General features: G+C 40.3%; 8 protein-coding genes and 1 long non-coding RNA gene across 11 annotated transcripts; 2 read left to right on the forward strand and 7 right to left on the reverse strand.

The window, feature by feature from the left end:
- Positions 1 to 2,804: 2,804 nt before the first annotated feature.
- Positions 2,805 to 5,075, reverse strand: LOC309707931 (uncharacterized protein). The gene is made up of 3 exons (XM_082535538.1): positions 4,405 to 5,075; positions 4,253 to 4,289; positions 2,805 to 3,920 (listed from the first exon to the last, which is right to left on the reverse strand). The coding sequence occupies exons 1-3, from the start codon at positions 4,648 to 4,650 to the stop codon at positions 3,544 to 3,546; spliced, it is 660 nt and encodes a 219-aa protein (XP_082391664.1). The 5' UTR covers positions 4,651 to 5,075; the 3' UTR covers positions 2,805 to 3,543.
- An 8,681-nt stretch (positions 5,076 to 13,756) lies between these two features.
- On the forward strand, positions 13,757 to 20,444 carry LOC309708590 (phospholipid phosphatase 3-like). Its single transcript, XM_082536774.1, has 7 exons — positions 13,757 to 14,022; positions 14,187 to 14,355; positions 16,202 to 16,359; positions 16,466 to 16,752; positions 16,833 to 16,890; positions 19,365 to 19,541; positions 19,642 to 20,444. The coding sequence occupies exons 1-7, from the start codon at positions 13,966 to 13,968 to the stop codon at positions 19,738 to 19,740; spliced, it is 1,005 nt and encodes a 334-aa protein (XP_082392900.1). The 5' UTR covers positions 13,757 to 13,965; the 3' UTR covers positions 19,741 to 20,444.
- A 1,442-nt stretch (positions 20,445 to 21,886) lies between these two features.
- Positions 21,887 to 49,373, reverse strand: LOC309708588 (adhesion G protein-coupled receptor L1). Of its 2 annotated transcripts, XM_082536771.1 has the most exons (26): positions 47,663 to 49,373; positions 40,868 to 40,980; positions 38,330 to 38,543; positions 37,701 to 37,810; positions 36,865 to 36,879; positions 35,356 to 35,563; positions 34,171 to 34,435; positions 33,731 to 34,070; positions 33,349 to 33,642; positions 30,643 to 30,746; positions 30,324 to 30,509; positions 30,166 to 30,204; positions 29,905 to 30,085; positions 29,688 to 29,810; positions 28,986 to 29,203; positions 28,702 to 28,875; positions 27,822 to 28,034; positions 27,450 to 27,670; positions 27,210 to 27,276; positions 26,993 to 27,081; positions 26,154 to 26,322; positions 25,901 to 26,050; positions 25,722 to 25,818; positions 25,532 to 25,642; positions 25,138 to 25,161; positions 21,887 to 24,821 (listed from the first exon to the last, which is right to left on the reverse strand). In XM_082536771.1, the coding sequence occupies exons 2-26, from the start codon at positions 40,929 to 40,931 to the stop codon at positions 22,831 to 22,833; spliced, it is 5,667 nt and encodes a 1,888-aa protein (XP_082392897.1). In that variant the 5' UTR covers positions 40,932 to 40,980; positions 47,663 to 49,373; the 3' UTR covers positions 21,887 to 22,830. The 2 variants fall into 2 exon arrangements, with proteins under 2 accessions (XP_082392897.1, XP_082392898.1); XM_082536772.1 differs by lacking the exon at positions 36,865 to 36,879.
- An 85-nt stretch (positions 49,374 to 49,458) lies between these two features.
- On the reverse strand, positions 49,459 to 51,581 carry nxnl1 (nucleoredoxin like 1). Its single transcript, XM_082536776.1, has 4 exons — positions 51,278 to 51,581; positions 50,744 to 50,991; positions 50,410 to 50,499; positions 49,459 to 50,308 (listed from the first exon to the last, which is right to left on the reverse strand). The coding sequence occupies exons 2-4, from the start codon at positions 50,977 to 50,979 to the stop codon at positions 49,951 to 49,953; spliced, it is 684 nt and encodes a 227-aa protein (XP_082392902.1). The 5' UTR covers positions 50,980 to 50,991; positions 51,278 to 51,581; the 3' UTR covers positions 49,459 to 49,950.
- Positions 51,582 to 51,666: 85 nt separating this feature from the next.
- On the reverse strand, positions 51,667 to 57,082 carry LOC309708591 (nucleoredoxin-like protein 1). The gene is made up of 4 exons (XM_082536775.1): positions 56,507 to 57,082; positions 54,454 to 54,724; positions 54,262 to 54,351; positions 51,667 to 54,137 (listed from the first exon to the last, which is right to left on the reverse strand). The coding sequence occupies exons 1-4, from the start codon at positions 56,589 to 56,591 to the stop codon at positions 53,768 to 53,770; spliced, it is 816 nt and encodes a 271-aa protein (XP_082392901.1). The 5' UTR covers positions 56,592 to 57,082; the 3' UTR covers positions 51,667 to 53,767.
- A 1,429-nt stretch (positions 57,083 to 58,511) lies between these two features.
- colgalt1b (collagen beta(1-O)galactosyltransferase 1b) lies at positions 58,512 to 77,618 on the reverse strand. Its single transcript, XM_082536773.1, has 12 exons — positions 77,129 to 77,618; positions 72,060 to 72,170; positions 71,846 to 71,963; positions 69,383 to 69,517; positions 66,303 to 66,507; positions 66,085 to 66,204; positions 65,115 to 65,191; positions 64,917 to 65,023; positions 64,418 to 64,550; positions 63,260 to 63,387; positions 61,144 to 61,350; positions 58,512 to 61,019 (listed from the first exon to the last, which is right to left on the reverse strand). The coding sequence occupies exons 1-12, from the start codon at positions 77,344 to 77,346 to the stop codon at positions 60,749 to 60,751; spliced, it is 1,830 nt and encodes a 609-aa protein (XP_082392899.1). The 5' UTR covers positions 77,347 to 77,618; the 3' UTR covers positions 58,512 to 60,748.
- Positions 77,619 to 84,087: 6,469 nt separating this feature from the next.
- On the forward strand, positions 84,088 to 89,221 carry LOC309708373. The gene is made up of 3 exons (XR_014277252.1): positions 84,088 to 84,420; positions 87,653 to 87,732; positions 89,143 to 89,221. It is a non-coding gene; the product is annotated as an uncharacterized lncRNA (long non-coding RNA).
- Positions 89,074 to 97,715, reverse strand: LOC309708372 (long-chain fatty acid transport protein 1-like). Its single transcript, XM_082536347.1, has 14 exons — positions 97,550 to 97,715; positions 97,292 to 97,471; positions 97,044 to 97,182; positions 96,680 to 96,935; positions 96,390 to 96,548; positions 95,757 to 95,826; positions 95,450 to 95,541; positions 93,526 to 93,635; positions 93,177 to 93,386; positions 92,945 to 93,071; positions 92,726 to 92,863; positions 91,296 to 91,460; positions 91,058 to 91,204; positions 89,074 to 90,963 (listed from the first exon to the last, which is right to left on the reverse strand). The coding sequence occupies exons 2-14, from the start codon at positions 97,459 to 97,461 to the stop codon at positions 90,806 to 90,808; spliced, it is 1,941 nt and encodes a 646-aa protein (XP_082392473.1). The 5' UTR covers positions 97,462 to 97,471; positions 97,550 to 97,715; the 3' UTR covers positions 89,074 to 90,805.
- Positions 97,716 to 98,361: 646 nt separating this feature from the next.
- adgre5b.1 (adhesion G protein-coupled receptor E5b, duplicate 1) lies at positions 98,362 to 114,232 on the reverse strand. Of its 2 annotated transcripts, XM_082535474.1 has the most exons (17): positions 113,692 to 114,232; positions 109,573 to 109,653; positions 108,980 to 109,129; positions 108,486 to 108,629; positions 106,729 to 106,869; positions 106,184 to 106,227; positions 105,745 to 105,849; positions 105,496 to 105,649; positions 105,274 to 105,393; positions 104,996 to 105,195; positions 104,681 to 104,848; positions 104,106 to 104,300; positions 102,070 to 102,287; positions 101,741 to 101,899; positions 100,696 to 100,867; positions 100,403 to 100,504; positions 98,362 to 100,224 (listed from the first exon to the last, which is right to left on the reverse strand). In XM_082535474.1, the coding sequence occupies exons 1-17, from the start codon at positions 113,720 to 113,722 to the stop codon at positions 100,183 to 100,185; spliced, it is 2,226 nt and encodes a 741-aa protein (XP_082391600.1). In that variant the 5' UTR covers positions 113,723 to 114,232; the 3' UTR covers positions 98,362 to 100,182. The 2 variants fall into 2 exon arrangements, with proteins under 2 accessions (XP_082391600.1, XP_082391601.1); XM_082535475.1 differs by lacking the exon at positions 108,486 to 108,629.
- Positions 114,233 to 116,760: the final 2,528 nt, after the last annotated feature.

A 116,760-nucleotide genomic window follows, 5' to 3' on the forward strand; every position in this document is an offset into this window, starting at 1 on the left:
AATGTGTCCATTGTCTATTTATGTTAGTGCTTTATTTTACATAGTTTTCTTGGGTTTTACACCCATGTTTTACATACTATTTCAAGTCTCTGTTTTCACTACATTTCTTCAACTTCAACTACATTTCAGAAGCAAGCGTGGCACATTTTGCCTCATTCTACTAACCTGACAAATTTTCTTGTGAACATCATGAGCTTTCAAACACAGCATGTATTCAGGTCATAAAATCTGATGCATTCCTCCTCAACAGTAACAGGATGCATCGATAAAAGGCTGCTTGCACCTTAATGCTTCAGTAGTAACGATCTGTTTGACGTGATAAATGTCCACTGAAAAGGGAATAAGTAATTCCACATATAGTAAAAGTCTTGTGTTTCATGCACATGCAAATTCACATGCACATTCACAATGCAATACGTTTCAAGGGCTGCACATTCACAGATCTGGTGGTAAGAGCCAGAGATGTGCAAACAGGGACACTGACACACATGAGTCCTGAAAAGCAGCTGCAGCCATACACAATGCAAGGTTTAAACTGAAGAAAGAAAGAAGCTTGACTAGTGTTTTGTGAATCTTCACCTCAGCGAAAGCACTTTTACAGCTCCATTTCAGACTTGTCTCTTGTAAGCAAGTAAAGGGTACGTTGCCATCATGCATCAACTGTATGTAATCTTACAGCTAATCTTGTTTAATGCATATGTTAACAGGTCAAATGTTTGAAAATAATTTTGATAGAGTACTTTTAAGTCAGCAAAATCAGATTTATTATCCATGTTTGTTGCCAAAAATATTGTCAGTTCCGTTGTTTGGAATTTACTGTAAATTTGGGGTTTTTTTGTTCATTTTTAAGGTGAAAAAAGGTCACTTTCTCTTTCAGCTTGCAGGTACATGTTGGTATGTGTTTTCTTTGGCAGGAGCTGCCATGCTTTGAGGTGTGTGTGGGTGTTGTGGCACAAGGAGTGACTGACAAAGCATATGAAATTGCACTGTTGCATATGTGTGGGGAAACCAGCACTTAATCATAAAGGTATAAGGGCAATTTGATGTGCTGCAACAGAGCTGCTATAAACTATTCAGCGTGCAAACTTTTCACGAGTTTCTATGTGCGGTGACGGTTATAGTTGGCTAAGAAAGCTGCAGAGAAGTGGTTTACTTTTCAAAATCTGTCTTTTATTTACAATGCTACTGTCCTATCTAACTTGATCTGAATTTAGATAGAACTGAAGTTTATTTGACAGGCTATTGACTATTTGACTGCACTATGAAATAAGGAAAATCACTGAGGAAACAACATGAAGTCAAAAAAGGTAAACTACGCAGCAACTTTTTCCCTTTTGTTTTCAGATTTTGCTCAAAGATAAACAAATAAAAATTTATTAGAAGTAAAGACATTTGTTCTAGAGTAAAAATAAGAGAAGAAAACTATAAAACTACCACAACAACCTGGGACATGTATTACAAACCAAGTTTATCATACCAAAGATTTCTCAGCTGCTAGCACACTAAGTATATGTGGGTGCATATAGCAGAACTCACCAAAGATGGAAACTCCCAAAAAACAGTAATTGTTATACAAGAAAGAGAGATTAAACAACTTTATGGCCTTTTGCCCTAAGCTTTACAGTTTGTAGAAACACATTACGAGGAGGTTTCTTAACAGAAAGTTTGCAACGCCGCATTTGCCCGCTTGTAGTCCATGAAAGACAAAGCAGGAGTCAAAGAGTTGGCCAATCAGGTTCACCAGGGTTTTTGACTGGTTGCAGGAAGCTGTACCAAAGGTGGAACACCTGCCACTACCTAGTCACCTATTAAGGGTGCAATGCTGGTAGGTGGTGACTTCTCGTGTCCAAAGACACTACTGCAGATGTGCCATAAGTGAACCAAGATTTTTTTAACTTAGCTATACACATTATAGCAGTGTAACAGCACCAAACAAGTCTTGTCCATGTTTGGAAGGCTGGCAGAAAATTGCTAAATGTTAAATAAAAAGTCAATAAAGTTATAAATGTATCTGCCTAATTTTTAAGGTACAGCTATGTACAGCTGTGTGCGCCACTGAATCGTTTAGAGGAATGAACAAAAACAACAAACTTGCGGGCTAAACCAGCTGTAAACAACTTCAATAAAGATAACGGAAGCTGTAGGTTCACTCGTAACCACTGGTCCCAAAAACAATGCATCACACCAAATGTGTACCTGTAAAAATAAACAACTGATTGAACTTGAAATTTCTTTATTTATATGTTTCTTTCAGTTTTGAAAATCACTAGTTTAGAAAAGTGAGTCCATATAAGCAAAAAAAGAAAAAAAAAGAAAAACACTGTACCTGCATATGCACAAAAACACATGCACTGATAGTGCATGTGTTTTTGTCATATGCAGAAAGTGTACATTCATCTTTAAAAGTAAGGATATGATTAAACTTACTTTGTTTTAGTTCGTTACATTCAGTACTTACTTTTAGACCAAAACCATCTTTTTATATGTACATGTACTAAAGCCTGCTTTTTGCTTTGAGCATTTGTTGGAACCATGAAAATCCTCATTCATTATGACAGCACCAGATGAAATTTTGTTTCACTTGACATCTCCATCTCACGTATATACGGGAGGTGTTTGTTTGGTGGCTTATAGGTTTTTTTTTTCTTCACCACACATCATGGTAAATAAACAGGATGTGATGTGCATCCAGTTCCCGGAATGAGGTGTGTAACATTGAGGTAAAATTTGTCACAGTCGCTTTCACATTTTCTTATTTAACACCAAAAAATACTTCATGTCACCACATCCATGTTTTTAATATGGATTACAGAGAAATACATTCAACAATGGGTTCGTCCACAGGACTTAGACATCTTTTAAAAGCAAAACAATTTCTTAGGTTGAGTCTTTACACTTAATTGTAATTAATAAACAAATAAACTGAATGTTTTAGAAATTCTGGATATGTTTTGATTAACTCTGACTTTTTTTCTGCATAAGTGCACAATCTCACTCATCACTTGGTTACTCATTGCTTCCAAGAACAGATTAACAACAGAAGAACTAAATGCATCCCTGAAAGGGTTTTTTTTTATTGTGGTTGCAGAGGCCTAATGACAACTTGAAATCTGTATATTGCACATCAATATCAGTGTAGTGACATCTACTGTACATTTAAAAAAATCCTATACAAAATATAAACATTTCTATAAATAAAAGTTATAAATAAAAGCAACATAAGTACATAAATAATTCCATATCACCAAATAAATATACAGAGAAACATTTTTACATAATTACATACAATGAGGCAAGTTTCTAGTTTCTCCATATTCTCTTTGCATTATCACAAATGCAGCTTTTCTTGAGTCTCATAAGGTTCTTTCTCCTAGAACCTTTGCAAGGAAGCTCGTCATAGCTGTGAAAAACAGCACCCAAGCCTGTCCGTTTTCAACTATGTGGGTTTATGAAAAAACAGACTTCTGTTCTTACTCGTTACAACCCACGTGTCTCGGGTCCATTTACTTCTAGATAACAGCAGTAGCACTCCAGCATGTGCATCTATGGGTCTATGAGGAAAATTCCAAATCCTGAGCTTTGCAGCTCCAGTTTCCAGTCTTCTAGGCCTTTCTGTACTGTCATCTGAGTGAGCATTCCCTGGTTTTTTAGTTGAGCAACAGTCCAGCATTTCCTGCTCACAGGTAGTATACCTGCTGGAAGCTCCACTTTGCAGGTAAGTTCATCACCTACTTTCACCGTGAGAACACCCGCGTTGCATATGGAAGTGCAGGTGAAATTTAGCTCAACATACATGAAGTAGGCTCCATCTTGTACTGGCGTCAGTGAATGCCGCTCTGGGTCGAAGACAAAGTTGCTTCCTACAGATGTCCGTTTACCATATGAGATGGATTTCCATTGCATGGTGGAGTTTTCCAACTCTGCAAGAGGAGACAATTACATTTATTTTAGTTTTTGTTTACACAAGATAATCAGATTTGGCGGTTACACTTATAGATTTGCTAAGACTTGTAACCCCATTTGTTGTAATGCAAAATCGGGTTTTTATTTTTCTCAAAAACTTAAATGTACACTTTTCATATAAACAGCAAACAGTAAAAGACTAACAATAACGTTAAACCACGAGGTCATTATTTTCTGCCTACTCTAAATCTTTTGCAAAAAAAATGTTATAACTTCCGTTTTTTCTGTAGATTCAAAAGACTTTATGTTACATGGCTTTATATATTTGGAAAATCAGTAAAAGACTTACTTGAGTTGGCGGCTTGTAAATAGGAAAATTTCTCCATCTGTTGGCAAAACAGTAAAGAATTTGTGAATCAAAATGGATAAATGTAAGAAAAGAAACGATATAAAGTAAAAGGTTATACAAACTTTCTGAACAAAATGATAATAATTAATTACCTTATATGCTGGGGAAGATGCGTCTCCCGTCTGCTTCTGCGGCGTCCCAACTGATGAGGGCGAACTCAAGGACTTCATGTCCGACCGCAGTTCCATCACAACCATCGCTCCTCCGACTGCAAGAGCTGTGGTTGCCACAAAAAGAAAGCTGATGGACATGACTAAAAAATTGTCCAGGCACCTTCCACGCTGAGGGCTTCTTTCCTGAAGCGCTTCAACGTCCACGTCTTTGGCTTGCTGTCCCATCAATCCGCAGTAGGGTCGCTTGAGCTTCGGTCAAAAAGTTCACACTGAGCAGCTTTTATCTTCTCAGAATAAAAGGTTTGAGCGAGCTTTAAAGTTTTATAGGTCCGGCTTTGGTTGGTTGACGACCAAAAGATAGTCCGCTCGTCCGCCGAGTCCACTGCGTGTCTTGGTTTAAATGTTTCAACTGTAAGCACCCATAGCTATTTATGTACGTGAAGTCACTTTCAGACAGGGAGGAAAAACGCGGAAGTCATGGGTTTCCCTACCGTCCCCACACATTCACACCCCCTCCTTCCCTGGTCTTACAGGAGGTGAGAAAATAGACGCGCAGATTTTCCGCAGCGCTCTTCGCTATTGCGCAAGTGCACCCTAGAGAAGTGCGGTGGAAAACGAAAGGGACAGAAGAGACGATACCTTCAACTGCACTACATTCCGAAACAGTCAAACATAGCTAACCTTTTCACTTTGAACAAAGCAGGACTGGCAAAAGTGGCACAATGGAGATAATGATCGCATGAAAAAAGCGAATATGGACGCGGCTGTCTTAGGCCTTATGGGAGATTTTTTTTTTCTTTCATTTTTTTTATGTCGGTGTGTGTTTGGGGTTTGTGGGTGATTGGACAGTGTAGGGCATTTGTATGTATAATAATAAAGAGAGAGAGAGAGAGAGAGAGAGAGAGAGAGAGAGAGAGAGAGCGAAAGAGAGAGCACGAGAGAGGGGGGAAGAGAGTACTAGGAGCAGTTTTACCAGGAGCATGTCAAATGACAGTGTGACTGGTTGCACAAAAAATAACCAGGAATATCCCTTCTTGCGTTTGAGAAAGCGAGAGAGCGAGAGAGTTTTATCTGCTAGGAGCAACTACAAGCAGTTTCACCAGAGGCATGTGAAATGAGACTGACTTTAGCTTGAAAAACAAAAAAAAAAAGCTAGGGATATCCCTTTGTTTTGTGTGTGTGTGTGTGTGTGTGTGTGTGTGTGTGTGTGTGTGTGTGTGTGTGTGTGTGTGTGTGTGTGTGTGTGAGTGAGAGAGAGAGGGAGAGAGAGGGAGCCCAAGAAAGAGAAAGCCCGCAAGAGGTTCAGCTATTAAGAGGAGCTGGATGGTGGAATCTATTAATACTGCAAAAACTATTTTCCCTTTTCAGCTAGTCAAACTTTAGTCTTAACAGGTACAGTTCAATGCTTTGATAATAGAAGTATGGGAATTCCCCACCATATCTGTATAAGAGAGGGGAAAGGCACGAAGAGTTGAAGAGTGACACTAAAAGGATTACATAGTGAGAGTGATTTTCTCAAAAAAAAAAAAAAGTAATGCTTTTATTTAAGAAAGGAACTTCTGTCTTACACAAAGTCAAAATATAACTGGCCAATATTATTATCTTTATTCTATTATTATTATTTTATTTCATTGTCTTTCTAAATATTTTACATGCCATGTAATAGCTTGGTCTTCTATTCATTAGCATATCAGTTTCACCATCACAGTCACCACTTGCTTCACCATCAAAGAACGTTTAGAAACCCAAACGAGGTACATGCCGCAAAACCATGAATTCTATCAGAGTGGCATGGCTATCTGGCTTTCTGAATTCAAAATGTGATGTTTACATATGCATTAACTTACTTACAGGATGCTTCAGTTTTTCAACATGTTTGACATGTCTGTCTTCCAGTTTATGCAGTTGTTATAAAAACTAACCATTAACACAAAAGGCAGTTATTAGCTATAGAAGCAGCTAATAACTTGTGACTGACATTTCAAGTTGAAACAAACAGAACATGCTTGTGCTGCTTTCTGCACAGACGTGACATTTACAATGAGATGTTAAATATAAACTTATCAATTAATTACTTTTTTGTCCTTTCCTTACCTCACGAGTGCTCATTTCACTGATCCTCTTGCAATAGAGTCTACGCCGACATCGCTATCCACACACATTTGAGAAAGGGCTTTTTGCTATCTGTATACTACATAAACACTTTATTCGCATTCATATAAATAGTCATGCTGAAGTTAGATGTTGGTCCAGACTAAAATATATCAACAACTATTTGATAGTTTACAGTGAAATTTTCTGCTGGATAGTGCAGCATAAAAAAAGCTGCAAGACAGGGAAGTCAAGGTAGCAATAAACCAGTAATAAAAACACATGGACAGCCATTTGTTTATGTTTCTATTTATTTATTATCACCGGTGTAAAAGTGACTTACACATTTTAAAAAAACTTGTAAAAAAAACTAGTAATAATTAAATGCAGATATGAATACATGCAAGGGGGGGGGGGTGTTACTGTAAAAGAACTAACTGGACTGATCACAGGCATTACAGTCTATTGTGTAATTGATGGTGAATAACTAGTGAAGACTCTTCCTCTAGCATCAGGTGATGATCTGTAGAGTCAGCATAGTGTATATTGGGATTTATGGTAATGGCACTCTAATACTATTTTTGGATCATGTTAAGGGAATGTTTGTGGCTGTTCCTGAACAAGAAGTCATGGGTAAAAGGAAGTGGCTACCACTTAGAAAACAAACACAGTGCAAATTCTGGCACTAATGTATACAAAAAAATATTTAAATATATATATAGCTTTATCATAGAAACCAAAAAGATGGTGTATTGTTCACACAGAGGGTAATGTTTGTGCTGTATTTTGTACTTTTTAGATCACGTGAATTCAAAAGAGGTTATGGGTTAGTAAGAATAACATTTAAAAACATTATTGCTCTGCTGTCGTGTACTTACAAACTTATTTTGCATACAATAAAACACATTTATGTGCCTGTGCGCCATGTTTAGTTCCTGTGTTTGTTTCTTCATCTCTGACATCATTGCTTAGCATTTTAGTGCTGTTAAGTAGAAAACTAGTGAACAACTTGTGGTAGAGAAATATTGGCACTTTTTATTTATTTGAATGATTTTTAAGTTCCAATACTTCTACTTTTATGTCTCCTAATAGGGCCCTGATTTACAAGATATTTTGTTGGCTACAGACAAGTTTAAAACAGAGCATGGAACTCAATAGTTTATATTGAGTCTATTGTGATTACAAATTTTCAACTCCCAATTTTTCTTTTACATATTTTGTATGCACTGTACAAAACTCACTGTGATTTGCTCAATAAATTTGCATACCTACAGTTGAGCTGTTCATTCCATATATGTATACATATGATAGCAGCTCAAACATCCACTTATTATTAATCAGTTTGTAAACGCTCAAAAAAGTGGGGCGACTGAAGACTGGAAAACTGTTGCTAGGTCTGATGACCCACGATGTCAGTTGCAACATTTGGGTGGTATGGTCAAAATTTGCTGAAAGCACCATAAAAACTTGGATCGAGCTTCCTTTGCATCAAAAATTTGGGCTGGTGGTGTTGTTGGTTGTGCAGGGGATTGCTTACTGGCACACTTTGGGCTCTTTAATAACTACTGAGAATTGCTTAAATTCCACCTGAGTATTGTTGCTGACCATATGTCTTCCCTCATGATCACACTTTACCCATCTTGTGATTGCTCCTTCCAGCAGGGTGAAGGGCCATGTCTCAAAGCTCAGGTCATCTCAAAGTGAATATTCCAATATGATAGTAAGTTCACTGTAATTGCTTCCACACTAGATTAAAAGATTTGCGTGATGGATGTGCGGCGGACAAATCTGAAGCAGCTGTGTGATGCTATTGTGTCAATCATCTTGTTAAATGTATGCCAGATAGAAGTAAGGATGTTCTGAAAGCCACAGTTTATCTGCTATATTTTGTAGATAAACTGTATCTGCGGGCTATTAATTCTCCAAAATGTAGGCTCAGGGTTAGAGTAGGCACTTTCACCTCACAGGGTTGAACCATTCCAGTACAGACCTGACAGGAGGGCCACTGTCACTATTTACATTGACTGACTACAGGTTAGTTCTGCCAAAACTTTCAGCTCAGTTTCTCTCAAATTAGATTTTCAGCTGAACTGTCTCAAAGTTTTTCTTAGTTTCTTCTCTGTTGAGTTTTTGGGGGATTTTTTCGAAAGTTTAAGTGATGTCCAAAAACCTTTATTGCTGCATTCATGCAAAGCCCAATAACAATGTTTTTTACATTATAATACACAGGTAAGTTTTACATCTTCCATTGCTTTTTGTTTAGTAACATTAGATAATGTCATGGCCTTTGTGACGCTATCTAACCTTAAACTTTGGGGAAGACAAAAACAAAAAAGTACTTAATTAAAATATCATGAGGAATGACAACTGAGAAGCATGACACGGTAATGGGAAAAATGTGGGGATTCTTGCTGTGTGGGTGACTGAGATGAGGAAGTCAGTCTGAAACAGAGAAAATAAGAAATTTAGCATTACGAGCATTTGTAGAAGGTCATATGCTCCACCAGGGCAAACCCATGTCTTCTGTTCCTCAATGAAACTAACCACAAATATACAAATAAGCAAACTATTAAAAATAAGGCAGCACAGACAAATTCCTCAAGAGTTTCCCAGCTGTTTTGAAAAAGATTGAGCTTGTTAAAAACGAACAGCATCTGTGTGTGTGTGTGTGTGTGGTATTTAGTTTATCTGAATTTATGATCTACATCTGTTCACCTTGCGTGCTGTTTTAAAAGATTTCAGAGACCTTTGTTAAGAGGAAGTTGCATAGAGGCCTTGTAATGTATGAGAATAAAATCATTTTACAAAATGACGCTCGAGCTTCCTTACGGAAAGTGACGAAATGTCGGAGGAAGGTAAAAGAGGAACTATGTCACTGTTAAATGCCTCAGATAAAGTAAACAACTGCTAAACGTACAACCTTGCACAAATACACACCCACGCACATTTCGTCCTGGATTTTCTGTGGTCAGGATTACATGTGGCCCCACTTCACCTAATTGACCAAAAAAACAAACAAACGTTATGATGTGCTGGGTTTTCTCACAGGGAAGTAGCTCTCTGTGTTTTCACTTCACAGTCAGGATCATGCTATCTTTCCATCTTCCTCCATGTATGAAAACAAAAACAAAAATGGCTAAACCCCAGGATAATTGCTAGAGTAGAGCATCCACTGATAGGGGTTTTGCTGCCACCTACTGCTGACAACTGTTTATCTTGAATGTTGTGCTGCAGTTTCACTTAACAAAATAAGTTAATCACCAATTTCTTAATTTACTCTTAATTTAAAAAAGAAAAGAATATTTTTTATACATTGTAACACTACTTGTGAGGATAAAACGACTCGTAAAGTTGTTGTGTTTTATTTCCTTGTGAGCAAGCTTTTGTTTTCCATGTCCCACGTAATGAAAATAAATGCAACATATTAAAAAAAAATCAAGCTTATCGCACCAGGTCATCTAAAAAATGTAAATTTATAAGTACATTTAAAGTGTATGAAAACTGGAAAAGGGTACAGCAAAATGTAAAGTCTTTAATTGTACTCGTCTCTTGTAAGACGAGGCAAAAATTGTTTTTTTTTTTTAAAAACATATCTTTGGTGCCTTCTTGGTTATTCCCCTCCTTGGTTCGTTCAGGAGTCAACCACCACAAAGTTTCTAAAAGAAAACATACAACTGGGACTTTTTGTTTCTGTCATTGTAAATAGGGTCACTTTTTGTTGTGCTGATATTTTTCAGTGTACACGTTGGTTTGCTTACTTTTAGGAAAGTGGTGCTACTGATTTTGCTACACAAAAACAAAGGCATAAATGAACAAAATGTCACGAGTTCGAAAATGTTGAGAAATGAAACAAACCAACGGAGGCCCAGGAGAGTGCAATCAAACAATGAGTTTATTAAAACACACGCAGGAGGAGAAGTATACAGCATCACATCAGCACACCATCTCCTGCTAAAAATACATTTGGCAATAGTTATATAACATCAGGGTTAACGCCCCTTCTTGCGTCGATTACAGATCAAATACATCGATTACAGTAAAAGGTACATCTTAGATGGCTAAAAACAGACACAGAAGTTCTTTTTTCTATAACATCTTTCATACATGGCAATACATTTCAAGTCTAGATGGTCTCTGAGTACTTGTCCTTTTCTTAACTGGTCTTCTGTCATCTGTTACTAAGTAAACTGAAATGCAGTTAGAAGCTAAATGAATTTCGGGCCTTTGGCCTGGCAGGCTTCTGGATTATATGTGTGTTGTAAGCGTGTTTGCTGTCTATCCTTCTATGCTCCAAGTCACCTACACAATAGATTGTGAAGACATAACGCTCCACAAAGCTTAAAACCTTCTTTAATAGACTGAGCATCAACACTAAATGAGCACAAACATGCAATGTGTGTAAAATAATCATAGCTGCACCTGTAATAAAAAGGTTAAGGTGATGGCCATAGCTTTAATAAAATCTTTAATGCAATATCAAGGCTGTAGGATATATTATTAATCCAATGTTAATAATGCAGGTTATATTCTAGCAGTAAAATAATTTCTGTATCTCCACATTCCCTCTTTTGACATTTTGAAAGAAATCAGTGGCATTATGGACATCGGAACAACCGCTCCGGGGTCCACGGCCCTTGTTATTACCTTTACCAACAATGCTCTGGCACACGGAATGAGACAAAAACCACAGGTGACCAGTATCCCTAAAAATGTAGCAATTGAAAGCATAACCGACATAGCCAAACCCTTCCATTGGCCAAACACGGATGACATCCAGCTCTCCAGCGGGTTGTCGATACCTGAGTCCTCATGCATGGTTTTAGACAGAGTTTTCAGGCCCTCCAGAGCTCGGGTTACCGAGCCATCTGGAGCAGTATTATTGGGGATAAAGGTGCAGCACATTCTCCACCAACAACATGTCAAGGGCCATTCGATTTTGCACTCCCATCAACGAGGTCGGACCCAATTGTTCTGCGAACCCTTCCATGGCATCCCTAGTAAGGTTAGAGAGTCTCAGCACATTGTAATGTACATAGTTAATGCGATCAACATTCTTATTAGGCGTTACCCAGATGAATATACTTTCAAATCCTGAAGCTACTTGGTCTGCTAGTTTATACTCGTTCGGAACTCCCCTGGGCACCCCTATGGAGTCAATCCAGGTAGGAGAGTTCAGTCTGGGGTCGTACGCATGGGTACCCTGGGTCCCTCTTTTTTGCCAAAATGTGTCTTTTACGTTTGGCTGTTAAAGTACGTGTGGTGCGTTGTGGAATGGCTTTTACCTGGTTTCCAATGAGTATGAGTGGAGCTCCCAGCCGCACCATAGCACATGTCCCTTCACTTCCCAGAGGAACATGGACCAAAAGGGTTTTCTGCCCACAATAATAATATAACCCACTTCTTGCCCATGTTCCAATCACTGTGTTTGGGTCACTTACATTGTTTGTGGTTCTTCCCGTGAGTGTGACAGCACACCAGCTTGGGTCAATTTCTCCCAGTATATAGCATTGCCGGTAGATAGACTGTGCTCCCTTTTGTCATATAGACTGTATCCAGTATAGACGTTATCAGCTGTTTCCAGTCTTCATGCCTAGCTTTTAAGCTAAAATAACTGGTTGCTGGCTCTGTAGTTTCACGTTGCATGGAACTGCATGTTCCAGTTACCACAGTTCTTTCACACATTGGCATCAAACCACTGTGGGTATTTTCCAAAAGCTGAACTTTACTATTATTTGTCACTGACACAAGAACCACATCTTTATAAAGTACTTACTTGTAATGTTTTAAATTGGTTTTCAGTCATCGTTCTCCAAACTTTCTGAAGGTCTTTCTAAGTTTTTCTTTGGACATTGGTTACTTTTTCACTCATTTATAGTTCAGGCACAAACCTGACCATTTTTAAAGGAATACTTTTTGTTTTGTTTCTTTAGCCGCTTAACACAGACCCACAGTATAAAATATAAACTTAATATTGTTGTGTACAACAGGGTATTGAATTAGGGTGTTATTAGGGTAGTTATTAGGATAGTATTAGGGACATATTAAGAAGAACAAAATATATATTATTAAGACCCGACACGGGAACTGAAAGTTCCATCTGGCCCTTCAGTTGAGCCATTCTGTTCACTAGAAGCCTCAAAATTTTGACCTCAGTGGAAGGGTGAATGTCAAGAAGCTACGTTCAAGGAAAGGAAACAGGAAGAAAAGAATAGGGTATGCCAAATTTCACAAAAACCACAGTGAATGAGTCAAATAGAGCTATTAATCCAAATTTGAAATTTATGGCTGAAATCATCCACAATATGTATGGAAGAGATCTGGAAAACGTGGAGGGCCAAAATTAATTAAATATATACATCATGAAATAATTAACTAAGTGTGTTGTTAATGAATAAAAATCTGTAACAAGCAATTAATTAAATATCAGTAAATTTAATTTAAATATTTAATAAACTGTTTGTTTATTACAAATGCAAAATAATTAATTGCACATTTATTTAATAATGTGTTAATTTATTTCTTTTGGGCACTCGTGTCCCTCAATAGAAGAAAGATAATGCCAATTCTAGAAAAGCATAGCTGGAAAGAAAAACATATGATGACTCACTGTTAGTCGTGGGCTGCTCTCCTCATAACCTGGAACTCAACATCCTTGAAGCAGTGGGATCATCTTGACAGAGAAAAGAGTATACCAGCATCCAAAAGAAGAGCTCAAGAAGGCTTGCCTGAGAGTTTAAACTGTATTGGAAAAGAAAAGAAAAGAAAAGAAAAGAAAATTCAGTCTTGTTAAGATTGTATGAACTCAAAATACTGTTAACATCTTTTTCTCCACTTGTTACTTCTACCACCATCTTGTAGAATTCGCCTATAGATTTCAGTTGAGGATTATTCTTACTTATGATATATTTGAAGGGGTCAATAAACCACGATAAAAAAAAAAGCACGATGTGTTTTTCAAACAACTATGTAAAAATTACATTTAAAAAGTACTAAAGTAATCAGACTCAAAAAGTAAAATATGTCCAGATCAATGGCAAATATTTGTATTTTTTTTAAATGTGGGCTAAATTACTTAAAATACTTCGAATCTCAGTGTTTTTTTTAAAGTGATAAGAAGTTTTATTTAGTCTACTTGTGAATTCTTCCCAATCCCCCATCACCTGCATTTTTGTAGGCGATAAGTCATACAGTAGTAGTGATGGAGAAATATCTTCCAGACTGCATCCATGCAATAACCACCGTCACACCGTGACACATATCTGATGTGCTGCCTCTAATTAGGACTTGCGGATTTTTCCCTCCCTGTTTTCCCTAATGTTCGATGAGCTGACAGGAAGAGAGAGGGAGAGAGTGAGAGATTTTATCAACTAGTTTCGCAAACCACGCATATCTTTAAGCTGACGGAGGCACTTCAGCGAGTCTGAACGAGCCCTGCAGACTGACACCAACATGAGTAAAACATTTCTCCACCTTGACAGCGAAGAAACACGTCACCACGCGCTCCAGGTAGCATATTAAATACTCCGGGAACTTTTGGATTAACTTTCACTTTCCCTGGAGATCTGCACATGAGTAGCCAAAGGGCGCTCCCAAGTTTCTGATGCCAGTAAGATCTACAACCGACCTACAATTCGCAGCTAATCGTCATGTTGGATACGTTTGCCCCGCAGAGCGCCGGTGTGCCCGTCTCCAGCGCGGACCTCCAGCTTAAACTGACGGAAAACAAGAGCGGCCTGGGGATGGAGAACGGCACTGGGAAGAAACTCATAGAGATAACTGGGCCGGCTTTATCCAAAAGAAAACTTCTGGTCGGCTTAGACCTGCTCTGCCTCTTTCTTGGTAAGAAGGCCTAGCTAATTGGATTTGTCAGTGTTTAACATAACACTATATTGCTTATTGAGGGGTCTGCATTGCCTTGTACAAGGCCATGTATTCCGCAGCATAACATACTTCAACATTTAACCCTGTGTTATAAGCTGATACAGCCCTGTGTTCATTGTGTTACTGGACTTCCGTGCAGTTTTTTTTTCATTAATTACAACTACACTGGTGCCAGTGTGCATTAGTACAAACTACACTAACCGATATGCTGAATGGGTCTCTGTATTTTTTTAACTGTAGGCTACAACGTAAGAAACTTGTTTTCTCGTGAATGTTTTTATAGCTGAAATCTGCAGTCGATTCAGCAGTGAGTTGATAGACTTCAATCAGCTAATAACATTCTGTTGTCTCGAAAAGGGTTTGTGGATGTTTTTGCACAATTCTGTTAAATTCTTCCAAATAATTCAAGAAATATGGGTATTATCAAAGCGAGTCATTTGTTGTTTGTTTAAATCCATATGTTCTCCTACAGTCTCGAGTCATTGAGGAATTTGTTCATCAGCGACAAAATCCCGTGCACTTGTTATTGCTTTCAATAAGATCACGTCGCCCATATTAAGTGCTGTTCCACTTTGTTTTCATCCCTTCATCAAGAAATCAGTGGGTATTTGGGTACTTATAAACGTGATGATCTTAGAGTCTTCAAAAAAAAAAGCAGCAAATATAAAAAGGTGAAAAAAGGAGGAAACCAGAAAAGTAAAAGAGACAGAAAGTTCGTTTTCGCCCCTTTCATCTACATGCCACCCCTCTTTTTCTGCTGCTCTTCAGCTCTTTGTGCCAGCTGGTTTGTGCATTGCCCAGGGAATTGTGCAGTTTCCATGACAACATACAGTTCTCAGGGTAGAGTCAGGCCAGGGGGAATTCAATAAATAATGTACGATCCATGACTATCACATGTGTGTGTACACATACATGATCACGACTCTACTTGTTGACCCTAGCTCATAGTGGTATTGGTGGTGGGAGAGGGGTTATGTAATGCTGGCTGACTGGAGCAAGCTGGACAGAGAAGTAGCCTGTAAACAGATTGGATCTGTGCAGAAGGGTGGAGGCCCTGCGAGAAGTCTCTGTTTCTCTCTTTCTTTGTCTGTTTTGATGTCTGTTCCCCACCCTTGTCTTTTCTGTGTGTGCGTGCAGGCATGCAAACAGGAGGCAGAGAAGGAGAGAGGACATGAGAGACAAACAGAGACAGTGTGAGGCTGGTTCTGGCTCGGGTCTATTGGCGCTTTTACGCTTTGTTTTGTTGGGAAGAGCTCAACTGGAGTCACAAACAACCCCCCCTTTCTCTCCTCATCAACAGAAATGCATACACTTAGACACAAATACACACATGCGCAGCCAAACTGGGTCTTTTACTCAGCGCTGCCTTGCTCCGCTCTTCCACTCTCAGTGGATTCAGCTTTTATTCAGTAAGGAAACTGGAGCTTTCGGCTGTTCTCTGAGTTTCTTTGGTCCCAGTGGAGGAGTGTTACGACCCCGACATTCCTAATGGTTGTTCTCCAAAGAAAAAGTTGGATTTCCTTTTTTCTGTAACCGTCTTACTTTCCCAAACTTTTTTTCCTTTCTCAAAATCCCTATTCATCTGTCTTCTATGTAGCTTTAAATTTATGTTTTGATTATATTATTTTTGTCTATCATTAACAATGTCTCTTCTTGGTTAACCTGAGATGAGAACTTACTCCTCTTTTTTCTCCTCCCATGTATCACTTTCAAAGAATACTTTCACCCAGAGGGAAACTGGGGATTTAAAATACTTAATTTTGGTCTAATTCTATTTTTCTCCCTTTTTCTTCCTCCCACTCAGCTTCCATCCCTTTATTTGCATGTGAGCTAAAGGCACTGAGTCCTTACAGAAGAGGCTTCATTTGTGGGGATCCCAGCATCACGTATCCTTACCTGCACAGAGAAGCCATACCAGATGAATTACTCATCACAGGTGGCATCATCATCACCGGCCTCACTGTGAGTATTCATCATCTTCATCATTCCTGTCGTATCAGTCACCCCATTGTCATTTATTGTACAACAACATGTAATCTTGCGATTCTCACGTTGCATCTGAATCTAGATCGCCCTCGGCGAGTGTTATCGGGTGCGTTTCCACGGTGTCAGCTCGAAGGCCTTTGTGAGGAACGTATACGTTTCGTGCCTGTACAAGGAGCTGGGGTGCTTCCTGTTTGGATGTTGTGTTGGCCAATCACTGACCAACATGGCCAAGCTCAGCGTGGGACGGCTGCGACCGCACTTCCTGTCAGTGTGCGGCATTACCTATGCATCACTCAACTGCACACCTGGGACCTACATTGAAATAGTGACTTGTCGCCAGCCTGACCACCAGTTAGAGGAGGAAGCCAGGTGTGTGTCTGCATTCATGAATTTGTGCTTTTAATGTCGTATTGAAATTTGCAATTCTAAATACTTCTCCACTTTTTCAGGAAGTCCTTTTTCTCGGGCCATGCTTCTTTTGCAATGTTCACAATGCTCTACTTAGCTGTGAGTATCTCTATTTATTAGTCCCTTTTTCAAAAATGTTTCTCTTCCTCTATCTCTCTCTCTTTTTCTCTCCCACACACCACACATTCATACTGGCAAAGAAAATTGACTGTCTCTCCAATTTCCAATTACCATCACTCTGTAAAATGCTGAGAGAGAATGAATGAAACAGGGACTCATCCCCAGTCCAGTTAGCATCAAAGAGCGAGAGAATAAGAGATGAGGGAATGGAGGGAGATACGGCACAAACAGAGACTGCTTTGTTCTGCTTTGGGAGGAGTGTGACCTCGTCTCACTGTGCTGCTCTATTGTACAAGAGTGTGTGTGTGTGTGTGTGTGTGCGTGTGCGTGTGTGTGTGTGTGTGAATATGTGTACTCATTTTTATGTAGACGTAAATGGTGCATCAGCAGAAATTCAAGTATTTTTACAGCTAACAAGCTCAGCGTAAAGAAAATATAACATGATTGTTCATGATTGATCTTAAATGTTCTATAGTGTCCTATAGAACTTTACATATTTATATTACATGCAAAGAGAGCGTATTTCACTATTAACCTTTGGTGGGAAGATTTGGACCTGGCTTAGACAAAGTCTGAGTCGACAAACTGTAAAGTTTTCAGCTTACAACAGCATTTTAAGGAGGGTTTACCCGCTTTAAAGTGAAACAGATGCACAGGAATCACTTTTACTGCTGTTGCTGCTGTTATATAAAACAGTGTTTCACAGCTTTCAGTGACTAAAGCACAGAGGGGTCATTGCGACATCTATTATTTCAGGAGCACACATCTGGATCTTTAGCTACCCGACTTTGTTCTCTCACAGTGTCACTAGCACCACTTTATTTTAAGAGGGAAATTATTATTCATAATTTTTTTTAAAAAAAATCTTTTTTAAACTTAGGAACTCACTGCCTAATTCATAAGTGGAACTGAAGGCACAGTTGTGCACTTTCAGTCTTTTCTTTGTCCTGACTTTGTCTTCTTTTGACTTTCTATGGTACCTTTTTTGGTGGGAGTGGGGGGTTGATAATTTAATGTGATTTTCATGCATCTCTCTGAGCAAATGAACACTAGGGTGCCAAAAGTGGAAGCCACTTTGTTAGATGACAATGAGAGCCGACTCACAACAGTCTCTCGTCACAATATCGGGTGTTTTATGATGTGAGTGGCGCGTTGGCTGTGACACACCTGTGACAGTAGATCAGGAATAATTTCAGAATAATTTTTGCTGCTCGTGTGTCCATAAAACAACACTTAACTGTTAATTTACCATTAAACAATAACAAGATTATTTGCCTCCTGTTGTATTGAAAGTTATCGTGAAAGCTTTAACAGTGCACTGGTGAAAAAGAGGGGAGATGGATAAAAAGTCAAGTTAAAATGGTTATAAAGTGCCTTAAGAGAGTAATTCCCAGCCATGTTCCCAAGAAGGGGCACAAGTATCACCGGTGGTATTTCTTTAGTATCTAAGTTTTCAGCTAACAGAGCTCAACTAAATCAAAAAAATGAAATAACCATTAAATTAAAGAACTGCACCCATACAAGTCTGAACAGTAAACTTAAGTAAGACTAAGCAGTAGAGAAAAAGATGAATGCATAAATGATTAAAGCTGGTGAGGAAACCTACACAGAAGTACATCATTAGCTCGTTGACACTGTTAACTAATAGTAAACCAAATGCTGCCTAAGCATAACGGATAAACACTTTAAATAGCTAGTTAATCTTATGAATAAAATTATTACTCATTATTTAGCTAAAATATGGCTAACAGTTAAATTGTTCATCAAGAGTTCAAACACAAATGCTAGCAAAATATTATAGATAAAATGTTGAACTTGGTCACCAAGACTCAAGAAAGTAATGCATACAAAGGTAGTAGTTGATGAATGCTTACATTATAAATATATATATTTATGAATATCTATGAATAGTCTTGCCATGTTTCTGCCATTTCGGGATTTCTTTCTAATATTGCAGGGTCTTTACCCTTTATGTACGATATAAAGCACTTTGAGGTATTGTGGACTGGAGCTATATAAATAAAACTCAATTGAATTGAATTAACTATCCATAACTGATAAGTCCAGAAACAGGTGTTGAGTACTCTCAAAGATGCTTCAGATTCTATAACCGCCTATAACCTTCATATGCAATGTTTAATCATTTATAGTATCAAAATTAAATATATTTGTCATTACCACACCACTCACATTTATGAAACCTCTCTCACAAAAAAACAAAAACATATCTTAACCCATCTCAGAAACCACTTATCCAATCACCATCCACCATAGCCCTTACCTTCTGGTGGAAGCTGTAATTCCCTGACCGTCAACACAAAGAGAGAACTTTTGTTCCCCCTCCCCACTGTAATCCGTAGCTTTAGCCACAATTATCTCTTCACTTGTAAACGTCTTGTATCTGTAATGTATTGCTCAGCGCATTTAATATTGTTTTTGTTTCTGTAATATAGTTTTACCTGCAGGCACGGCTGACGTGGCGTGGAGCTCGACTGCTGAGACCCATGCTGCAGTTTTTCTTGATTATGCTGGCAATCTACACAGGCCTGACCCGTATCTCAGACTACAGGCACCACCCGTCTGATGTATTAACAGGCTACATACAGGGAGCTCTCACTGCCTACTGGGTGGTCAGTATAACTTGCCTGCTTGTCTTTGTGCATCAATGCGTGTCCACATGTCAAAGTCTGCTTAATCCTCAAGTTGGGCATGTGTTTATATTTCTCCCAGGCCTTCCACATCTCGGCTATGTTTAAAAGCTCCAGTTCAGATCTCTCTCCGACCGAGACCCCTGACAGCCCCCTGTCACCCCACCATACTGTTTGCTAAACCTCATTCCCACTTACCGCTGCATCTGCCTGCATCCACCTGCATCCACCTGCTGCCTGAAGACTGATTTGGACAGACAAGAGATCTGAAGAATGCAAGACCATTTCCTGTGAAATCAAACTACAAACCTCAGTATTTTGACAGAGTGAGGGGAGAAAAGGAAAGCAGACCTTATGAAATACTGTCAAAGCAAGCAGTCAACATTTTGTCCTTGAAACTGACATTAGCTTCACATGTAACACTTACCTGTGAGATGAGACTACAAACAAGACTGAACGCAGAATCACTATCACTCCACATATCACTTGTAAATATATAGTTTTTTTTTACAATTCAAAAACTGTAAAAGCACTTTTTTATGTCCATGATAGTGTTAATAATTAGCACTCTACAATGACTTAGTATGTAGCATGTAAAATATTTCATACAAAAGTTAATTATTTTGTGTAGTTTATTTATCCACCCACTGAATGTTGTTGAAGGAAAGCACAAATAGCAAAAAAGCAATTCATTTAAAAGGTTTGCATCGGGTGTTTTCATTGGATGCATCCGTCCATCTCTGTGTTATGTAAGTGAGAGGACTCCTAACAGGATCTTTGTTTATGGAAGAGGATGGATGCCACTAGTTCTCAGACATTATGAAGTTATGCATGCTTGTAGATAACAGATCATTAAAAATAAAAGTTTTTTTTTAGTTGTTTAAATTTCATTGTAATGTATGTAATTAAAGGGTTTGACCACTTGGGGGCACTACTGCAAGCGTGTAAAACAGCTTTCACATGTTTACATAAGCAGACAGAGAACATGTCATCTCTCATTTGGACTAAAGCGTCTCTGTCCACCTGAGAATTCCAACATTTTTTCTCTTTTCGCTTTGATTTGGTCTCCCCAGACTCCACGGGTAAGTTTCTAATTTTTCAGAAAGTCACTAACTTTGTCTTCTTGCTGTTTGGTGCTGGCCATGTGGCACGGGGTAGATTTATCAAAGCTTGCCTAAAACAGCAGCCTGCTGCGACTGAAACAAGATTAAAGAGAACCCGGATCAAAACAGTAGAGTTATTAGCTGTAAAAATCAAAACAATGAGCCAAAGATGTTCAATTAGCACTGTGCAAATGAGCTGGAAAGTGGGCGATAATTCTCTGCTGTTTTGTCATAACAAGCAACACTTTACATTACACTGTGTCATTTGATCTGTTTCGGGGCTAATCCAGAAATATTGATTAGTGGAGCTTTAAGCAGATAGCACAAGAAAGCAAACAGCATCATTCACATTTATTATATGGACTGCTTTTTTTGTCTATATGTTTTTGTGATGAACCCATGCAACTGCAGTTCATTTAGTATTGAATTCATTTCATCACACTTCTCTTCTTATATTCGTCATCTTTGGGAGAATCCAAAACCTTATTTAGGGAAATGTAAAAGTGTTATCAACTTTTCTTTAAAATATCAAAATTAAAAGCAATCACTGTGCCGCTAAATAGTTCGTGACAGAATGACATTGCACTATTATTAATGCATGGATGTGTCCAAAGCATTTAAATTTTGCAACGGGATTGACTTTGAGCTCATTCTCATTACTGTCTATTTTGGGGAAATCTCTCTTATCATTCGAATTTGTTGCTTTGCATGTAATATCTTAATTAGATGTAAGATCGATGCATTAAGGTTCAATATTTCCCTATAAAATAACATATTAATTTAAAACACCAATGGCAGTCACCTTAGACTACATTGCTTCTTAGACACGAACATTTCTCACTCTCCTCACATCACATACCAAGCACACCCTCCCAACTTGTTGGTCTATTAAAGCTGCAGAATTTTCCATCTCTCCCTCTGATCTGTCAATGAGGTGGCTGCACTGAATTGCTTCCTGCTGTGTCGACCTCTCCACTGCCTCAGCATTCACCTGTAGACTCCAGGGGGCATGTTTACTCATCATTCCCCAATTCCTATATGTACCATATCTGCTGGGTTAGATGAGCACAGAGTCTAGACTACAAACTCTAACAATGTTCTGTTGGTGTAATAAGCTAGTGGTCTGATTGAACTGTAATTCTTTTTTAAATCATTCTGGCTGCAGTAGTAGACAGCTCTAACTCATCTGCAAGTTGACACATTTACATTTACACATGCACGAACAGAAACACAAACAGGAACCTTTTTTTTCACGTTTACTTGAACTTCAATAGCAATACAAGACAATCAGAACACTTGAGGCGATATGTACAAGGATCTCGGGGGGAGTTGCAGAAAAGTTCTGAGGTTTTACATGATCTCTGGCTCTGCAGTCAAAAGTTCCATCACCTACAGTCAGTGGCAGGTCGGGGCGCAGAGGTTTTGGTCTTGATGTGAAATAGGATTGGTCAAGAGTTCAAAATCAGTAGGAGGGGATGTGTTTAAGAGGCCCTCCAGTTGGTATAGATAAAATGCTTCACTGTGATACATTAATTATACAAGAATGATGTATATACACACACCCTTTCTCCCGCTTCCTCTCTCAGACACGCATACACACAAACACTCCCTTGCGCACACCCGTGCTCATCAAGCTACGCGCACACTCGTACGTCACGCACACTTCAGCACTTCCTCCTACAGTATGTAGCCTTGTAAAGCCACTATAAAGTCATGCACATGTTCTTTGAAAAGATTTTTTGGCAACACACAAGTGCTTCTTTGACACACTGCTTGCTTGCTACAGGGAGGGGCAACACCCAGCCGATGAAGCAATAGAAACTTAGACGACAGGCCAATAAGGATAAGCACCGATGAGATGGGAAGACACAGCAGGGTTTAGGGAAAGAGAGAAGAGAGAGGGGAATAGGAGGAAGAGTTATCAATGGATCACAGTCATACAAAAGTAACAAAACATGGAAAGGGGGGAAGTCTCGTGGTGATCGGGAGATAGAAGCAGGGAGGAGCCATCACTTTCATAGGCATCACTGTTAATCATCCATCATCATTAACCTTTTCATTAACATAATCATAATCGTTTCCATCAGTTTGATCGTCATTATGTGTTGTTATTATCACCATCTTCCTCCTCCTCCCTGATTTCTATGCCCCAATCACCACCGCCCTAGTCACAGGCTCGTCACCCGCTGCATCTGTCCATCATCTCCTTCAGAGGAGGGCTCTGGCGTGTACCCTGCCTCTCCATTGGATGCCATCGGTGGTGGCTGGTAGAAGGTCTGGAGGTGGTTAGGCCGAGGGCCCAGCGGGGGTCGCCCGAGGCTGTACGGCAGCTCCAGAGATGGCCGCTGAGGCTGACCTGTGGGGCTGACTTCTTCTGGACCTTCGGGGCTGCTGTCTGGGTACGAGAGGGTCGGGGGGGAGTTGCGGGTGTAGAAGCGAGGAGGGGAGCTGCTCCGGCTGTACACCTGCGGGGAATGGCGGGAATAGAGGTTGTTGGGAGGGGAGTTACTTTCTCGTGGTGCGAATATATTTGTCGGCGGAGAGCTTCGGGGGAAGATACTAAGCGGCGGTGAGCGGCGGTCTCCAGGGTAGAGAGGGGAGGGGTTTGAATCTCGGGCGTAGATAGGTGAAGAGTCAGCATCAAGGTCGAGATCTGGGGTCAAGGGCAGAGAGAAGCTGTCAGAATCTTCTCGCTCACCATACCGAAGAGACCCTCTGTCTTTCCCTCTTTTCCTCCCATCTGGACCTCCATCTTTGCTCTCAAACAGGAAGGATTCCTCCCTGTCTACATCCATCCCTCCTCTCCACACGTCAAGCACTCTGTCCTTCTGTTTCTCGCTTTCTCGTTCGATCCCTGCTCTCCAACCATCTCTGTCCTTTAAAAATAGGGATTCGTCTTTCTCTCTCTCTATTCCACCTCTCCATCCATCCATCCCAAAATCTTTCTTTTGAGTTATAAAAGTCTCTTCCCGCTCTGTCTCCGCTCCTCGCCACACCTCCACCCTTCCATCTCTCCTCTCCAGCATATGAGACTCCTCCCTCCCTCTGTCAATCCCGCCTCTCCATTTGTCCATCTCTCCATCTCTCTTCTGAGAGGTAAAAGATTCATCTCTCCCCATCTCTCCTCCACTCCTCCAATCATCCATCATTCCATCTCTTTTTAATAGAAACGTCTCATCCTTCTCTCTGTCCTGGCCGCCTCTCCATGTCTCTACACCTGCCTCCCTCTGTTTCATCAGCAGTGGCTCCTCCAGGGCCTTGTACAGGGGCTCTGAGTCCTGTGGTGGAGGTGGAGGAGGAGGTGGGAGGGGCCTGTCGCGATAACGATCCCGGTCTCGCTCTCTTTCTTTCTCCCTGTCTCTGTCCGTCCCTCCACTTGACTCTGCAGTGCTGCGGTGGCGGGACAGAGTACCAGGCGTGCGGCTGAGAGTGGAATAAGGTCGTGCTTGTACATCGGGGGGACGCGCTTGCTGTCTTTCCTGAAGCCCACGGCGTCCCAGAGTACCTTGCAGCTGTGAGTGGTCCCCATCTTTAAGCAGCTCACGGGACTCAGAATCCCCAGAAATGCGCGCGTGTGACCAGCCGTCTTGTAAGCGAGGCGTTGTGGTATGATCTTGTCCACGTGTCGTGGAATGTGTCTCAGTGTCTTGTGTGAGGTGCCTTGTTTGTGACCAGCCCTCTTGTGCGTTATGCCGTGTGCTTGGCTGCAAGGAGGTAGCCCATCCCTCTTGTGGCGGCTGTGCGTGTCGCGTTAACGTGGCAGTGTGAGTGAGAGCCGGCCTGTCGTGGTGGTGCGGCCTCGCCAAGCTGCCGTAGCGCTCAGGAGGAACAGGCATGGGAACTGAAGGCCTCAGGTTGCTCTGTACCAGCTCTGAAATAATCATCTTCTCTAGTGCTGCTGCATCGGACAGATTACGACGCATCCCAGCACCACCGCTCAGATCTGCTCCCCCGTGCGGTGTCAGGAGCCCCGGGGAGATGTCGTCCCCTCCCATTCCAACTCCTCCGTCCCTCAGAAGGTCAGTGCTGCCCACTACTCCAGCTCGGGACCCAGGAGTCGTCCCTAAACCGTGCAGGGTGAAGGTGTTGGGGGTGTAGCCTCCATTGAGACACACACTGTCCAACCCACAAGACTCCTGGCTTTGTGAAACGCCACCCTCTGTTAGGAGAAAAAAGAAAATGCCAGTCACAAAAAGCCAAGGAACCCATAAGAACTTTAGCATTAAATATATATGAATGACCAAATGAATGAATGGGCAGCGTTTGGTGTTCCTGCTGAGAGTGTTTTGGATATTAATATTTCTGAATGAAATGTTTGGTTATGTAGCCACATGGAGAAATGTGCTTTATGTCTTTATGGTCTGTGCATTGTGACTGTGTGCAAACATTTCACAGATAGTCTATGAATTGAAGCACAGTGCACAAGGGAGTGGCGCTCAATGATTCAAGTGAGCACAAGAGGGAAGAGCTCATACTCTGCTTGTTTCTGAAGGTTCCTACTGGTCCATGTTAAGACAGAAAGACAGAGAGGAAAAGTATCAAAAAAGAAACAATTATTTCAAGTCGAACAACTAAAGCAGAATTAAACAAACTCAAACAAATCCAAGCATCCATACTGTACAAAAAACAGACAACACTGTACTGTGCAAAAGCTTTAGGCTATTAAAAGCTAAACAAACAAAATTTTTGCTTGTATAAATGGCTACTGTATATAATAGTGGTCTAACAGTCACTCAGTATTCAGCATAGCCTAGAGCTTTGCAGGGTTTTGTGCATATACATAAATAAGAGAATGGTAAAAGATAATAATAAGAGAAGAAAAGAATAGCCAGAGAAGCAGGGAGTATAGAGAACTGTATTAGGATGTACCTGTGGAGGTAAAGGGTTGATTATATCCCTGGGCCAGCACTGTGTCATATGGAGAGGCTCCAGCATGAGTCTGCAGCACTTGGTTAGTAAGAAAATGGTTCCCCAAAGCAGCTGATGATAAAGAGGGAGAAAATAAATGGCACATTCTTTGTCTGCAGAGCCAGCATATCTGAGCTATAAACTCTTGTACCTCGGTTAAGAGTAGGTGTATTATTAACATCCGCTGCAATGAAAGACGACTCAGTCTGCCTGCGAACGGTGTCATTCCACATCCTTCTGATACGACTCTGAAACAGACATATTACAGAAGTTCAAACCTGGCTCAGACACAAAGAAGGAGACTAAGAGGCACAGAGTGCTTCAGCATACCTGTCTGTTAGCCGTGGCCCTGCGACTCTGGCTGCTGGTGTAGCGGCTGTTGGATCTAAGGGCGGCACCCTTTACCGAGTCTGGAGAGCTGGACGAGGAAGTTGCGCAGCACTGCGAAAGACGCAGGCAACGGCCATAATCCTTCTGACCCTAAAACATTATTTAGTCATGTAGAAGACGGCTTTCTTCAAATAAATTATGCCACTGACAGACACCCGCAGTTATTTAATGATTCATGCTCACTGACACTGACCTTCCTGGCGAGGCTGCAGTGCAGTATGCTGATAAGAAGAGCCTGGGCAGTGTTGAGGGACGAGAAGAGGTAAGCCAGGAGGAGAGATGGAGCAGATAGGAACATGAGGCCTGAAGACCAAGTGACGCTCTGCAGGAAGAGCAGTGTCAGGGAGCCAACTGCCCATGCCCTGCAGACACCAAAGCAAAGACATATTTTACTTTTCTGATGAGCAATTTAAAACATAGGTTTTCACTTGCCTCACGTTGAAAATGAATAAAATTCAACTGTGCCTCTATTTCACAGGGCAGCTAAATTATTAACACAAAGAGGAGGAAGGAGCATGTAACAGCACTGAGGTTTGTAAAGCCAAATGTACCTGACAGCCCCCATCAGCAACAGGAACTGTGAAAGAAAGCTGTGACAGATGTGGGCTGCACTACCTTGAACATGCTCGACATTACTCACATACACACTCGCTGACTTTTTCTCTTTTGTTGAATGAATGCTTTTTCTTCCCTCTATTTGTCATTTTTGCAGCAATGCTAAGGTCTGACCTTTACTCACTCAAAAGGACGCAGAGTCTACATAGGTCATGCTGCTATTCAAGACTGCTGCAGTGCATTTAATTCGGGTTTTTAAAGGCTACAGTTGCTGCACTTCTTCTTTCAGTTCTCTTACCTTTATTAAATGATATTAATGAAATTTCATTCAACATTAATAATAACAAATGCACTCGAAAGATGTTTAATAAAACGGACTCACAATTTATTTTTATCTGTCTTGCCTCATTCGGCAGTTATCAATTCATGCTTTGCACAATGACACATAATAATTCGGCACGAGAGACTCTTACTAACCTCAGGTTGTCATGGCGACTGGAGTCTGGCTTCAAAGCAGCGGTGCTGTGCATCTTATGTAAGGTCATCACCAACACAATGAGGTTTAACTGATGGCAAAAGAGGAAGATCAAACACAGTCAAATATATGCTCATTAAAACAAAATGACTGATCATGACGCTATGACACAGTCAAACAGGAAACGGTTGGCATTTCTAACACGAGATGAAATCTCACCGTAATGATGACAGCAACAGGTCCGAGGAAACTCCAGATGAAGTAATTGTCTGTGCGTAGCCAGCATCTGCAAATATATACAAACAAAACAACGAATTACAGGAAAATAGGAATCTTAAGAAAAACAAATTAATAAGCAGGAGATGACAAAACAACGGAGTAACTGTCCCCATGCAAGCTTCCAAGAATGTGGAGTCAAAGCCACACACAGCAAACACACCCACAGACCAGTCATCTTACGCAGTTTTCGAGCCGTAGCCTCTAAAGTCGATGGCTGCGGACACGGCCACCACCAGCCCAGGAACAGAGTATCCACACAGGTAGAAATACTTCCTCCTGGAGTTCCGCCCCTCGAACACCTCCCGCTGGAGCAGGTACAGTTCCACTCCTTCCAGACACAACCAACAAAACACAGAGAGCAGCGAAAAGTGCAACAGGCCGGCGGTGATGGAGCAGAGAACCTGAAAAATCAGGAGGCAGCCAAAAAGTGATTTATTACTATTGAGTTATTATGTCAAGCTTTTAAAATTATTATCTAGATCAAGACGCACTTCTTTAAAATGCTATTGTTTTCTAGTCCAATATCATCATAAAAAGAAATAAAACACTAACAGTGTACTGAGTCTTGTTGGCACCAACAAGGAAAAGAACTTCAGTGATGAGCAGGTTAGCCCACAGGTTACAGTGAATGGTGCTGTGGTCTGTATGCCAGGGCGCCCCCTGGCAGCACAGTGTGGTAAGGCAGGTCGCCAAGCACACCAATGCTACCGAGATGCCAACCCAGGAAACCACATAGACAAAAAGCTCTTCCACACCAGCTCCGAACTGACAAAGAAAAGCAGACATGAAAGAAAGTGTAAGACATTCATAGATATTTATCTTGATGCCCATTTGTTTGTGGGCATATCACATGCTGAAAACTGCTGTGTTTCTATCCTTGTTCCACATAACATTTATTTAAAGGAATGCAATCATACCAAACAGAGTGAGCATCTTACTGAGAACACAAAATTTAATTTCATGGCAGAAAAAATATTCTGCTACATGTATCACTCTCTCTTTTACAGCCACAAATCCAAATTATCACCCACTTTGCACTTGATTTTTAAACAACATTTCAGAGAGAACAGCAGGGGTGAACTCCAACTGTGCAACCACAAATGGGCGCCGTGGCGGGCGGGGGGAATCGACAAGTTCCTGGTGGGTGAGGATGGAACAAGTTTTTTTTTTATTCAACTTTAAAGTCTGTCAGCTGTTCATCTCAAAATCTGACTTTAAAGATCTTAGTCTGACCACACAAGCAAATGCATGTAAAATTACAAGAAAAAACGTGACTGTTTTCAGTGGTACGTCCATACTGGCATAATAGTTGCCAAATTAAACATATTGAAAATACATTCTGTGCTCAAACGGTGCAAATGCACAATGGCAATATGGCGAACAGTAGCTTCCACGAATTAAATGCTGCTATGTGTCAGCGTGTGTTACTTACAGCAGGTTGCTGGTATGTCATGAGGACAGCATAGCTGGACAGATGGTTGCAGGCGCAAGTAGTGTGTGTGTTGTTTGTGTGTAACAGGCGGCAGCCCTGTGTAGACCACCTGCCATTCCCAGAAACCCCTGATGCGTTCCAAAAAGAGCAATTGGGACCAAAGTGGTTCTCCAGCTGAGGAAACAAAGGCATCAATAAACAGTATGTTCAACACAGCAATTATGCAAAGTGTTACAAATTTGTTCATTTCAATGTGACTTTTACGCTGAACAGAGTTAAGAGACCTGCAGGTGCCTAAGAGTGAAGATCACTGGCTCGGTGAGATACACTCTGCTGGATCCTCTGTGCACAGATGCAGAGATGACATGAGAGTTCACCACCAGGCTCTTGTGCCTGACCTCTGAGCTCTGGCCCAGCCCCAGTCCAAGCCGCAGGGTCGAGTTCTGAGTTGTCAGGAAGGAGCCCAGGTTCTTGTAGAGGGAAAGGACTAATTTCACCTGGCCTGGAGAAAAAACAATATAAAATAGCATGAAATAATTGATCTGGAATAATGATATGTCTGAAATCTTACTATCTGAGAAAAGCTAGTATTAATTCTCCAAACAATCAGTCTTAGCCATGGTTTAATAACTATAATTTAAGAAGAAATCTGTTTGTAATAAATATCTTTGTCACAACTACTGCTGTGAAAATAAGATTAATATTTCCTTCTGCAGTGCTCTTATATTTGGTGCTATGGCTCTGTTATGGGAGTGCAGCACCAGGTCCCCGTGTATAGGACAGGGCAGGCACTGCTAACACAGCAAAGAGGTTTATATGTGTGCAGAAGCTATAGGCAGCCTAAAGATTCAGTAAACAAGTATCAGCTTAGCCATTAGCTCATGTGGCTTGGCACTGAGATCAGCTGATCTGCCTGATTGCAGCAGAGCTTGAGGATGTGCCCTGCCTGAACTAACACTGATCAGTTTCTCCTATGTGCCACATACCGTTGTTGCTGTACTGTTGCAGGGCCAGTGCTGATATCTGTAGGATGCTGTCGCTGTCGTAAGTGTTAGGGAACTTCAGGTCCTGTATGTCCGCCTCTGTATTTAACACGTACACCTCCAGATCTGTGCATAAGAGGACCAGAGGTACACACAAGTCTGGATGAGCTGCTAGTTTGAGGAGAATATGACAAGAAAACGGACGAAAAAGTCAGCGTACCAACATTTGGTGCCCTGTCACTGAAACGTGCTTCATAAAGGTTATTAGCCAAGAGAAACGCTCCTTTTTCTACTGCATCTAATAGCAGTGACGCAGAGCGTGACTGGTCAGCATTGCTCATATCAGCCCAGGACACAAGAGCTTCAGGACCAAGCAAGTTGTCAACTGTCTGAACAACGGCCTGAAAAACAAGAGGGGAGAGACAGTTACATCTATCAGTCTAGCTAGCTAGCTAGCTAGCTGTCTATCCATCTATCTTACCTGAACATAAGCTTTGCATGTGCGTTCTCTCTTCTGCAGCTAAAAAAAAAGCAGAAAAACATCTGTTAGATATCTTTTAGAATCGTCATCGTTGACATTTCTGTTCATTTCCAGGAAAGGTCAAGCACACATCCACACTGACAACAGCAACAATTTACCTTGTTGTAATTGCGTGCTGCTGACTCTTTATTGGCTGGTCTCAAGGCCTGGAGCTGAGCGTCCAGTATCTCGAGCAGCTGTTCAATTAGCTTGACGGACATGCTGACATCACCGGCATAGATCCGCCCCCGGGTCAGGTTGACCAACTCCCCGGCAATGTTGGCTGCATTCTCTCCACTCTTAATCTGGAGTGAGGCAGGGGTGTTTAGAATGTCAAATATTTTGACATTTAAGAGAGAGCTGCTTGCTGACTAGCTTTAGGGCATTTGCACAGCATGCGTGTGCATTTGTGGTTGTGTGTGTGCGTGTGTGACTAACCTTCTGTGCAATTTGGCTGACCCAGGGAGAGGTGCAGTTGGAAAGGTCAGGGCCTCTGGAGTTCCAGCCCACTGGAGACGACATGCATTGATAGGAGGCTATACCTGCAGAGAAGGAAAAGGTGACGCAGAAAGTCAGAAAGGAAACCGACAGTTTGTATTTTATAACACCAGAGCATAGACCAGATATGAGACAGATGTAGCCTCTGTGTCTGAAGTAAAGCCATTGGGGAAGTCCGTTAAACTTGGCATTCTTTCGTATTGACAGAAGGGGGCCTTTAGTTGATTCTATAAGAGTCTAAGAGAAAAATCTACTTCTCACTTGATTTATCGTCTGAGAAAAGACATTCTGGATGAGTTTATGGTTTTAGTGTCTAATTTCATATGTTATGTTAGACCACACAGTACTCATTTTACAAACGGTCGTCCAATTTAGAGTAAAAAAATTGTCAAGGGTATGCTTTAAGATTGCTACAACAAGTTTTTTCCTGCTTCAAAATAGGCCATTAAAGAGTGATTATGCAAGTAAGTACAGTTGGTCCACATAGCGCTATGGCAATAATCCAGCAAATATGTCTACACTGGGGTAGCTGTGGGAGAACATGCGGCTATGTGAGAATAGCCTGTCCCATGCATGCCCCAAGTGGGAGCACTTACACAGTTTTGTCTTTTGAGATCCCCTATATGGCCCCATGATATCCCATGGTAGTTTTGCTTTTTTAGTGGGTACCCATGAGAGTTTGCTGTGAGCAAACAAAAGTGGGCATGCCCACAGAAAATCCTCTTTGGCCTCCCATATAGTGTTTTTAGGGCAGCTGTGGGACACCCACTTGGAGCCTGTATGGGAGAAATATTGGTGTTTCTTACCCATACACTTCCACAGTTCACCCACACCTGCTAACTGTGAGCTTGGATATTATTCATAATAAAGAAGCACTGCAGGGATGTGTAACTTTGAAAGATTAAACCATAGAAATAGAAATATGAGGCTTAGTAAAGGTGACTGATGTAAAACCTCAGTAATATGTATATAGTGATATATAGAACTCTAGAAGTTAACGTTATAAAGCCATATTTAATTTCCTAAAACAGGCTAACTTGTTTTGATAGGGTTTAGGTTTTTCTTTACGTTTGTTTTCTTGTTTGCAGGCTTGTTTAAGCGAGTGGCTCCATAGTCAAGTGGTTTACACATTTGCCTAACGAGTAGAAGATCCCCAGTTCCCCTTGAAAAAACAAGGGGTGTTTTGTTAGGTATAGTATCAGCTGGAAAAATGGCTGAATCAAATAAGTGGCACTACCTGCTGTGGCAGCCCCTATCGAATGTCAGAGCAGCTGACTTTTATTTTTAGAGACATTTTGCTCAAAACTTCATAGCAGCTGGTGGTGGCACATGCTTCATAGGGCATGCTGCAAGCCTACAGTGAACCCCACTTGGACACCCTCTCTGCTTAGTGTCAGCAAGTCACAGTCATCTGTACCCCACACGTCATGCTGGTACTGGGCCCCACTGTGGCTCCACACGGACATGTTTGCTTGTAAGTCTGTGCATCTTTCTGTTATTTCAGGTCAATTGATAAGCAAAATTATAATTTATGAATGATCAAATTTCAGGAAAATGCCTGGAGAAGCATCCAGCATCCTCAATTTCTCAGTAAGAGTCACCCGTCCCTTGTCCCTTTCAAAATACCTAGATCGGGACAGCCAAAAATGCTTGACTCGAGTCTTCAAACAAGAGTCAGTGAACCAGTGGCCAAAATGTCTGACACATCATCTTTTACTTCACTATGTGTGTATTTTTCACTTTTCTATGCAGATAATTCCAATTTTATGGTTTATTTTGATAAAAGCACAATTTATAAAGGTATGTTTAAAACTTTAGGAAATCACTGCCTTCTTGTTACACCGTACACATTTAGTTTTTCCTTCTCAGCTCGTCACTAACTTTGCTTGTGCTTTTGGTTCCGAGCAAGTATTGCACAATAGGGTTAATTTTTGCTGAAAACAGCTACTGCTGGAAACGAGGCCAATGATAATGAACCCTGCAGTTAATAACATAATAACAGAACTGCTGTATGAGCTAAAAGAAGTTGCAAGGCTCTCCACAGCAGAAGCCAGGTGATTATTTACCATGAATTGAGTTTGAAGCCTTTAACTGATCTGCTTAATTGCTGCACACATTTTGTTTACAAGACATTTAATGAAAACCAAGACTGGACACTTGTTCTGCAAATTAGGTTTAAGTATGTAACAACAGCCACGCCTGTTTCCAGTTATAACCATCGTTTAAGATAAGACTCAATCATCACTGCCGTGCCAAACCCATGTCCAAGCCATTCAACATGATTATGAAGAGGCAAAACGCACTCCAGGCATCTCTACATAATCTCCATAAGAGTTGCTCCTCAGAGGGAGGCAGGGCTGAGGAAGACAGCTGCACAGCGAGAGGAAGAGTCGCTGAACCCAGCTTCTCTACACACTGTAACCTCTCAGACTCATCTGAGGCAAGTTCAAAGAGAGGACATCCGACTACATTTCAAAGGGAAACAGGATACACACACACACACACACACACACAAATGATACTACACACACATGAAACAAACATGTTGGCATGCTCACATCTGCGCACACACACACACACACACACACACACACAAACATGCATATGAAACACACACACTGGCATGCCCACATCTCCCACACCTACCCAAAGACCCCTTAGGGCAGGGCCTTTCCACGGTCTCCCCCTTTAGGGTAGGGGGCCACTGCACCCCTCGTGCCACCCGACTCTCACATCCTCCCACCTGACCCAGTCCCCCAGGGGCCAAGGGGACACGCAGAGGAGGGCGTGGGGTCAGAGGGACCATGGCTGTGATCGGCCGCTGGTCAAAAGGCCCTCTGTTGATGACACCAATTGGATGGGAGGCTGACGGCCGTACTGGAGTCAGAGCCACTGTGGCTGTGTATGACCGGACAGTGGTCATCAGAGAGGACAAGGGCCCTGGAGGGTCAAAAAGCACTGTTAATTCTCCACATTTATTACATTAGTCACCTATGTCCAGTTACACAACTACTATCATTCAACTAACCTTTAGTAGGTGGTGGTGGTGTGAACTGTAGAGGGTATCTCAGTACATAGTAGTTATTCCACACATACAGCTGGTTGTCTCTAGGGTTGTAATCTATGGAGGAGATGTACTGGTAGGGGTTTGGGAATGGTATCTGAACAGGAAGCTCCTGCCCACGACTGGTATCGTAGGCATAAACCACCATGTTGCTGCTGGCTCGGCCATCTGCCTGCCCCTCATCATCCTGGAAAACAGAGCGCACGGCGTAGAGCACACCGCAGGCCATGAAGGCGTTGCTAGCTCCACGTTTGTCAAAGCCAGTTGCCCAGGTACCCTCAAAGCGGAGAGTGTAGGGGTTCACCTGCAAACAGGAAAGAAATGATGAAAAAATCAAAACCTCCTCTTTTCTTTCTTCATCCTTTCCAAAATACAATCATCGATCTGTTTTTCCTTCCTCCTACCTGGCTGACCACGATGCGTCCATTATTGGCTTCAGTAGAGTAAATAACCCAAAGGCCGTTCTCATCCACTGCCAGATCGATGTCCGACTTCCCTCCCCAGCGGTAAGGCGAGGTATCGTGGTAGTTAGCATTGACCACCACTGCCTCCCCGCTCTTGATACGGGTGCGTAGGTCATATTTCACAAGGTTGCGTGTTCGCTCCTTGTTGTAAAATACGGCACCGTCATACACCACAAAGCCTGTACCATCCACACGGCTGGGCAACCTAGGAGATTATTATGAAATACGTCATGAAATGTGTGAAAATATATAGTTTGTGACTTTTTACTTTTACAGAAGAACAATAGAAACGATACGGAGTCAAAACATCAAAAATTGGCGTGTTGTGTGTTGACCGGAAAGCTCAGCTCAGATTAAAACCACCCAGAACATCAACAGCACCAACTAAACATCAGTGATATTAGCAAGATATCTCCACAGAGTCCAAAAGATACTAAAATTAAACATCAACCCCAGCTACACTTAGGCTAGCTTCATTCATTTGTATTTTGTAAGCAGCATAAAGGGATACATTTTGTTATCTTGTGTTGCATAAGGAAAATTAAATTATCTTGAATTCTGATTCTTTAGTGGCCTAATTAGGATATTATTTTGGTGACAATTGCAGATATTGTGGTAGCCTTAAGAGCATTTATATAATACCTTTTAATAATCCCAGACCTTTTTATTCATCACTGAGAGCAAGCCTCTCAGAAGCTGCATGCATAGATTTTACCACTAACTATGCAAACTACTACACAAAGAGCTAACAAATGAGTGGTAACACATTTAATGAGTGTAGCAGAAATCTTATCATCTATAAATGGCAATGATGCTTTTAACTATAACTCTTCTTATTTAACCATACGTTATAGATATAGAATATATGAAACCAACTTTTTATACGGATAAAATAAATGTTTTTCTTTTTCCATAATAAATTGATTTGGCTAAATGTGAAATAAGCCCCCAAGGCCTGCAAACTGCCATTATTTTTATTACAGACTACTTCATTGATTTTTTTTTCCAGCTGTGATTAATCTGTTACTTTACAGTTTCTTAAAAAACAATAAACAAAGCAGACCCTAGAGTAACTGAATATTCATCAACTATCTCAACAATATACGCAGTACACAAAGCACTCACTTATAGGTTGTGGTGACTCTGTTTTGCCGATAGTCATCCCAAGAGGCGTACTCATACAGCACCTCTGTTCTATAGGGTGTCCACGGCATGACATACAGCCTGTCACCAGCTTGCAGGGGGTCTTTACACCAGGCCCCTGATTGATGCTCCACCTCCAGGAGCGAGGAGGCTGGCTGGATGCTGAGCAGTGAGCCAGGACACACGAAAACTGGAAGATGGGAATTAGGTGGGGTAGAGGCAGGATGTGAGAGAGAAGAGAAAGAGAGAGGGAGCAAAAGCGCAGGAAGGGAAGTGCGAAAAAGAGTGAAGAGAAAGAAAGTGGAAGCAGGTGTGGGGAGAAAATGGATCAATGCATGAAAAATGGATTGAATTAAATGCAGTCAATGCAGCGAGATTAAGGAAAAAGAATGAAGAGAAAAAGAGAAAGGGATTTAAAACACCTGTGCTGATCTCGAGAGGCAAGCAACAGAAGAGACGTATAAGTGTTGAGAAATCACACACTGTTAGTGTGTGTGTGGTGAGTAATACAACAGGGACACTGCAATGAAAGGTGTGAGTGTATTTATGTGCTTTTTTGTGTGTATGTGTGTGTGTGTCTGTGTGTGTGTGGGTTAGTGCAAAAAGAGTGAAAAAGAGTGTGAGGTAGAGTCAGGGACGCAGAAGGCGGGGCTAAATTTTGCCTTGAAGTGAATGAGAGGGCAGGTTAGTTTACGCCGAGCACAACGATTGGTCCACCCACATGTCAATAACTGTATGGACACATATGTATACTGTACAGTCTCACACTGGCATGCAAATAGGCATGCACACACACCCACACATAAGCAGTGCTTGGTAAGCACACATCCAGACGGATATACAATCACACAGATTTCGTCTTATTTTTCCTATGAAGATAAATAAGGGGCTCTTCCTATAAGGGAAGAAAAGGGAAAATAAGCATGAAGAGGATGACTAGACAAGAAGGAAGGAAGGAAGGAAGGAAGAAAGGAAGGAAGGAAGGAAGGAAGGAAGGAAGGAAGGGAGAGTAAAAAGTGAAAGAAAGAACAAAAGAAAGATCGAAAGAAAAGAAAGAAAGAACATAGAGGAGGGAAAGCTTCAAAGGAAGATTGTGTTTATGTACGTGTGAGTGGCTGTGTTTGTGTTGGTGTGCACAGAGACTGAAGGAGAGACAGAGAACAGAGAGATCAACCAGGAGCAAGAGGGAAAGAAGAGGTGAAGAAACTAAAGCAAGAAAGCAAGAGAGAAAAGATGAAGAGAGACTAGGTGCAGAACCTGGATAAAATTGGATAAAAGGACGGCTTTCTATACAACGAGAGATGGATAAAATGGGGGGAAAAGAACTGAGTAGGAAATGAAAAAAGGGAGGGGGCAACATCCAGCATGATTACGAAACAACGTCCTAGGGTAGGAGGAAGAGAGAAATGGTAGGAGAGAGGAAGAGAAGGAGAGAAAAGAGGGGGTTCGGGGGTAAGGAGAGATCAAGATGCTACAATGTATTGTCTTTACCTTTTTGGTCCACTTCTACTCAAGCATAGGAAAAAAAAGAGGGAGAGAAAGAAAGAAAAGTCAGAGGGTGAAAGAAGGGAAGTAAAGAGAAGCAAGAAAGCAAGCAAGAAAAGCAGGAGAGAAAGAAAGGAAGGAAGGAAGGAAGGAAGGAAGAAATAAAGAAAGGGAAAAAGAAAGAAAGAAAGAGAGAAAGAAAGATTTGCACAGATAAAGACTTTGGAACTCATTCTCACCACATACATTATTGTTCACGTAAAAGGAAGGAGCACGAAAGAGACCCAACATATTCTTCTTCCCTCTTCTCCTCCCCTCCCACCCTATCCTCTCCCCCTTCCCTCCCCCACCTCCCCCGATCTCTCCTTCCCTCAATCAGGCTCCTGTGGAGAAAAGAGAGCAACTCCCGTGGCGTGAATCTGGAAAAGAAAACACACACGCATGCACGCGCAAGTGCATACTCCCAAACACACATACACGCAGAAGACATTTTGGCAAACAGTTTTTCTCTCTGTACTTTCTCCGTACAACTTTCTTTTTACATTTCAGAAACACAAGCATGCACACACGTTCCCTGAGAAACAAAAACAAAAACGAAAACTCCCAGTCTTTTTCTATCCATCAGTTTCTCAGGGAACTAGTAAACATCAGAAATCATACGTACAAATAATAATAAACACCAAAAACCTAAAATGCATCTTGGCGAAAAAAAAAACAAAAACATAGGTTAAATCTGTGTGCACTTGTGTTTATGTATGTGTGTGAGTGTGTTTGTGTGTGTGTGTGTACATACAGTATATGTGTGTTTATGTCTGTTGAAATAAATATATATGCATACTCACTGTAAGGGACACACTCATACTGGATCTCCAAGTACTTGTATGTTCCAGGACAGGGGTCTGGGAAGACATCAACCCCTGCAACCACCACACACTGAGTCCTGTTGTTACACCTGGAGGACGGATGGATGGATGGATGGATGGACGGATGGATGGATGGATGGATGGATGGATGGATGGATGGATGGATGGATGGATGGGTGAGTCATACGGATGATGGAGAGAGAAAGCAAAGGAAGGAAGGGGAGTGATTACCAGACAGGAAAGGGGAAGCAAAGGACACTCCATTTGTCTACTCTCCCTCTCACTGAATATTGATCAGTTCTTCGAGGAAAACACTGCTGAGTACACAGCTAATGGTGCAGCCAGGCACTCATACTTAGCTGGAGAGGTTGCTTCACCTGCATGTATACATGACACACAAGACAACCTACTAATCAGCGTGTATGTTGTGCAGCAGTGCACACATACAAACAGTTCATGCACTCATTGATTGCCGTAGCCACTTCTAAAAGACGTATTCAAATAACTCGAGTACGATATTACAGTTTGCATCTTTACTGCGCAATTTTTAACTGCTTATGCAAATATAGTGTACACACAGCAGGATGTGCAGCCCAACACATACTCACCTCTGTGACATGATCTTTAGTGCGTCAGGGAGGTAACACTGTGTGTTCTCCATCTGGAAGGGGTCTGCATCACAGATCTTATCATCGGTGCGTCCGTAATTGGCAGTCTCCACCATAACCACATCGCTCCCTGGGCAGCGCAGCTCTATGGGGTAACCCTCACATGCCAGCTCCCTGCGTAGCAGGCCAAATGGCATAGCGGCCCGGGACATGGCTGCACAGTAGGCGGGGGAGAAGTGGGGTGAGGCAGCAGCGGATGAAAGGGAAAGGCGGAAACACAAGAAGAAAGAAAAGCCAAGTTTTCAAAATTTACTACAGGCAAAAGGAGCTTCATAGTTAAGTTAATACATTTCTAAAAATTGGCATTTGATTTATTTTTGTAGTGTCTGATTTTGTAGTGTCCTCGATGACAGCAATTTTAAACCTCAGAAGGGAGTCAAACGGCTTCTTAGAGCTATAAACCAATTACTGACTCCCATGTTTTAATGTCCAACTTTACAGCTGAAATGAAAATAGTTTTACCTTCTAAAGCTAATTTAACCCCTTCCTAACAATTTTCTTGTAGTAGTCTTCAGGCTTCTTGAAGGACATTCAAAGTTCTTCTGTGAATGTTGGCTACCGTTCTTTGTCAAGATGATTCCAAAACACTTCAATAATTTTGAGGTCCGGGTTCTGGACTGGCCAGTCGTAACTGAGAGAGCATATTGCATGCTTTTCTATCCAGGTATGATTTTACTGCACTGCCAGTGTGTTTGGGATCACTGAAAATGAAAAGCTGAAAATGCTGCATCTCTCCTGTGTCAGCTATTTTGTGGATTTTTTTCCTCTTTCTTAAGGACATGACTTTCAAACACTGTTCATCTGCTGTATAAGTAGTTTTTTAGACCTGCCACTTCTTCTTTTGTCCACCACTTGTCCAGCTTTGCCAATTTTTTTAATAGCATACCGGACATCATGCCATCAAGTTTTAGGCTAACATCTCATCTGGTGCAGAAATACTATTTTATGCCCGTCAAGCTGGCATTTTTCAGAGATTCGTCTTAAGAAATTGAAACAAATTATCTGTTTTTGTGAAAAGTACAAGGACTGAACTGAAAATGTGTGAAAAGCAAAGAAAACGCTTAAAATACATTCAGAAGATGTTTCTTTCTACACAAAAAGCTTTTTGCTTTGTATATCTGTAATAGTACTATTGCTGGCTCCTTGCAAAATATAAAAAATGGTGGTGGCTCAAAACGTTTGCTCAGTACTGCATAAACCACCTATTAGTATTATGGTTTGAAGCAATAATTCATAATCATGGATGCTGGCACAGTCTCACATTTGTTTTAAGCCCTTTTTTTGCACTTAGTTATGAGTGGTGCTCTGTGATGGATGCTAACGTGCAAAATCGAATCCCAAAGTTACGAGATGTTAACATCTGACACCATGGATACCGTATCTATGGTATCCTTCGTATGCTATGGATGCACTGGATTTCAGGGAAATTCCATATTGAATTAAATATCTGCCTAATGGTGAGCACGGAGAAAAGGCAGGGAATGAGCAATTTCTGTAGGACTGGAGACTGTACAGAATGTGATACTAACAATATTAACATGGCCAGGCTGATTACATCATCTGGGCTACATTGTCAGGCTTTGGGAAGATAAATACTCCTGGTCTACAGATGGGATCAGCTATCCAATACCACGAACTATAGGACATTGATCCCATTAATGATTCCCTAGGATAGAGACCTTACTTTGACTGCCTCATTCAAATCATTCCCATACCTGTATTTGTTAGCACATTTAACACACATTACACATGCTTTGAAATTGTGAAAACGTTGAAAACCGCTAATTTAATCTTTAAAATGCGCAAGTGTGAAAGCTAACACTGGAAGGAATCCCAGATGTGACTGTTGACATAATCTCGTCACACCTCCTTTGTAACAGCTACATGTGACGCGCAGCTTTGAAACCACTACTGACACTCAGGTGCTCGGTAAACACAATCAGACAAGTATAGGATTTCATTTTCTTTGAGCACTACGTGTGAATATGTTAAATACAGGCTCAGCGAAAACACTCACCTGACAACCTTTTAAAGCTGTGTAAACCATGGTTATTGGAGAAAATCCCATTACCATTACCTTAATCCGCTTTCTCACACGAGTTTGAGTATCGTGTACGCATGACAAGGTGTTTGCAGCATCAGGATTAAAACATTAAAGCAACACTTTGGTGTGACTAGTATGCTGCTGATGTACTGTAACTGTCTGCCGTGCTGAATAGCTGATTGTTAATCGACTTTGAGCTACAGGCAGCTCCTCATACACTCCACTCATACACTTGTATTCAGATCTTGTGTTTGCGTAGGTCAAAGCATGTCATACAGCTTGTCTAGATGCCTTTTTTTAGTGGCACTGGGCTTCACTCGATTAGATGTGAGTCACTCAAATTTGTGTTGCACTGACATTATCTATGGCGTTTCAGTTTATAGGATTCCTCCTACTTAATGCTGTCAGAATCAACACCTCGACGTGACGCTTACCTTGGCCAGAGGGCGCAACTTGAGCCAGAGTGAGCACGCCCACGAACCACAGTGACACAGCCATGCTGGGCAGGAAGAGTTAGGACGTCACACCACCACAGTGCTAGGAGAGCCTGGGGAGGAAGCAGTGGAAGTGTGAGACTGTGAGTGAAAAACTGCACCCTCTCGTCTTAGTGGAGATGTGTGTGCGCGCACGTGTGTGTGTTGGATGGTCAGAAACCCACACTGACTATGAAAGAGTGCACATGAGACACCACAGCAGGGTGGAAAGAGGACAGAATAATAGAGACAGACAGGCAGACGGACGGACACAGAGCGGGAGCAAAATAAAGATAACAATTGAACAATCGGTGCAGCGAAAAGCACCTCAATCTGCTGTTACCATGGTGATAGCACAGTGCAGTCTCAGGAAGTGAGAGAGAGAGAGAGGGATGGAGAGTGAGGAGGTATACAGTGGATGTGCGTATCTGTTACTGAAAGCGCACACGTGAGAAATTGTGTTTTAAGTCTGTAATTAGCCAGAAGCAATACTGGCAACTGACCCATAAAAGAGTCTTAATCTTTCTATCCTTAGACACACACACTCACAGAGGCAGAGGGCTGGGCTCAGCTTAGGCCACTTTTCAGTAATCCTAAATAAATCATGTCGTAGAGACGATCTCTTCCCCCGCAGGCGTAACTAGGTAAAGCAGCTGACTGAAGACACAGGTGATCAGAGGGCAATGGTGCACTGTGGATTTTTATGAGGGAACATACGGGGCGCAGGAAGATGAGCTACAAGAGAACAACAGTAATATGACTCCTTACTATAAACTGAACTCTTGGCCCTGGACAGAAGGGAGAGAGGAGGGGCCTCATGTACGCCATAACATTTCTTTTTCCTTTTAGGATTTCAGCTACAGCTGTAGTGTGGACTGCGTAACCAGAATTACGGTCTTGGGAGGTTGTGTGTGTGTGTACATAAACATATGTGTGCATGTGTGTTTATTTGTGACTCGGTTTTCGCTCCGTCTTCTTGTTAGGTAATGATGGCCGACAGATTTAGGTCACTCCTCAACAAATGTCCAACACGCATTCAAAGACTTGCGCTCGCACGCACACACACACAGACAACCTCGCACGCATTCGGGCACATGCGCATAAACTAAGAAAGAGAAGAGAAACCTCTGCCTTCTTTAAATCCACTCAACCAACAAGGCTGTAATAAAGGCCCCAGGACCAGTGAGCTATGCACACGCACACACAGTAAATATAAAAGACTGAACAGAATGAGAACATTTCCATTTTTTATCAGATGCACGCACAACCACGCAAATACATACACACAATATGTCTAGTCTCCTGCAAACCCCTTATGGCAGCATTTTCTTATGCTTGCTACCCCAAATCTCTCTCTTTCTCTCTTGCTATCTCAGACCCCCCCCCCCCCCCCCCCCCCCCACACACACACACACATAGATGCAGAGTAAGTAGAGCAAGGACACTGATGGCCCTTGACAAAGCCACACACCCGGTTCCCCCTGTTTGCACCACCATGCTTACTGCCTACAACCAAAATCCCGGCCTACTTGAAGTGGCAGCTATCTCTAAGTGAGTGTATGAACATAATGCTTAGAGTGAAAAAAATTACACAGGCGCACACATTAACGTGCATGCTGTGAATACACCCAACCATTTACAAAGAATATACACAGAGAAAATTCGTTTGCATGTTTTGCTGGACGATTTCATGAAATAAAAATATTCTCAGTTCATCATTTTACACACAGCTACACGGCAGTGTAGCTTTACAATGATAGCTGTTACAAGAATTTAGGCGTGACATCTAAATTCTTGTAGTTTAGACGGTAATCACACAATTCTGCATCACACAGATCCTTAAGAATGCGAGTAGCCTGTTGTAGAAATAATGTAAAAATCAAGTTACGTACACTCACGTGCATTAGAGGCCATACAATCAACAGAGGGCGAGATAGAAAGAGAGACTAACCTCCCTCTCTTTGGTCACAGAGCAATCAGTGCCTGAGGGTAGATCACTATGAAGCACAAAGTGACAAAGCAGCCTTGTAGCACTATGCTCTTAATGGATGAATGAATGTGTGTTTGTATGTGTGTGATGGAGAGGAGAGACTAATTAAGAGGTGTGGGGGAGAGACATAGATTAGTCTTCCAACAGAAACCCTGAAAGGTTTATTGGCTGAAAGACTTTTTAATAACAAGAGTGGGAGAATTTTCTTGTCGCTATGGATAATATTTAAGAATCAAAACACACTACAGTGCCTTGTGCAACTGCCAGTTTCGGACCATTGACCTCTACATTTCCCAGAGGGCTGAGGCCTACATGCTGCAGTCAAAGCCACTTATGGGGTTTTAGAGCCTGTATGTTTGTCTGGTCGATGTCTGACTCCTGGGACTAGAGATGTCGCATTCCCCTACATGCATGAGGGTACACAGAAAATATGGTAGTAACTAGCATATCAAGCCAAAGTTTTCTTTTATTTTCTGTCGTATTTGTTATTTTTATGATTTTAACCCCTACTTTATACATATCTGGAATACTAGCAGGTATTAATTAATCCCACAGAAGGCCAGAAAGACTCCCTGGTGTCTCGTTCTGTGCCACATTTTTTAAGAGGTGCAGGCCGGGATCTCTTACAAAAGAAAGTTTTTGCACAAAAAGTAATTGGGTTTTCTCTCACTTAAAGAATTGAGTCTTTGCTAAAGACTGCAGGAAGACTGATTAAACATTGATAGGTTTCCTCACATATTTATCACAACTGTAATCCTGCCTTCAGCACACATTCCCTGAGCTAAAAGCACACCATGCATTTGTGCTCTTTAAGCATTTTCTCCGTATCAGAAACTCTCCAGAATTGTACGGGTTTGCTCATTAATCATTCTTTTGTTTTTACCTGATCAGTGCGAAGCATAATAGCTGAAATCTGTTACTGTCACATTTAAGATTATTGCCCAATCTGAATCTTTCTTAAAGCACATAATTTACTTAAGTCTGTCTTCAAATAATACTTTTTTTTTTTTTTAAAAAGGCATTACAACTGTATCTGCTTTCCATAAGTGGATGTAAAAAAAAAAAAAAAAACTTCTTAATATGACAAAATCCAAAGGAATTGCCTGATTGGTTGATTTTAAAATTAGTCGAAGTTTATATATAGCCTCCCTGTAAAAAAACAAACAAATCCACTGTCCACGCCAGTAAGAGGTGGGCGGAAACCAATCTCAGACCAACAAGGCGTACAATAGGAGGCTTGTGCAGCATTCATGTCAAGTGGGTTGCACGGTGGAGGTGGAAAGATTCTTATGCCAATGAGTTGCAAGCTTTCATGACAGCTGTATGAGTGGATCATGTTTTTTTTTAAAACTATGTATAAAATTGCATTGACAGTGTACAATTCTGTGCATTAAATACGGGTGGATGGCAGATTTTGGCTGCTTTGAGGAGTCCGTGTTCGTTTTTACAGGCACTTTTACTTTTGTCACGGTCCATGTGTCTGCCCAGTCAACCCAGTAAGGCCACATGTGTTTTTTGTTTTTGTTTTTGCTCTCTCTCTCTCTCCTGTGTTCGCTCTGCCTGGGCGGAGCTCATTGCGGGCTCCCCCCCTTTGGCCCACGCACCTGGGAGCAATCACACACCTGCGGCCCATCATCCTGCTTTCCTGACTGCTAGTTAAGATGGCGGCTCAGTGTTTCTCGTCGCTGGACCGTTTTGCGACACATGTTGGTGTAGCCCCGGCTGACTAATATCTCGTGTCTTCATAGTGACTCCCTTGCGGTGGTTATCTCTCGTCTTGTGTATGTAGATTCCTGGACCCGTCCCTTGAACCTCTTTGGATTTCAGAGCGTGAGTGTTTGGATGAGCGCAGTGGCGCGTGTTGGAGCGTGTTGAAGATTGGAGCGAGTGGGCGCACGAGCGAACGGAGTGTGGACCTACGAGCGTGTGTAGAGTGTTTTCCCTTCCTGCCCCGTGAACCCCTGGAGCCACGTTCATTCCCCTCGTATTTTATGTATAGTTCACCGGCTGTTGTTTGCTTCAGCTTCAGTCAGGGTTCCGTCAACGCTGACAACTTAAAGTACCGACGAACATAGTTTATAGCAGCATGTGATTTTTGTAATAACAATTTAGATATCGGCTTGAACCGCAATGATAAGTCGATCATCAGAAAAATAACATTTTTTTTTCCAAAAAAATATCTAAATAATAAGTAGGTTTTATCTTTCTGATGCTTTCCTTTGTTTTAAACCTGTGAAAATGTTGTGTTTTCGGAAGACCTACAGGCTCATGTTCAGCACATGTTAATATTTGTTTGGAAAACAGTTGTGCTGATGTTGCAAAGTCTTGGCACATCAGATCTCTTGACAGTTTGCAGAGGCCTGATATTAGATGATCTGTTAATGTTTCATGGCCAATAGTTTCTAGGAAAGCAGGGAGTTCCAGCCAGACACAACTGGCTCAGAATAATGTTCGCCTGCTCGAAAGAATTGAAAGTGACATCTGTGTTCATTTAGATCTTCTCAACATCTAATGAACATTTTATACTTTCTTCAAAGTCTTCTTTCTCAATTTAGGAGGTATTTCCCTGACACATAACAAGAAAATGTGCAGTGACTTTTTAGCACAGATTTGGATTTTTGCCATCACATTTCACATCTTTAAGTTTCTTATTTTAGGGGTTTTAACTTGCTGCATTAACTGAAAAAAAAAAAATTCCCGTCTGTCATATTTGATCTATAAACAGCTTTTCAAACCTTGTCAAATCTATCTGAAATTATATCGCATTATGCACAGCAAACACACACACACACACACTCACATATGTGAGTAACATACGTATATGTGTTCATAATTGAAAGTGTGTTTAAGTATGCAAGTGATCCTTTAAACTTAAGAAAATGTGGCATTGCTCCCAGTTGTATGTCAGCATAACCTGCTCCGATAATGTGAGCTGCTGGAAAATGTCATCAGAACAAACTCGCAGAGTAAAATACAGGATTGCGGTTTGGATTTTAAAATGTCACATGGCTTGGAAAAGGCCTTTACGCCACTAGATCATCAACTGAAGTACGAGAGAACAGAGCAGTCTGGACAGAAGGGAGGAAAAAAGGGTTTATTAATAAAATATTTTAGCAAAATAGCAATATTAGGTACAGTGATATGGCAAAAATTTGTCTCCTCGCAGAGATTTTGTCAGACCGTGTACATTAAAATCACTTGACTAAGCAAAAGCATACGCACATATCTGCATGTCAGCTTTACAGATTATGTACGATTTATTTTTCGTGTTTAAACATAACCCCTGGACAAAATTAGCATAGTTAAATACGTCTCATTATTTGTTCCACAGTCTGACTTGGAACTGTAACAGAATATTAATTAGCTGCTCTTTTGACATTGGTAAATTTAAATGATTTTTACACGCCAAAGTGTCTGCCCCTTATCTTTGTCATATAAAAATCCAAGCAGATGTCTGTTCTCATATCATGATATTGATATTACACTGATATATCCGCCCACAGCTCTGCACAGGCTTGCATAAAATGCTCACAGCACAAACGGGGAGACTGACTCAGTGTGTCTGACTGATTCAAGGAGACGTGAGAGGAACCTGTTCGAGGTGGTCCGAACAGAAAGAGACAAATATGGTGCATTTTACAAGTCAAATGACAGAAAACCCATCCAACTTGTGTGTGCGCATGTATGTGTGTGTCTGAGTGGTTTAAGCAAATCACTGTGTCCTTTCTTTTTACTCCACAGTAGTTGATGTAAATGATCCCTACATGGAAACAAACCTCATTACCTTTGTTTTCTCTTTCTCATCCAACACACAGTGCGGACGCACACACACACACACACAAACAGAAAGGAGTCACCGCTCTAAAATCTGGGTTCACAGATAGTTCTCTATATTAATGAGCTCTTTTTCAATGTTTTTGTATCTATAATTAATAGGACACAAACGATGTCTTTGCACACCCTTGGCTACAAATGAATCAGGGATTGAGTCTGACAGTAGAGCAGGAGTCCTGTCACCCACTGAGCTCTTCCTCCATCTATTCCCTTAGCCTTTCTCCCCTTTCATTCACCTCCTTTGTCCTCTGCATCTCTCTATCGCTCCGTCTCTCTTTCTCACAGTCACTCCAGTCTCTCCGCCTGGCCTCCTCCACTGACCCAGTCCTCTCTTTCTCTCTCTGAAATATTGATAGTGGACTCTCACTCACTCGCTCTGCTACCTCTCTTCATCTCTTTCTCTTTTCTCCTCATGTTCCCATTTGTGGTGAATCAGCAAACCAAACCCGCATTAAAACCCCTTTTGTGTGTGTGCGTGTGTGTTTTACATCACTGCTCACTGCAGCACACATGACGCTGCAACCAAAGGTGTGTGTTAATGAACACAAATCACACCACCCATGACAGACCCCTCTGGCGTTCCAGTCGGGGACACCCTATCACAACACTTTTTCCCCTCTCTGATCTCCAAAGACGGGTAATCACGTGCCTGTGAATATTTCACAACACTCATGGCTGGCTACTACTGACCAAGCTTTAATGGCAGCCAGCGTTAAAAACCCCAGCACAGCAGCGCATGGGATCCATGTCCACTCAGTGATCAAATGGCCCTTGGCAGCAGCAGAAGCAGAAGCAATACCAATGAAAGAAGCGGGGCACCTGTGCTGTCCTCTGGGGCATTGATCATATATGTGCGATTGTGCGTGTGAACGAGAGAGAGAGAGAGAGAGGAGGGGCGGAGTGCATCCTCATAGCCTATATCCATATCTTACCGTCAATCCTCCAGTTTCCCTCGTCCTCCTCCTCCTCCTCGCTCACTGCGTCTCCCGCATCCCGTCTCTCCGCGCCCTCACCCACAGTACTCTCCTCCCTTTCTCCCGCTCCGCTGCGCCCGATGCATTAAAAAAAATTTAATACTCAATGGGGAATTAGTGGAGGGCGAGACCTGCTGGGCTATACGACAGTCATTAGCGTGATTTGTCCAGCAACAACTGGGCGTCCTCCGCCTGTGATCAGTGCGAGAGGCAGGGTTTTGCTCTGCTGGACCTCACACCCTCCCTCCGTCCTGTAGAGGCTCGATGTCTTCCCGCTGTGCTGTGTGACTGTGCGTCACGTTGGTATCATAATTCCCACGGGTTTCATGCCCAGAAATGATGCGGGCTATAGGCCTTATAGCCCCGATGGATGAAGGGAGGGAAATAAACGGGCACACACGAAAACAATAATTAGGCGCAAATTAACGCACAAACCTCGACCGCTCTGAGCCCCTCCGTCGATTTCTACGGCTCGCCGAGCTCAGCTGTCGTTTGTCATTGTTGATCGTACGCCTCCGATGCCGTTCATTAGGTACATCCTTGCATTTAATGGAAAATAACGTCGACGTGATAACAGCCGCTTTGCATATCCTTGAAGAATCGTGATGGGGTGCAGCGGCACATCAGGACGGATATGGAGAAATGTCAGGCTTTAAAAAAATAGGGGGGGGGGGGGGGGGAAGCAAGAATCGCGTTATAAAATAATACTGGGGTTTAAGGGGGGAAGGAAAAGACAACAGCTGGACGGTCAGGAAAGATACAGTTTCCCGTTCCTGGCCTCGCCTTGCATCCGTCCGTCTCTCTTCTTCTCTCTCTCCATCCGCTGGTCCGCTTGTTGCGCGTTCTGCAATCGAGAGCGCGCAACGCGTCTGCGCTTCTGCGTGTGTGCACGTTTGTTTATGCGTGCGCGTGTGTACTTGTGCAGAGAGAGTGGCGGGGTTGGGGGGGGCTTCGGCTATATTGTCAAGGTTTGTCTGAGTGAGCAAAGCTGCTGTGTAGGCAAAAGCAACGGAATATGAAACACACAGCGGCTTGTGTTTATTCAGGCATCTGTCTCCTTTTACAGGTCCGACCAGCTCCGATGTAAGTTTAGCATTTACAGTTCTGTGACCACATCATGGTGAAAGGGGAGATGAGCTGTTTGTTAGCTACCCTGTGCTGCACAGTGCACAGACATTTGTGCAGCACTGCTAGAAAATATGACCTATTTGTCAATCTGGCTGTAATGTTAGAGCTTTGTTATAAATCATCATGTCTCTGCCTTTTCTAAAGCACATCAATCCATAGCAATCAAACCTGATGACACCTGATGATACTCTGGCTTCCTTCTCTGTCTCTGAGATGCATTTCAACCCCAGTGCTGCTGCTGTGATTACTGTGATTACTGTCATTCTGCCTTAGCTTTTTGTACTTGTATTTTAGAAGTACTGGCAGCATGTAGTTAAGGCATGGGTCACTTAGAGGATATAGAGGAAGGAAGAAAATGTCACAAAGAGAAGGAACTGTTGCAAAGGAAGATCTTGCCTGATCAATCGAAAGCTTCATCAGATTAGCCTGCATGCGCGAGGAAGTGTGCAAAGCCTGGATGTGGTCTTCATTATGTGAGAAGATGATTTACAGTCAAAGTAGCTCAATGATAGTGTAGTAAAGCCAGTTTCTCCATGATTTCACTTGACTCCTGTTGAATAGCTCTGATTGCTGCTTGTGTAGTCTGTAAAGTGCAGCTAGACTTCACAAACACTCAAAGCAAAACAGTCACTAACAAAATTATTTTAATGGCGCTGAATAATTCATTGATTTCAGATTATGCATGGTGTGTTTTGATTGGACGCACAAATTATCATTTTAAAAAAAGTGCATTACAGAGCCGTGTTGTTGAGAATGGAGAAATGGTTATAATCATCTCCAGTGTGTAATAAAACAAGCCGTAATGGCAAGACTTGGCTCAGACCAAACCTTGTCTCGACTGTATACTTGGCAGCATTCAGAGACATCAAATACAGCCAAATCAAAGCAGCTGTCAGTGTTCCTGCAGATAGTGTTATATTTCTTTTTGTTGTTTGCTGCCCACATACTGTACACTGGAGCTGTTGTAGGACCACGATCTTTGTACCACTGAAGCAAAGCCAGTCACAATAAGGTCAGCTTCACATTTCTACTGAAATATCTGCGATATTTTTTGCTGTGAAGGACAGCAGCAAGTTTTAGGCAAATCAGCAGTGTTTTTCTCCCGTTCTTGCTCTCAATCACCATGGTGATCCCCCTCCTTCCTTGTCGCCCGCTCCTCCATCCGCCTCCACACCTTCATCTCCACCTCCACCCCACCCCTTTCGCTTTTTCTTCTTCTTTTTCTTCTTTTCATCTTCCACCTTATACTTCAGTCTTCTCACAGGGTCGCTGAAGCTGCGCATGGACTTCTCCTCAAAGTCCTCTTTGTTCATGAAGTTCCTGTCAATGAGTTCTGCTGCCTCCTGCCAGTTGTGGTAGCAGTCTGTTCCAAGGCGGAGTATCTCATCCACGGCGTTAGGGGTGAGGATGGAGCAGTCGGGACGCAGCACCAACACTGTGGGCACCTCCTCCACGTTAAACATAGCCTCCAGCTCCCTGCGGAAACACACACACACACTAGCATAGAGCTAATGGATTTACATTACCATCACCCACTAGCAGGTTATATACACTTCTAACTGGCTAATCTCACACACCTCCTGTAGGGGTCCTCATAGGCCAGGAACAGGCACCTTTTGGGGAGCTCTTTGAGGAAACCTTCTTGCTCTTCCTCTGACTGGTCCAAACTAGAGAGTGAAAGGGATATACTCCAGTAAAAATTACTCCCAATGTCATTTTTCTTGCGGTTCTTATTTCTTAAAGGAAATTCATACATGCATTACGCAAGTGCACATACGTGCATGCATTTTAATTTTACATTCGAGCTAGAGACAAGGTTAGTTTAATAAAGTAACAGAGGAGAAAATCTATTCCAGTGTTAGACGCTACAGTTCTAATAAACACCTATATGTGTGCCTCTGTGTGTTTTACCTAATGTACAGGAGAACCAGCTGAGCAGCACGATCCACGTAGAACTCATCTGTCAACTGTTTGTAGAAGTCAGAGAGCGTGGGCGCAAACTGCCTGCAGGTCTCACACGTAGCAGAAGCAAAGAAGAGCATCAGGATTCGGTTCTGCAGGCGCATGATGATCTCACGCTCTGTGTCCAGCTCATCTTGGTCCTTGTTGTTCTTTAACAGGACCCGGTCAATGAATAAGTCCACCATGATGAAGGGGTGCTACAAAGGGAGAAGCAAAGCTACTAATATGCTTTGGATTAATCAAGAAAGAGTAGGCACATCACCGCTAATCATGATAGCTCAAACCATGTAGCATAACACACATTAGAATATTAAAGGCTTCACAATAGCAGTAAAAAGTCTTGCCATTTGGAAATATTTATCTGGGCGATTTTAATGGTTTTGCCTTGTGTTTCACTGTATGTTTCTACTCTCCCAAATCGATTACAGTAATCATATATAATCTCGCTTGCTGTTAAATCGGATAATCCTCACAGTTGCTTACCTCTAACAAATATTATCTCTCCTTGAGGCAGCAAATCCAAAAAGAAAATAGCCTTCAAAATCTAGCCTTATATTTCTTTTCACCTCTTCCTTTATCACACTAGAATCACTTCCCAGTCTGCCAGTTCGTATCGCATTCCCTCATTCGCCTTCACCTTGGTGGCAGTAGCTGCTCACTACCTCTTCTTTTGTGTCCCTGCTCTCCACCTCCCCTCATATGTCTGGGAGGGAGGGATTGAAAGACAAGGTGACAGAGGGACAAGGAACATGAAGTGCTCGCACTGATGGTGTGTGTATGTGAAAGCAGTGACTGAACAATCAAGTCTGTCTGAATAAAGAGCGAAGAAATTACAGAATGAGAGACATGCTTAAAAGAAGAAAAAGAACCTTAATGAAGTGAGCCACTGTGAGACCTTTAATATTCAGTAATTAATGGAATAGCAGAGCCGCAGGGAATATGTGCGTAGTGATAGTTTGATTTGCTCTACTGGGAACACTACAATATGGCCATGAAAGCACAGCAGTGATACAGGCACTGTTTATATTAAAAGAATAGAGAATTTAATGATTTTGGAGAGCATACAATTCACATTTAACTATGCAATAACAAAGTGCAAACTCTGAGGAGACGTAGTTAATAAAGAATAGTAAAGACAAATAACAGTGTTATGAAAGTAAATAACACACTGACAAGACATTAATTTTAGTTACAAAACAAGCAGGCGCCAGCACCTAAATGTAGCCAAAAAATGCAATTACATGTATATTTTTAGGGTTTTTTTGCCCAAATATTATTCAAAAAAACAGTGTGGTTGAAAATAGTTGCCTGTTTACATATCCAGCAGATATCAGTCTCTGTATCTGATTAATTTAAGCCTGTTACCTGTTTTTAGCATTCACTTTTGTCTCCCCTCCCCAGTGAGAAAATATTATATCTTGACTGTTAGCTGCAGAAAGCTGGACTTTTTTCACCAGCTAATTTCTCGTCTTGTTTCTTTATCATGCTGAGCAGCACACGTACATTCCACTGATTATTAGCTCAGAAAACAGCTGCCTGATGCTGCTGGAAATGGAGCTGATATGTCTTGAATTACTTTGCCAGAAGAATTATATTGTCAGTAGAAAGGGTAAAGAAGAGGGAAGAAAGTCTGTAGAGTTGCACAGCTGGAGTAGCCAGTATACACGTGAGTCCTCTCTTGCTATACACAGTAATTTGATCCTAAGTCAATAAGAAGGTATTGATTTGTAGAGCTTTAGATTGGAATCCTGGGGATCGATACTCACACATTTAGTCAGGATTGGTTTGTACATGTTTGTGTTTTCTGAATAAAAACAGTGGCATCTCTTGTGGTAGTGAATATCACCAACTGAATAGTAGCAACAAAATATAAAGAAAAGAAAAAACACCATCAACATATACAGTAGGTATCCACAACAACAGATGAGCAGTAATAGTAGATGTTAGTTTCAAACAGTCTGCTTTATAGCGTACATCTGCTCTCTGCTTGTTTTGGGGGTTTTTAAGAAAAGGAAATTTGTTTTCATCTTATGCAACATTAAAGTGAGTCTCAAAATGGTTAATAAAAAGAAGCGCAACAGATTATTCTTGTTCTAGGAAATGAAGGCTATTCCACTCAGGAAATTAACAAAAAAACAAAACAAAACTGTATTGTTCCCTACAATGGCGTGCACCAACCTAACCCTACAAAGAAGATCCCAAGCTGGTTCTAACTTGATTAGAAAGAGAAGCTGGAAGCCAGAGTGCAAAACTGTGCAAGACAACAACTGCATCAGAGTCTTTGACTTGAGAAAAAACACCTCACAGAGCCAGATTGTGCTGGTTTGTAAAACGATTAGTGCACACAGTATGAAAATCTATCTATCTATCTATCTATCTATCTATCTATCTATCTATCTATCTATCTATCTATCTATCTATCTATCTATCTATCTATCTATCTATCTATCTATCTATCTATCTATATATGGCACACCAAGAAAAACTGGTAAAATAAACTTAAACTCAAAAACAAAGACTGATGGTTGTTGAAAAAACAGTTCCCGGTTATTATTCATCCATCCATCCATCTTCTCACTGGTATCCAAATTCAGGGTCATGAGGGGGCTGTAGCCAGTCCCAGCTATAACAGGGTACACCCTGGACAGGTCAGCAATTTATTGCACAGCTAACGCATAGAGACAGGCAACCATCCACACTCACAGGGAATTTAGATTCACAAATTAACCTAAACCCACTCATGTCTTTGGAGTGTTGGAGAAAGCCAGACCACCCAAACACAGAGAGAGCATGCAAGCTCTACATAAATTCATATTCATAAATTCCTGATTATGAATTAAAGCAGTTAATCTTGATAACATTTCTGATCAATTTTCTGGAACAGCAGATAAAAATTTCTTTCTAAAACAAAAATATTTCTCCTAAATGTCTGAGTGATAACATACAGAATATATTATATGATATATGTTTTCCTCATCTTATCCTCCAGGTATTGTTATCTCCCTCATTTCTCTTGGTATCCCATGCTCCATCTTTCTCCTCTTCATTTCCATCTTTTCCCTTCCCCCATAACTTCCACCATCTCTTTTTGCGTTTGTCGTCCTCTGTCTTGTACTTGAGCCTCCTCACAGGGTCAGTGGCACTGCGCAAGTTAAGGTTGTCAAACTCCTCGTTGAGCATGAAGCTCCTTTCAACAAGCTCGGCCGATTCCTGCCAGTTTTGGAAACAGTCACAGCCGAAACGACAGATGTCCCGCACAGCGTTTGGAGAGAGGACAGAGCCGTCGGGACGCAGGACCACTATTGTTGGTACATCCTTCACTTTAAACATGGTCTGCAGTTCCCTGAAAAACAGAAATAGACTGGCATGAAAATATACTCTAATTTTGTACAAAGAGTGATGTGGTCCTCCAGACTAGGTGCACTGACAAACAGCTTAAATATATGCACATATATTTAAACACTCACTTCCTGTATGGGTCCTCAAAGGCCAGAAACAGAACCTTTTTGTGCAGCTCTTTGAGGAATTTTTCCTGTTTCTCCTCTGATTGGTCCAAACTAGAGAGAGAAATCTGGAAATCTCAAAACTGATCAAATAGATATATTTATGTAACTGCATATGTATAAGACAGATATATAGATTAAAAAAGATGTGGGAACCTGATGTAGATGAGTGCGAGCAGTTTCGGGTATTCGATGTATGCTGGATCTTTCAGTCTCTTAAAGAAGTCGTTCAGAACAGGCACAAACTCCAGGCACTTTTCACATTCAGCAGATGCAAAGAACAGCATGACGATGCGATTTTCGAGAATCCCCATGATCTCACGCTCAGTGTTGAGTTCGTCTTGGTCCCAGTTGTTCTCGATGAGAACTCGGTTTAGGAAAAGGTCAACCATGATGAAAGACAGGAATGTAAAAGGATAAAGGCCCTCTGTGGAAACAAGGAGGGTTAGATGAAGTTTTATGTACATACGTTCAACAATATGCATGTGTGGTGGCTTGTACAGCACAGTCCTGAAATAATGACTTTTTTTTCCCTATCTGTTGCATCCATAAATGTTTCATTTTGCAAACTGTGATTGAGGCTGACATTAGTGTGAAACCCCTGAGACCCTGTGTAGTCACAGGGCATTGAATTTCAGGTTTTCAGTACTTCACTCTGCTCAATAAAGTGTTTTATACTTTGTAGACGTCACTGTTTTGTGCAGTAAAATGAACCCATTGTCCACACTTGAGGACACACTTTTCATAGGTAATGTTTTGTTTTTAGACCTGTCAGGTCCGACTGATCCCAAATAGCTACGAGAAATAGAAAATCCATCCAAAACAAGAGCTGAGGTCTCAGGATGTTAAATCTGAAATATTTTAGTGTCTTGTGAATTTCAACAAATATGCACGACAAAATAAGCAAGAATCAAGTTTGGAGTGTCTGTGACATTTTGGGTGCACTTACAGGTGAATCCGGAGCATTGCTACTGCCCACGCAAAACAAAAAACAGTCAAAACAAGTTTGACAGATTATTTGTGCTCATGTTGGATTCCATCAGCATCAAAGAATAATTAGGAACATCTGCTTCAGGGCCTTTAAAGCTTAAAAAATGCTAGAACCATTTTTCAAAATGTCACTGCTTTGGTGTTTTAAAGGTACAATCTGTAGACAGTGGTTACATCTATCCTGAACAAATTACTTTTGTTTACACAAAAAGTTTTTTGATTTTTTTTTTTTCGAGGGGGGGAATTTCAAACAAAGCATGAGCTGAGTCACTATTGCATCCTACTGTGACCGAACAGCAAATGGTAATTTACATGAAAATAATGAATGATTACCCCACACTGGTGTATAAAAAATTGATCCAGAGGGACCGATACCACATTTTGTTCTTAATCGTGACGATTTAGCGGAAGGAAAGCAGCAGTTCCAATTATTTTGTCAAAAATTATTTCAGTTTGGCCAGTTATTAGGATGCCACCATTACGAACCAGCAGGCCAGGTCCCTAAATTGGGAGTAATTGTTTGATAAATGCTGGTTCCTTTTAAAGGAGCAAATTTTACGATTTATAAAAAAAATTTAAAAAAGGAAACTTCCTGTTGTCCCATTGAAACACGGTAATTTGACAAACTGACAATACAACAGCCCAGCTAGAACGAGTTAGTCAGTATGAATAAAGCTTTTATGAAATGGTGTTTTCCAAGAGACAACTTATGGTTCAGAACAAACAAAAAAAAGACCCATAAGAGATAAATTTCAGATATAGAAATACAGTTCAGGCCAAAAAGCTAAGAAATATGCTTTATCTGTCTTGCCCAGCCTGTATTTCTGTTGCAGAAGTTGCTGCTGGCTGTGAATTGACAGCGATAACCTCACAAATTAGATTTGGCTCTGTGGCTTTGAGCTGTGCCAGATCTATTTGAGACTACCATTCTGCACTGAAACGTCCGAGGCTAATGTAGGAGAAATACATCTGAAATTGAGCAGCACTGGACCTTACCTGGAAAAAAAAGAGGATTTACTGTAAGGCTTAGAAAGGTCAAAACTTAAATCTTACATTTGGAAAAGTTATTTCACAATAATCTGCTTCACTTTTCGAAGATGATCAATAGCTCCTGATATACACTAGCAAGACTGCCGTGTCTTGTTAGAAGCTAATTTAATAGGCCATCAATCTTTGTACGTGCAGTGGCAGCTAAATATACACAAGTAATTTACCTCACCTTGAAACTCCTCGGCTCTCACAAAAAAAAAACATAGAGGGAATCCAGATTTTCTCCTGTCTTTCAAGACATTATATTGTTTCATATGCCTTTTCCCCCCTCTTCCCTTAAATCCTGTGAAGCTTGTTATTTTAGTGGCACCTTTCACTGTGTCTTCACCCCTTTCTCTGTAATTTGTTCACCCTGCACTCTGTGGTCCTCGAAGGGAGATTACAGATAGCTGGAGGTGTGGCAGTGCTGTAATTGAGGGGCAGAGGATGTGTGTGTATTTGAGTGTGCCCTAAAACACCAGCTAAACACTAGAAATCTTATTACTTAAAGACAAGAAGGGAGCGAGTAAAGGAGGGATGGAAAAAGAAGACAAATTGGATTGCAAAGGTAGGATGGGCTTGTTTCAATCTTCCCTTCGCAGCTTAATTTTCTGGCTCGAGTCTGATATCACCCATTAAGCCATCAAAGCATAATACTGATTCTTTTGTATCCTGTTTTTAAGGCTGATTTAACAGGCAGGGTGCAGAATTAACTGAGAGAGTGAATAGTTTTGAGCCTGGTTCCGGTGAACTCCAAGCTGTGCTGTAGGAAAGTACTTAGCGAGCTGCAGAGGCACTTGCAGAAAGTACCCGGGTTAATCTCAGGGAGAGGGTTGAGGTAAATATAGAGAGAGAGGGAGAGAGCCCTAATAGGATTAGTCTGAGTCACACAGACATGCGTCACTGCACATGAATGCACAAAAACACGCACACATGCATACGCTCCTTTGAATAATACATGCTTTGGATATGTGACCAAATGCACACAACACATGCTGAAGCTTTTTTTTTTTTTTAGGTGAGCCTAGAAGCATGGCTGTACTGTACAGGTGTCGATGTAAGTCAGTTATGCTTCTCTTATCATGAACTGTAATGTTTGAGTGCAAGAGATCTCAGACCGATCTCAGACATGTGGTGAAAGCATCATCTAAGAAATTAGTATACCTGAGGTTATCCATGAAGTCGGTCTGGCAGTTGGTGGAAATGGCCCTCTGGCAGTGTGTTTGAGTGTGATTGCAAGTGATATCAAAGTGGATGTACACTGTTACAGTGGTGGATGCTGATTTTTAGCCAAACATTCAAGTAAAGAGGTGAGGATATGTTGAGGTAATCTATGTGAGTCAAAAGCTCAGACTTCAGAATGCTCCAAGCACTCATATTACAACAAATCGTTCCTAAAATTGGCTCCATTTGATGTAAATAAGGGGGGATAACCCTAATATGGTCACAGCAGCTACAGCTCCCACCACCTGTTCAAGTCTTTTGATTGCAAGAGGCTGCCAATCAAACAAATATTTGCTTAAAAGAAATAATGGATGAACTGATGTGCTACACCAAATCCTACTGTAACATAAACATGGATTATTGTGAACTGTTAATCATGCAAAGCTACTCTCGCAGAGGTCAAGACTAAAAATGTCTCCCTTGAGTATAATTTCTTTAACTAATTAAATGTTTTTGTTCTAATCCAACAACAAACTCTTGATCTCAGATGCAAATATCATGAAACTGTAGGGCAGTCGGTGTAGAACGAGCACGCTTCACTGGTCAGCAATGAGTAAGCCATAATGAGTATAAACACAATGAATGGGGAGAGGTAATGGTGGCTTGCTGTAACCAGAGCTTAGCATTATGTAGTTACAGGGCAGGCAAACACCAGTGGGCACTAATTAAATAACATTCATGTCTGTGCTTAAATAAAACTGTAGTGTGCCAATAAAGGAGGCAAAGCAGATACTTTGATATTTTAGCCACTGCAGCTTTAACCACAGCCGGCAGCGTGTCAGTGCTTCCATGTACATTTAACTGAGCTTTGAGGTGCTGATGCTCTAGCGTTTCCCTGTTTCAGCCTAACTTAAATCCAGTGGAGAAAAAATGTCAACCAACCAATCCTTTCATATCAAAGGCGTTAGTCATCCTTTGGTAAAAACAAAGCAAAAAAGACACACTTTGAAAACACAGAGAACAGACAAGACTTTAGAGGTATTACAAAAAAATCTATATTCATTTGTTTTAACAAACAAAAATACAACCAAAGCTGCAAGTCTGGGTTAAAACTGCAATATGAGCTGCGAACTAAGGAAATACAAAAATCAATCCTGCTGTTATTCAAGTGTGAACAAATCCTTTGGTAACAGGTAAAACAGATACATTCATCAGTTACAAATAAGTAAGCCTAAAATTAATCTCCCAAAACATAACATGTAGTAAATAACAATGGCTGCTTGGGCCTAAATTAAAGATCAAGGTATTAAGAGTCAGAAAAGGCGAACAGAGGTGATTCCCAGCAACAGACTGAATATGAAAGATGAACGTAGCCTCATGGTTTGAAAAGGGAAACCAGTGAGAATGATCTTAAACTGACATTTTTTCCACCCAATGGCCAGCAGAGAGCTACTCGTTCTTCTACTTCTCACTGGTTTCAATCAGTTTGATTTCTTATGATTTTCATTATGTAATTATTGTTAATTTTAGAGTAATTCAGACAATAAAGGATGAAAACCGTAAAAAATCCAAGCATTCAAAATGCTCTTCTGATGTCACAGTGGCCCACACCATCTTCCCTGTACAGTCTATGTTCCCAACCTGGATGTGATCACAATAGAAATATGAAGTTTCACGACATGAATTTACAGGAAATTTATATATATCGATATCATCGATATTTATCAATATGTTAATATGGTTTTTCTTATTTTTTAGATTTGCTGGTTTATTTTAGTCCTTCTAAACTGTTAAAGCTGTTAAACCGAAACTAATGAATGACCAAAAGTGTCTTGGTGGAACGGATCCATCCAGTGAAGAGGGATAAGTGGTAGGGCTGCACGATTTTGCATAAAATGAGAATCACGATTTTTTTGCTTAGAATTGAGATCACGATTCTCTCACGATTCTCTTTTCCAATATAAATATTTATTGCACTTATTAACTGCACATCAACTTCGTAACAGTTGAGACTGAACATAAAGCCAATAAATAAACATAAAAACAACAAATGTCTCACGTTTTGTGGTTGCCGCAAAATGTTGTACTGCTTGAAATTCCGTCTCCGTCGTTGCTCGACACTGCATGTATAGAGCAGGTAGTGCAACAATAGAAAAATAGTTGCGGGACAGCACTGTGTAGCGTTTGTCTAGGGTGTTGATCATTTTCCTAAATCCCTCGTTTTGCACAGTATTGATGGGAGCCATATCTTTCGTCAGGTGCTAAGTAATAGCCTCCGTAATTTCTTTGTTCCTGCGGGAGTTCGACGTGTATAGGGAAGCGCTGTATAAGGTTCCCGTTATTGATGTTTGGGTGGTTGACCGGGACGGATTTTCTCCTGTCACTTTTTCGTCATCCCTGACGTGCTCTCCGTTGTTTTTTCCCTGCTAATTTTAGCATCACACGGCACAGCTTCTGTATCACGTGGTATAAGGCTCCGCCCTTGTCATTTGTTGAGCAGGAAGAGTGAGCGCTTGTTTTCATGCAGATTACGTCCCGGATCAAAATGCGGTACAATTGTCGTCGTGTTTTGTTTTGTTTTTTTGTTTTTTAATCGTTGTCATTTGGAAATGAGATCGCACATAAGTATGGATTGAGATCGCGATTTTCTAACGATTAATCGTGCAGCCCTAATAAGTGGCCAAACATGCTGGGAACCATGTTGGGAAATGTTTTGGTGATTGTTTTCTCCAGAGAGAGAATTTTAGACAGTAGAAGAAGAAACGTAATATAACCTTGTTATTCTTTAGGAGGTCACATTTTAACTCAGAACATACTGCAGCTTTAACGTGTGATTTAGGGAAAGTATTGGTGAAATTGCTCTGGACAGTTGAAACATTACTGGAGTGTCTTTTGGAGACATGCAAAACTGCATGTGAAATTCTCATGTTAAAAACTATTAAGAGACCAGCGGTGGACAAGGGACGTCTATGGGATGTAATAAATAAAACAAAAGCTGACAGCTGACTGTTCAAGAGTTAACTCTACATCTAACCTCCTCTCTCAAGAGAAAGATTCAATAGTGAAGAGAGAAAAATAATTTGTTCCTCATCAGCCCATTGTCCATCTGTTCCACTATGACTCCTTTATTCCACCACTTTGTTAGATTCCCTCCATATTTTCTATTTCCTCCCACTATCACAGCTTTGCTCTATTTCCCTCAGTCTTATCTCTGAATGAATGCCAGAGTTCTTTCTCTCTAACTCCTCCTCAAATCTTCCCTCCTTCATCACAGCTCGTCCCGTGCGCTCCAGTTCTCCAGTTCAGATTGCAATACGTCAGAGTTTTGGGCTTCGAAACTCAGCTCTTCTTGCTCCTGAGTTTTCCTGGACTTGGCTCGGTCCCAGTCGGTCCTGACTGACTCGTTGTCCCAGACTACTGATGTTTCCGTGTCACTGATGTAGCCCGGGTCTCCTGTGTAATGGGTCGGATACACCAGAAGCGGCTCAGCAGAAAATGCACGCAGGTCCCGACGCTCAAAGTGGTCCATGTACTCTGATCTGATGAGCGAGACAAGCGGGGATGTGATTAGATTTACAAGAGCGCCACAGAAGAGGAATCACAAAGAGGAGGCAGATAACAGGAACAAAGAGAACACGTGGAGAGCAGATGGGTTATACTTACACTGGATGTTTGTTGTACATGACAGGAAGGAACTCGTCAACAGGCAGCATCTTCCTTAGAGGATCTGCACCGAGGAGCTTCTTGGCTCCTTGTAACGACAACATGTAGCCAAGAGTCCAGTAGGAATAGTCGGCCTCCACCAGATTGTGGATGTTTGGTAACGACTTCTCTGGATGGTCCACCTGCATTCGTTTCCGCCCAATATAACTGCAAGAGTTGTTCACATATAAGAGGCACAGATCACAGATTTGAAATGACAGCTAATAACAGTAAATCTACTCTACTGTCTTAACAACTATGCTGAATCCAGATGGAAGAGATGGTAGGCATCAGATTTGAATATGACCCTTTTAGTTTTATCCTCTTGAATTAACTAAGTGAACTTATATTTTAATTAGCAACTAAGAATCAGCACACAGATGAATATTGTTTCAATTTGTTTTAAAACCCACTGTGAGCAGGCACACTTCCCTCTGTGATGCTTCAGAACATTAATGTAAAATTCTGCAGTGATGGTCTAACTGTGGAGGAAAAGTACACAACGCAAAACCTTGAGAACTACTCCTGCCCTGATGCGCCTTCTTGGGGCTTGGACACTTGCTGGGAAACTCTCATCAACAGTGAAGATTAGGGTTGGGCAATATGTAAAAATTTTCCAACTGACAATTGTCAGTCCAATAATCAGCGATGGGCGATACATGTGCGCATGTGCAGACTTTTTGATGGGCGGAGAAATGTAGTCATGCACGTGTTTACCACACAGAAGAAGTCCAAACATGGACGAACTAATTTGCCCAAAAAATAAGGGATGACAGCGTTAACCCGGTCATCACGATCAAAATTTTTAATGTGCTCAACCCATCTAGAGCGCAGAATGAACAGACTTTGGACAAACTGCCCGAAATGCGTTGACAGAGACATTTCAGGGATTTTGACTCCAGATGGGTTCATTCTTAATCGCGATAGTTGTGATGACGGTGCGTTAATGCTGACAACACTAAAATAAAATATAAAGTTGCCCATTTGGGATGAAAGAGGTAAACCTAAGGATCTAACCAAAGCGGTGTGCCGCTTGTGCAGACGTATAGTGCGAGCAAAGTACTCAAACACGACTAACTTGCATGAGCATGTACGTGTCCACCATCCTAGGCTATCACCAGCTTCTGCAGCTCCATCAACAAGCATTTGGGCGTATTCTGAGGAGGGTGCATTTGCTCGCAGATGAAAGAGGATGCTGTTAAAACAGCGCTATTATTATTTTTTTCTGTTGACTGCTTCTATTAGCTCCATCATTATTAGCAAACTTACTTATGGGCAAATAAATAAATAAATCGCCCTTATAAAAACGATCACCGATGGGCTCAGCCTATCGTCGATAGTCGATATATTCGTCCAGTCGCCCAAACCTAGTGAAGATGTGCACTGGTTAGCTGATACTGGATATCCACGGTGAAATTGCAAATGGACACAAGTAAGTAGGCAGAATGGGACCCACATCCCTTTCTCTTGCCAGACAGTAGCAAATGCATCAATTACAACGTTTGTGCAATTATAGCTTAAAAATAACTCCACATAGCAATATTGGAGTTCGATTGATAATTTCCACTTAATAATGTGATTGGAATAAATGTTTGTGTTTTAACAACATTTTTTCACACTCGCATAGCAGAAACTCTTAATGAGATATCAATGCGTCTCTGCTGCCACTATGACAAAGAACCCAGCAGCAAGAAAATTCAATCAATTCCTCCTCAGCTGTTGAATTCATAAGAAAAAAAATACGAATATAAAAATATACAATCGGGCTTTTAGAAATACTAAATATAGTTGCAGCTCAGCTCAAGCAGACTTTGCTGCAATATTTGAAGGTCATGTCTAGATGAGTCTCCCGAACAGCTCTTATTTCGGATAGTTTCAATGAAAATGCCGTAGGATGGTGCTCAGGAGTGGGATGCTGCACTGGATTATTCCCACAAGTGTTCTCAGCATCTGACTGGTGGCGTCTGAGATATCGTGTGACAGATGGTTGGATTTCACTGTAAGAGGATGATGGAGATGATAATCCTCTCTGTTTACTACACTGTGTATTTCCTCAGTTCACTGAAGCATCACTCACATGAGATCCCAGTCCAGCTTGTGTGATGTCACTTCCTGCAGCAGTGCCTGAAGGCGACGTTTGAAGAATACTTCAAAGCGGAGGTCGTCCTCGATGACCAGAGAAGTCTGGAGACCTCGGTCTACTATCTGAACGAAGACATATGGATATGGAGCATTACAGTGCTGCCAATATATTGGTGAGCCTGTGCATAAAATCCATCATGTACTTAGGTGGATTTAGTGTAACGTTTGTTAAATCCTTTTTGACCTTTATGGGTCCTTCGTACAAAATGATTACAAATGGCTAATTTTCTATAATTACACATAAAAGCCTGTGTGTTTGTTCATTCTCCCAAAATAACAGGAGAGGCTGAATACAGCTGGTTTAATTACTATACTGACTGAGCTTTTTCCTGACAAACAGTGCAGCTAAACTATGAAGTCTTTTATAAAGATTCTTTATGAAAACTACCAGTTGACCATGTAGACTGGGCACACACGACATTGGTTCCCAAATTGTAACCTAACTATTTTTGATGGCCTCCAGTGTAGCCAGGATATCCAGATAGTGGATATCTGCTTTTTGACTTCCCGGTTATTGTTTGCAAATACAGATACAATGAAAAAGGCTCATGAAAATGCAATAAGTCACTGGTTTTGCAACTGCATTTTGGTGAATACAGTCCCTTAATTGCTCTTCATGTGGACTGTTTAAATGCATGCAATCAAAGTCTATTCAAACATGATTGGTAAACAGAGGCTGGACAACAAGAGAACTGTAATTGGAGAAAGCTACCAGTCTCCTTTTCTTTGCTTATACATCCTACATGCAGATAGCAGTTCATAGAGATTACATGCACTGCAACGCCCTTGAGTAGATGCATGCCGGGTTTTTGCCCCTAACCCTAACCCTCGCTTGTAATTCCTCTCTCTTTCCTTGCACTTTTTATATTTTCATCATGAAAATAATAATAATAAGATGTACAAATGTACAAATAAGATGTACAAATTTGTCCAAAAAAAAGCAGCGCTCTCATTGAAACATATAGAAGACAAGTTTATTTGCCGCTCAAGCCACCTTTCCTCACGCAATCTCAATTATTGTGTTTTTAACAATAAACCTTATCTAAGATGTGCAGGTAGACATAATTGCCTTAGGCCAGCTCAAGAGTCTCACCTCCTTCCAGATGTTGTAATGAGACAAGAAACAACCCAGTTCACCCTTGGTTAGAGGTCGACCGTGATAAGGGTCTTTGTATCCTGGCAGCATCTTAAGCCCCATAGACTCTATATCAGACTTGTTCAGAGCTCTGAGAGAAAGAGATGGACATTGAGATTTAATATGGAATCGATACTCAAATGAAACAGTGAATAAACATGTACAACACAAATATATTCGTAAGCCATACAGGTATCAGGACTGACTGCAGAAACAAATCAATTACGAATAACTGAATAACAGCCTAACTTTTGGACAGCCCACGCGAAGGTTAGAGACATAAATAAGCAAAAAGTATGTGGCTCAGGGAATCTAGAAATAAGAGCAAGCGACCAGCTGCTTTTCACCTGGTTGTTTGTCTCAGCCCGGGCTCACTACATCAATTTACACTGCATGTTGCAGAGGCACAAATCAGGAAGACACAAGCGGTGGGGGAGGAAGAAAATGAGAAACGTACTTGCCATCCACAGCAGCAACAACCTTACAGCTGATCTCCTGCTCGTACAGAGTTCTCAGCATTCGCTCACGACGGTCAGCTCTCCGCACCAGATTTATCATAAACACCTGGGTGCACGCAGATGCAAAACACACACGTCTAGATTACTGTGCACGTATTTATGTGTGTGAGAGAGTGAATGAGTGTGTGCATGTATACCTCATCAAAGCCTATCTTGTTAGGCTGCTTGGGAGGAAGAGACAGGAAGCTGGAGGGCTCCAATGGTGGATTTTTTACTGTCAAAGAAAAAAGGAGGGGAGGGAAAAAAGAGAATGAGTAATGTGTTAGAACAGGAGTTCCCATAATGTGGTTTAGGGAACAGCAGGGGTCCACAAGATAGTTGTGAGGGATTCCCCTATGAACGCTGGAAAAAACCTACAGTTTATGTTTTCCTTTGATTTCCTTTGATGTAGTATTTTGCAAGATACTGGTAAGTATTAAAACCGTGTTATAATCAGGTTATTATTATCTTGTATTAGTATTTGTTGTGTGGTTTGTCTTTCTTTTTCTAAAAAGTGATACTTACATATTTTATTCATTCTCAACTCTATATTTTTACTCTGAGATCACACTGGAGTAGCTTTTCATGAGTTAAGAATAATTCATATCTAGCGTATACTGTGCTTTCATTCTCTTTCTGAAACATGCCTCTTAGCTCTTCTCCCTTACAGCCATCCTTCCCTTTAAACTTTCCTGTTTGGCTACCCCTCACAAACAGATGGTACTGTACTCTGAGCTGCGTGTCTGAGATGACCATATCATCATGCCTACCATGCTCATTTGTCATGAGTTATACAGCATATGGCACTGCTTTGGTAGAAGGTCACACCGCTCTAACTCAGTGCATTTATTTTGTTACTGAGGGAACAGCAAAAGACGACAGTTGGCTGGCGTGAGGATTTGGTTTTGATGGAAAAAATTTTAAATGCAACTCAATGCTACAGACCAGACGAGGCAAGTGAAAGATGTCTTGAGTACCAACAGCTCAATCTGTTTGAATATAACTAGCTTAAAGACTTCTGAGACATAAACAACTTTATTTGCCTTAATCACAAGAAAACTTGCACCCAACGAGTAAACACAAACAAATCACTTCTGCATTTCTGAGCGCTTTGATCTTTTGACTCACCCATGACTTCAAGGTGAGTATGCAAAAAGCTCTCTGCCTCATCCTGCAAGGTAGCATGAGAACGCATTGGCACCGGGAAATGCCCATAAGTCTCCTTGTTGCAGATATACATCTGCACATCTGTAGGCAAGAGATGAAAAACAAGCTTACACTTTCTTTTTTGAGAACTTTAATGGACCTACCACATAAAAACTCCAGCTCTATTGCCTTTAACTCACCTGCCATGCGCGCTGAATAGGCAAAGACAATGACATCATCCAGGGCCCAACTGTATTCTGGGTGTGGTGGATAAAAGGCCAGCTGACGGGAGGCCTCTTTTCTAAGGTCCATCAAGTAGGTAGAGTGGACCATTGGTACAGGAAAACAGCCACGACGCTCCTGCCTGCGGATGGGCATATAAGCTGGTGTGCGCCTGTAGTAACCCTGCAGGAAGTGCAGAAACACTGTGTGCTATAGTTACAAACAGCTCTCAGCTGTGTCCAATTTATAAGGTGAGCAAGAACCTGAACTGAAGGACTGGGATTTGAAGTTTCTGAATGCCTGTAGCACTTCGTAGGAGGTTGAAATATCGACATATTTTTTTAATTTATGACAAAATACATTTTCTAAGAGCAAATCTTGAAATTCTGGGTTGCGCTGACATGGAAAAGACATTGACTGATTGCCTTCTGGCAACAGGCCTATTAACAGTACTGAAGGAAATGTTCTTTAGAGGAATCAGACTGTTGGCTGAAGATGGTTTATTTTGTCTAGAGGACAGTCAGCGTCCTCATGTCTATTCTGATCTGAAAAGAAACAAAGATGAGTTCTGAAAGGCGTCCTGCCAAGACAGGAATAGATCACTGACAGCTTGTGTGATGAATCAGATATGCTGTCAAAATCATGGCAGCAGTGTCTGCATACTCAGGGAAACATGTTTCAATTCAATTCAGAACAATTTACTTTGGGTAATAAATAAATAAATAAATAAATAGAGGTATATATTTACTCATTTGAATAAACAGAGACAGCAGTGGCGTCTGGTGAAGCAAGTGGTAGCAAGTGGCGAAAGAACAAATTAAAAAAATGACTGTTTATGCTGTCTGTGTACCAGCATGTTATGTTAAATATTATATATGGTAATATTACTTCACCAGACAAAGCAAAACTTTTAATTTCCAAAGGAATTCCACGGCATATACAGTCGACAGCCACTTTGTTAGGTACACCTTGCTAGGGCAGGATTGGGCCCCCTTTTGCCTCCACAGCCACCTTAATTGTCCATGGCATAAATTCAACACAGAGCGGGAAACATTCCTCTAAGACTCAGATCTATGTTGACACAATAGCATCACACATTGGTACAAATCTCTTGTTCCCAAAGATGATTGAGATCTGATGACTGTGGAGCTCATTTGGAGCTCATGGACCACTGTGGATATAAAGCAGGGGTCTCAAACTCCAATCCTCGAGGGCCGGTGTCCTCAAACTGTCCCTGTTGCAACACGCTTGAATAAAATTAGAAGGTCATTAGCAAGAGTATAGAACTTGATTGCATGCTGAAGTGGCAACCCTTAACCCTTAAATTTCAGTAAATGTAAGTGTTTGAAAAAATGTACTTCTAAAAGTAATTTTATTGCACGATGTTCATTCACTCATGGCTGAAATACCACCTCAGCATGCAATCAAGTTCTATAGTCTTACTAATGACCTATAAATTGTATTCAGGTGTGTTGCAACAGGGACACATGGAAAAGTTTCAGGAAACCGGCCCTCGAGGACTGGAGTTTGAGACCCCTGGTAAAAAGGGATGAACATGGAAATGGGTCCAAAGTGTTACCACCCGGAAGAGTCGACACAAGGCAAGATGGATCCACGCTTTAACGTTGTATTTTTCCAATTCTGACCCCACAATCCAAGCGTTGCAGCAGGAATCAAGACTCATCAGACCAACACTTTTCCAGTCACCTACTGTCCACTTTTGGTGACGCAGCGCAAATTGTAGCCTCGGTTTCCTGTTCTTATCTGACAGCAGCATCACTTTCAACAGCTTCAAAGTTCAACATGATGTATGTTCAAATATGTTCTTCTGCAAACTTTGGTTTCTTTGTAACGGGTTGTTATTTGAGTCCGTTCCTATCAGCTTAAAGCAGTCTGACCATCCTCCTCTGAGCTTTGACATCAACAAGCATTTTTATCCAGCGAGCTGCTGCAGGTGTACCTAACAAAGAGTATATAGCACCTACACATCAAACACACTCCATTCACTACGCTGGTAATAATAAAGACTCTACCACACCTTCAAATTGGTTAATTTACAGTGTTTCTAAAGTTAGGTATTGTACAAATATAATTTCCTGAAGCACAAGAAAAAAAACACTCTGTAAATGTTCTCCTAGATTATTTTTCAGTGTTTGGAGGACGGCAGGAAATGTGTTTTTCTTTTCCACAGCAGAAATATTAAAATTTTACAGACTATCAGTAGCCAACAAACTAAATAGTGGATTTCATTATTCATCCAGGATATAAAAAGAGGTTTTTAAGACACGTTATAAAGAGACTAACCTTGATAACAAGGAATATTCCGATTGAAGGACGCTAAATCTAATAGCTTTTTAAGGCCACTTTGATTAAATTTAAGCTCTTGCATTTACAAAAAGGCTTAAAAAACACATTCTGCAAGTACAGCATTCATTTTTTAAAAAGCAAAGAATTTGTTGGACAAAAGCTAAGCGGAAAATTAGAAGAAAAGTATAAAACACTATTTCCTTTCAAGCAACTGACCCCCTGGCTTAGGTTCTCCATCTTCCCAAGCATAAGAAAATGACACATAAATCTTATCCATCATCTGAAGACATTTGAAAAATGGATTTAGAGACGTAGCAGCAATTTCTCAAAAAGTTAAGATCTTAATTTTGCATCAATTTAAGGCTTTAAAGATCTGAAGACAACCGATGATGAATAATCTTTGCAGTCTCTTTTCTTTGTGTCGCTGTGATTAAAACCTGAAGCTAGCAGAAACTTAATTAAGTGTTATAAATTTAACGATGCACAGAAAAAGGAAAAAAAAAACATCCAAGAGATGCACCATCTTGCGGTTTATCATTTCGAGTCGGTGGATAATAGCATTTTCTAAAAACTCTTATTGTGCTATTGTGCTTATTGCATTTTAGACTGTTCTTTGCCATCTGGTTGTCACAAATTAATACGTTATTCACACATCCAAACTGCTAACAGAATGCATAGGATGTGAGATACCACATAGCCAAAATTTAAATGGGGTGTAAATGGATAGCAGCTCAAAAGAAATCTGCAGTACCTGTGAGGTCATGCCGCACCAGAAGCTGGAGTATGCAGCTCTGGACTCCAACATGGGAGCTACAATGGTCTTGTTTTCCCTCATCAGCTTCCACAACACATCCTGATTGGTGAGCAGATTGTCACAGTCGGCCACCTGCGGACAGACGAGAAGGGCACAGTATTGACTATCGCACACAAAGGTACACATGTAAGCACCCAAAATGTCAGCCATTGCTTCACAATAATTGACTGAGCCACGGCAACATGGCTTGATCATTAGACACTGCAAGCATAGGCCGCTCCTTCTTAGACCTTTTCACCTCGAAGCACGTAATTTTTATAAAACCCTTACAAACAGACTGCACTAGTATTTGCTGTAGGCTCATTTTTACTGAGTTTCTGTTCTGAATTGATTTTCAAGGAACATTTTTTGTTGTTTTCTGTTTTTTGTTCAGTGCCAAAGTCTTTGCCTCATTACATCTCAACAACGACAACAGATGCGCTCCAACAAGTGCTCCCAGACAACTATGTGTGTGTGTATGTCTTCAGCATAAAATGTATCCTCTGATATTGGCTTTTTGCACACGCACCTTCAGTACACTTACATTAGGCATTGATTTTCCAAGTCTCTAAAATTCTACTGAAGGGACAAAGTGTAATTCCTCTGAAGGATATTCCCTCGTTTGGTCTTCGGATGATGGTAGCAAAGAGTGCTGTTGAACATATGGGTCTAAAATCTTCTAATTACTGTGTGCATATGGTTCACATCATTTTCATACTCATCAAGCTATTCAACGGCTCCTTGTGCTTTGTGAATGGGGGTATTTTTGCTATGAGAGAGACCAAGTGTTTATTAACAAGATAAAGGTGATTACTGTGCAACTTTGTACCGATTACCATTTTCACTTTCCTCTATTGTGACAGCTGGACCCAATCCATGCAAGCAGGAATATACACCACAGCTTAACAGAACCACCAGACCCCCACAGAGCATTCAGCGTTTTCCTATAATTTGCCAACCATATGTGCCTTGGCCTTGGCCAGTGTTTGTCCCAATAAGTCACAGGAACTTGTGCTAGAAATGTAGCATAAATGTAGTTAGTTTAAAAAGAAAGTTTTCTCAGGACTCTATGCAGTACATCCCATGATTCATTCAACAGCTTGCAGAACCATCTTTAGCAGCCTTGGAGTAATTGTTTTTCTGTTTAAAGAAATTCTGGCCCACTCTTCTTTACAACGTTGCTTCAGGTTCGAGGACATTTGTTTATTCACGCCTCGCTTAAGGTCGTGCCACAGCATTTCAATTAGGTTGAGGTCTGGGCTTTTTCAACCACTTTTCGTTTTGCTGCTGCGCTTTGCATTACTGTCATGTAACAAGATGCAATTTGGGTCAAGCTTTAGCTGTCAGACAGCCTCTAGCATAGTGATCGTGGCTCAAGAGTTGGGAGTTCGCCTTGTAATCGGAAGGTTGCCGGTTCGAGCCCCGGCTTGGACAGTCTCGTCGTTGTGTCCTTGGGCAAGACACTTCACCCGTTGCCTACTGGTAGTCCTTAGGGACTAGTAAAGCGCTATACAAATACAGGCCATTTACCCTTTTTACCATAGCATTCAACTCAGTGCAAAAAAAGCCATAATAATCATCCCACCACCACCGTGCTTGGCAGTTGGTATGAGGTGTTTGTGCTAATGCTGTGTTTGGTTTTAGACAACCTATGCATTATGGTCAAACATCTCCACTTATTGTTCCAAAACTCTTGTGGTTTATGCAACTTTGCACAGAGTCCTATGAAAACTCTCTTTTTCACATGACTGTATGTAAAACTACATGGTAGGAATTAGTGGAAAATCTTTTAAATTGTTATTTCTTACTTACATCGCAAATATTAATAAAAATCAATGCATATCTACCTGTTTGCCTAATATATGAAGGAATGATGTAAAACAGTCCTATCTCAAAGTACTGGCTAACTGGCCACAAGTTTACTTGTACACAGGTATTAGCACGCAAGAGTTCTAAATAATAATGGTTTAAAACAATAAAATTGTATAATACACTGAAAACCTAACTTCTTGTGTCCTTTTGCATTGTCGAATCGAAACAGCTCTAACAAAACAGCAAAAAAACAAAACAAAACAAGCTCATTTCTGGCAGTGTGCCATTCAGCCTTTACCAGCTACACGGAGCTGTAGTTGTTTACAAGTGCAAAAGCACTGTTCTTCCCTGAACTAGGGTTTTAAAACTATAAAGAATTTAACACTTGACACAACAGCATTAGTAAAAATGTCAGCCTGAAATTTGCATATTTTGAATTTTTTACCTCAGTTCTCTGAAGAGATATAAGCATTTGTAGATAATGTGGATGAGTGGCTGTTAAGAGAGTGGAGTGTCATGAATCAGCGTATTGTAATTTCCACAGATATTGCCTTATTCACCGAGCTGAGAGCACATAGTTGTAGAGCTGCAGAGTGGATGATAGCATACCAGAAGATAGTCTGCCCATATCTCACGGGCAGTGTCCAGCGCTGCCTGACGGAGCTTCATTACATGTTCATAACGGAGATTATTCCAGTGCTTGGGCCCCACCTCATCTTCAAAGGCACTGAGGCATGCAAAGACAGACGCATTAAGTAATGTGCACACCACGCACACACAAACACGCACAGAGACCCATTGTCACACATGGGCACGCACGTACCTGGGTTCATCTTCGGGTCTCCACTCCACATAGTGGTAATAACTCTGGACCTTGATGAGCCACTCTCTTAGGATGGCTGTAGTGTTATCTATGTTGTGGTCTGTCGCCACCCTGTGGGAGTGATGACAGGAGAGAGCGAACTCTGAGTAAAGAACAGTTCTGCTGGTACCAAGTATTAAGACTTAATTTGGCTTAAAGGGAGATGAACATGTATCATTATGTGTGAAATTTATTATTACAATATACAGTATATTAGAGACATGCTGGAATAGCATTGGTCCCAGTCCTAGCATTAATAAGACAAGGCTGTGAATCCTAGGAAAACTATTTTTGGTCGGTGTCGCTATAAAATTCTGTTTTATTGGGTCACTGACTACATTTCAAACAACCACAGTAATCCCTGTACATGATGTACTTTTATTTATTAATATTCGCCAGCATTTATTATTCTGCCACTCAAACAGCATTTTCTCAGCAGGAGCCCTGTTGTTTTCTCTTCTGTTCTTTCTCATTTACTGCAGTCAGCTAATGTCTCTGCATAAATAGTTACACAAAGCTTCTGCTTTTGGAAGAAGAATGATCCTGTTCAGTTTTATACACTGAAGTATGGAGGTGGTAGAGAGGATTATAGATTGATTATCGGTTGTTTTCCAATCAGGATTGTGAGTTGTTTCCAAAAATCAAGTGGGAAATGTTTTGTGCATTAAGTAATAAAGTTCAAATAGTTTGCAACACTTGCCGGTGCACAAACTCAACATTTTAATATTCCAAAATCATACAGAAATGAGCATCAGTAGATCAACATGTCTTGACTGGAATAAAGCCATTTAATAACTACCGGTAGGTGAAAATTTCAAATATCAATCAACTGTAGAAAATATTTCAGCCTTAAAATTCAAGTCATTTTAGATTTAATTATCCACCATCTATTTATATGGCAACAATAATTTTTTATTGTAAGGTAAAGCCCCAACAAACCTTATAATGCTATTATGGTGTTAGCAAACTAAACCTTGTTAAACATTCAACAGAGTTGGATCGAGTTCAGCATTCATTCTAGAGATAAAGGACTAGGTGTTCTAGTCCTGGTGAGGAAAGATTTAGCATCATTAAATTAGCTGATACCTGTTTCTGTGTTTTGCACCTACAGTTTATTAATGCATCTTGCTAACTAGCTTTAGCTGATAAATTGGGATTCAACCTTTTTATTCACATATGACAGTTTCAAGATAACAATAACAACATGTAAGTGGCTGAAACACCAACACTGAGACTTCAAAATACAGAGTCAACAACCAGTGGGCTGATACAATGGCCACGTGTTTCGTACTGTCTGTGCTGTGTACTGGTTAATCACAAACTTTGTCTTGCGAAACAAAGCAACTAGAACTCTGAAGGAAATGAAACAAGCTGAAAAATGCTGAAACAGCCCACAGAGCTAAGATGTATGAGAATATTTGGGTGGTGAGCTCAAAGTCATTGCATAAGCCTCTGAAGGTTTTTTATCCATGGTCACAAACCTTCAGAGGCTGGAACCTAAAATTAATGTATAAGTAATGTATATAATAAATATTAGTAATACATGTTAATATAAAGCAAGGTCATTTTTCATGTGCTGCAGCCTGGCATTCTTTCAGCTGATGACACGGGGATACTCTACACATTCTCATCCCTGACATGCATTCACCAATGCAGATTTCAGTTACAGTCGAAGTTAAAAGGTTGGATTGCATGTCTTTAGCATAATTAGAATGGTCCCTTACTGCTTATTCTGTCCTGTACCTGACTGCCTTTATGTGACTGCCTTGTGATTTCTGTAAGTAGGCTTTAGAAATATTTCTTCAGGCTTCTTAAAGGACACTCTGATCTTCTTTGAATGCCCCGAACGTGTTGCCTTTTATTCCATTCTCTATCAAAGTGATCCCACACCGCATTAATAACTTTGAGGTTTGGACTCTGGGGAGGCCAATCCATGACTCAAAGTTTTTTATTGTGTGTGTTTTTTTATCTAAGTAAGCTTTTACTGCACTGGCAGTGTTTTTAAGATCACTGTCAGACTGAAAATGAAACTGTCCGCTAGCACTGGGTGAAATGCTGCACTAAATCGTGTTTTACAAATGGATGTAGACAGTCACTGTTGGTTGGTTGGTTGGTAATTTATTTCAACATGTGAACAATATACAAGTACATTTAGAAAAGAAATAAGAGAGAGAAAAAAATACTATACAAATTACATACAAAAAACCATTCTGATTAATTTACATGTTGAAAGGGACTGTTGTACCTGTCTGTTGACTAAATTTTTCAAGTTTGGATTCATCAGTTAATAACACCTGTTGCCACTAATTTTCAGATGTGTCTCAGGTCCTGTGTTAGGTCTTTCCTGGATTTGTTCACATTTGTTAAGGTTATGTCTTTAAGACACTGTTTTGACCTTCTTGATAAAAAAAAATGTTATTTTTCATACATTCAACTAAAGAAATGACGTGTTTTTTGTGACAGGCTACTAGTAACAAAATGTCTAAATTTAAATGAAATAGTTGCTAAATTGTCTGTTATGTTTAGACACGACGCTGGTTCAACACTTGAGTTGGGTGTCTGTTTTATTAATGGGTCAGTGTTAAGTGGCTCAATAAACAAAATGAAAATGACACAAAGACTAAGCTGAACATGAGTGAAATGTTCAAAGAAAAACTTGGCAATGAATATGTTGATATTTAAAGAGTGCAGTTTAATGGCAACCTAAGACATTTTAGGACATTGATAGTCTGAACCTGGAGGACAAATTCACAGTGCAAAAAAAACTAACCCTAAAGAAAACAAACATGCTCCTGGCTGTGCTGCTCGTCTAATGGACATTTTGGGGGATTGGAAACAGCAGGATCCTCTGCTGAACACTTTTGGGTCTTAGCAAGAGACAGAACTCTCATCACCAGCGATGATGCTGACTGATAAAATCTTTGACATCAAAGTTGACATTTTCTCTATATCCAAGTTCAAGCTCCACAGTGAATTAACAGCTACACTCCTACTAGTGCTCAAAATGAGACTCCCAGCGCTGCTGGAAGCAGTGCAGGGCTACAAAAGGATGTGACCTTGAAGAAGATAACAAGCAAATGTAAATCAGCTTTTGATTTTCATACGCTCAGTTGCTGAACTTCTTGAATGCTCTCATAATCCTTTTTATGGCCTTGCTGTCATTTGAGGTTCAAAGCGTCACATCACTAGTATCAGGTGTGGACGGGGAAAGAAAGGCAGACAATAGAGCCACAGAAGGGGAGGGTGGCATTCAGCTGCTCTCTGTGCTATCATAACAAATCTAAGTGTGTCAGGGAGGGGCAGAGACAAAGACAGAAACACAGACGGAGCGTGAAAGAAGGAAAGAATGTGTAACACGGCAGAAATGGATTTAACTCCAACCCTGTCATGTAATGAGCGTCAGTCAACGTGCTGCTGATGTTAGCCTTCCCATCTGTCTGTGGCGTTTTTAACACAGCAGTGTCATGTGACCAGCTAACCAATCTATCTTCTTCTCCCACGCTCTCTCTCTCTGCATGTGTCTACTTCTTTTCTCTCTGTTGGACACAAATTTCTGACAGCTGTGAAGTTCTGAATGGCCAGAGGTAGTGAATTAAAAAGGGTTTGTGAAAAATAAATATGTGCGATTGCAGCCATGCCTAACGGATATGAGAGAGCTAGGGAAAAAAAGGCAGGAGGAGGAAGATGATTTATGGCTTGATGATAACATCCCCACTGCATGTCCCTGCAGAGCACACACACTCACCAGTGTGTGTGTGTGTGTGGTTGTGTGTGTGTGTGTGTGTGTGGCCGTTTGCCAAGTATTTCATCTTAACCTGTCACGTTGATAACTGCAGACATCGACAGGTGGCAAGCCAGCAGCTCAGAATATATCTTTCACACTGCATTTCAAAACTTTTTATATCAGCTCTTCCACGGAGAGATGAGCTATGTTGTATATCAAAGAGAGCCCGCTGAAAACTGGCTGCCACATGGGCATGGTTAAAATCAGGCACAAATATCTGGCTCAGACACAAGGAAAGAAGCTCAACATCCAGGTTGGTTTGTTTGAAGAGGCACACGGACACTTGAATCCCTCGTTCTGGGTCTGATGGAAAAAGTTTCAATTCAGCATTTAAATGAAGCACGGCATCCTCTGATCCAACAGCCATTTCACAGGAGTGACTGATGTTTAGTTTTAATTCCCCTTCCTGCTGTCACATTAAACGCAACTCTGCTAGAGGCGTTTAGCCCCTCATTTTCCTTCATTAGACCACTGGATTGCCAACTAGGATATAATCTAACCTGTCAGGTGTGAATGCTGATGAAAAATTTAAAAGAATCTCTCAATTTTCAAGAACAGATATACTAGCAGGGGATCACAGGAAGTTAGCAGAGCTGGAGACAGGAAAAATCTAGAAGGAGGGGGGCTGGGTAGCAACAGAAAAAAAACAGCCTTAAGGTAAAAGAAGATAAGTCCTGCGGAGGCGTTTTAATACACGGGCTCACATTCACAGTCTATTGTGTCTGGTCGCATTGTAAAAGATGTATTCAAAATTGTTTTAAATACTAGTTTTGTTTCCAGACGACTTTGGGAGACGACGATGAGGAAGGGGAAGAGGGAGGGGAAAGAAAGGGGAGGGATAGGGGAGAAAGAGCGGGACTATGTAAGAGAAGCTCCGTGACTGAATGGAACTTTTCCTGGGCTTGACTCTGCAGGCGGAGTTCGCCCTCCCTGCTCTGCCAGCTCAGGTCCACACAGTAGGGGAAGCCACGCTGCTCCCAGTTGCACTCATTTCATCACTGGTGTCATTTACAAAGATAAAGCCCACGCTGCATATGTGTTCCCACAGCTTTAGAACACAGCGCCCCCATCTGATCGAATCTCACAAGCGCACGCGCAAACGCACGCAGAGTTTTCCTCTATAATTTAAACCCGGGCTCGACGTGTCTCTCGTGCGCCACTGAGATCTTACAGTGAATCCCATTTTGTTGTACTTTAGTCAGCTAGTTCCTTTAATATGTTGACACGACACACTGATGACACTCACCACAGCGCAATGCGGTCCTTCGGGTAGTTCAGGCGCTCGATGGTTCCGAGGAACAGCGGCAGAGAGTGCGCCGAGTTGCGACAGACCAGCGCGATAACGACCCGGGGAGCGAGGATCGGAGACTCGGGGCTCCAGCGCTCCTCGGGGAAATAGCCCCAGCTCCGGCCCGGCAGGAGAACGAACAGCAAGGTAAGCAGTAGCGAGGTGACCCGGTGCATGGCAGGGGCGAGTAACTCCTAGAAGCCAGGGCGGACAGAGAAGGAGACTGGGGGATGTAGTAGCCGAGGGTCCCGCTGTTGTATTATGCCGACAGTGTGTACATGGCAGACGAGCTGGCTGAATTAAAGGGCAGGTCTTGACTGCTTTAAGGGGAACTCTCTGCTGTCCAAAGGCCGTTGCTTCGCAGCCGCTATGCACCACCGTTACAGAGAAAATTAACCGTGAGCTACTGACAGGTTAAGCTAGAATGAATCCTACCTATATATATATATATATATATATAAAACAACCTTATCTTTCCTATAAGGCCGACTGGACTCACACTTTGCCATATGCTGCCCTCCCCTTTAAGAATAGATCCAGCTGTAGCAGATGGAAAGCCATTTGGGCGTGTCGGATGTGTTGAGCACACTGCAGGCCTGTCATACCTCTGCAAAATATCGTCCAGAAACTCTAAACTAAGGGGATTTACGCTCTACTTTGGAGCTACTGTTTGAGTAAAACCTTTCATCTCATGCCGTGTCCCATAATCATGCACTTGTTATACCCAAGTGACAATATAATCATGATAATGACAATAATGGTGATTTTTGTATACAGAAATATTAATTACAGAGCAAATAATTAAAATCATGGTGTACAGCAAACCTAAGCACTACCAGGCATTTTAGTGATTAACGCTAAACTTGAATGATTAAAATGAAAGATATTAGTGAGAAATGATTCCCGGATCTCAACGTGAGAAGAAATCCGCAGGTATAAGATTGTGTAATTGGCCAGTGTTGAGTCCTTTTGCTGGAAAGTGGTGGCGCTGAAGGTACTGCAGTACCCCCTAGTGGATAGAGATGACCTACATGTCTACAATTACAAATGAAAACATAAAGTACAACTCAGACTCCATAAGCTACTTTTATTTTTCCTTATATTTTTTTTCTTGGCTGCTTGCTTTAGTGGTTGCCATAGTGGATCATCTGGCTCCATCTCCTCCTATTCTTAGCCTCCTCTGTCACACCAATCCTCTGCATGTCCTCCCTCACTACATCCATTTATCTGTGCTCTTCCACTTTTCCTCCTGCATGGCATTTCTACAAGAAGTATCAGTATAACTACCTTTGTCTTTGCCATCATATCAGCTAGTACTCTCTGTTTACCAGCTATAGCTTACACCTACTCTCAGCTCTTCACTTCTAACTTCCCTTCTCTCTTGTCGCCTCCCCCTCTCCTCTTCCTTTGTCTTCGGCCAACAGTACCGTAGTTTCCACAGGCTCCTTGTTGGCCAACAGCACCAGAGGCAATCATTGTTAATCTCCGACCAGTGCGGAATGGGACCCTCCTTTCTGGTGCTCTTTAATATACAGTGCACTGGCTTGTCCCCATATACATGCATACATACATAATAAGATTTTAATCACTGTGAATCCAAAGTAGAAGTGCGCTTTTGAAAGCATTCAGTATGGCCACTTTTTAATGGTTTGATACAGCAATCCATTTCTGTTATTAAGCATATTATTAACTACCTGTTAATAATAATCACTGATAAATGCATTTATAAACACACAGCACTCGCAAAAGTCTTGAAGCATTCCTCATTTATTTATAATTTGCTTTAAAAAAGATGGACTTTATTATTTAAGTGGTCTTGAGCTATAGTCTTCCGTGATTTCTGAAGGTCTTTTAAAGGTTGTTTTTTTTGGACATGGGTTGTGCTTTAACTAATTTTTAGACCAGAAGACACAGCAGACAAGGGTGTCACTGTTGTATTATACTGACATGAGATTGGATTGGCGCTGGCTGAATTAAAAGGCAGGTCTGAACTGGTTTCAGGGGAACTCATTGTTGTCAAAAGGCCATTGCATGCCAGCTTGTATGCACCACAGCTACAGTAACATTGAACTGTGAGTGAGGTACTGAGAGGTTAGGTTATGATAAGACAAATCCTCCTTATGTATTCAAACAACCTTGTCTTTTTAATAAAGCCATCTATACTTTCCCTTTGACATATGCTGTCCTCCCTTTTAAGAATACATCACACAGTCTGCTCCTTGTACCTGAGCATTACAAAGTTTTGTTTTTGTTTTGTTTGTTAAGCAACTCACTTATGACCCATTCAAACATAAAAAGGCATCTAACTAAATGGATGTGTTGTGTCTACACATACAGACAGCTTAGGAAAGGAGCAATTTTAAATTGTGTCTTTAGGCACTTTGTTAATAGCAGCCTATCACGGACAGTGACTGTCTGCAGCCATCTGTAAAACACACCGGAGGCTCTGAAATGGTTTGGTGCTGTATTTCATCCAGTGATGTTGGGGATCTTGTGAAAAGAACTCTGGAACTATGAATAGATACATTTTAATCTACCATATTATATCAGCTGTTTGGCAACAGATTCATGTTTCAGCCTGAAAATAATTCCAAATGCATTCACAATGCATAAAAAGCATAAATTAATATAAAACCACACAGTGAAACCATTATTTATGGATTGGTCTCCCCAGAGCCCGGACCTCAACGTTACAGAAGCAGTATGGGATCATCTTGAGAGCATGGAACCAAAGGAAGCCAAAATTCAAGAAGAACTTTGAAATACCATTCAAGAAGCCTGTAGAACAATTCCTGAAGACTACTTTAAAAAATTACAAGTTTGCCTAAGAGAGTTCAGACTGTGCTGAAGAATAATGGCGGTCATAACAAATACTGACTTTCAAGCTCTTTAAAATTGTACAAATAATAATTGTATAAAAAAAAATATATCTATATATATATATATATATATATATATATATATATATATATATATATATATATACACACACACAATGAAACTGCCTTTCATAAGTTATAACCGTTGTTGTTTACTTTGCCTATATATGTTGTCTTATGATCAGTATCCATATTAAATAACAGCTTATTTGGTAACTGTTTTATCAGCATTTGTGGAAATCTGCCTTTTATATGGTGTCCAGCTGCAATATGTCTGTGCAACCTTTAATATGTTTTCTTACATGGTTTTCCCTTCACAGACAAATATGAGCTTTAAATTTATATGAACTGTATTTTTCAACGTATTTATTCTGATATTTTTCATATGGTGCTGAGGGTGTCATCCTAAAGTCACACATATTGTATCATCCTCACAACACCCCCACATGAAACATGTTCTCACAGCTACGGTTTTGCTTTATTATAGCATCTTAAACTATTAACGCCTACTGCTGCGCTTATTTATGTAGCATTTTCTTTCTTATCAATCACTCAAACCCCTTTAGACAACCAGTCTTTTTACCCATATATTTTATTGCATTATAATATAAAACAAAAGCACATATTTTTAATTCGACCCTAAGTTTGAATCACCAGTTAACCTAATATGCCTGTTTTTAGGAGGAAGCCGGAGTCAACCTTCAGGCACACGGAGAGCATGCTCGGAGAATCCCAACTGGGATTTGAATCAGGAACCTTCTAGCTCTGAGGCAACGTTTGCACCATTGTGCTAAGAACATGCACAGATCAGGCATAAGATTATGACCACCTGTCTAACACTGAGTGGCCCTTTTCAGACTCATTCAAATCCTTACACTTGACAATTTTTTCCTGCTTTTAATGCATCAGCTTTGAGAAGAAGAAAAAAACATCGATTTGATCCCTAATATAACCCACCCATTAACAGGTGCCATGATGAAGAGATAATCAGTGTTATTCACCCATCAGTGGTCATAATGTTATGCCTGATGCGTGTATTATAGTCTCTTTTCTTCTGGTAGTGTAATTAATGTGCATTTTACAACCTAAATAAATGTACATGACCTTTATGTACAAGACTTTACATATTTATGTTTTTCTTTTTCTAGGGAAATTGAATAGAAACATGCAAAGGATATAATTTTAGAGGTCAAAGCCTCTACTGTGCCGCCATGTAGTTCCTTCATGGCTCATTGCCTTCATCAAGGACTGAGAGCATATGTTTTTCTGAGTTTTTAGAGCGGGCTCCTTGTCTCCTCTGTCAAACATGATGCTTGGCATGAGTTTTTCAGATTCTGATTAAGAGCCTTCAGAGGTTTGGCTGGGCTTCTGCTGGCAGTCACAATGACGGAGCAGCTTGTCATGTACTGGTTCAGAGACACCAGAGCTGGAGCTGTGGGGGATGTTGGGATTGACATGGAGATGCACAAACTGCTGTGGGACTGTCTCATCTCAGCATGAAAACAAAATGTAGCATGTAACTGACAGCGTAACAAGTAATCGGTTCAAGATAAGCACGGCACACTTATTCTTAAACCAGAAACAACTCCTTAAGTCTGACTTAGACTAAAAATTACATATACCTTTTTTGGATATGAGAAGTCAGGATGTCTCTTAGGATGAATTCAAAGATAGTACAGGGATAAAGAGAGCTTTTTCAAGCTGATACCTGGAATCATAGCAGGTCAGATAATAAAACCATATTAATTTATTACAAGAATATTAATAATTTTGATGTGAGAAGGGAATTAAGCAGCTTACACACATAAAAATGTAAAGAAATGCCTGCTCAGTCACACCTTGTGCAAGTACTGGCAGCGAGATCTACAGGATCATTTGCAGAATTAATTGAGATGACAGAGTCAACAGTTCTGTTCCCAGGTGCAGGGTAAAATTAACATGCCCAGACAGAAACAGACACATACAGGGAAATGTGCAAGAGCTTTGCATTTTACTCTGTGACAGCACAATCTGAACAAACTCTGGGGCATAAAACTCACAATTAATCTCACCTTATTACACACCTTAATCACTCTGGCTTTGATCCTGCACAGCACTGCTGTGATCAGAGACCGAGCTCCAAAATATCGCAGCACACATATTAACCCCGTGGAAAGAAAGAAGAGTGACGGGATAGGAAAACCAATGTGATGGCATTTTAAAAATGCTTTTATTTGCATTACTTTACTGGGTATACAAAATGTTTCATTAATTAGCTTTGGGGAGAGCATTCTGAGTGGGCTTCCTGTGTGTCCAGTAGTGTCTCTTAGCCTTCTGCTGACAAATCCAACCTACACTGCCGCATGCAAGATCCATCTGCTCCAAGTCAAAGGTGTCAGCATTTCAGATAACAACACTTAAATTTTACCCTTCAATAATTCAGCAAACTGTACTGTGAGTAAGCCACCAATTCTATCAGCTCATATCAGAGCTATGCAGTTGGTTTAAATAGCATAAAAACTACCTATAGGCTTTATAAAACATGGCATTAACATGGTTTAAAAAGAAAAGCATACATCAACTTCCATTAAAATACTCTATGCATCTAAGGGCATGCACGATACTTCACATTCCATACTGTGTTTATACCTTTGCATGGCTGCCGGGTTAAAAAGTGAAGTCGGGTAAAGAAACTGAGGAATCACCTCTTTCGTCACCTAAAGAAAATAAGATTCGTGCTTTTGTTGTTTTCTTTGTTAATGTAAGACAAAATCTGCAAAATTCTTTACACTGGTTTGATTTGTGAGCATAATCCAGTGACATTTAAAAATCATAATGACAGATTTTGACATTAGTTCATCGCTTTGGATCTACGTTAGCTCTCGTCCTAATCCGTTCACACTGTTTATCCTTACCTTATCTTCATCAGACTTTTCACTGCGGTAGAGTCCATAAATCGTATGTTAGCAGTCAACACTCTGGACAAAGATGCCAAATAAAAGCATGTCAGTGCTTGTGCACTCCCATTCATTTGGCAGTTTATTTAGCAGTTTTAAAGAATGGATCGTGATTATAGTCACATCTTCTGCTTCTGATGTAGAATAAATATAGGCAGTTGTGAAGAAGCCTTAAAACCCTCAGTTTGTTGGTAAAGGATGGATCTCCATTTATTGAAGGTCAGTCGTGGTATTTTTGTTGGTAAACCCTCAGAAAGACCTTTGCTTTCCTATTTTCAAGCTTCAGAAATCAGTTGTCTCTTTCATTTTGGCTTTCATAATGTTTGTCATTTCCACCTTCACGCTTCCACCTTTGCCTTTTTCTTTATTACAGGTGCAGCAATTGTGAAACTCTGAGGTGTTACTAAATGAGAATTTGGCAGATTTACTGTTTCCCCATTTTTATTCACAAAAAAAATCACAGATCTGTATGAATGTTAAACATTTAGCTAGCACAAAATTCATGTCACACAATCACTGACACTGATAAATGCTTATTTTTAATCTTATTTGTTGCTATGCTGAAATTATTCAGCAAGGAAAAACTAATATTTGGCCCATTTATCAAGCTATCTTCATTTATTATCTTTATCTGATGACACGTTATGCAAACTGACATTAAAGCTTTTACTAAACAAAGGAGTTTTCATCTGCTGCTGTCACCCAGCTGCCATTACATTGGCACGTCTGAAGTATTAACAGAACATAAGGGCTGGATGAGCTGTCACTGACCTGACTGAAACTGAGTATGGTGAATGACAAAGGGAAGTTCTAGCTAGATGCTGCCCTGCCTCTTGTTCATCACCCTCATCAACTTGGAATCAAGCCACAAAATCCATTCTCTGAAAATGGTGCGACGGAGGTGAAGTGGCACAACACAGAATCAGCTGTTGTAATTGAGCAAACTGATGATAGAGCTATACAGCTGAGAGGGGTAATTGTGTGCAGCACACAGAGAATGACTAAGACATTGAACAATTTTACTTCAGAGACCCAATTTTCCCTGTCCTTGAAACTGATAACGTTTGGAGAGAGAGGTAACAGTCAGCTGTCAGGATTACTGGGGCTGAGTGGGAGGACATCTGAAGTAGAGATGGACCGATCCGATATTACGTATCGGTATCGGTCCGATACTGACCTAAATTACTGGATCGGATATCGGAGAAAAATAAAAAATGTAATCCGATCCATTAAATATCACAAAAGCACCTCACAAAACTTGCAACACGCCGTAACTCACCTCAGAACGTTAGCACGTCGGAGCAGTATGCATCACGTGATAGAGCGGCTGTGGCATGCCGGACCTGTCGGTGGTCTGGATAGCATGTGGAGCTTCGCTAGCAACCCGGCATTTCATCTCCGACAAAGTTATCCCCGAGAGAAGTAAAGCAAGTGTGTAAGTCCATCTCTGAATGTTTGTAAAGCATTCCTGCGTTAAGCTTACCAAACGATATATGGAGCGACTGCCTCTTCTGGCTGCTACTTCAATCATGAAACTGCTTAATGATCAGCTGATCGGCTTTTCTGTCGCGAGTCCGTGTCTCTGGTTTGTTTTTGGCCCACTTTGCACCAGAAAGAGGAAACCAGCGGCTGAACAACAGCAGCACGTTTAAGCTTGATCAGCTATTGTTAGAATTTATTTAATATTTCTTTCTACACCAGGATCTTTTTCTACGTAGCTGACGGCTGGTAACTGTGCAGGGGCGGATCTAGCAAAGTTTAGCCAGGGGGGCCGATAGGGCATTAACAGGGAAAAGGGGGCACAAAGACATACTTTTCTTTCTTATTCTCATTTAAAATGTCTAGCTTTTAATAAATAATTATCTGACACCCAAAGTTTTAATCTGATGTAAAATGAATAGAAGTCAATTACTGTATATAGTGACTATTAAGTCTAATATACCCTAGTAAGCTATAGTACTTTTTCCTTTGGGAAGGTACCATCTGTGCAGTCTGCAATTTTGTTGAAGAAAGATGTTGAATCTATTTAATATTTCTTGAAAAATAATTGATTTCTGTGCATTTTTTTTCACACTGCATCAAATTAAGGTTGATTACGTTGATTAAGCATCATGAGGTGGAGCGTGAGGGGTGGTTCCCTATTTTTTATTTATTTATTTTTGTTGTTGCTGGGAGTTGGAACCCTATTAGTTAGGTTGCTTAATATTTACGCTAAGTACTCTTTAAAATACCAGAATAGGGAGGATGGTGTAGGTTTAAGTTTATTAGATTGATCAGTATTGCTGAACTATGAAATTTCTTTTTTTTGCATACAGGTATAACAGAATAGCTTTAGTGTAGTTGTTGTTTTAAACTTGAGTATGAACTTATACAAAATGCAGCAAGATATTTTAAAAAAAACCAGTTTTGTTGATTAAAAAACACTATATCGGATTCATATCGGTATCGGCAGATATCCAAATTTATGATATCGGTATCGGTATCGGACATAAAAAAGTGGTATCGTGCCATCTCTAATCTGAAGATGATAAGAGAGAGCTGACAGAGGAAAAACATGAACTCTATAAAACCTGTATGGTAAACACATGAAGAGATGCAGGCAGAGGCAGCTTTTTTAGGTTGATGTGTTTCATCTTGTCCCTGCCACTGTCTCCGAACTTGCTGCGCAGAGTTTTGGCCAAAACATGCCTGATTGAAGTTTGCCCATTCACAGCAATCTATGTGTGCAAAGCGGCAAAAGTTATTTAATGACATTAATATTTATATTTACTCACTCACCAAAATAAAACCATTTTTAACAAATGTATTTTGCCTTCAGGGTTCACTTAAGCATGACTCCTAATGGATAAAGGAAAGACTAAACTGTGAAGCGCTTCACGAGCACATATTCAACTTGCAAAAATGTCTTGTTATTTTAATAAAAGCCTGAATCCTGGTAGCGCAAACACTGAATAATTTAAAACTTGATGCTGCATGTGTTAATTTGAAAACTAAAAGAACCCCTGAACTGTGACTGTGCACGTTCCGACAAACACACGCAAGTACCAAACATTACCAGAACTTAATTACTGCTACAGTTCAATGGGAGGGAGACGACTGAGGTAGTAAAAAAAAAAAAACTAAGAAAGGAATGAAGTTAGCCCTTGGATATGAAAATATATACCATAAATTACAGGGTCATAAAGTCAAGTTGACACTGCAGGGTGATATATGGCTACATCTGGTGGACACACATTTCCTGAGCTTTACGTTTGAGGTGGAGGTATCGTTTCATGCAGGTCACAGAAAAAAGTAAGCCTCACTTCTCGACATGTTGCACACGCAGCTCTAATACCAAGACACATGGGCACATGTAGCGCACTTCCACTAAGCTGTTTTCATTATTTGTCATCTGTTTCATACAAACATCCAGCTTCTGCATTCGTGAAACCAAGCTGGCATCACGTTTGAAGGCTTCAACTGTCACCACCAAGTCCCTCTCCATAGACCTCTTCCTGGATTTAAGGCAAAAAGCCTTATCTTTCCTCTCTTGTTACTTGACTCTCCAGAGTGTTATGAGAAATGCGAAGAGCACTTGTCAGCGTTCTGTTTGGATGACTAGGACCCCTTAAGTAAACTATTTGCAGCTGGAAGCCATGCACGGCACATGGTTTACATTTTAACATGGGCAGCTATACGCTGAAAAGTGTTAGGTAATGAGCATAAGACTTTACATTTAAAGAAAGAATAGAAAATAATCAATGCTGTTTTCCTATTACAGACTTTATAAGTTGAGGTTACATGAAAAGAGGGAGCTCGTATAAACATTTACCACTCACTGTGGTATTCTTAATTCTTCACTCCTTTTACTTTGGCATGCAGGAATTTAACCTCAAATTTCACAATGTTGTTTTCCAAGTTTTACCAAAGCAAAGAAACCTCTTTATTTGGCATCCCTTGTGAGTTATGAACAGAAGATTAACCTTAACCAAAACTATTTTCCCAACTGATTCCTTCACGTGAATACGATCAGAGGCCCCACCAACTAAACTTAGCTAGTATTTTATGGGGGAAAAAAAAGTTATTTCACATGTTTTTCTTTTCAAGGATGTATTTCAGATTTCTCTTGACAGGATCACAAAAGTGAAAGACCTAGAAGAGATCTGTTTATTTCACTGAAAGCAATAAAGCAACTTCCTGAAGGATCAGATGCAGAGCAGCTGGCAGGAATTTACTTTTTTCCTCAAGGACACTTCAGCGGGGTAGATGATTGCCAGCAAGAGTGCTTGAATGCTGGTGTTCTAGTTGCAGTTGCACCGATGTCACGAAGCCAAACCAAACATTAGCACGAAGACATCAAATAACAGCAGAGCGCTCGCAGCCTTACAAGATCTGAACCCTATTCTTTGCAAAGACTAAGGGGGGCCTCTCAAGACTGTTTCATACTTTTTCATTTGCATGCTTCCTGCAACCGCAGCAAGCGGATATTTAAACAAGGCAGCAGTCGGGCTTTAAAAAAATCTCCTGTAAATATTCATTTTCCTTCCCAAACAGATGCCGCCTTGTGTTAATCCAAGATTAGTTGATTCAAGCTGAATTTAGAGTGAATTTCAAAGCAGCATCGAGCTGAAAACTGAGCTGATAATAACTGTGTCTATCATTGTCTTACATATGTGCTGTCTCACAAGAGTCAAGACATGAAATTTGAGCTGCACATACACGCACACATGCAGACCACAATGCCAAGAAAAACTGAAGACCTGGAGAGGTGGGTTGTGTTTCTGTCAAGTCTGTACAAATACGAGAAAAGACGTACTTTATTTTAGGTAAAAGATGTATTCTCATATTCAAAATATAACTTACGAAAAAGTAGTGGTAGTAGTGTTTCTGCTTTTTACTTATTTAAAAAGATGTACAGAAACATGCCAAAAATGAAGTAAAAGTACTTTTTGTGCAGAATGATCTCGTCATTGCTCTCCTGTTGTGGCACTTGATCAGAGCATCAGTTGTGCTTCCTCTTAGTTTTTGTTATATAGTGTTGTGAAAAACTCTTTGCCCTTTCCTGATTTCCTTTTTTTGTGCATCTTTGTCACGCTAAAATGTTTCTGATATCAAATTAATGTTAATAAATAAATAAATGAAAATAACCAGACTTAATAGGGAAAAAATATTAAGGGAAAAAATCTATCCAAACCTACCTGGACTTACATGAAAAGTAATAATTGGTTCTGCTATACTTGGCAGCAAAAACTGCAATCAAATATTTTAAATAACTGGCAATGAGTCTTTGGCATCATCGTGGAGAAATTTTGGCCGATTCTTCTTCTCTGAATTATTTTAATTCAGCCACACTGGGGTCAGTTTAACATCACAAACCGGTGTCTTTTTTAACACTGGGTCAAGTAGGTTTGGATTGCTTTTTTCCTCTTAGTAAATGAAAACATCTTTTAAAAACTAATTTTAGTTTTATTTTGGCTATTTTTGTCTAATATTAATTTTTTTGATGATTCGAAACATATGAGACTAACAAATATGAAAAAAACGAATAAATAAGCAATTTAAATAACAAACATTTGGTGTATACCACTCACGGTGATTTGGTATCTGACAAAAGCTCAGGCTAGAGTGTTCAACCTATGTATGATGTCTATATGAGGAAGTGTCCTTTATATGGGCATCTTGGACACACATTTGTGACTGTTCAACCCTTCTGAGTGTAAGGGGTAGCCAATCAGAAGAAGGCTTAGTTATAGTAGAGGAGCCAAACGAGCTTCAGACAAAGAATGAACTGTGGGGCTACACCAAAATCAAGTATAAGATAAATAAGGACTTCTGCAACTGTGAATAAATATTTGGAGACTCCTCAAGTACTTGAGCAATTGAGTAAATGTACTTGCTTTTCACTACTTGATTTGGTAAAGTACTAACATATGTTACATACTAGATAACTAGCAGCTAATCAGAAGGGCACTTATTGCAGAAAGTGTGATAGATGATTAGTTTTTAAGTCTTTTTGCCTTTAAGGGGAGCTCTGAACATCACAAATGGGATGAGCGAAAAGATGCTTCACTGCAAAAATGTCCCACAGACCTGTAAACATGCATTCAAATGATTGGAGCTGATGTTTTATTTATTTTACCGTCTTCTTACTTTACAAACAGTTTTCATTGTGTTTTAGGCTGACAAGAAACTCACAGAAGACCACATGGAGAGGGATTTATGTGAAAGACTTTTGTGAAACAGCCAGAGTAACACTGAACACTGGAATGGAAAAAGTGAATCAGTCATGCAGTGAAATCCCTGACAGAAAGAAAATTGTCACTGAATAAAGAGAAGCTTGATTCAATTAAATGTTTCACAACTAGTAAATGAATGAGAACGGGTATTTAAAATGACAAACTCTTTTTCACACAACTGCAAGATTGGAATTAATTAGTTTGTGGCTTTGCTGTTTATTTTAACAGACAAGCATGATTGTGCCTGATGATATGATACGTTTTATATTAGTACCTGTGGAAAAACACTAGGGTAGCTGCTAGTATGTCTGATAAGATGAAACACATTGCCCTCTAGAGTTAGTTTGCATGCATGCATGCATGCAACTTTCTGGTCGCTTCATGAACTCATAAAAGATGGACAGCATCTGAGGGAGTCTCCTGGGGTCAACAGTTTCTACATCACACAGACAGGAACAGAACAAAATATGGGTAAGTTTGCCACTTCCACAGCCATCCCTAGTCTTATGCATGCTGCAGGAGGGGTCTTTAAAACTTGAATATGCTGTTAGGATACAGTGTCAGCCTTGTTTGTTTGTCCTGATAGTTTCAGTCAGATGAGAGAAAAAAACTGTCCACTTTCGTCTGAGTGGCCTATATTTATTTATTGAGCTTTAGTTTTGTTTATATAAGTCTGTAACGTTCTGCCTGTTTGATTATCTTCATACATGTAACCCCAGTTAGTTCTCAGTGTCAATATATGCTCATACATTCCTTTAGTCTTTGTTGTCACTTTTCTCATGTGCTACCTTGGTGCTCTGTTTTCCTTGGAACCTGCTCTTTGCTCCTCTTGTTCGCAGCCTAACAAAGACGCTTTTCTGTTGTTGAATCTGCTTCATCCACATCCAATTCTCAGCACATCAGTTGCAGACAGCAACCATGTGTCGCAAGTTTTTGGGAGAATGATTGATATTAACCCAGACATCATTTTTAACTTTAAAATACAATTCAGTGTCAGTGTCTGCCTTAAAAGCCAATCAATGCCCAGCATGTACTGTAATATAACTCACTGGTGCTTGGACTCAACGTGACTGGTATTAGGTGATGAAAGTTAAAAGTCACTTTGCTTTCACAAAAAGAACCCACATATTTTGTGCCATGATTCAAGGCTACTACTTTTGACACTTGAGAAAAATGCTTAAAAGGATAAAATGTAACTTGCACCGGGACTGGCTGGCACAGGCGTTCACAAGCTGATAATTGAAGTTTGCCGTGCGGTGCTGTCCTGAGTCTTTCTGTGCTGCTCTGTTTGAAACAAGTCTTTAGGCAGCTATGGAGTATTGGTCATGTTAAAAAATGAATTTTCAAATAATAGCTATTACTTAATTTCCATAAATTACTGAGTTTTCAGTCATTCTTTTTCTTGTAAGAAGTAACATATTTTATTATATATATATATATATATATATATATATATATATTTAAATGTATATGATGCATCAAATCTATTCAGGTAGGTGAGCTTAATGTTCATCTTAAAAAAACAACAAACACAAAATAACTATATCAAAAACACAGTCAGAGTAAGTTGTGTTAACGCAGTAGCCTTGTTAGCTCCTTCTTCTTTCAAAGAGACACTTTCCCTTCATTGATGGCATCATATAATTCATCAGTGACAGGCTGATAATGTCCAGCACGACTGTTCAGAAAATAAATCTTTTCACTCGAGTTTTGTGGCTTGTATCCTTCCTTCTGCAGCCGTGTCTTCTGAATTTTGAAAGTACCTGTGAACAAGATAAAAAAATATATATATATATAGTTTTTATGTAATTTTATAAAATCGCATTGCCGTTTGAATGTTTTTTCACTGATGTTCACCTGTAGTGTCAACAGACGGCATGAACCGAAGGAAGACAGGGCGTGCGTAGGAGGGCAAAGCTTTTTGTACACCGATCAAGAATGCATCAAGGTCCAACTGGTTTCCCTCCTGAGCTATTGCTGCCATACCGGCCTTCCCTTCCACACCTGAACACAATAAAACACAGAGTATTCATCAGCTTTTGAGTCTGTTTATTTGCCTGAAATGTGCCGATGAAATAATTCATTTCATCCATACCTGGCACAGACACTCCATAGACGGCAACATCGGTGTGTCCCAGTAGTTTGCTGAGGACTCCCTCCACCTCTGTCGTGGAAACGTTCTCCCCTCGCCAGCGAAAAGTGTCGCCGCTGCGGTCCATGAAATACATGTAGCCATAATCATCCATCACCAGTATATCACCTAAAGCACAGACAGTGACAGAGCAATAAAATAATCATCATTCTGATCGCTGAAAATGAATGACAGTCGTGAAAAAGAACGTATTCACAGGACTGGGAAATACTAAGTATACCTTTACTGCTTCCATATAAAGAAATAAGCAGCAGCCAGATGCTTTTTAATTTTGAAAAAGCCAAAGACTCTACAGGCTTTAGTTAGCATGTTAATTAGATCAATTAAGAGCAAGTATGGCTAATTTGTAAAGGTTACCAAACAGAAAAAACCCCTCTTCTCTCTAAAAACAATATGACACAGCTTAGGTTTGCAAAGCTGCATCTGAACAAACCTCAATACTTCTGGAATAATGTCCTTTAAATAGATGAGATCAAAGTAGAGATGTTTGGCCGTAATGCACAGCACCAGTTTTAACTACAATCAGCTGTCAAGTACCATGGTGGAGGGGTGATTTGGGTTTGTTTTGCAATCACCGAGCAAAATCACTGCTCTTTAAGGCCATCTGTCTGACAACTAAAGCTTGGCCAAAGGGCCACCATTCCACGCGCATTATTAAGTCTGAAAAAATCCACAAAAAAAGAAATCAAGGTGTTGTAATGGCCCAGTCAAAATCTAGACCTCAACCTGATTGAAATTCCATTGTGGATGATAGGAGAGCTGTAAACAAACCAATGAACTGAAGCAACTTTGTAAAGAAGAGTCAAAATTCATCCAGAACAATGTGAGAGAATGACAACTCACAAAGCCAGAAAATGACTACTTTCAGTGAGGGTTGAATTCACGATTCACAAACTGCTTGAATGAAAAAAATGACAAGCTTGCTCCTCACAATGCACCATCATCTGGCTTGGAAACTGTCATAGCCAGGGAGCAAACTTTCATTGCAATCAATGATCCTTGACACTAAAGTTGATGTTTGCTCTGTGAAAAAAAACGATGTCTGTGGTGAAATTACAGATGCAGCAGCGAAAGTGTTCCGAATGGGACTTTCACTGCTGAAAATAGCGGCAGTACTGGAAGCAGTCCAGTCGTGTCATGATCATAAATTATTTTCAGTTTTCTTATGAAAACAGAAGCCAATTAAAATGTGTACTGCATGTAAAAACTATAAACAAAGGTAAAAGTTCATATGGCAATTTAGCATCTGCAGCTTTCTTTTTCTGGATACCTGTGAGATGAAGCATGTTCGATATTATAAAACTGGAAATCAAGAAACAGACAGTCCATCATTATTATTCTGACTAACATTAAAGAGACAAAATAAAACATGCCTGAAATATAAGCAGAGTCTCCCATCTTGAACACATTGCGAGCGACTTTCTTTTTGGTGGCATCCTGATCAGCGTAACCGTCGAATCTTCTGAGCGGATCGGTGTGGTTGATGTGTCCCACTAACATGCCTGGCTCTCCTGCAAAGATGAAAGATTATTTTTGCATTTGTTTCTCTGTATTGTAGCTTTGCATGTATGTGTGTGTGTGCATGGTGTTACCTGGCTCACAGGGTATACAGAGGCCTTGTGAATCCCTCAGTAGTTCCTTGCTATCCTGCTGCACCCTGACCAGTCTGATGGGATAAAAATTTGGTAGGATGCGACTATTGAAGCCACACGCCCCGACCTGGATGTGCAAACATACAGTATAGCAGGTACGTAAAAAAGATGTTGTGTTTTAAATTCTTTAGCTTCCTAAGAAATCAGTAAAACAACATCCAGGTAAGCATACCTTTCCATCTATGTTGAGCAGGCTGCAGTTGCACTCTGTGGCGCCATAAAATTCCCCAATTCTTTGGATTCTAAATCTCTTGACAAACTCTTCCCACACCGAGGGACGGAGTCCATTACCGATGGCAACACGGACCCTGTGACGAGCCTCTGATTTTCCAACAGGCTGGGCCAACAGATAACGGCAGATCTCTCCTATATATTGGATTACCTATGTGTGCGCACAGACATAGAGGTACAATTACACACTAAAACCGAATCGCAAGTCTTGTTTATAGAACTGGCTCAAGAAAATCAATAGGACATTTGGCCTGTGGCTAGGCACAGTTATTGCACCAGTGTGTACTCACAGTGCAGTTGTGTTTGACACAGTCATCCCAAAAGTGACTGGCTGAGAATTTCCTCCTGATTACAGCAGTCAAACCAAAGAGCAAACACTGGCCTAAACCCATGATGTTCCCTGTAAATATCCACATGAACACATGAGCACATACAACAAGGATTTCTGTGAAGCAAATATATACTTGTAAACTTGTTCTTTCTTTTACATATTGGCAGAAACAGTATCCCTCCTAGTCAACCATGCCAGCCATTTGAACAGTGTTAACACTTGAAAGCATGAAAGGTGAAAAGCTTTTCAAAAGACATTTAGACATTTATTAAAATTTCACTTATGAATATAGCTTGATTTTGCCTTGACAGTTACCAGTAGACCTCTTTTAGACCTCTCATTAAAAGAAAATTGCTCAGTGGGTAAACCTAAGTCCTTGATTTCGAATTATGTTGAAGTGAAAAACTTTGTAATAACCTAAAGATGATAACATTTGCCCATTTTTACTGTTACTTTTGAACCAAGTTTAAAGAATTTAAATTTAAAGTTATTCTTGTTTGTAGTTTTTTTTTTTTTAACCCATGATGCATTCTATGCTCCCCTGTCATCATGTTTACTGCTCACCTTCATGTTTCAGTCATATGTAGCCTATTTTGTTTACTTTCTTTTTCACACTGAAGATTAATTTTTTCGTGTTTCTTATTTCACTTTCTGCTTTTTGTTGCTAGCCTGTACCACCTGTACCTCTGCCTGCTTCCTGTCTTCTCTTGGTGTGCGTGTCTGTCCTATGTCAGTTTATTGTCACATTGTCTATTTGTTCAATGTTTTTTTTTATCCTATATAAAGCGTGTTGAGGCAGCTGTTGTTGGAGGTTTTGTTATGATGTCGGAGACTGATTGCAAATAGTTGAGCCAACTGGTTGCCCAGAGATTGAGCATGCAACACCCTCAACTTTGGACAACCACTTCTGATTGCAAGACAATTCCACAGGTCAATTGGTGGGGCAACCTGCCTCTGAAAAACTGCCGTCCATCTGCAGTCACTTGCAGACAAATTGGGAAATGTTGCCAATAATCAGTCTCATTAACAAACACAAACAGATTGCTAACAGTGAGTCAGTCTCAGCTGATAAGCGGAGCTTGTCTGCAGCACATCTCATTCAACTGACTGCTGGCTGCTTTTGATCAAGGTTTTCAAGCATCTATGTCATTTTGCAGCTAATCGTTCTGTAGCAACTGAATCACTATTTCTCGAGGAATTTCTGAATTTCTGTTTGAAATCTTTGAGGTTCTGCTGGATTCTGAATAAGTTGTTCACATGACTTTGTCGCCAATGTGATGCTCCAAAGCTGCCAGAGTTAGTCCCTGACTGCAAGGCAGCCTTTCCAGAGGCAGTGAAATTGCAAGTTCATTGCACACAGTTGCAATAACTTTAGTCACGCTCCAGTCTCCAAACACTGTTGTCCTGAATGTGACTTTAGGGTTCTTCTTCTTCTGCCCTTTTTGGTATGGATTCATGTTGTTTTCTCTTTTGAATTTTGGTATGTTTGGGGATTTTTGTATCGGCCAATAAATAAACTTTTTGTTTATTTTTGCCTTCCTCCACATGCTGCATTTAGCCCAGAAAATAACATCACTAAAAGTCCAGTGAGATGAATGTCTGACTTCAGGAAAAAATGTATTTTTAGTATAACGATAAGATTTGTAAACCTCAAATAGATTTTACCATTTATCAAAGCCAATGGAAGTAAAAATAAGTACTTTTTAAAAATGGGGTAATATATTATGTTAAAATAGACATAATAACATAAGAGCTATGAAGAATGATTCTGATTGTTATTATAATGACATCATGCTTGTACAGATGTGTAAGAGTGGGAAATCTTACTTTATATTGATTTTAAATGTATTTTGAAAACATGGATGAGAAGAAACAAGGCCTACCTGCAGAATGATAGAGAGGAAGGCAGTTGTAGATGATGTCATCAGGACGTAAGCCAAAAGAATGAAAACCAAAAGCTGCGATGCGGTAATACCTGACAAAAAAGAACAACAAACTAAGTGACAGAAGTCATCATCATTACTTATGTCATTATTTAAAGGATTCTCTTAAAAGTGCAATTTTATGACTGAAATGTCGTAGACATGTCTTACAACAAAATTCAAAAAGTTTTATTAACTGTTGATAAAACTGTTTAGGTCCCTCAGTGGACTGCATCACCTTTGCAGATGTTTCCACAGATAAACTTACCGACTGTGCACCACTACAGCTGCCTTTGGCATTCCTGTTGTACCAGAAGTGTAGATGTAGAAAAGCCTGTCTGCAAATACAAAGAGAAGAAGAAATTTCCATATTGCATTCTCAAAACCTTTTGACGGTGTTTCACATGGGTGGCATGCACCGTGACGCTCCCGTCATTCTTTACATATTTTTTTGTTACTCTGTTTTCTCTCCGTCCCATACAGGCTAATCAAGTAAAGACTTGAAGCGTGTCAACAGAGGAATGCTAAGCAATAACAAAGACAAAAACAATACCTTTGTTAAAAATAAGAGAACAAATGCACAACAATATAAACGATTGAATTGAACATGGCCAGAGTTGTATTTGCATGCATTATATAAAATAAAAGATAAACATTGTTCATAGTCTTGAACTTTGTAGTAACTTGATGATGATTCTTTCCATTTTTTTCCCATTTTTTTGACACACATGTGAGCTAAATTAGAAAAGAAAAAATACGCAAGACAGCCAATTTTGGCAGTCGGCCATGCACTCTAGCAGGCAAAGACTTGCTAAGGACAAGAATGTGTTGCAATCAAATCTTGTAAAATGTCAAATGCAGCATACCCCTACCCACGTGCACAAATTCTACAGAGCCTCACCATTAAACTCTTTCCTTATCTTGTAGGGTGGTGGGTGTGTGGGTGAACGGGCCAGCAGAGAGTCCAAACTCTGAACCTGAAGCTCATCCTTGTCTTCCTGCTTACCAGTGCTGAACAAAACCATGCTGGGCTGTAACATGCTACTCACCTCTGTTACAGCTGGAAGACAATCAAAAGTGTGAAAAATGTAAAGCAGGCAAACCAGCACATGTTTTATTAGCTGTTTTATTCCACCTCTGGCCAAATAAGCTCTGTATTTATCTTATAAATAAAGTATATTTAGTTCCCACCTCCAGTCATCTCCGATCCAAACACCATCGCTCGAGCTCCAGAAACACTGAGACAGTGTAGCAATGACTGCTGTCTAAGGTTGTAGTTGATAAGAGCAGCCTCAACACCTATTATAGCAAAACCCAGCCATAAAGCTGCCATTAAAGGCTGACTTTCCATGTACAAAGCCACCACATCACCCTCAGTCCAGCCCTGAGCCAAGGCCCAGTGGGCCACAGCGTGGCATCTCTCCTGTAGCTCTCTAAAACTCCAAACCTGAAATGAAATGAAAATGCAAAATCAGTCATCTTAATTCAGTTTATCCGCTGTTTTAATTAAGGTGCTATGTTTTCTTTCTATTTGTTATTCTTGATGAGACCTCACCTCTCCTGTGGCCTCATATATCAAGGCGGGCTTGTCTGGGTGTTGTGTCACTACCTGGGCAAACAGGGCAGGGATGGTTCTTCGGTTTCGACGATGGTGATACATGGAAATTCTCACTTTAATTATAACAGCCAAACACCTTTTAGACACAAAGAAGAGGAAAGGAGAACGGTGAAGGGCATTTGCAAACAGGAACGGACCAGCATAGAAGCAAATGTGGGACAAGCCCATGCAAACTACCTACTTACATGAGGTCTCTTTTAACAGTATGCAAAGCTATATGAATGTTCTTCCAAGATCCCATATGGACCAAGCACAGCCCTAGCCCCACCAGCAGACTGCAGAGCCAGGGGAAGGAGCGCAGCCACACAGTGCCCAAACCAATGAAGCTCAATATGACACCGATCTTTCGCTCCATGATCTTATCTCTGAGAATACAAACAATGACTTCAGGCACAAAAATCATGAAAATACACTCAACTGAAATCTCATGAGATGAGGCTTACCTCTTAAAGATTCTTAATTATGATAGTCCAAGAGAAAAAAATGGATTCAGCAGCAACAGTGTGCTGTGACGAGTTAAATGTCAGCTTCACTGTTAAGTTGAGTAACAGCACCAGAAGCAGCTCACAGAGCTGTCAGATGTTTCCAAAGCCAGAGGTGAAGTGCCTGATAAGAGGCAGCCCGCAGCAGAGAGTTGCACAAGTTACAACCCATGCAGTTCCTGCGTCACTGCAGAGCCAGTGTGATTCATTACTCCTGAATCAAAGTGCTTCCGGTCCTGTTTATAAAATCAGAAATGTGTGATTTCATGAGGAAAATTATTTACTGGGTGCATGCATAGGCACGATTTCTTCATCTGAATAACTACAATAGATTACTCACTTACAATCAAGGAAGAGTTTAATCATCAGTATTTATTATTTCCCAGAAAGGCTAATGAGCACCAAGGTTTTAAAAGCAGAGAGAAGTTCAATTTTATTGAATGTGTAGAAGTTATAACATTTGAATCCATTAAGTGTATAGGGCTTTCTTTTAAATCATTACTAAATAGATCATTTTGATTAAAGCAGTTTTCAAAGGAAAATTTAAAAAAAAAATCCATAAAGAATAAAAAAGACTATTTGGATTCACAAGCAGTATAAAAAACTATGCTTTATAAATCGTTCCATTCCATGGAAGAATGGATGGATTTGGAATTTACATCAACAGCAACTCAGTGCCAGATAAGCGGAAGAAGATGGATGGATCATGGATCAGGTCCATTCATGGGGAAAAAAGGTGGTGTGTTATTGATTAATGCTAATAAACCACAATCTTCTTTTCAGATGAAATAGAAGCTTTAATAAATCTTATGATGCACATTCTTCAAAGAAAACAGTACCAAATATAAACAGAACAAAGTAAAAAAAATAAGTTCATATAACTTACATTCACAATACTACAAAAAAAAGCATGTAGCTATTTTCACATTGATATCCATAGCATTGTATGAAAAAAAGGTTTGATGGCCATAAAAGTGCAATCACACTTACCAACTGAAGAACAGGGTAGATGTTAAAACCAACAGCGAGGTGACTTTAATATATTTCGCAGTAAGGATTAAGACAATAAAACAATCGAAATGTTTCCTCATACTAACATCTTTGTCGCTTTTTGTTTTTTCTGTAACTGGAAATATATTAAAAAGTTTATTTTTACTCTCCAGGATCTGTAACTGAGGCTGGTGCACTGTGTGAGTAAAGAGGCGCGGGATCATCATATTTATCATCATGGAAAAGTGCAACAAAATAAACAAATTCAGGTCTGTACAGCTCCCATCGCTTAAGTTTTACAGTAACTAAGAGTGTGTAAAGGCACATTGTGACTGCTCACAGGCTTAAACACAGTTTGCTTGCAGGAAGTTGCAGGCTTATCAGTAGGGTGGGTCTGTTTTTGTGAATTGCCCACTCGTTTTGGGACAGATTTAGAATTTCAAGTTCACAATTTTGAGAATAAAAAGAAAACCCTTGAAATATGCACTTGGGGTGGGGAAAAAAAGGCACAGCTCAGTTGTTAATCAAGGGCGAGTCTTTGAAAATAGCCACAAGTATTATTTTCTTTAAAAACACTTGCTTTGTTCGTAATCAAAGAAGCAGACATAAACTCCTTGCAAGAACCCACATGGGAACAAGGGGAAACTCATCATTGGTAAGCTGCTTCCGTTGCAGCCTACTGTTAAATAGAGTACATGGAAACAAATATTATCCGACAGTAACAGCAAACATTCCCAATCTTATATACAAACAGCCATTTATGCAAAAACAAAAATACAAATATGTAAAACAGAACAATTTGCATGCTCATTTTTTTCTTGTAGCCTACATAACATGGACTTTATTGTCTGCACTGAAAATAAATACTAACATAATTATATCATATGACTTTGAAAGGAATACAGCTTATATTATTACTGTGATATGTTCTGCGTGAACCAATAAGCCACTCGAGCAGCTTCACTTTCACACTCCTGAATAAACACTTTTAATAGCCGGCTTTTTCATGCCTGTGACTTTTTTTTTTTTTTAACTCAGTGATAAAAATCTGTCATTACCAGTACGCCTTGAACTACAAAGAGTACTACAGCACACAAACAATGAGGAAAATAACCATATTCAGGAGGTAAATCGGACCTTGCGACCTTGTGAGTAGCAAACGATGCTACTGGATTGAACTGAAATTTGGTCCCATTAACATTACGTTACCTACGAGGAATAACCTGTGCTTAACAGGTCACAATTTCATTTCTTACTGTTTTATGATGTGACACTTTAAAGACAAGCTATAAATGCTTGCTATCAGTACCTAAGAATGACATTTTATTTTGAAATAAAGGATTTTAAGAGGACTTGGATAAAACTAAAAAATATAGTTTAAATGTAAATATCCAGGAACCACTTTATTTCTTTTTTTCCCCAAGTCACCGAGTGTTGGTGAATCTGCCAACAGCCCCCAGCCAGCATTGTGTAGTCATTTAGTGAGTCACTGCTTTTAGACTTCACCGGAATCAAGTTTAAATGAAGAATTGCTGTAGGTGACAAATTAGGCTGCATGTGTGATAGTCATTAAGTCTTTGGAGGAAAGCTTTAGCTTGAGCTCTTCATATTTGTGATTCTCCTGTTTGCTGCCCACTCTTTGAACCCTAAAGGGAGACAAACCACACGGTTAGACACAGAGTAATTTAAAGCTAATAATTACACACCCCTATTAGATTAAAAAGTACCAAAGTGCTACCAGTGAGAAAATGCAGTTCTTTACTTTCCACTACAAAGTGTGCTTGTGACCGATGATGATATCCAGTGGTATTATTGCATGCTTACTTGTGATTGACTGCTGGAGGGATTTGTGGTGCTTAGGTCTGAGTATCTCTTCTTCTGTGACGTGCAGATACAGGAGAGGAAATTGGCATATTCCTCTCTCACCTACAGAGGGCAACAGAACATTAAGAAACAAATCTGTGTTGCCACCTCGCATACTGACACAATCTAGCATGTTTGTCACTGCTTTTGCCCTTTTCACTGATTTTATTTAAATATACATTTTCATGCTGTTTTCATTTCGGTCTTAGCATCATGTCCACATGAAGCTTTACACAAATATACTGTGTTCGTACCTGTTTGGACAGCAGACAGTGCATGATGAAGACCAGTGCGCCCTGCAGGCTGTTGAAGATGGTGAAAATGTACGACACTGCAACAGGGGGATCCTCTTGAAACAAGAAGACCCCAGATACCCACATCAGACCCAGAATACACATCTGGGCTACAGCTGTCACAGTGAAAGCTCTGCAGACGGAAAAGAAGGATGGGAAAAACGGTAAGTCAATAAAGATTACCAGAGAATGGTAAAGGTTACACACGGATGACTCAGTTACTACATCAGTGTTTGGAAAGCCCCATTAAAAGTGAAAGAACACAATGACACATGTGTTCTAGGCAAAGCAGCTACAGAACAGATCATTTTAGTTCACTTTGCTTTCTGCTGAATGTATGTGGAAGCAGAAAAGCCAAAGGCTAATGATAAATATAAAAGAGAGATTAAAAGAGGCACTCTTAAAAAGAAGTTTCTGTCAGTTTGCTCTGTATGGCTCCTTTGTTCTATTTATTTATCCAGCCTAGCTGAAGTTACCAACTTAGCCAAGAATCCATTTAGCAAACAAGAAGATCGAAATGTGAAAAAGAGACTTTTCTTCCACAGACAGAAATTGTTGGATTATAATTTAATGCCTTCTGACTTTTTCCTCTACTGAAAAAAAACATCTTTCTCTCTTGTTTCTGGCACATGAAGTTCACTTTCCCAACTCCTTAGACTGAACTACACATCATTCATGATCGACTAGCAAAAAGAACAAGGGATTCTTTTTCTTTTTAACTCTAATGTTTTTTGCAGCTATGAGCGGAGGGTCCATGAGCTAAGTATGAGCCTACTGTAGGTAGACAGGCGAGACAAAATCCATTAACAGAAGCTCATCAGGGAGCTGTCACAACTAAGAAAACATTCCCTCCATTTTTTCCCCCTCACAAAACGTATTCTTTCTATCAAAGCAATTCCCAGTCCCGAAGCTGCCATATTGAATCTACATATTGTACGTTTTATAGTTACACAGTTTGGTCATGCAGTGGAAGGGGTTACACATTCAAATTAATACACAGACTGACTTAATTTTGTGCAGGTTGGAGAGGTCTGGGTTGAGGCTGGTAAACTTCTGGGCAAGTTTCCAGACGGTGATGATAAAGAAGAAGACATTCACAAAGATGACTAAGCACACAGGCCCGAAGAAGCTCCAGACGAAGCCGTCATCCGTGGACAGCCAGCAGCTACGTTTAGTGATAAAACACACATTCACAACAGGATGTTCTTTGCTTCACTGAGATAGATAGCATTAAGTTTATGCAACCTACTGATGTCATTACTATTAAGCAACTGTAGAAACACATGCACAGACAAGGCTTCTCTGGTCATCACTTTTAGTTACTGGAAGACTTACTATTTTTTAGTGCCGTATCCGTTTGGTCTAACGCAGGCGGATATAACGACGATAAACAGAGGCGTCCCGTAGCCCACAGCATATAGGTAGAGGGGCCGCATGGTGGCATTGAACACCAGAACAACCATACGGTACAGCTGCACCCCTTCTAACAGCATCCAGGTGAATACCGCCAGGAAGAAGAAATGGAGCATTGCTGCAACAAACCTGCAGCCACCCTGTAATGTGAAAGGACACAGAAAAAGAACACGTCAGAGAGGAGAAAGCACCGCTCTATCCCCGATCGTACAGCAGTCAGCTGCTTGCAATGTTTCTGTGAGTGAGAATTATTCACACAAACATTTTCTATTCTCCAAATGTAATTAAGACCACATGAATAAGTAGCTTAGCAGCATTTTACATCTTTACTGCCAATGTATTAATGGAGCAAAGATGTACATAAACATCAGAAAACACAGTACCACAGCACCAATTCTGCTCAACTCATATGGACAAGGATAACAAAATACACCATTTTAGCATGTAATGCTTCAAGGTCAGACATCATTTTTGCTTATCGGGAACCTTCAGTCATGTGATCTCTCTGAAGGAGAAGAGACTACAAAGTAACTCTTGACAGCTGTGAAAAGCACAAGGTGTGACAAATCAAGCCAACAGCAACACTTTAAGAACACTTTAACAGTGGCCAGGCTCGGCTGTTACTTTGTTGCTGTCAGAGTTAACCACAGATAATTCCTCGGTGCCTGTGTTCTGCTGAATCCCAAAACCGATCAATAGATTAACAGAGAGAGAACTAAAAAGAAGCATCAGGTTAACCAGCAAGCTGCTACCTCGTCTGCATTATTAAGTAATTATCCACTTGCCATAATTATCACAGTTTGTTATCCATGTATCTGTGGAAGCTTATCAGCTCAAGGACACCTTCTCTCAGTGTTGGCAGATGCTCCTGGCAAGGCTGAAATCCTCCCACGGTTTTCTGAGCTCATCATTGTTTACAGTTAGTTTGTATTACTTCCATTTGCAACATATGAGCACTGAAAACAGTCTAATTATTAATGAGACAAATTATAAGTGGGTTTTTGTACTTTTGAGGTGCTAAAATATCCAAAAAATGGCATTTTACACTTGCTAGGCCAGGTACTGTTCTCTGGTACCATCCTGAGCTGTCACCCTGCCTCAGCAGTACTTCTTCTGGTCTCATTCAGATACAGGTCTTTTCTCATTATTGCATTGGTTAGTTTATAGCTGAGCTGCTGTAACAAGCCAGTGTGTCTGATCAAAATATATTCTGTTCTTAGTCAGATGAATAAACGACAGCATTAAGAGGTAAACAAGCCTTTGTCTTTTTTTTGCAGAGTTGTGATTGTGTAAACTACACAATTCAAACAATCACAGTTCAAACAGTGAAGTGTAATTAAGTGTGACTGCAGTAGGTAATGTCAGCCAACATTATTTCAATTAAAAATTAGTCCTTAATGAATGAAATGGCATTAACTACAACTAAATGGGAATAATCAAGCAAAGCACATGTGGAATAGGTTAGGTTATGGGATAGATTCTGATTCAAACTGAAGTTTTCTTTGCAACAAACTTCCCTGTGCTCATTTTTGTAATTTTCTGCTCCATTCTGAGCCTACTCCAACAATCTGTCCGTGAAAAATTTTCACGGACAGATTATTTTTTTAAAAAGTACATTTTTTCCCCTTTAGAAAACCCACAAGGGTATTCTGCTTTATCATGTCAGAAAGCGCCATTCGAGATTTATTTCTGCAGGAATGCTCCAGCGTTAAAGTGAGAAAGACTCTGCTTCACAGCAGATACACAGAAAGATAAGTATCATGTGAAGATATTGCATGACACTATATGACAAACTAGTTAGTTACATTAACTATGATTTGACCCACATTCTCAAGTACAGGCCATTAGCTGCCGTTCCTGGCACAAGATATTGTTGTTACCACGAATGCTGGTGAATTTACATATTCTCTTTAAATAATGTAGAGCATGTCACATGTCACATCCTTTTAGAAACGTACCACAGGTTTAGTTTGAGAAATGCCAGCCAGGAAGATAAGATCAGCTATGAAGAGACAGATGCAGAGGTGCAGGTGGATGGTGGTGCGGGTTCCCTGTATGGAACGGCAGAACTTGAAAGTCAGGATGCAGAGTGTGAGACACAACAGGGAGATGGTCAGTCCTATTTTAGTCACCAGCTCGAGCCCATAGGTGTGCTGGAAGAGAAGACAATAAGTGTGAATGTGAGTGCAGCTGGTTACCAGTAAATAACATTTTGTTGCACATTTCTTTTCAAGATCATAAAATCATTTTACTTATAAACTTATAAAGTAATGCTATTCTAATAGAAAATGATTTGTATTTCATTGAGGTTTAAGTCATGAACACTGATGACCCTTACCCTATGTTTTTAGACCGAGTAATTTTACATTTGTTCTCCCATGTCTTGGGAATTAGGGGACAAGAAAAATTTCAAACTGACATGCATCAGAATTTGTTTTGTTTTTTTATCAAGATATAGCGTTAGGTTTGGGGTCAGGGTCACCGATGAGGTCTTAAACCTTACATGGTTACACTTTTTTAAGCTGTTTCTTACCTCGATGGGGTGAAGAGCCATGAGAACAGCAAAGCTGCTCAGATGGTTACATGTACATATGGTGCGTGAGGCATTGGAGTCCTGCTTAGAACAACCATCTGTGGACCAGGCCCCTGTCTCGGTCCAATATGCACAGATGTAACTCACGTTAGTCGATTCCTCTATGTCCTAAAACCAAAACAAACATGTCAAAGACGCGATTTATGTTTTATTTACATCTCTTGTTCTTTTGCTCCTCATGTTTGTTACTGTGAAGCTCAAAAGAAGTAAATGACTGATTTTAAAAAAAAGTGGATGTGACACAGGTGGGTTTACCTCAAGATGTCTGAAGGTGATGTTGACAGAGCGGCTCAGTTTCTGAGTCGACGGATTTGAGACCACCACAGACACAACTTTAGAGAAGACCTGGTAGGAGGGGTCCGCTCCGTTTTCTTTAGCTCCTTTGACCATCTCGAAAGACCTGTTCACAGAGCTTTCAAGGTTTTTGTAGCTCAACAATGCAGCCACAGCAAAACCTGTAAAAGATCCACAGAATATTAGAATATTATAAACTTATTATGACTTGAACTGGACAGAAAAGAACTGATATTTACCAGGATATTTTCCCGTCCCGGCTGCTGTTGTCCAGTCTGTGTCCAGATAAGCATATTCACTGGACAGACGAATGTCTCCAGTTGGTCGAGTCGTTCCTCTTTGAACAGCAATCTGTGCATCTATTCAAGCAAATCACTCTTTTCAAATCATAACACACTTTGCATCCTAACTATTAGTTCCCAAGATGGAAATCATCAAGTTCATTAATTCAAAAGTGTTACCTATCTTGTTGTTCTCCATCTTAGTGTGGTTGTCTTTTAGCTGAGGCCCAATGAATAAAATCGATTTCTCCACAGCAGTGAGCAGCCCGCTCACACTTTCATCGATGTTCTGGGTTCCAGGAGACAGCATCGCATCGGTCTCTGTGAAAAGTTTCTGTCACAAATAAAAGACACAGAGGGGCGATTGTGAATACTGCGTACGCATTTGCATTTGTTATGAGTGTATGCATACTTGTATCTTTTCCTAACCTCCAGTAGCGCATCTCCATCAAGCTTTACTTTGCTGCCAGTTCCAGACAGGGCCAAACAGCTGTTTCTCATCATGGACATGATGTTTGCCAGGCCCCCGAGCAACTGGGAGACACATAGACAGAGAATAAAGACACTATTCAGCCTGCCCCATTCTAAAGTTCATGTATTTTGAACCTTGCGAGGCCATAGGGTCGTCTAGAGGAGCAGGTCCTACGTGATGTGCCAAAGCAAACTGGTGTACTTGTGTGCGAATCCAGGTGTGCTATGAGATTTTTTGCCAGCCAGATGTTATTGTCAGAATAAATAAGTAACTTTGAAACACCTGATAAACAGAATTTGAGCTAGATGTATTATCCATTTTTGAACTATAACTGGCTTTATATCTGTGATTGTTCCATTATGTTGATAATGATCATAATTTTATTTCCACACTTACCTGTGTTGGCTTTTTCTCAGCACGGAAATTATCACAATCGAGTTCTAGACAAAACAAAGCATTAGGTTATCACCACACCGGCTGACTGGGATTCTTGCCTCCACCATGAAAAGAGTGTGTGATAAAAAATCTCACAGTAAAGGAACAAAACTATGCAATGTGCTGGAAGACAAGCCACAATCTAGATTCTTGAACTGATAAGTTCATACAGAAAGTAGATAGAGTGTTGAGTAAGCCCTGATATCAAACACGAAACTGAGTCCCAAAAGATAAAAGAAAGCAAAACCACAAGCTGCATGACTAAGAAGGGGAAAAAAAAGGACTTTACTCAGGAAGCGCAGTGGATGAAATTTGGTTTTCTTACTACTTAAACATGGTGGTGTAAAAGATGGTGAAAATATAGTCTGCAACTAATACAGTGACGTCTGTGTCAGGAAAATTGCAAAAATGCAATAAAGGTGTGTTGCCTAATGTGAAGAATATGAGGACATAAAAGCTGTGAAATGCACTCGTTTATAGGAAATAACAAAAAACTGCACACTTACTTGAGCATGGTGTCCTTTCCGCGCTGTAATTGGTGTAGCCATTTGAGCAGTTGCACCAATAACTCCCAATAATATTATTACACACTCCATTGGGTCCACACAGCTCTTCTTTATTTTCACTGTCTGTGCACTCATTAAAATCTGTGTAGGGATATAGAGCAGAGGCATAGGTAATGGCTCATACTCCTCAAAAGTAATAATTTTGATTAGACAGAAACAACTCTGAATATAAGAGGTATTGGTCCGTCCTTCAAAAGAATAAATGTCTCTGAAATGTAGCTACCCACACAGTCATGTGACTTTTATGATGCTGGTAAAAGGATCTTAAGGAAAGAGTTAAACTTTCCCAGCAAACGGTGTTGTGACATCTTGTCTTGTATTTTGGGATCACTAAGTTCTACTTTGCAAGTAGAACTTGCCCTTTACATTATGACACTGTGTCATAATGTAAAGGGCCTATAAGACTTTTTAAAGATCATATCAACACTAGCAGAGTTTTTGTAAGCTTTCATTTTCTCTTGCTGGCTGGATGCTACTGTAAGCCTGATCTCACGCTCTCTCCTATTGGAGACAGATTTGATTTCCTTTTTTTATGTTGAGCTTGTTTGTACTGAGTGGGTGTACAGATAAACACACATGTGAAATGTATGAAATAGTAGAACTTGACGAGAATATTCAAACCCAAATTAGCAAATCTGGGGGAGCATAATTTTAATATATTCAGCTCCATGCAATACCTATGGAAGCCCGTTTTCGCCACTAAAAAAGAAATAGAAAGTATCAATTTTAAGAAAAGTAAACCGAAATTTCGACTTATTTTCTCGAAATATCGAGTTATTTTCTCAAATTTTTGACTTATTAACTACAATTTTTGAGAAAAGTAACTCGAAATTTCAAGTTAGCTCTATCAATCAGTAATCTACGTGAATGACATCATTTACTTGTTACCCGGAAGGATATGGCGCAGAGGAACGCGCACTAAACAAATTGTGCGCATTCCTCTGCGCAAAATGTAATTAAATTTTGAGTTAGTTATACTTTTTTTTCACTGGCAGAAACAGGCTTCCATAGATACCACTATCTGAACCTTGCCAAATAACAGCAGATGGAATGATCAAAACTACACAAACAATTATTCCAGTTGGAACTCGCACTTCAATATTCTGTAGTTTATACAAACACCATTATTAAAAATTCTATAATTCTAATTTTGCCTCAGGATATCAGATCTCCTCATCATGATTACTGCTTTTATTCACCACTTTATGTTCCCATAAATAAGAAAATCGTGTATATTTTAATATTTGCTTTTACTTCACTATTCACCATGACTTAAAAACACTTTTATCATTGTGATTTTTCAAAAAACTAAACAAGAAATGATCACTTATTCCTATTTGTGTTCAATAATCTACAGCAGAAACCAATCACCCCACATTCAACAATTTTAATTCATTTAAAACTTTCCAAATCTCCATACACAGCACACTTTTTAATTTAACTTAAGAAGCTTCTTCAAAAATGTAAAATGTAAAACATCAATAAATAAAATATCTTCATGGAACCACACCTGTACAACCATACAGGTAATACCATCTGGTTAAACAACTATAACTGAGTTTCATTAGATAATCCCAGATCTCTAGCTTTAGCAAACAAACTATAGTGAGCTTTCCAAGCCTGATATCTGAAAAAAAAAAACATACTGTAAACAATGGTAAGAGCAGACTGGAAAAGGGCATGTCACACACACTTACCTATGCACTGTCCCTCTGTGAAGTTAGCCTTTTTTGAACTGTGAATGAATCCATGTTGGCACTGACAGTAGTAGCTGCCAATTGTGTTAATGCAGCTTGAATGTTTCCCACATATAGATGAATTACCTATACACTCATTTGTATCTGTAGATTTCAATACAAAATCATAAAGCATACCCATCAACAGATAACAAAACACAAGATTAGGGTATCAGGCCAATCAGTCAATTACGCTCCGTTTAGCCTAATTTTACTCTTCTTGGAACAGCACCACTCAACTTGAACTGATGACACTACGTACAAAAAAACCACCATTCATCTTTACAGCTGCTTCATTGCTGTTGCTACTAACACTGAGATGGACAAATAGCAGTTGTATCTCCCAATTAATTTTTAAGCTTGTGAGAGCAGTTGCTGACATTATTGTTGTGGTCACTAATCTCTGTAAACAATGGTAAGAGCAGACTGGAGAAATGTATGTCAAACACACTTACCTATGCACTGTCCCTGTTCCTGTGTGAAGTTAACATTTTTTGAACTGTGAATGAATCCATGCAGGCACTGACAGTAGTAGCTGCCAATTGTGTTGATGCATCTTGAATGACTCCCACATGCCGGTGGATTTTCTGAACACTCATTAATATCTGTAGATTAAATACAAAATGAAAACACATAACCATGAGTAGATAGTAAAAAATAATATTCAAGTTTTTATTTTATTTATTTTTTTACAAATGAAAAAATATCATTTCAGTTTAAAGCAAACTTGGTAGTTATCTTATTAGATTATTTTATTTGTGTCATATTTCTTTAATTAGCTGCTAGTATTTGAAATGATCTAACTATTTCAAACTCCTCTACTGTTGTTTCAAATTGAATCCTTCCTGGGTGTGAGCTAAAAGTCCTAAAATGGGAAAAAATAAAGAAGAATGTCATTAAGAAAGGCCACTTTCCTATTAAACTATGCTAAGAGTCCTTGCATGATGGTAATGCCATGTTTGTCTGAGAGTTCTTGTTTTGAGAAACGGCACACAGAAGCAAGAAAATGTCAAAGAAAAGTCAAAACGATAGGTAATGACAGATTTACCAGTGCAGTCTTTGATAGTTTTGTTGTAGCTCAAGCCAATTCTACACCCCAGATCACGATTTCCCAGTGCACATGCTAGCCCTGTGGAGAAAAAGCAAAAGAAAGAAATGTGATTAAATTACAATCTTATTGGAAATCCATCTTCTGATATAAAGAGAAACAAAGTTTTAAATAAACAAATTGTGAATGTGAAGTTGCCATGTAATATGTTGTGTCTTCAAAAAGTGTACTTCATTTTAACGTCTCTGTTTATGTTCCCATCTACAAGTATCCATCACTTTGCTAAAAGTGTGAACTATGCAAACAGAATTATTTGCTTAGTTCACAGTTTTGCAAAAGTCATTATGTTTCCTTCCTCAGTTAGCAATTTGCACACACGGTGTCCTTCTTCTGTGTTTCCCTTCTTCTACCACAATTCTGTTATTTCACGATGAGGCTAAACTGTCCCAGAGTAATGCCACAGGAAACACAGTCAGTGTTGCTCAGTGAACAGTGACAGAAAGTGTGAACGAGGCCGACTTGTTCTTATTATATGATGAAATAACCACAGACAGAAACAATACCTGATTTTTTTTAAAGACTAACCGCATGCTCGCATACAGACGACTCTACTGACCAGTGAGCACATGTGCCCCAGCTGTATGACTCCTACACATTTTTACTCTCTAGCTTTTAATTGTGTTTTGTTTCAGTCTTTGTGTGTGTTTGATCTACTTTTTAGTTTTTTACTATGTACAGCACTTTGGTCAACCTGAATGTGCTTATAAATAAATTGATTGATTGATTGATTGATTGACTCCTCTGCCTTTTCTGCCATCTTTTGTAAGCTGCATGTCTATTTTTCTCTCTCTGTTCCTAGAAGTATATTTTGACTTGATAGACAATAAATACTTCCTTCTGTAAACTGTTTCAGTTTTGTAAACACAGGCGGGTTGTCTTTTCACTAAAGGGCTGACTGTGAGAAGTAAAGCTGATTAGTAGGTGTTGATCGGTCATATGTTTACCATCCAACATGCCTGTTTCAGAATTAAGGGGATTTTTGAGTTTGCTTGAAAAAGTCCAGCTTTTGTTTGCCTTTGGCTACAGTAATAGCATGTGAACAGAGACAAGGAAATTAATCATGCAAGAGCTATTTTGCAGCATCTTTTTTTTAGAAATATTAGTTATTTAAAAATATTGTGATTTGAAAAAAAAACAGAGCCTGGTATTATGGTTGAAATTGTTATGTTATGTTATGTTTAATTTGAGAACTAAATTGCTGGCATTTGGTGATATCATTCATTCAGTTATTACTAAGGCTTTAGCCCCTGTCATTATTGTTAGACAGGGGTTTCTGTAGGCCACAGTTAATTTCAACTTTAAACCTATATTCATCTGAACTGTTTATTTTTACCACAGCGCAAACATCTAGCCAAAATTGGTTGCAGACCACATATTCAGACATGTAGTATTCCTGTCTAACACATAGTACACAATGTTGACTTTTATATTTAGTGCTGTCACAAAAGATGTCTTGAAAAATGTCATGTACTTGTTAGATTTTCACCAACTTCTGAGGGGACTAACTGACCCTTTTGCCTTTTATGTCACATTATCATTACTGAGCAGCTTGTGGAAGTAATGTTCATTTCATTCAAAGGCTACTGACCAACTTTTGACTTGGTCAGCACACGAATTCGTTTTTTGATATTCCTCACAACCAAAGACCAGGGACATTCAGTTTTGACAAAAGAGGTCAGAGTTGCAACACTTGGGTGATATAACAGGATGTTCGACACATCACTGGTTTCATCTTAACAAAAGAAGAGTTTTGCCACATATTGTGAGAGCTCAACACAGACAGGTTCGAAAGTGGTAAACACAGAAAGCGTGAAACTATGATGCAAAAAAAAACCCCCAAAAAACCAGCAACAACAACAAAAAGTTGACTAAAAGAAGCAACAAATACTGCAGTGGGCGATAACTCTTATTGTGTTTGTTTATGAAGCAGTGCTATAGAGCATTGAACAAGCATATTGGCATATTAGCAACATGTGTATATAACTTTATATAGGAAATAAACATAGACTGTATATGGGGAAGGGACAGCGTGTTGCCACGTGAAGGTCGGGGGTTCGAATCCACAGAATGGCTACCCTGAAGTACCCCTGAGCAAGGTACTGTCCCTACACACTGCTCCCCAGGCACCTGATTGGTGGCTGCCCACTGCTTCACTGAGTGAATGGGTTAGATGCAGAGAGAGTAATTTCCCCACAGGTATCAATAAAGTATACATCATTATTATTATTATTATATAAAAATCGCAGCACCATTGTGATGTCACCCTCTCTGCACTGAATCATACTTGTTATTAATCTCTGGCTCTCTTCCACAGCATGTCTTCTATCCGGTCTTCCTTCTCTCACCCTATGTCACGGCAGATGGTCCCGCCCCTCCCTGAGCCTGGTTCTGCTGGAGTTTTTCCTTCCCACTGTCACCAAAGTGCTTGCTCATAGGGGGTCATGTGATTGTTGGATTTTTCTCTATATATTATTGTAGGGTCTACCTTACAATATAAAGCACCTTAGGGTGACTGTTGTTGTTATTTGAGGCTATATAAATAAAACTGATTGAATTGAATTGAATTGAATTGAATTGAATTGAATTGAATTGAATTGAATTGAATTGTCAAGTCTTATTCTAAAGCCTTAAGCTGACAATTTTGTCTGTGGCCACCTTGGCCCGCTAAAACTAGATGTCATTGTGCATACGACTCAAACCTCAGTGACTCTTGTCTTACATCAGCTACTTGTCAGTCACAGGGCAGCCATCCTGGACTCTGCACTATTATTCATTTGGCTTTAATAGGGGCCAAATTTTTGAAAATGTGAACATCAAACTCTATTCGGTAAAATCTGAAGCCAGCAGTTTCGCCGACAAGCACACCAGGAAAGTGTTCACTGGGATTATAAATCAAGTGAACAATACAAACACATTTTCTCATAGGTTTCTTTAAAATCAGATGTCTTTCTGCAGCCAGATGCGTCACCCTGTGTTAGGTGTCTTTACTTTTCAGACCTGTACTCTATTAACAACTTTTATACACAATCTATGGATATATTTAGTTGATGATTGTTTTGTACGTTTTAGATGTATTTATCTTAATAAAAACATGAGCTCATTAAAGAATATTGTAAGGCATCTGTACAAAGATGACATAAAATAGAGTCAAGTGAACTTCTGAAATCAGCCTACATTACATGAACCATCACTTCTGGTGTACCACTAGACAAACCAGAAGAACTAACACGAACGTCATGCTCTGATACATCTGCGGTTTATTCAAACAAGACTTGAAGATTCCTCTTACGGGGAGGCACGTTGTCTGTGATTTTTGCATATTACTGCTGACATATGCAACGGTCTGATTGAACAGCGATACTGGATTCAGGTTCAGGGTTTCTGAGGATGTGACGGTTTTTCTGGAGGTTTTTACTCGACGCCAACCAGTCTGATAAGCACAGCCATTCAACAAAAACGAATTACCTCAAGAAAGATCTACTTAGAGTTCAGCTAAGCTTCATTTATATAGCACGTGTTCGCAAAAACAGTCACCTCAAGCTGATTCATAATGTAAGCTAAAAAAAAAAAAAAAAAAAAAACCCGGACAATCTGAAAACATAACCAAGCACTTAGCGATAGTGGGGAACAAGAACTCCTTCAACACCAAGAGGCAACTGGTAGAACCTGTGTAACGATCTGCCGCGACTGAGGGAAAGGACCATAGAGAACAACATTCAAGAAACAGAAACTGGGGGAAAAGCACATCAGGAAGGTGCCAATCACTGTTTGACAGGGTTATGTTACCACTGTAAGCTAGAATGAACCTAAATAACTTTTAAAAAGAATAAAAGTAATAATATTATATTTTCGAGGTAACAAACTTGGTTAATACCATGCTGGGTGGATTAAAATGTTCTCTAATTCTTGAGTTTTTAATTTTTTCTCTTTTTTGCCCATGGCTCATAAAATTAAGAAATTTGTTTTATGTACCCTGAACTTTCCCTTCGCACACTCTTCGTCACTTCGTTACACACACACACGCACACACACACAAGGTAAAGTCATTTTAAAACTTACCAAGCAGAAGTAGTCCCTTCCCAAATCCCATGCTGAATAGGAAAAACAGTTCCACACAGAAGTTTGTTTCTGAACTATCGCGACTATGAATGAAGTGAAAATCTGGTGGCTGTCCGCTCACAAAGGTTCAAGAAAAAAATTTCAGGTCCATAAAAATCGAAAAAGTATTTGAGTGACAAAACAAACACTGATCACTGAAAAGAGACGTCCTTTTCATACAAGTTATTTTTACTTGTGACAGGAAAATCAAGAATGAACCTTCACCAGCTTTCTTCCTCTCTCAGATTCAGACTTTCAGCATGGGCATGTCTCGCGCTCGACTCCCCACCCCTCGCTCTCTCTCGCGCGAGACCTCTCTATCTCAGTCTCTCTCTCTCACACACACACACACAGAGAGACTCTCTCTCTCTCCCTCCTTTCTTTCTTTTCATTTATCAGCGCGGCCCTGTCTCCCTCACACTGCTCTTTCTTTCACTTTTCTTTGACTCTGTGTCTTTCCACATGAATAAGTTTCTCACACTGGCACATATCACATTGCTTGCACACACAACCCCCCTCTGTCTACACCAGCTCTCACATTTCCCCCTACGCTCCAGTGGCCTCTATTTCAGGAGCTATTCACATGAGAGACAGAAAAGGGGGGGGGGGGACTGAAGAGAGGGCGATGACTAACACTCAGCCTAAACAGCTGCTGCTGTACTTGAGTCTTGCCCGTAAGTAATCTTATATCCTTTCCCATTCTCCTCCAAGTCCTACTCTGCTCTTCTTCTACATTTTCTTCTTTGCCTGCTCAGCATTCAGCCCTTCACCCAGTTCCACTGACAAACCCTCTGCATTTTCTCAACCCCCAGGCTGCGAGAAAACAGACTGGAGACAGATAGAGTGACCTCTGTTAAAATGAAATCCACCACACAAGCATAATGCTGTGGTTCACAGAAAACAGCAGGGGTTTGACAACAGCTTTATATTTGATAAAGAAATAAATGCTTTTGTTGTTAGAATTAGTTTCTTACAGCTGAGGGCCCTTGCAAAGGTTACACCCTCTCTCGTCACTTCATTTCATCCAGGCTTGGTTATAGCCTTTATTTGGGCATCAGCCAGGCTCTGCTTTCCCATCTGCAACTTGTCCAAAATGCAGCAGCTCGACTCCTAACGGGCACACACAAACAAGACCATATTTCCTTAGTTTTGGCTTCCAGGCACTGGCTCACAGTGTGTTTTACGATTAGATTTTAAGTTTTTGCTTGTTTTTTTAATCTTTAAGCGGGTTAACAGCTTCTTATCATTCTGATCTGTTAACTACGTACACATCTCAAAAGATTACTGAGCTCAGCTCACCAGATGTTTCTGGTTATATGGAGAAGCAGATTAAGGCACAGAGGAGATCAAGCCTTTGTTGTAGCTGCCCCTAAACTTTAAAACAGTCTGGTCTTTCACATCACGACTTAAGCAACACTCGACATCTTCATAGCCTGCTTGAAAATTCATTTTTATTCCTTGGCATTGAAACCAGACTTGACATTTGTTTGTTTTCTGTTTGTTTTTCTTGCTTTTATTGTTTTAGTTGTACAAAACTTTGGTCAGTGTTTATTGTTTTGCAAACATTTTTGTAAAAAAAAAAAAGACATTAAAATCTATCATGTAAAGACATAACTTCTTTAACTAGAAAACAAGTGGGTGCCAATCTTTTGTATGTGCTCTATATCTTCATTAGTAATACAGGATCATTATATAAATACAGGTTCCGCCTTTAACAAGACTCAGAATCACATACTAAGACTATTAGGGTTACTGAAGTGTAATCAGCTTCCAGCTTCCAGACACATGACCGTGATCAAGAAACTGATTTTTGTTAAATCAGTTTTATGATCATGTTTTGAAAATGTGTGGAAATGCTAAAAATAATGCACACTCATCCTTATATCTATATTATTGCTTTTAATATCTTCCCATACACACTGCTTAGCAAATACATTCTGAACCATGACAAGTTACACACTGACACTTAGTCAGGGAATCATTATTGTCATATTGTGAAGGTATATCCCTTTAGCTTTATTTTCCGATGCATTGACGGCAAATATGAAGACATAAACCTTCAAAAGTTTGCCATAGGTAACAGCTGGAGTGGAAAACAGCAGACCACAAGATTATGCAACCAGTTTGACTTTTTTTTCCATTTCATTTTACTTTCTTTTTGACTCTACTGCAGCTCTATAATTAGGTTTGGGCTTTTGTTAGGTATAGAATTGAGTGATTACATTTAGCCACCAAACCATGAGTTTATAGGTTTAAGGGAAAGAACATTAAAATACACACTTTCAAATTAAACCTTAAACCTTTGCAAACTTTTACCATCTGCAACACACTTCTTTGATTTTACCTTGGTTACCCAGGTTTACACATCCTTGGTTACCATGGGTACATGTTCTGCAACCATAACAACACCTGTGGAGCCTTTTAACACACAGTGTCATTGCACGGTTTTCTGATTTCAATGATCTCTGGTTTGGTCCTATTGAAGTGCCTTGAAGATTGAAAAATATAAACTACAACTACGGTTACCTGCTGCTTCATGACAAGCTTGTGGGTCTTTACAAAGCCTCAGTGGGTGAGGAGTTAGAATTGAGAACAGGTTGCTTCAGCATGTTGACATGTGTGTAGTTTCTAAATCCTGCAATACACAGCAACGTTTGCTAAGCTATGAGATATTCACAGTTAGGCAGGGCAGTGGTACAAATTCTCATATAATTTTCATTGTGTTGCTTATTTAAGAATAAACATAAATAATTATGTTCCATGTCTATGTTTCCACACATATGATAAAGTAGTAATTAATATATATTGACATATTATTGCACGAGTACTCAGTTCTCATAGCTTGCATGATACCTGCAATTTTGATTATATAGTTAGTGCTTTGCACATGAGCAGCGAACTCCATTTTTTATCAGTAACACATTTATCAAGACTTATCAAGCCACATTACTCAATTGGGGTAATGTGGTAATTACTTGTTTTGTTTTGTTTTATATACGTAGATTAGTCTATCACACAAACATACACTCT

The sequence above is a fragment of the Aulonocara stuartgranti genome, assembly GCF_965226115.1.
Source record: "Aulonocara stuartgranti genome assembly, chromosome: 6".
Taxonomy (NCBI): domain Eukaryota; kingdom Metazoa; phylum Chordata; class Actinopteri; order Cichliformes; family Cichlidae; genus Aulonocara; species Aulonocara stuartgranti.

What these genes read in the sequence shown, in the direction of transcription:
- LOC309707931 (XM_082535538.1), bottom strand. Translation starts at nt 4,650, where the DNA reads ATGGGACAGCAAGCCAAAGACGTGGACGTTGAAGCGCTTCAGGAAAGA. An exon ending in CATCTTCCCCAGCATATAAG is followed by an intron (nt 4,290 to 4,404) that starts GTAATTAATTAT and finishes TTTTGCCAACAG; the next exon opens with ATGGAGAAATTTTCCTATTT. An exon ending in TTTACAAGCCGCCAACTCAA is followed by an intron (nt 3,921 to 4,252) that starts GTAAGTCTTTTA and finishes CTCCTCTTGCAG; the next exon opens with AGTTGGAAAACTCCACCATG.
- LOC309708590 (XM_082536774.1), top strand. Translation starts at nt 13,966, where the DNA reads ATGAGTAAAACATTTCTCCACCTTGACAGCGAAGAAACACGTCACCAC. An exon ending in CAGTTAGAGGAGGAAGCCAG is followed by an intron (nt 16,753 to 16,832) that starts GTGTGTGTCTGC and finishes CCACTTTTTCAG; the next exon opens with GAAGTCCTTTTTCTCGGGCC. An exon ending in CTCTCACTGCCTACTGGGTG is followed by an intron (nt 19,542 to 19,641) that starts GTCAGTATAACT and finishes TATTTCTCCCAG; the next exon opens with GCCTTCCACATCTCGGCTAT.
- LOC309708588 (XM_082536771.1), bottom strand. Translation starts at nt 40,931, where the DNA reads ATGGCTGTGTCACTGTGGTTCGTGGGCGTGCTCACTCTGGCTCAAGTT. An exon ending in GACGCATCGTGGTCAGCCAG is followed by an intron (nt 34,071 to 34,170) that starts GTAGGAGGAAGG and finishes TCCTGTTTGCAG; the next exon opens with GTGAACCCCTACACTCTCCG. An exon ending in TCAGCCAAATTGCACAGAAG is followed by an intron (nt 30,510 to 30,642) that starts GTTAGTCACACA and finishes GCCTCACTCCAG; the next exon opens with ATTAAGAGTGGAGAGAATGC.
- nxnl1 (XM_082536776.1), bottom strand. Translation starts at nt 50,979, where the DNA reads ATGGTGGACTTATTCATTGACCGGGTCCTGTTAAAGAACAACAAGGAC. An exon ending in CTGGTTCTCCTGTACATTAG is followed by an intron (nt 50,500 to 50,743) that starts GTAAAACACACA and finishes TTCACTCTCTAG; the next exon opens with TTTGGACCAGTCAGAGGAAG. An exon ending in TATGAGGACCCCTACAGGAG is followed by an intron (nt 50,309 to 50,409) that starts GTGTGTGAGATT and finishes GTGTTTCCGCAG; the next exon opens with GGAGCTGGAGGCTATGTTTA.
- LOC309708591 (XM_082536775.1), bottom strand. Translation starts at nt 56,591, where the DNA reads ATGAAACAATATAATGTCTTGAAAGACAGGAGAAAATCTGGATTCCCT. An exon ending in GAGAGCCGAGGAGTTTCAAG is followed by an intron (nt 54,725 to 56,506) that starts GTGAGGTAAATT and finishes TTGTTTCCACAG; the next exon opens with AGGGCCTTTATCCTTTTACA. An exon ending in CTCGCACTCATCTACATCAG is followed by an intron (nt 54,352 to 54,453) that starts GTTCCCACATCT and finishes TTCTCTCTCTAG; the next exon opens with TTTGGACCAATCAGAGGAGA.
- colgalt1b (XM_082536773.1), bottom strand. Translation starts at nt 77,346, where the DNA reads ATGCACCGGGTCACCTCGCTACTGCTTACCTTGCTGTTCGTTCTCCTG. An exon ending in GTTGCTGCTGTGGATGGCAA is followed by an intron (nt 64,551 to 64,916) that starts GTACGTTTCTCA and finishes TCTTTCTCTCAG; the next exon opens with AGCTCTGAACAAGTCTGATA. An exon ending in AAGCTGGACTGGGATCTCAT is followed by an intron (nt 61,351 to 63,259) that starts GTGAGTGATGCT and finishes CAACTCTTGCAG; the next exon opens with TTATATTGGGCGGAAACGAA.
- LOC309708372 (XM_082536347.1), bottom strand. Translation starts at nt 97,461, where the DNA reads ATGGAGCGAAAGATCGGTGTCATATTGAGCTTCATTGGTTTGGGCACT. An exon ending in GCTGTAGTGGTGCACAGTCG is followed by an intron (nt 95,542 to 95,756) that starts GTAAGTTTATCT and finishes CTTTTTTGTCAG; the next exon opens with GTATTACCGCATCGCAGCTT. An exon ending in TGCTCAACATAGATGGAAAG is followed by an intron (nt 93,072 to 93,176) that starts GTATGCTTACCT and finishes TTGCACATCCAG; the next exon opens with GTCGGGGCGTGTGGCTTCAA.
- adgre5b.1 (XM_082535474.1), bottom strand. Translation starts at nt 113,722, where the DNA reads ATGGGATTTGGGAAGGGACTACTTCTGCTTG. An exon ending in TCACCTTCAGACATCTTGAG is followed by an intron (nt 104,849 to 104,995) that starts GTAAACCCACCT and finishes TTTTGGTTTTAG; the next exon opens with GACATAGAGGAATCGACTAA. An exon ending in CCTCCAGCAGTCAATCACAA is followed by an intron (nt 100,225 to 100,402) that starts GTAAGCATGCAA and finishes GTCTCCCTTTAG; the next exon opens with GGTTCAAAGAGTGGGCAGCA.